Source organism: Podarcis melisellensis (assembly GCF_964234715.1).
Source record: "Podarcis melisellensis genome assembly, chromosome: 15".
Lineage (NCBI taxonomy): Eukaryota > Metazoa > Chordata > Lepidosauria > Squamata > Lacertidae > Podarcis > Podarcis melisellensis.
In genome coordinates this window covers 12,477,922-12,586,698 of record NC_138532.1, presented here as the reverse complement: position 1 = coordinate 12,586,698, position 108,777 = coordinate 12,477,922, and the positions used below count along the sequence as shown (strand labels likewise).

Sequence of the window (108,777 nt, the reverse complement as noted above, 5' to 3'; positions counted from 1 at the left end):
ATGCTTTTAAAAATATATATATATTCAGTTTTACAAATATTATTTACATTGAAATATCAATCATAATCTTAAACAAAATAGGATTCACTGAATCCTTAACTTCCATTCCCCCTAAATGGGTTCCATTGTTAATCTTTTTCATCTGCATCTTATAATTTCTTCCATTTTTCTTAAAAACTCTTATTTTTGCCATAGTTCTTGTTACATTACAAGTGTTATAACAATCCTGCCAATGTTTTTAGTTGTTTGCAGTGTTCTCCAACGTAACTTATAAATTTCTCCCATTCCTTATTAAAGTTATTATCTTCCTGGTTTCTGATCCTCCTGGTCATTTTCACCATTTCGGCATACATTTAATGCTTTTTCAATGAGAGGTGTATACAGTGCTATTTTCCTAGGTAAAATGGTGCTGGAATTCACCATGAACACCTCCCTTGTATTATAATGAAAAAGGCACCCACCTGAGAGGAACTAGAACTGAGTTCCTGTGAGTTCTGGCTGAGAAAAATCCCTGGGCATATGTGTTACTCTACAAGGTACGATTTATTGTAGCTCTGGAACAAGGCTGCAAGAGTCCTTTGAAGTGCCAACTCAGCTCTGTTCTGGAAGCAATGGACAAATGTATTATGTTGCACTACACCTGTTTTGGGACACGGGTCTAAACCACAGAGCCTAGGGCTTGCCGATCAGAAGGTCAGCGGTTCGAATCCCTGTAACGGGGTGAGCTCCCATTGCTCGGTCCCTGCTCCTGCCAGCCTAGCAGTTTGAAAGCACGTCAAGTGCAAGTAGATAAATAGGTACCACTCCGGCGGGAAGGTAAACAACATTTATGTGCGCTGTTCTGGTTTCGCCAGAAGCGGCTTAGTCATGCTGGCCACATGATCCGGAAGCTGTACGCCGGCTCCCTCGGCCAATAAAGCGAGATGAGCGCCGCAACCCTAGAGTCGTCCACGACTGGACCTAATGGTCAGGGGTACCTTTACCTTTACCTTACACCTGTTTTAGCCCAAAGCCCTGGTAACGCCTGCCATATTCTCCATAACATTGTGATCCTGAGAAACAGTCAATATTATGTTGGTGCCAGGATCTCCATAGCCTCTGGGCCGGATTTAGGTTTGATGAGGTCCTAAGCTACTGTGAAGGTAATGGGGCCCTTTATATGTCCAGCTGTCCTATGTCAACAACAATTTGTCCCTTTTTTGTCCTGAATATATGCTATATGGTAATTTATGGACCTAACAAGTATCTAAAGCCATTTTACTTGTTTTGGATGTATATTTTGGAAATCCAGTTTTTAAAATTTTTTGCCCCCCCCCAAGAGAGTGGGGCCCTAAGCTATAGCTTGTTTAGCATATATGTAAATCCGGCACTGCATATGATGGCCTGACCTGGTTGCTTTTGCAGCACCATGTGATCACCATAATAAGAGGCAAAGTGAAGTTTTGCACCTGGGAGAACACAAAATGTCATGACATTCTTGTTACTAGTTTCTCTGGAATGTTCCTGTGGGAAATGGGCTGCTCTACAGCCAACCAACAGTTAGATTTTTTCCCCTGACTGCATAAATAGCTGCCAGTTTGTATCGGGATGCCAAGGAAGCCAAGTCTGTTGCCGAGAAGAATAAATCCTCAGACATTTTCTTCTCCCTGAACTGTTTTTAGAGTCTTAAAATCTCTTTCAGGACATATGCATGCTTGTCTTTTTGGAAAACAACGACCCACACCCAGGATGTTTCCCCCCGATTCTCTGATTGCAGTTGCCTCGGACCTATACTTTAGATTTACTCAAGAGACAAATGAACTTAAACAATCATGATCAAAGAAAGAGAGAGTGGGGGGAAGATTCTATATATATTTCATAATGAATGCCCAACATTCAGGGAATGTTAACAATCTGAAGAAAGCCTGTCTGAAAACAAGTACACATTTCCAAAAGCATATACTAGTGCCGAAGAGCTTCAAAGTAACCGGCTCGTTTTGCTTTCTTCCTGTTCTTCTCTTAAATATGTATTTATTTATTTTTTACCTTGTACTTCTATGCTGTGAAACACACTGAGATCTACGGACGAAGGGCAGTATAATTAATTAATTAATTAGTAAGTAAGTAAGGATTTACAACCTATGCCCTTTTTAAAAAAGGGGGGGCTATTAGGTTGTTGTTGTTTTTATTTTTATTATGTATTTTGTGGTTTTATTTCTTGGTTTTATTCTGTGAACTTGCCCTGGGTATAGGGCAGTATATACATTCAATAAATAATAAGGAAGGTTATTCAGGTAGCCTGTGCCCTGAGCCATAAACGGGACTTGTGGGTCATAACCAGAACATTGAATGGTGCCAGGAAATGTTGGTAGCCAGTGGAGCCATTCTAACAAGTATTTTCTGTCCTATGTATAACCAGCTAATCAGCAATCTGGCCACAGCAACATAGCCTCACTGAAGTTTCCAAGGGCTTTTCAATGGCAACCCCACAGAGAAAGGGGGTTCTAAATGGGATGTAACTCAGTCATGTTATCACCGTGGCCAAAACAGGCATCTCGAGAAACAAGTGCAGCTAGTTTCAAACGTGCAAACAAATGTTAGAGTGTCACCACCCTGAGAGGCAGGCTCAGGTAAGTGACCGGCCCAATGCTTTGTACCTGCCCACTCTGAAACCCTAGTTGTCGTCAGCGGAGATAAGATGGACAGGAGTGCGAGGAGCCGCTTTGTGACGTCACCTTCAGGTTGGGCAGGAGAGGGCAAGTGTTCCTGAGCATGGGCAGAGTGCCTTGTCCACATGAAGAGGTTGCTAACCCAGGCAGTGCAGAATAAGTGGGTCTACGGCAGGGGTCAGCAAACCTTTTCAGCAGGGGGCCGGTCCACTGTCCCTGACCTTGTGGGGGGCCAGGCTATATAATTTTTTTGGGGGGGGGGGAAATGAACCAATTCCTATGCCCCACAAATAACCCAGAGATGCATTCTAAATAAAAGCACACATTCTACTCATGTAAAAACACCAGGCAGGGCCCAAAAATAACCCAGAGATGTATTTTAAATATAAAGACACATTCTGCTCATGTAAAAGCACGCTGATTCCCGGACCGTCTGCAGGCCAGATTTAGAAGGCGATTGGGCCGGATCCGGCCCCTAGTTTGCCTACCCATGCTCTACGGCTATTCCTGGCTGTTGGCCCTTTTTGTTTGGGGCTGCTGGGACCCGGAGTCCAGCAACATCTTGAGGGCCACAGAATCCCCTCCCCTCCCCTGGGTGCTTCCACTGTTACAACTTGGCCGATGGGATTCCGCCTCAAGCGGTCCAGTTCAGGGTGCACCTTTAAAGTAGATTTAATATTTAATGTTCAAAACATGTAATAAGTGTTGGAAATGTAAAGAAAAGGAAGGGTCTTTTTTCCATATGTGGTGGGAGTGTAGGAAGGTGAAGGGCTTCTGGGAAATGATATATAACGAGTTGAAAAAGATGTTTAAATATACATTTGTAAAGAAACCAGAAGCTTTTTTGTTAGGAATTACAGGAAGAGAAATTAACAGAAGTGATTACAAACTTTTTCAATATGCAGTGACTGCGGCAAGAATTTTAATGGCCCAAAAATGGAAACAAGAGTAATTACCGACAGTGGAAGAGAATGAAACTTATGGACTTTGCAGAATTAGATAAAATGACTGGGAAAATTAGATACCAGAAAGATCACAAGTTCACTGAGGACTGGAGAAAGTTTACGATTTATCTGGAAAATATCTGTGATGAACAGACAACGCTAGTCTGTTTTAAAGAGGCTTTGTGAAGAGAAAGGGTATTGTAAAAGAAAACGAGATGAAAGGATATTATTAACTGGCAATATATTATAAAGGAAATGCGTAATAAATATAAAATATGAGGATTGTGGGAGGAGCTGGTGGAAGTCAAAAAATTGTAATTTGGCGAATATGGTTATGTTTTTTAAAACATGTTTTATGTTTTGTAAAAGAGAAACTTGTAAAAAAATCTAATAAAAAATAAATAAAGTGGATTTAATAAACTCTTCGGGACTTCTCTGCACTGAAGAAAGTGAGGGGGAAAGACACTGGATTGAAAAGTACAGGATTAAAATTGCTTCATGCAACATCCTGTTACCTCCTAGCAAACAAATCAAGATGAACATTCAGCAAACTGGTTGTGTGGAAGTGACCAGGGATTGTTGCTCCTGCATCTGAAAGCAAAGCACCTGTCTTTTATGCTTCTCTGTGCGGATTCCCAGCAAATGGGAAGTCCAGGGCACTTCCAGACGACCTATTTACAGTGGTACCTCAGTTTACGAACTTAATCTGTTCCGGAAGTCCGTTCTTAAACCAAAATGGTTCTCAAACTGAGGCGTGCTTTCCCTAATGGGGCCTCCCACCGCCGGTGCCCTTCCACCATTTGGATTCTGTTCTTAGAGCGAGGTAAAGTTCTCAAACCAGGACACTACTTCCGGTTTTGCGGAGTTCATAAACTGAATTGTTCGTAAACAGGACAGTTCTTAAACCGAGGTACCACTGTATTATGAATTTATTCACATTTGTTGGCATGTGATTGCATCCCACCTGAAATTAGTAACAGTCTGGAAGCTCTCCCAGCTCCTTTCAAGTATTGTATAAACACTTAAGTATTAGATAATGGAGTTGAGAAACAAAGTCACTAATACGTTATAATAGTCCTTATAAATACAGCAACCTGTTTTTAACACTGTAGTTTTAAATTGTTGCAATCTGCTCTGGGACCTCACCGAGGTGGGTGGTTAAGAAATGAAGAATAAATAATAACAAAGAATAGTGTGCCACTTTGTACACCGACTTGTAAACATTAGAGGAACATAACGAGTGTGTGGGGAAATGCTAGGATCAAAGTGTGAAAATACAGTGGCATTTCTATGCAGAACCACATTAAACAAGTTAATTAAAGTGCCCACTAAATTGTACACTGCTCTGGAATCCTATTCATGTTTTAAAAATAAAAGTAACGGTCATTCAGCTTATCTTCCATAAGTTCTGAGCTGGCTGTGCCTTTTGCATTTTGGGGCATTTTGGCTCCACTGCTAACTATTTCATTCTTTATTTTGTTATTTGTCATACATCACAGAGTCAGGATTTGCTGAGGTTAAATCTTCTGTCTGTTTTGTCAATAAGGCTGCCACGTTCACAAAAATTGCAGCTCAATCTTGTGCATATTCACTTAGAAATAAGTCCCACTGGGTTTAGTGGAGCTTACTCCCAGGATTGCATACAGCAGTTTTACCAAAATTTTTAATATTTTCCAAAATAAAAATTTAAAATCCTGTATATTTTGTAGTGTGATTCTTTGCAGGTCACCAGAAAGTTCTGATTGCAATCACAATTATATTTATATAATAGTTTTTACTGTGAAGTCCTACTATGTTCAGTGGTGCTAACTTCAATGGAGGGAACAAAAGTTTGCTATCCTATATAAACTTAGTTGAGAGTAAGCCCCATTCTACTTTCTATGGAGGTATGTATAGGTTAGCAACTGTGTGTGCAAATGTATAACGTGCGTTAAGTCTTCTGTTTCCAGATCAGAGTGCTTACGCCTCTAAACACATCCATTAGGGTAATGAGATATGCACAAACTCATGTTTGCAACCTCACTCAAGCTGCAAATGTAAACTGTGACTGTATAAAACGGCAAGCGTTAATTTTAACATAGGTGTAATACGCTCAGAATAGAATGAATGCGGCCATCTCTAACTCCTGCACTCTCTGGCTTTGTTTGCTATTAAATTCAAAAGTACAACATTACAACAACACACTGTTGGCATTTAATTTCCTAAATTTTATTTTTAGAGGCACAACTGAGGAAACCAAAGTGCTATATTCCCAATTTTTGAACTGACTCCTTTAAGCTGTGCTTGAAAAGAGCTGTTTGAACTGCTGCAATTTGCCAGAGAAAGTATTTACCCTCACATGCTGTAAAAAGTTGGGCCCAATTAACAAAATCTTAGTGAGTTAAAGGTATGAGTTTTAATAAAATAAGTGTATATGAAAATCTGCATATGAGAGGGGGGGAAGTTCTACAGAAGACTTTGTGTTTGCACAATGCATTCAAGGATCACAGCAATCAAAAGGCTGGCTCTCTGTTTCTCTAAAGCAGACATGCAATAAGTTCCACTTAATGGTGAAGTCAATCAAGTTTATCACAATCCTCTACTGGAAAAACTTCCATAGCTTCTGGCTGTGGCCAAAGATTTTCATAGTGATAAGTAGAAAAATACTAATACTCCCTTTTTTGGGGAGGCAGGGGATGTGGGTGATGCTATGGTCTAAACCACTGAGCCTCTTAGGCTTGCCGATCAGAAGGTTGGCGGTTTAAATCTGCGCAACGGGGTGAACTCCCGTTGCTCAGTCCCAGCTCCTGCCAACCTAGCAGTTTGAAAGCATGCCAGTGCAAGTAGATAAACAGAAAGCTATCTGTGGACAAATGCTGGCTCCCTCGGCCTGAAAGCGAGATGAGCGCCGCAATCCCATAGTTGCCTTTGACTGGACTTACGGTAACTGCCGAGGGGTCCTTTACCTTTTAACTTTACTGTACTCCCTTTTCAATATAGAATTTAACCTACGTGGAACAGAGTTGTATGTGTTACTCCAGGTGGAACAATTTATTGTAGTTCTGGAACAAAAGCTGCAGGGGAAGCCCATGAGAGAGTCCCCTCGAGAGCCAACTCAGCTATGTTCTAGAAGCAGCAAACAAACGTATTATGTTGCAGCACTACACCTGTTTTAGTCTGAAGCCGTGGTCCAAATTAGGTCTTTTCCTTTGGACAGCTGCACAGAGAGAATTTTGAGCAGGTTTGCCTTGTTTCACCAAGATGATGCGGTTTCTGCAAAACTTCAGAGCAGGCAGTGAAGAAGGGACCATTACAGGTTCATGCAGGTGCTAAGTGCAATGAAAGTTCCCCAGCAGCAACTTCTATATAATCTTTTCTGAGAAGCAACCACAACCCCCAATTTTAAGGTTTTTTTCTCTGTGTGTCAGAGAGGTTTACTACATTGAGAAACATAATCTGCCGCTACAATTTTTTAGAACTTCATACGGCAGCCTGTGAGGCCAAAATATAAGATTGTCCACCCATCTTTTTGCTCACGATATATTCCAACCAGAGTTATTCTGTGAAAATGTGATGAACGGAGGGGCAGGCAATCCTTCTGTGTTGTAAATAGGACATAGCTTGTAGTCGCATGGCCACTCATTCCACGCATAGCGGAGGCCAACGGTGCTATTTGGGCACTCTGGGTTGTGCAGAATCACTGTGTGGGAAGCGCTGGTAGCAATGGATACTGGGCTCCAATGGCACAATGACTCTGCAGAGCAGCACACCTGCCAAAGAGAGAGATAGAGGACTTACCCAAACTTGCTTCAGATGAAGCCCTAGGAACTAAAGCCTTAGAATGGCAGAGTCATTCCACACATGTAGCTCCTTTTCAGCTTGTGGAAGATGCACTTGGCACCAGACTCTGGGCCAAAGTACACATTATTCAGTGGAGCCATGATCAGGCATGCTGGTGTTTTGATCTGCCCCCCACCACAAAGCAGACAATGGGGAATGGAAATTAGATAGGAGCAGCAGTGCTAGGCAAGAGGGCATGTAACCCTTTCCGCACTATGTTGTCTTCCTCATCTAATCCCAGGGTGGATTTGATTTAAATCACGATTTAAAGCACTGGAAAGACTTGATTAAAATCTTTTTTTTTTTTTAACAGAAAGACTCATCCTTGCTGGTATAATCTTAATATTTACAACCAGATGAAGGTTTCATTTTTGGAATAATCAGTTTTCAGAATAGTTTTTACAGTTGTATCAAAAATTACAGATTTGGTTATACTATTAGAAATACACAGACAGATAACTATGAAATTATTGTGAGGTTTAATAAGTTAACTGTTTATATTTGGACACCTTTTCTGCTGTGCTTAATTTGAAGGAGAAAAATAGTCATTTCCTTAATAACAATTTAAACAATTTATTTAGCTAAAACAATAACATTATAGCATATGTACTCATGTGCATGTGATGTGGTTAAACAATTTTTTAAAATAAAACTTAGGCTGAGTTTTAGCACACAGGAAAAACTTAAAACAAATCCTTATTTTCTGATGAATAGGCTTTGGACAATAATGTAACTTAAATAAAAAACTATCTTTAGAAAGATTTTTCCTCCAGAAGCATTTTATTTTTAAAAAACGCGATTTAAATACAACCCCCCCCCCCGATTTAAATAAAAATCAATTTTATTATTATTATTATTATTATTTTAACCATTGGTTTTTACTCACCCTATTCCTCCACTCCTGAAGTTGCTACAAGCCCAGTTAAGGGGAATAATATAATCCTGGCATCTAATATTGCTATCTGAATTGGTAAAAACATAAAGGATAGAAATATTGCAGGTCCACATCCGTTCAGTCTGTTCTTTCTTATGGGACACAAACCAGGCTGGCGCTGCTGGATTCAGGAATGAGTAAACTGGATGAATGAACGGCTTGTCTAATAGGCAGCACAACTCTGTGTTTTTCCCACATGGTACATGGCAGAAAGAGTACCCCTTTCCCCTGCGGTTCTTACCTCAAACGTGTTATTGGTCAAGCGGCGAAGCAGGATATCTCCTTTATAGGAGACATTGATACTTTTGTGGGCTACATCCACCTCCACTCTCTCAGGGTACGGGCCTTGGAAAGCGATGCTTTTATCACCGTACGCTAATGCCAAGGCACCACGGAGCAAGCGAGAGGCCACTGTCTGCTTATCTCGAGGATGGATACTGCAAAGCAAGGGAAAGTAGCAGGGGGAGGGAAGAAAGGAGGGGATCACTACTGGGGTTCTGTTCAGTCCCCAGCCCTGCAGGTTTACTGAGTTAAGGTAGGTACTGGGTGCAAAACACAAAACCAACCATTTTTTCCCAATTCTCATAAAAATCCCATTTAGCTCTCATGGATGTAGAGAAATGTTATGCTAGCTGAGAACAATTGTGTTAGTTGAGGTTCATAACAGTTGTCTGAGAAAGGAGGGCAACAGATTGAGGAAGCTCCCCCCCCTCCGTAGCTCTTAATTGTCCACCTACTGCCACTGTCCCTAGTCTTCTTTTTCCTCACCCCCATCTCTATACACTCGATCCTTGGCTCTGCCCCTCTCTCCATGCTTTCTGTCATTCCATTCTCCCCCTAAAAATCTCGAAGAGATAGCAAGTTATGCAGTACATGGAAGAATACAGCAAAAGTGCTTAATCCAGTTTCCTAGAGGCTGCCATGAGCAACCAATCAGCAAACGCTATGAAAAGCTCTTTCATCAAGTCCTTGATGCAGTCTCTCAGCTGATTGTCTTTTTCTATCTACTGTTAAATAGAAGGAGGATAACTCAGTGTTGTAGCCACTGCAGTGCTAAGTAAATAGCTCCATGGGCAAGGATTTCTGCTTGCACAATGAAGCTTCCCCCTCCTCACACATGCCTCCTTAATTTGTTCTGAGTGTTCTCCATGCCCTCCAGAACAGATTTGAGGGTCTAGGGTGCTAACAGAACAAGTCCTTTGGATACCAGACAATAGGTCATGGGTTCTATTTTTACTATTCCCAGGCAGGGTTAGAACAGAGTACTGTCTGAAGTTCAGGAGAGCTGCTGCCAGTCACTTGAGAGACTCTCTCTGAGATGAACCAATGGTCTGACTCAGTTTAAGGCAGATCCCTATGCTATCTACTCCTACCTTTTCTGCTATGCTTCTCTTGCACATTGACCACTTCCCTGTCTTATGTGTAATAAATAATAATGATAATATTTATACCCTGCCCATCTGACTGTGTTTCCCCAGTCACTCTGGGCGGCTCAGAACATACTAAAACATCAAACATTAAAAACTTCCTGATACAGGAATGTCTTCAAATATCTTCTAAAAGTCAGGTAGTTGTTTGTTTCCTTGACACCTGAAGCGAGGGTGTTCCACAGGGAAGGTGCCACTACCAAGAAGGCCCTCCGCCTGGTTCCCTGTAACCTTGCTTCTCGCAGGGAGGAAACCAGCAGAAGACCCTTGGAACTGGACCTCAGTGTCCAGGCTGAATCATGGGGATGGAGATGCTTCTTCGGGTATACTTGGCTGAGGCCGTTTGGGGCTTTAAAGGTCAGCACCAACACTTTGAATTGTGCTCAGAAACACACTGGGAGCCAATGAAAATCCTTTAGGACCGGTGTTATACGGTCCCGGCAGCCACTTCCAGTCACCAGTCTAGCTGCTGCATTCTGCCAGCAGCTGGACCAGACCCAGCTGGGGCAGCAGCTGTTCTCATGTATGGCAGCAGCTGTACCCGTTTCTCCTTCCACTGTTCCTCTCTCTCTCCCCCCTGCATCATGCCTCTGCCTCCTAGGCTATCCATCTCCTCCCTCCACCTGTCTGAAGAGCATTGGTGTAGATTCTAGGTCATCTTAGACTCCCGGCCAATAAGAGGCAAAGGTTTCCATCTCCAGATGCCTTCTGTTATAGAAGAGATTTGGCTACCTGAAAATCTTTATGGATGGTTTGGGCGGGTTTGGACGAAGAAAGAAAGTGGGCTATCTTTACCTTCCATAGGGGGAATTTTCATCACCAAGATCTATAGTCACAGCCATGAAAGTATTGAGCATTTTCTTATTAGGGACAAAGCCATAGTCTGCTGTTTGGTGCCATCGAATACGTGCAAAGTTGTCATTATGTTCAACAGAGCGAACTGTAGATAACTGCAACACAGAACAACATTTGATATTCTGAGACAAAACCTATCTCCAGCTGTGGATGTCATAGAATTATTTTTGTCTGTGCTTCCTGCAGACAGACATGGCTTAATGACAGCATCTGCAGCATATATCTAAAGCATCCTTATACAACTTTAGCAGCCACAAAGAATTTCAGGAGTTGTTGATGGTTAAGGCTACTGGGAAATGTGGGTCTGTGAGGTAAGCACCCTTAGCTAACTACAGTTCCCAAGATTCTTTAAGGGAAGCCATGCCTGTTGAATCAGAGTGACAACTCTAAGCAAACAGTGTGCATGTTGCCCATCAGGAACATACGGACTGTGGAAAATAGGACACCTACACATTTTGGGATCACAGTTATGGCGGTGGTGGGAGACGCAATAAAGGCCAGCAGAAAAGGAAGCACTGCTGGAAATATCCCCCGCAGCAGACCCAGAACCTGCCTTCTGATCCAGGATACAGAGAAGGGAGAGTTTTCTACAGCATGGGGGGTTAGCTATTCCAGACTTGAGGACCATATCACCACCTTGCATACCCTGTGGGAAGGGCATGCCAGTGGTGGTGATGGCTACTTCATAGATGCTCACACTGTGAACCATACACACATCACATACACACCAGATCATGAACGGGCAGGCGACTCGGCTGGCTGCAATAGACCCACAGGCTGCCTCTGCGTTACAGACATAGACAAAGGCGTCAACTGTCATATTGCTAAGGAAAGACATCGGAGATGTAAGGCCACACAAAGAATTCACCTGAATTACTGTTATCCAAGACTCAAGCCTGCTCCTAAGAATGGCACCCACATTCCAAAGCCTACCACCCTGTCTTCCATCATTTGTAGAATCACTTAACCACCAGCAGTATTGAAGGGTGTTGAGAAACCCGCAATGTGATCATGTCAGGACATGGAGTGAGTGGTTCTACACAATATGTATTGGGGAGGGGGCTGAGGTCCAAAGACAAATGTGAGAAAATACTCTGCTGTAGTGCAAGACGTAGGAAATAGCTAGGATGGGAGACAAATTGATACCGCCTCCCGCTGCTTGCACAAAGTGCTGCCTTCCTGCAGTTGTCTCAAAGCTGATAGCTCAGGGCTCAAGCCACCACCCTACGGCCACTTACCTGGACAAAGCCAAAGGGAAAGTACCGCTGAGTTTGCCAATCAGACCCTTCGTGGAAGCTTTTCCGCCAGTCTTCTATGAGTGCGGGAAATGTGCAGTTGTACAGACTGGTGTCTATAAGGGTGTTCGCTTCACCTGTGGTAGGGCACACAAAGCAGGAAATAGCCCAGATGGGGTAGCTATAGTGACACAATGTCTGCTCAACTCTGTTGTGGGGCATACCAGTATACCTGAAGGAGCGTCTCCACCCCCATCATTCTGCCCGGACACTGAGGTCCAGTGCTAAGGGCCTTCTGGCGATTGCCTCCCTGCGAGAAGTGAGGTTACAGGGAACCAGGCAGAGGGCTTTCTTGGTAGTGGCGCCCGCCCTGTGGAATGCCCTCCCATCAGATGTCAAGGAAAGAAACAATTATCTGACTTTTAGAAGACATCTGAAGGCAGCCCTGTTTAGGGAAGTTTTTAATGTTATATGTTTTATTACTTCTTCTTCTTCTTCTTCTTCTTATTTTGGAAGCTGCCCAGAGTGGCTGGGGAAACCCAGCCAGATGGGAGGGGTATAAATAATAATTTTATTATTATTAATAATACCTACCTTGATACCAAATAACACCTTGGAGGGTCATGTTGAGAAAAGGGTGAATCATGGCGTTCCAGAGCACCGATAACACTTTGGGGCCAGAATCAATGGATAAGGAAGCAGCCCTGCAACATACGAGATCGACCAAGTAGAAAAGAATTTACAGCAAGCAGCCAATGCTTGATTTCCGCTGGTGAAGCACTTTTCTGAATATTTGTGATCAGAGAGTGCTGAAGGATTAAGCACACATCTACACAGCTCAGGCTATGTTATTGCATTGTTCTGAAGCTGTCCTGGTCATATATGTGTTACCAGAGGCTTTTAAACGTAACTCTTTTAAAAAAATGTTTCAATGGTTTTTCATAAAGTAGAATACATTAGCAACATCATTTATTTTGTCATGGTATCTGTACACCTCAGAGAAAATATGCCCCTCACTGAACTCATCCTATTTGTGCAAATATCTTGTTACATACACCTCTCTCATTACTGTCAGAATAAAACAGCAAAACTGTAGAAAAGCTTTCATGTCAATAACATGTTCAAGGACTGAACCCTTTAAACCATGTTAGAACTAAACCAAGAGAAAACACCGGCTTTCCCAGGTCATGGAATATGCTTCCTCAATAAAAAAAGGTAAAGGACCCCTGGATGGTTAAGTCCAGTTAAAGGCGACTATGGGGTGCGGAGCTCATTTTGCTTCAGGCCGAGGCAGCTGGTGTTTGTCCACAGACAGCTTTTCCAGGTCATGTGGCCAGCATGACTAAACCAGTTCTGGTGCAACGGAACACCATGACAGAAACCAGAGCACACAGAAATGCTGTTTACCTTCTTGCCACAGTGGTACCTATTTATCTATTTGCAATGGTGTGCTTTCAAACTGCTAGGTTGGCAGGAGCTGGAACAGAGCAACAGGAGCTCACTCTGTCGCAGGGATTTGAACCACTAACCTTCTGATCAGCAAGCCCAAGAGGCTCAGTGGTTTAGACCACAGCGCCACCCACGCCCCATATTTCCATAATATGTGCCAATGGTTAAGACAAATTCATGGAGGATAAGGTTATCAATGGTTTCTAGTCATGAGAGGTACACTGCTGCCTTCAGGATCAGAGGCAACATGCTTCAGGATACTAGGTGATGGAGGAAAGAAGTAGGTGGTTATTGTCCCTGTGTCCTGCTTGGGGACCTCCTAAACGTAACTGGTTGGCTTCTGGGTGGGGGAAGTATACTCTTCTTACATTCCTATCATAATGATTGCAGGGTCTAAGGTTATTCATCCCACCTGTAAGAAACTAGGCACAAGTCAGGCACACTGCACTGCCTTTCTAGTGCTAAATGGGATTGCACCAGGGGTACGGAAATTTGCAACCCTCCAGATGTTGTTTGACTCCAACTCCTATCAGCTTAGCCAATGGTTAAGGAAGATGGGAGTTTGAGTCCAACACCATCTGCAGGACTGCAGGTTGTGTGGATGCTTGTGTGCTGTTTCCACACAGGAAGGAGGTGCTGCAAAGCCAGTGAGCACACAAGATTCTGTAATAGTGGAAAGCATTCAGTGTACTGAGGAACCAATCTAACACAGCTGGAAGGAACAGAGCATACTGTCATTAACCCTCCTTACTTTTTAGAGTATCCTGAGATTGCACATTCCCGCAGTGCCCTCTTGGAAGACCAGGCCTCGATTGGTGTCCCTCCCCAGGAGGAGTCTATCAGTCCTATGGGATACTTGAGCTTCTCGAACAAATACCGGCCAAAGAGCCAGCACACAGCAGAGAAGTAACTGAAGTCTCCATGGCCAAGGTTCTCTGTTCAATGAAATGTTAAAAGAAACTTTAGAGCATATACAAACTTGCAAACTAATAGTGCAACTAAATGTAATACAACTAAATGCTGTATTACAAAAATAATTTCTGCTGCTGTATTTTCATATATTAGCCATTGTACAGCTGTGATAGATCAGGGAATGGAATACTGAAGAACTACTACATGCTCTGCTGAAGCAGCTAATGTTGGCCACTCTCAGAAACTGTGTAGCAGGCTGTGTGGATCATCATGTATCTGAGCCAGAATGAAAGTGCCCGTTGATCGGCGGAGATATTTGAGATGCTTGCTTCCATTAACTAAATCTTCAAGGTCTTTTTTTACCTTGAAGTCCATGGTACAGTTCAGGAAGGAAAATTGTACAACTCTTACTCCGCCGGCCAAACCACAAACAGAAGATGCCTGCTTTTGACAGAACACACTCAAAACCTCTGCTTCAGATGGTTTGCCGGAGGTATTGCTTTTTTTTAAAAAAAAGGCTCTTACTGGCTGTCGGAATAGACCACGGCAAGCTGACGCTGGCAAGGTCCTGCAGTTCCACTTCGGACTGGACAAGACCAGCTGAAAACACACGGACGAGTGAGTAATGGGAAGCCTCTGCAAGCTCCTTACTGGCATTGAATATCTAGGAAACAGGGCAGATTCTACTGAAATACAGGTAAGCAAAATTCAAAACAAAGCCCTCAAATATACGGACAGGACAAAGTAACCCAAATCTAGTCCGGGGATGGTACTCATAAGAAAGAGTTATAAAGAACTGGGAATTTCTCTTACACAAGCTGCAGAACCCCGCCCCCAAGGAAAAGAAGGCCAAAATCGTATACTATTTCAAACCAAAAGTAGAAGATACAAGAAACATGGAGAGCCTGCACACTCACGAATGGTCTGTCGACTGTACCTGGCATGGGAAGGCTATGGAAGCAAACAGAGGAGGGGAGGGAGTCGATCTGGCAACTGAGCTAAAACAAGCAACTTTAGAAAACTAGGTCCCTGAGGCCCGACTGGAGCAGGAGTCACTATTGGGAGACTCAGAAACTAGGACAAACGAGCCCACCCAATCCCCTCAGCCCGGAGAGAAGGCAGGATCCCCTGCCTTGACTGAGTCGGAGGAGTGGCTGAACAACACAAGAGCACAATATTTGTGTTGTCTTCTAATCCACATTTAGCCGTCAGCCTGTAAGCTTATCAAATTCATTCCCATTTGCATGTGCTGCAACCTCCTGAAGCAAAGCAATGGCCCTAATTGCAACCTGTGAATTCAGACATAATAGCAAACCTGAAAGAAAGCCTGAACCCATGGTTTCAGATCTGGATTTGTCAGCAACAATAAAATCAAAGTTTGGGAGGCAGGCTCAGGTTTGGCTCAAGGGTAGAAACCTCTAGCCCTCCAAATATTGTTAGACTCCAGTTCTCATCAGCCCCAGCCAGTATGGCCAGTGGTCAGAGATGATGGGAGTTGTTGAGCAACATCTATAGGGTCATTAGTTTCCCACCCCTGCATAAGCAACAGAAATAATGGTTTTGCATATTGCCTTTATCAGTACTTTTCCTCCCAATGGAGCATATGCTGCACTCTATAGTGATGTGGCTTACCTGAGAAACTGTCATTTCCATGTTACTTTGTCCACTACAAAACCAGACATCTCCAAAGTAGACATCGTTCAACGTCACATTTGATTCCTGTCCCGTCCAGTATTGCCGTATATGTATATTGAAAGGGCCACCTTGGGCCATAGGACTCAGGAGTACTTTCCAGATCCCAGAGTCTTTTTTGGGGGGGGGGGGAGGGAGAGAATTTACAAAGATCTCAGGCTTAAATAATTTATTATGGTCAAAGACTAGCTCACATAACATAACACAATAAAAACAGTGTTCATAAAGATAAAATATACAATTGGAGCAGATTGCAGCAATAGCTCATGAATTAAAATTGAGATATATACATACACCTGTACAACTGAGATTTGGGCTACCATAAAAAGTTGACCCTGAGGCACCCCAAAGGGCTATTTCAGCATTTCCCTATTAAGCTATTTTATTCTAGAGGATGATCTGTGCCTACAAATCTAGGCGCAGAGTCTGGCTACCAGCCAGGTCGTCTTAGGAAATTTGCCTAAGAGGAGAGAATTAAGTTTAGACTTGTCTGAAAGATCGGCGAGCCTCCTCAGCAAAGGATCAATGGTGTCTCTACGAATCTCAACATAAAAAGGACACCTAAGATCTCAGGCTTATTATCATATGGAATCTGTTCCAAGGAAAGTATACATGCCTAAACCAAGCCAACAGATTGCCAGAATCTCGGACCAACGATTCCTCCATTTTATCAATGCTTAACTTTTGTCATAAGAAACATTCCCTCTTTATGGGATCCCTGTACCATACTGGTACTCACAGAAGTATGCAATAGAGACACAAAGAAGTCAAATAAAGTTGTGCCGTTCAGGAGACTGTGTGTTAGGATTGGGCAGTGGGGCAAGCTTTATATACTTTAAGAATGTAAGAACCCAAATGAATCAGACCAAGAGCCATGACCATAGTGGCCTATAGATGCCTCTGGAAAGCCCACAGGCAGGACATAAGCATAATAGCATTCTCCCACTTGTGATCAACAGCAACTGGTGCTCAGAGACATACTGCCTCCGAAACTGAAGCTAATATTCGTTTAGATGAAATATGTTTGTGCCACCTTTAACATCTAAAAATATTCTCAAGGTGGTTTGTAAAACAAAAACATGGAGCAATAATACATAGTTGAATGCAATCCCATGGCTAGTAGCTTTATCCTCCATGAATCTGCTTAATCTCTTTTACAGCCACCCAAGCTGGTGATCATTACCACATCTGTTGGCAACACATCTGAGAATTTAAGGAAGCAATGTGTAAAAACTACAATTCTGCTTTGTGTTGGCTCTGAATCTGCCACTTGAATCTGCCTTTTTTACCTTTAATGTCTGTCATTTTTTCCATAACGTTGCGATCCTTAGAAACAGTCACTACTATGTTGGCGCCAGGATCCCCATAGCCCCATATGACGGCCTGACTTGGTTGCTTCTGCAGTACCATGTGATCGCCATAATAGGAGGCAAGACGAAGCGTAGCACCTGGGAGAACACAAAATGTCATGACATTCTTGTTAGTAGTTAGGGTTTCTCTGGAATGTTCCTGTGGGAAATGGGCTACTTTGCAACAGTTAGATTTTTTCTGATTGCAGAAACAGCTGCCAGTCTGTATCAGGTTGTCAAGGAAGTCAAAGTCTGTTAGTGAAAAGAGGAACAGATCCTCAGACATTTTACTTTTCTTCACCCTGAATTGTTCTTAGAGTTCAAGAAAATATTTCATATGCATGCTTCTTTTGCCTTTTTGGAGAACCCCTCCCCAGGATGCTTTTTCATATTTTTTTTGGTGAAAGTATTTTTTACTGAATTATTAGCCATATAACCCAAATAACAAAATACAACTTAAGGAGGCAAACACATAAAAACTAAACACAACGAAAGCAGGCATGGTATGGGATGTTACATTCACATCAAAAAACCCGATGAAGCTGGTTAGCTGGATATCTGCAATATTAAACACAGACACATAAACCTATTATTGAAACCTTGCATGCAACTTTTCCCAGCATCCACATTGGCATCAAAAGGCCACCCCATAATTTATCCCCATTTAATCCAGATACATTCTTTCCAGGGAAAATCCAGTAAGTTTAAAACAAAAAACCTGTTTCCAGTCACCGGCTAGCAATATCTGAACTGCTTTATTAATATTAAGCCCCTGACTTAATATGAAAAGTGTGATGAGAGGAAAGTGAAATGCTGAAAGTACAGGGTAGTGACAGTTACACTGCAAAAGCTGATTTTTTTATAACAAATGCATTGGTGAGGAAGCAAATATTCTGGATTTTTTTATTGTACTAGGAATTACGGTTCTGGTTGTTGTGCTCCAACGCTTCCCACAAAAAACCTCTCTCTGTCCTTGCTATTAGTTTTGTTTTTTTGAAAGAAATGCAATCCCTTCACATCAGGAGATTCAAATAGGAAGGTGAATAAACACGAAAGTTCTGTGACTAATGAGAATACAGTTGCTACCGTTTCAAATTTCCCGTCTAGCCCTTTTGTGTACATGTCTCCTAGCAAAGGACATTTTCCTGTGAGGGGCAGCTCCCGCCCTCCACACTCACCTGCCCTCCAAACCAACAGCAACACAAGCAGCACGGAAGAAACCATGGCCCCTCTGACCAAACAAAAGCAGGAAGTAACTTCACGTGATTCTAGGGCGTGCAGAATTCCAGCAGCCAGTTTATCTTAAAGAGGCAAGGTTCCTTGTGATCTCACAAGTGACCTGGGGCAAAAAAAGGGGGTGGGTGGGGCATGATTTCCATTTGAAAGCTTAGTACAGAAAAGGCAATGCACGTTTTAATAAATGCCCTCCACCAGCTAGAATGCTATATAACACGATTTCTGCTTTATTCAGCCATGTGGCTTCAGGTCTGCCACAGATAGAAATAGGTAGCCTTTGCAGTATTGTAGCCTAACATTTCTTACCCCAGCCTCTTACCATCCCTACCTGAAATATATACACGACTCCCCAAATTTGGGCTTCAGGAGTAGCCTCTTATTGCAGAGCCTTTGAGCACACGTCTAGACTTCTGTTCCTCCTGAGAAATTACCTGGACACATTAGCAAAGAATTGTCTGTTGAGCAAAGGATTGCAGGAGTACACAGCACTGCAACCATCGACTGTCTACAAATCCCATGTCAAATCGGTAAAATATGTTAATATTACTCTTGATTTAACAACACACTTACATCCCACCCTTACTCCGTAGAGCTCAAGGTGGTTTTCACAACTTCCAACAACTTTATTCCAGAACCTTCAGAGCCTAAACTAGGCTATGGTGAATAATGATTTTGATAATATTTTTTATTAGTTTTCAATTACAATCCAATAAGAGCTTCATGATAACAATGCCAAATTATAATACAATTTCTAATACAAATCGTTCAAATACCAAATTATATAATTTAGGCAGCCTTCCGCATGCTAGAATTGATGGTTTCTATAATTTCTATAATAAGTGAATGATGATTTTGGCTCAAGAGTCCTTTATGACAGAAGGGGACTTCGGCTCCCCCCCAGTCTCTCCCCTCCTCATTTTTAAATTTATTTTAACAAAGTAATAATAATAAAGGTAAAGGTAAAGGTACCCCTGCCCGTACGGGCCAGTCTTGCCAGACTCTGGGGTTGTGCGCCCATCTCACTCAAGAGGCCAGGGGCCAGCGCTGTCCGAAGACACTTCCGGGTCACGTGGCCAGCGTGACATCGCTGCTCTGGCGAGCCAGAGCTGCACACGAAAACGCCGTTTACCTTCCCGCTAGAAAGCGGTCCCTATTTATCTACTTGCACCCGAGGGTGCTTTCGAACTGCTAGGTTGGCAGGCGCTGGGACCGAGCAGCGGGAGCGCACCCCGTCGCGGGGATTCGAACCGCCGACCTTTTGATCGGCAAGCCCTAGGCGCTGAGGCTTTAACCCACAGCGCCACCTGCGTAATAATAATAGATAATAATAAAAACCCCAGCATCTTAACCCCTTCAGGCAGAAAATCTCTGCATTTTTATCTGGCCTTTCCTCCCCAAGATCAAAGCAATGTATGTGATTGCTCACAACTCTGTGAGAGTCTCAGGTGCACAGCTGACCCAGAGGAAGCCCACGGCCTAACAAGGACTCACACCCAAGTCTTCCTTGGGCAACCCTGGCACCCCAACAGAGCACACCAGTCGGGGGCTTTGTACCTGCCCGCTCCCGACTGAGCACCCTAAGGGGGCAGCTTAGGCCCTGAAAACCTTGGATGTTGCCGGGTGGAGGGGCTCCCACCATCCCTACCAGAAATATATACACGACTCGTCAAATTTGGGCTTCAGGAATAATCTCTTATTGTGCATGTGTCTATACTTACTTGCAAGATTACTTGTAACGAGCAGTACACTGGGGATTAGTGACCTGTTTTCCAATTGCATTATTTTATGTGTTTGTTTTTTTTAAAAAGCACTTGCTGAAATTGCTCCTGAGAAATTACCTGGGCACATTAGCAAAGAATGGTCTGTTGAGCAAAGGATGAAGGTACATAGCAACTCCGACTGTCTCTACAAATCCCATAATGTCAAAGGGGTAAAATATGTCAGCATTACTCTTGATTTAACCATGCATTTCTATCCCGCCTTTCTTCTGGAGAGTCCAAGGCTTCAACAACTTTATTCCAGAACCTTCAGGCTATGGCGAAGGATGATTTTGGCTCAAGAGTCCTTTATGACAGATGGGGACTTGGGCTCCCACAGCCTCTTAACCCCTTCGGCCAGAACAATCTCTTTGCATTTTATTTTTATCCGGCCTTTCCTCCCCAAGACCGAAGCAACAACCCTGCTCAGGTGCGCGGCTGGCCCAGAGTTAGCCCGCGGCCTACCAGGCGCTGGCGTCCGGGCCTCCCTTGGGCAGCCGCGGCACAGGGCGCACCGGGCGGCGGCTTTCTACCTGCCCGCTCCCCACCGAGCGCCACAGGGCGCAGCTTAGGCCGCGGCCCTGAATCCCCGGATGTTGCGGGGCTGAGGCGGCTGTGGGGGGGGGGGGCGTCGCGTGACGCCGCCGCCGTTTGTTGCGTAAGGCCTTCGCGAACCCCTGAGGCGGCTGCCGGCTCCCGCTCCGCCCCGCAGAGTCCCAAGTCAATGGGCCCTGACTAGACGCGACAGGAGCGCTGGCTCCCCTGCTTCGGCCAAAAGGCTTGGCCTCGCCACCGCCTCCTTCTCTGGCCACGCCGCGAGCTTCCCCTTGCGTAAACGGGCAACCAGGTGAAACCCGAGGGCGGCGCTGAGGCAGTTTCAATAAGCGGAGGCCTCGAGTGGGCGGGCGGGGGAGGGGGCGAAACTTTTGCTTGAAAGGCGGGTCCGTCGTCCAATAGGTGGGCGGCTCCGGGCATCCGAGAGGCGGGCCTTGGCTTGGAGAACGAATCCGGGGCTGCGCGAGAGCGACCGGCCGACAGCTCCACTAACGGTTCACTCTCTTATGTCCCTCCCCGCTTGCCGTCCCGTTTGGGGTTGCCAAGGCAACTGACAACAAACGCAGAGCTTTTCTCTCGGTTCTCTCAGGCGAGTTGAGAAAAAGGGCTGAGAGGTGGGGTTTCGTTGTCGCTCCCGCCGCTTCCTCTCCCGCTCCCCACAGTCAAATAGGCCGAGGTGGGATAAGACTGAGAGGAGCGCGAGGAGCCACTTTGTGACGTCACCTTCAGGTGGGGCGGGGCGGGAGAGGGCGAGTGTTTCTGAGCATGGGCAGAGTGCCTCGTCCACACGAAGGGCGGCTAAGCCAGGCAGTGGGGAGTAAGTGGGTCTACGGCTATTCCTGGCTGTTGGCCCTTCTGGTTTAGGGCTGCTGGGACCTGAAGTTCAGCAACGTTTTGAGGTCCACAAAATCCCCGCGTCCCCAGGGTGCTTCCAGTGGTGCAACTCGGCCGATGGGATCCCGCCTCTAGCAGCCCAGTTCAGGGTGCGCCTTTAAAGTGGATTTCATAAACTCTGTGGGACTTATTTGCGCTGAAGAAAGTGAGGGGAAAACTCACTGGATAATAATAATAATAATAATAATAATAATAATAATAATAATAATAATGGCAGCTGAGTTGGGGGACTGACAATAATAATAATAATAATAATAATAATAATAATAATTTATTTCTACCCTGCCCATCTGGCTGGGTTTTCCCAGCCACTCTGGGCAGCTTTCAACATAACATTGAAATCAGAATAAAACTTCTAACATAAAAAACTTCCCTAAACAGGGCTGCCTTCAGATGTCTTCTAAAAGTCGGATAGTTGTTTATTCCCTTGACATCTGATGGGAGGGCGTTCCACAGGGCAGGTGCCACTACCGAGAAGGCCCTCTGCCTGGTTCCCTGTAACCTCGCTTCTCGCAATGAGGGAACTGCCAGAAGGCCCTCCGAGCTGGACCGCAGTGTCCGGGCAGAACGATGGAGGTGGAGATGCTCCTTCAGGTATACTGGGCCGAGGTAGTTTAGGGCTTTAAAGGTCAGCACTAACACTTTGAATTGTGCTCAGAAACGTACCGGGAGCCAAGGTAGGTCTTTCAGGACTGGTGTTACATGGTCTTGGTGGCCACTCCCAGTCACCAGTCTAGCTGCCGCATTCTGGATTAATTGTATTTTCCGGGTCACCTTCAAAGATAGCCCCACACAGACTGCATTGCAGTTTTCCAAGTGGGAGATAACTAGAGCATGCACCACTCTGGCGAGACAGTCTGCAGGCAGGTAAGGTCTCAGCCAGTACGGGATTATATTTGCTTCATGCGACATCATGTTACCTCCTTGCAAACAAATCAATATCAAAATGAACATTCAGAGAATGAGTTGTGTGGAAGTAACCAGGGATTGTTACTCTTGCATTTGAAAGCAGAGCATCTGCCTTATGTTTGTGTGTGCAGATTCCCAGCAAATGGGAGACTCGGGGCACTTCCAGACCTATTTATTGTCCATTTATTCACATTTGTTGGCATGTGATTGAATTCCACCTGAAATTAGTGACAATCTAGAAGTGGCTCAGCTCCTCTTCTTCCAGGAAGTGCTTTTAAAAAAAGATCATTATAAAATAATGGAATTGGAAAACAGGTCACTAATCCCTAATAATAGGTATAGCTCATTACAAGTCATCTTTTAATATATTTTTAGATTGTTGTAACCTGCTCTGGGACCTCATGGTGAAGGGAGGTTAAGAAATTAATCATAAATTAATAATATCAACCATGTTGAATGGTAACATGTTAAAGATAGACAAGAATAAAACGAGTTGGGGGAATTGCTGGGGCCAAAGATGTCTGTGACATTTCTATGCTGATCTCAAAGATAGAACAAGAAAGCACAGTGACCAGTAAATTGTACATTGCCCTAGAATCCTAAACAAATTGAAGGGTGCTATATAAAGGTGCTATATATGTTTTAAAATTAAAAATAATGGTCATTTTGAATTGAACCTTGAATGTAGACGTTTCTGTCTGTTTTGTCAGTAAGCTACTAAATCCACAGTTTGCAGCTCAATCTCGTGCATATTTACATAGAAATAATAGTAATTATTATTTATAACTTGTTGCCCCAGCCACTATGGGCAGCTTCCAAAAGAATATAAGAAAAGCACAACAGAACATCAGACATTAAAGGTTTCCTGATACAGGGCTGCCTTCATTTGTCTAGGGGAGGGCATTCTGCAGGGTGGGTACCACTACCCGAAAAGGCCTTCTGCCTGGTTCCTGTAGCTTCACTTCTCACAATGAGGAAGCTGCCAGAAGTCCCTCAGAACTGGACCTCAGTGTCCGGGCTAAACAATGAGGGGGAAGATGCTCCTTCAGGTATACAGGACTGAAGCTGTATACTCACTTGAGTATAAATCCCACTGAGTTCAGTGGAACTTATTCTCAAGTAAGTGTTCCCAGGACTGCAAGCAGCTACAGGCAGTAGTTATACCACAATTTAAAATATTTTCCCAAATAAAAATTACAAATTCATGTAAGTTTTGCATTCTGATCCTTTGCAGGCAGCTCAGAATGCAGAACCCATTGAGGTCAAGGAGACTTAAGTATAGTTTGATTGCAATCACAGTTACCGTATTAGCAGTACATTACTATATGTTTACTGAGAAGGAAGTTTCACTGTTTTCAGTGGTGTTTATTTCCAGGTGGTTAGCATAGAATTGCAATCCTATACATACTTAATTAAGAGAAAGTCCAATTCTGCTTGTTGTGGAGTACTTAGACATGTACGTATAAGATTACACTGTTGAAAGTGTTTGCGAATGTATGAGTTTGTTTCCTGTTTCCAGATCTGAGTACTTGCGCTTCTAATTACATCCATTAGGGTAATGAGAGGTGCACAAACTCATATTTGTAACCTCGCTCAAGCTGTGAAGGTAAACTGTGACTGTATAAAAGGCAACTGAAATTTTAGCAGAGGTGTAATATGTCTGAATAGAATGAATTAAGGCTACTATCTCTGCTGTAACTCCTGCATTCCCTGACTTTGCTTGCTACTAAATTCATAAGTAGAATTTTACAACAAACTGTTGTCATTTAATATCCTAGAGTTTATTTCTAATGGCAGACTGAGGAAACAGAGGTGCTCTATTGAATCTTTGACTTTTGTATTGACTGCTTTGCTGTGCTTTTAAACATCTGTTTGAACTGCAATTAGCTAGTGGAAATATGTACTCCCAAGCTTTAAAAAGTAGAGCCCATTTAACCAAACCTTGGTGAGTTAAGTGTATGAACTTTAATCACATAAACAGATAAATTTGCATATGGGGGGATTTCTGCGGAAGATAGCATACTTTTTGTGTTTAGATGATGCATTCAAGCATAGCCTATGTACAACAGTGCTTTTTTCTGGGGGAATGCAGGGGTATGCATACCCCTAAACATTTTGTGAACCTAAGTTTGGCATCATTGAGGGCAAGTATTTCAATATGAGTAGGAAAATGAGAGTAACCCTAAACATTTTTTAAAGAAAAAAGCACTGTGTACATACATCAGTAATTTTATTTGTATATCACCTTTCCACTGTTCAAACCATGCTCAAGGTGGCTTGCAACATGAAAAGTATACATGCTTTCATAAATTGCAACAAGATATATAATTAATAAATGAACTCTGCTTGAGGAAGGTTGCATCTCTCTTTTTAGGCTAGCTTCAACACAGACACTCACAGACCCCACTCTCTATGCTCTATCTAGACCAGTGTTTCCCAACCTTTTTTGGGCAAAGGCACACTTGTTTCATGAAAAAAATCTCGAGGCACACCACCATTAGAAAATGTTAAAAAATTTAACTCTGTGCCTATATTGACTACCATATTTTTCGCCCCATAGGACGCACCGCCCCATAAGACGCACCTAATTTTTTGGGGGGAGAATAAAGAAAAAAAAAATTTTCCCCTCCCCAGGCACGGGGCAGGCGCGGGGGAAGCCCAAGCTTCCCCCGACCCCAGCCCCCAGAACAGCCTGATATCCGCAAGCCTAGGGAGCCACACTGGTCTCCCCAGGCTTGCGGAGAGGTGCGTGAAGCCCGGGGGCGCTCTTCAGCGCGCACCAGGCTTCGGGATGCAGGCAGCTCTGCGCTACCCTCCAGAGCCCCGTGCGGCTTCGCGCTGGGATCCGGGGGGTGGCGCGGAGCTGCAAGAAGCCCTGGAGCGCAGGCAGCTTCGCACCACCCTCCGGAGCCCCGCGCGGCTTCGCGCCAGGATCCAGAGGGTGGTGCAGAGCTGCAGGAAGCCCTGGAGCCCAGGTAGCTCCGCGCCACCCTCCGGAGCCCCGCGCGGCTTCGCGCCGGGATCCGGGGGGTGGCGCGGAGCTGCAAGAAGCCCTGGAGCGCAGGCAGCTCCGCACCACCCTCCGCAGCCCCGCGCGGCTTCGCGCCGGGATCCGGGGGGTGGCGCGGAGCTGCAAGAAGCCCTGGAGCCCAGGTAGCTCCGCGCCACCCTCCGGAGCCCCGCGCGGCTTTGCGCCGGGATCCGGGGGGTGGCGCGGAGCTGCAAGAAGCCCTGGAGCGCAGGCAGCTCCGCACCACCCTCCGCAGCCCCGCGCGGCTTCGCGCCGGTATCCGGGGGGTGGCGCGGAGCTGCAAGAAGCCCTGGAGCCCAGGTAGCTCCGCGCCACCCTCCGGAGCCCCGCGCGGCTTCGCGCCGGGATCCGGGGGGTGGCGCGGAGCTGCAAGAAGCCCTGGAGCACAGGCAGCTCCGCACCACCCTCCGCAGCCCCGTGCGGCTTCGCGCCGGGATCCGGGGGGGTGGCGCGGAGCTGCAAGAAGCCCTGGAGCGCAGGCAGCTCCGTGCCACCCTCCGCAGCCTCCTCCAAAGGGCGCCCCGCGCTCCGCGCTGCAGGCTGCCGCCCGCAAGCCTTGCGCGCGGGGGGGGGGAGTTCCCCCAGGCGCCCAAGGCTTGCGGACAGCTGCGCGAAGCACGGGGCGTCTTCCAAAGGGCGCCCCGCGCTCCGCGCTGCAGGCTGCCGCCCGCAAGCCTTGCGCGCAGGGGGGGGAGTTCCCTCTCCCGCCTCCCTCCCGCGGCACACCAGGCAAGGTCTCACGGCACACTGGTGTGCCGCGGAACACCGGTTGGGAAACACTGATCTAGACACACAAGAGTCATCATCAGTATCCAAGGACACATTCCAGTCAGGGGAAAATTATTTACAGATGGTGCAGCTAGAGAGGGTGTGTAGGCTAGGGACATTCTGATGGTCAGCTAGAAATTCATGAAGAACCACATCTGGCCCAGCCCTGCACTAGGGTCTGCCTACAACAGCAGCCCTCTCAGTGTCTGACCATTCACCATGAAGTCAGGAAGTCATCGGGATTGAGGCAGGAGGTCCCTCCTCTTACAGGAAGATCTGAGGCTGCCTTCCTAGCTTTCCTTCATGCTAGCTGCACCCCCTTTCTTGAAGAAAAAGGGAGTTATTCATGCAAAAAACATCATGTTAGAAGAGGAACATCTCTTGTCTTTCATTTGTGGGCATTTTGCCTTGATATGGCACTTGTATTAAAAATAATTTTAAATTACTTCCCCCCCCCCCCACGGCATGGCTTCTCTAGTCTCATAGTAAGAAAGAGAAGGAAGTGCAGTCTGTGGTCCTGAAAGAAAATTATTTTAAGTTAAATGAGTTCTTGTTTTGCGTTGATCAAAACATTTTTCATCAACAGATCTCATAAATAAGGCATTGCAGGCCCAGAGTAAAGCTGCTGTTGCAGATTTCTGAATATCAGATAGCAAATTGCAGTGATGATTATTGTTATTTTGTGCTCTTTGTGTCTCAAGTATAATGTAGGCATTTGTGTTCACGCTTCATTCAGTAAATGATGCAGTGGGTGGGGAATGTATGAGTTTCAAAACTTCAGTTGTAATACCTGTAACATCTGTATATATTAGACCAACAAAAATTCTGTTTTTCAGATACAAAAATAATGCATTTCTCTTGTTAATGAAGCTGCAGGTGGGATAGAAACCTATTGAGAGACAATGTCCATTCCATTCTCCAACACCACTCAACGCATTCCTCCAGGATTTGCAAATCTGCTCGAAGGGCTTGCCAGGGAAGTCTTGAGGAGCCAGCCTGCGGATATACCAAGCTTTGCAGCCAAGTATTTTGAAACTCTTCTCATTGAAAGAGAAAGTGAGCATAAACTGAGATAATTTCACATATGTTTAACGTAAATGTGCACACATTCTTCTCCCTGAGGAAAGATCCAAACCAACCTATTCCTATGCACGGTTATTCAGAAGTCCCCCTGTATTCAGTGGGACTTCCAGGTAAGTGTGTACAGCAACCTTTCTCAACTGGTGCCCTCCAGATATTTTAAACTACAGCTTCTATCACTCACAGTCTTTCAATAGTCAGGGATGATTGAAGCTGTCCATAGCATCTGGAGGGCAGATGTGGAAGTCTACTGTTTGTGGTTGCAGCCATAAAACACTACCCAGTGCTAGTTTTACACAAACAGAGGCATTTTCTTTAGGTCATGGGAAACCTAGATTGGTGGGATGGGAAGAAGAAAATGCACTGGAAGTCTGAGGGTGCAGAGAAGACATGTTCCTCTTTCCCTTCTTGGCCATTTGGTGTTCAAGTACAGAGTACATGGCTTGCTCTGTGAACAAGGAGCAAAGATTCCACATCTTTACACTTCTCTTTCCCAAAATAGAAGGTTTTTCACACACTGTTCCATTTTGACCCTCTACTAAAAGCAGGTGTAGGACTTTCCTGTCTACTTTATATATAGGTACTATCCAGGAATGTGTGTTGATAGTTATAGGATTGCGTCTTGAGGCAAGGAAAAAGCCCCTGATGGATTTGAAGCCCCTTTCTTCATTTGAAGCTACTTGACAGCAATCCAAGTATGATTAATTTCATGTTGTTGTGGCCTTCTCTTGATAATGTGGTACTCCTAGTTCTTTGGGAGAATTTTTATGAAGCATTTTTAAAAAAATAGCCGGCCGGAGGAAGCAGGCTTGCTGATTGACCAAGCTACAAACATGTGGTGGTGTTTTTAATTGCAGGATGACTCACAGTGAAGCTCAGAGCTATTTGGCCTCTTTTTTGTTTTTAAAATGTCTAGTAAATGACACTTTTGGAGAAGGTTTATAGCGTTATGCAAGGGAAGTGAGTGAGCAGTGAATGTTCTGGGTGCAAGAGAAAGAACCCCTTACCATCTCATATACTTAGTTTTCCTCTTCCCAGAGGCAATAATCAGTTGTGCCTCAGAGCTGCAGGTAGAAGCCTACACTTTTTTGCTTGGAATGATACCCTCCTTTCAAAATACACTGTTCTTTAGCAGACCTTCAGAATGTAATTGGTTCTATACGTGTAGATGTTGCTAGGCAGACTGACACTCAGGAGGGTTATTTTAATTTTATAGGGCATGCAGCATCAGCAGTTTCATAATGGGGTTCTGTGAGTTCTACACCTTATCCACCTGGCCCCGAAACACAAATTGTGAAGCCAGATTTTATTATGCAACTTAAGGACACCGTGCAGATCTGTCTGTATAAGCAGGACAGGAAAAATATTTCCAAACACGGGGAGCCAGGCTAAGCTTCTTATGTTTGCTTTTTAAGAGTCTAAAAAGTCATGTTTAGGACAGGGATGGAGAGAGAGCATGTCACCCTCCAGTTGTTGAACTACAGTTACCATCAGTTCCAGCCTGCATGACTCACATACTGGGAGCCAATGTAGGTCTTTCAGAACCGGTATTGTGTGGTCTCAGCAGCCACTCCCAGTCACCAGTCCAGCTGCCGCATGAGTTGAAGATGCCATTATATATCTGTTATTGTGAATCACCTGGACTCTTCCCCCCCCCCTTTGGTTGTGTTGACCCCCCCTCTCTTTCTTGAGTTCAGTATTTTTTTAAAGGGGCTTTCATTTCTATCCTACCTTTCCTCCAAAGAGTTCAAGGTAGTGCACCCACTTTATCCTTGCAACCTGTAATGTAGGCTAGGTTGAGAGTAGCTCTCCTAAAATGACCCAGTGAGCTTTGTAGCTGGGTGGATATTTGAACTGATATCTCCTTGGTCTGAGGCCGTGAAATATAACCTTGTGAGCATTTGTTTTGTTGTTTATGTTTTTAAAAATATTTTACTGGCTCAAGGTAAACTGTTGAACTGTATGAACGCCTTAAGCCTGTTTGTGTATTCCAGCCCAAAAGCAGGCTATGCATCTAAAAAGAAAGAGTTTGGGTCACAGGACACTGAGATTGTTTCCCACCTGTTACTAATGTACCTGTGGATGTTGTCTGCTTAGGATGGGTGATGATGAACAGAGTGGAATAAGCAGTTGTATGCAAGATGGGGCTGGTCCTCCAAAGCAGTACAAATGAAGTAGCAGCTCTCAGTTTGTGGGACCTGAAGTAGTTGCTGAAAACAGATATAGGCAGCAATACTATTGATACTTTCTTGGGAGTAAATGTTTATTTCTCAGGAGACGTGCATAGGATTGCAATGTACTAACTCCTTTTTGCACCATCTGTTACTTAAAATGGTATGAGTAGCCAGTATAGTCACTTCTCATTTTGCCACCCAACTGTCCTTGATTACCATTCTACTTCCCACCTACTCATGCAAAATTGGATACCTTAACTCAGTAAGATTGGGCAAATGTTTCATGACGTGTATCATTCCAGCTCTTACTCTACATTTCTTTCATTGTCAGACCCTTTTTCCCTGTCGAAAACAAGATGTTTTAAAGCATTGTTTTGCCCAGTCACTCATTTACTATAACCCATCATACTTGGTTGTTTCTGCTCTTTTTTTGGAAGGAAATACATGTGTTCTGACTTACAATCCTGACTCAACTCCATAGAGAATTTTGCAGTTGCTTCCCCCTTTGTCTTGCACTTGGCTGTATATAAGTACACAGGTGTAAGTATAAATAGTTGAGAGATTTTGAAAAGAAAAATAATCCTACAACCCCTAAAGCTGAAAGTGCATAACTAGACCAAGACATGTTACTTGATACCTGCATTTCATTGCAGCTGCTACTCTAAATACTTGAATGGATAGCTTATTTTGGGTTTGTCCCCAACCAAACTGTACTTAGAGTAGACACACAAGAACAACAGATCCAAGTTAGCTATGCCTATTTAATTTTAGTGACCAGCATTGGATATGGCCCTTATTTCATATAAAATAATTCAGTGTTTATTTTCTTTTACAAAACTCTGTTTAGAAAGTGGTTATGATCCATGTGAATGGGGAGCAAAAATAGATGACCGATACTACAATAACCATGCCTTCAATGTAAGTCTTATTTTATGGTGGGCATATTGGGGGGATGGGATGGGACTAACAGGCCAGAGGGTGTGGGCAGAGACAGCTTAGTAGCATAGGAAGCACTGTGGTGCTTTGAAAGGGCAGGTTTAAACATCTGCCACCGCCCCCAAATCGCTGTGCCTGAACTGAATCAAAAGCTCAGAAATAATTCTAGGTGCTCATTTAACACTTGAATGTGTCAATTGTGTAACAGTACTATGGAAGGTGGTAGAAAAAACAAATGTGTTTGTTGATTTGGTCACAGAGGCTATCAAGGCACATAGTCCACCCCTTCCTAGACTGTGGGTGAGGCACTTGTGACCTTAAATGGTGACACACTTCAGTTCCCATCAATCCTGACTCACGTTGGTTGAGGAAATGGAGTCCGACAACATCTGGAAAGCTACAAGTTCCCTGATCTAGAGAAAACCACCCACCCAAATGATTGTGAGCAACTCCCTGACCCTTCTCATCCTACACCTTGATTGGGTTTGAACTGAGTATCACCTGTACCACTAGACTCTGGTACTCTTCTTGAAAGCAAGTGCATTGAAAATAGCCTTTGTTTTTGCAGGAACTTGCACCACCAGGAGGTGGAGATAAAGGAGAGGAGAAGAAGGAAGGATCTGAGGCACAGCCAGTAAGCAATCTTCAATGAGTTCACTGTACTTTTCTTGAACCTGAAGACCATTCTCAGCCCTTTGCTACATAGCTAAATCACTACTGACCTTGCCATGTTCAAAAGCTGCCTTGAGGCCAGAGTAATCTTTGCATAGAGTGCAGCAACAGTCAATTTGTCAAGATCTTTTCACTTTTCTAAGTAATTTCCATTGCTTTTTACAGAGGGAGGCATCCAACTAAAACATCCCATCATCTTCCCACCATGTGCACCCTGTGCCTTCCAGAGGGTTAAGGGAACCCCAAGAACAGATTGGGGAGGGGGGAGAATCTGTTGCACAAACGGAAATCCTTCTGAACACAGGACTGTGACTTACCAACTTAGCTCTACTTTGGATACAACCCAGAGACTCTCATCGGTAGCAATCTATGGAGTCTCTTCTTCCCTGCATGGATTCCAGTTTCAAATCCCTAGTTGCTGATGCACTGAAAAAAATCCTTCACTTGAAGTTAAATGCATGGAGGGGGGGTGGGGGGGTGGGGGAGAGAAATTAGTCTAGTCACATAAGTGAGAGCAGTTAACATATCTCTAAATCTGCTTTGGATAAAGTGGCAGACAGTGGCAATGTAGTGTAGGAAAAATAAAACAGAAAATTTTCTAATGGAAAGTTTTCCCATTTCATAAATTAATTAGTAACTATGAATAGATGCCACTTGCAAATGCAATATTAGGTAAGCTTGATGGTGTCAGGTCCTTAGTTTTAAATACAGGTAGAAGAAACTGCGAATTAGCTCTCTCCCCAATGTAAGTAGTGGGGTAGGGCAGAGGAGATAGGGGTGGGCAGTTGTCTCACTCAAATCAAGTAAAGAAATAAAAACACTTAACTAACTGACCAATTGCAGATAACTCGGTTCTGCCCCCCTAACATAAAGTCTGCCCCCCCAAATTAATCCTGGCTACGCCCATGCCCTCTCCAAGGCATCAGGATATTTTCCTAAGCAAATTGCCCTAATCTGTATAGAAATCTTCTGGAAATCAACATCATGGGCAGCTGGCCCTATTTCAGGCATAGGCAAACTCTGGCCCTCCAGATGTTTGGGACTACAATTCCCATCATCCATAGCTAACAGGACCAGTGGTCGAGGATGATGGGAATTGTAGTCCCAAACATCTGGAGGGCCAGAGTTTGCCTATGCCTGCCCTATTTCTAACATTTCCCCAAGACACCTGGATGTTTGAGTTGGATCTCTGAACCTGCAATCAAAGGGAGCAGCTCATCACTGAGAGCTATGTTACACCTTTGTTCAACAAGTTCCATCAGGGAAAATGTAGGCACAGCCCAACCAAGTGTTTAAAGTCCCATTGCTTTCTATGAAAAAGGCTTGCAGTGTGAGCAACACCATAGGACTAAGGTGAAACTGTCATGCTTCCTTGTTATTTCTACTGTTGCTAGAAGGTGTAATGTTAATTTAATCTTGTTATATTTATACTCTATTATTGAAATACTGCTTTTTGCATGCAGTTATAATTGCTATTGTGTTGTTTTATGATGTTACTATGAAATTGTTCTTGCAATGTTGATTTTGAGGTGTAGTACTCTTTTCTTTCTTGTAAACCACATTAAGCATGCTTCTTTTTGTGGAAAGGCAGCAACAAATAGGATGATGGTTAGGGCTGGGGGATATCTGGTTTTCAACATCATGATATACCGCCCGATAAACATATCACCTGCTATGCCACTGTATCACAATATCTGAAATAATGTGGGAGCTATGTAGAGGCACTGACTGGCTTAATGGTTTTCTTCGCATCTTTTTGCATAACACACACACACAACATGATTCGCAATATATTGGCAGGTCAGAAATTATGAAACCGGTATCATGATATGGACTTAAAGCCGGTTTTGGACAATATATTGGTATATTGCCCAGCCCTGATGGTGATGATATGCATATTTAGTTAGAAGTAAGCCCTGCTGTGTTTGTGGGGATTATTTCCAGGTAGGTGTGCAGATATTTGCAGGCTTAAGCTTCTGTTCTATTCACCCATTGAAATCACTGGGATTTGAAACTTCTTAACTATGGATGAAGTGTACCCTCTGTATTTTGTAACGTTTGAATGACATTGAAGCCTTTGTCCATTGCAGGCAAACAGATTAGGCAACTGCAGCCTATGGCATTGCTCCCCTCTCTTCTGGTAGGGGATTTTTTCTTCTTGCATCCCAAGGATGAACAGTTGGTAATATCTAAATTCTGAGTGCTAAATTCTCACATTTTTAGCAGACAAAACTTCCTTTGAAAAAATGATGGAAAGTTGCCCAAGTGACATATAGAACATCTAGCACTAAAAATAGTCCTGTGAATATATTGTGGAAAGTACATATTTAAAAAATGACAAAACAAGTTGGATTTTGTTTTCCCACCCACCCTAGGTCTCATAAACCACCTTCCAAAAAGCCTTTGGAATAATGGAGGTTTGAGTTACTTTTAAAGCTCTCACTCTCTTTTTCAAAGAGAGATCTATATATCTCTTCAAACCCCTCAGCTGGTTAAAGGCAAAGCTTAGACATGTACATTTGTTTTTCTTTTCCATTATAAAGGAGGGAGGAGTGGAGAAACCACCAGCAGCTATGAGTCTTATGAGCCTAACTGAAGAAGAGGCTGCTACAAAAATTCAAGCCACATACAGGGGATACAGATCAAGGAGGAACACAAAATCCACAAAAGAAGAATTGGAAGAAGTGAGGGAGGAGGAGAAGGCACCAAGTGAACCTGAAAAGAAAGAGCCACAGTAATGCTACACAGCAACCTGCCAGCAGTCAAGTTTAGAAGTGGCGTAAGGCAAAGCCCCTGGGTCTGCTTTAGGAGCATGTGTCACGTTTATGAAATAAACAATAACCTTCAAAAACGCACCTTGTCATTCTTGGTGCTCATTAGCAGAACGGCAGCCTGAATCTGTTTTAAGGCACAAATAGTGAGTCTCCTACTACTTCATCATCCTTTTGGCTACATTGAGGAGCAAAAGGAGGTATATGATCTTATGGCCCTGTTAATAATTCATTTGCTAAGTTGTTGTGGTTCTCTGGATGTAAAGTGCAAAGCACCTTCATGAACGTTGTAGCCTGTACAATCAGACCTTGCTCTTGTCGTCTCCTTTTGTGGTTATGCCAGTCTTGGTGCCTCAGGTGGCTGGGTGGGGAATCTTTAGTTTGGGTAGGAGATTTTTATATATATAGTAAGCCCACGACGTGCATGGGGGTTACATTCCAGGGATTGTGCCTAAAGCCAAAATTGTGTATAGTCAAAAAACCCTTGGGGTTCAATGGCAGGCAGGATTGCCAAAGTCATTTCCCCCATAATTCTGCCCCCTTTGCACCTCCTTTTAATTTTTTAAATTTTTTTTTTGCCATGCTCCTAAAGCTGAATGCACACAAGTGAAATGTATTTAAACATGTTTGCCAGTTTTGACCCATGTCTAATTTTTCTTTGAATCCGAATCATGAACAACACAGACCAAAAAATATCATGGATTTTGGTAAGTACCTACTTTAACTTTACATCCAATGATATCGATGTTGAGTTTCAGTTTTAACACCAATACTGATTTTCAATTTTAACATGGTTCCTTTCATCCCTAGAACCAGGGGGTGGTTAAAGTTTTAAGTATACATACAGTGGTGCCCTGCAAGACGAATGCCTCGCAAGACGGAAAACTCGCTAGACGAAAGAGTTTTCCGTTTTGGAGGTGCTTCGCAAAACGAATTTCCTATGGGCTTGCTTCGCAAGATGAAAATGTCTTGCGAGTTCCTGCGGGTTTTTTCCCCTCCCCCCCCTTTTCTAAGCCACTAAGCCGATAAGGCGCTAAAAGCCGCTAATAGCGCTAATCCGCTAAGCCGTCAATGGGCTTGCTTCGCAAGGCGAAAAAACTGCTAGACGAAGAGACTTGCGGAACGGATTCTTTTCGTCTTGCGAGGCACCACTGTACATATTAGCCACAGCAGTCGAAAGAAAAAGAGGGTGATCCACTCTTTAAGCTTAAAATGAAATACACATATCTTATTTCTGTTTCTCAGTTAATATCCTGGGCTCTTGACTTTTAGTTCACCAGTCTTAGAATCATAGATCATAAAATCATCAAGAGTTGGAGCCCCCCCCTCCGGAGGGTTATAGTCCAACCCTCTGCAATGCAGGAATCTCAGCAGCCGTCCAACTTCCACTTAAAAACCTCCAAGAAAGGAGAGTCCACTACTTCTCAAGGGAGTCCGTTCAATTGTTGAACAGCTCTTATTGTCAGAAAGTTCTTCCTGATATTTAATCAGAATCTCTTTTCTTGTAACTTTAATCCGTTGGTTTGGGTCCTGATCTCTGAAGCAGGAGAAAACAAGCTTTCTCCATCCTACATGTGACAGCCTTTTAGATATTTGAAAATGGCTATCGTTTCTCCTCTCAGTCTCATCTTTTCCAGGCTAAACATATCCAACTCCTTCATAAGGCCTTGTTTCTTATAAGGCCTGGTTTCCAGACCCTTTTATCATCTTGACTGCCCTTCTCTGAACACATTGCAGCTTGACAATATTCTTCTTAAGTTCTGATCTATACAAACTAACATCAGGATCAGTTTTGAAGAGGGACCAGGATTACTTGCATCTCTTGACCCCTGCTTCCTTGACAACTCAGTTTAAGGATGTCCCACTGCCTACAGTGGAGCTTATTTGTTAGTAAATGCAGTGCTTTTTTTTCTGGGAGTACGCAGGGGGTACACCTAAACATTTTGTGAATCTTTGTACTTTTGTCCATTTACTGTATTTATTTCTCCCGATTTGAACTACAAAATGGTGATTTTCTTGAGTCAAAATTAGAGTACCCCTAAACATTTTTTTAAAGAAAAAAAAGCACTGAGTAAATGTGTGTTTAGGATTGTAGCTTCAGCCTGATTCACAAGGCCAGTACATATGTGAGGAAAGATTTTTGAAAGGTGAGATACAAATTTCTTAACTAAATAAAAGAATGTATATATCGAGAGAGCACACTATACCCTTGGTAAGGTTCTAGTAAAAGCCACACTGCTGAAGAACAAACAAAAGACTGTTACTATTTTAATGCAGACAGAAATGCTCCATTTCCATCAGAGAGTGATTGCCAAGGAAGACAAAACGAGAAACACATGGTTGCATTTCCATCTTACTGATACATATTTTAAATCGCAGTTGTTGGGGAGAGGGGTTATGCATTAGGGACTGTGGCATGGGATTAACCCTCCTCCCCGGAGATGCTATTTGCCCTGGGAGGAAATACTTGCATACTACCATGTACCCTACGTTTTCATTGCATGCTTGCCCTGTTTATTAAAAATGCTTTTAATTTTGCCTCGTACTTCTTTCGAGACTAGCTAGATGCTGTTGATTCCTGTATTCAGTGTATAAGCTTGTTCTCTCTTAGTTCCTTTTCTATATATCAAAATCTGTAATCAAGCTATTTTGATATTTTTGTGTCAGAACATACTCCCAGATAAAAGATGGAAAATGTAAACGTTTTGGCTACCTTGTTAGTGCAGTTAAGGAGTGTTCCTGGTTAGAAGCTAGAGGAATACAACACAGTATTTTCACACCAGTAATTACTGGTGTCACATGTATTAATCTTGCAATATTGTTAGTAAAACTACAACCACTAGATGACCCTCAGGGTCCTTCCAACTCTATGATTCTGTTATTCTAGTTGGGAAAGACAGCAACACTTCCCTTGCAGTCAACATAACGCTCGCTGTTGTTTTGGTGTACTATGAAAAAACGTGGGACATTCTATGAATTCTATGGAGTTCACATTGTGCAATACAGTAAAATACAGCATCAGAAATAAAAAGCAATGAAAATGCAAATAAAAATTATAGCACACCTAGTGCAGTGCATTATAGTTGCTACAACAGACGAAGAGAAGAATCAAAGTGGTCTGCCAAGACCCTCAAAATTTTTCAAGTAGTTCATGGGAAGAGGCAGATTTTTGGTACCATTGTTCTAGAGAATGTCTTTCTAATTCCTGGGGGTGGGAAGATATGCTTCAGTCATCAAAACCTTGTGGAACATTGTTCTAGACTTGGGATGAGGAACCTGCAGCCCTCCAGCTGTTGTTGCACTACAACTCCCATCATCCCAAACCTTTGACCATGCTGGCTGGGGCTCATGGCGGTCCAACAACATCTGGAGGGCCACAAGTCCTCCAGCCTAGTTCTAAATTTTTGTGTGTGAGATTGTATCTTATAAAAAAATAATAGTTATGTTAGGACACAGCCTGCCAAAACAAAAGCGGGGGGTTGTCATTTTTTCTTTGATCGAACACTTCCCTTTCCACTCCTCCTTAACAATATGTCTAAACCAATGATTGAAGAACAAAAGAGTTCCTTGCCTCCTTTGTGTGCTCGTGGGGTGGAAGATTAGCTCATCAGGAATCTTGTTTAATGCAAACTTAATAAATTGTCGCCAATAATTGGATATATCCCCAAGGTCTCTGCAATTATTACATGTGATCACCTGAGAGTTCTTACTCATAGCTCTGTGAAGGGTGTATTTTTAATTTTTTTTTTAGGGTAAGAACATTTGTGCTGCCCTGCTCCCATGTCTCTTAGGGAGAGAGAAAAGTGATCTACATGTGCTTCTCTCTAGATGATACTTAACGGTTCTAATTTTAGTTTCCCAGCATCTCAGGAGGCTGTCACAACTCCCTTCGTGAGGGAGGAATGTGGCATCTGCTATTATCGCAAGCGTCATGAATATGCAATAGCGAAAAGGAGAATAAAGTGCTATCGTGAGGAGGTCAGAGTAAAAACTCTTGGGCATGTGTCAAGCTGATTTCTTCTAAGCTGGTAACATCCACTGTGTTCCAAATGGATGAAGGGCAAAGGATTTCAGATACAGGTTTTCCTCTGTGGTATGAAGTAAAAGGAAAATTCATCAGATAACCTCTCTAAACTTCTCCCTGAGGAATAGCCATGTTGATCTCGCACTACGGCAAATGTCCTTAAAGCAGGAGTGGGGAACCTCTGACATCTGATTAGGCTTTTCAGGCATCTCCCCCATTTGGCTGACCAGGCCATTTTGGCCAAGGCACACCCTGCTTTACACCTGGTGCCCTGTATGATGTAGGGTGTGGCACAGGTAAAGACTGTAGGGCCAAAAACAGATTTGCAGGCACAGCTGATCAGCCACTGGCGGAGGAACAGGGGTGCGGGGAGAGTGCACCGCCCCCAGCGGCACTATCCCGGTGGGGTGCCATTGTGGCTCTCCGCCCCCGTGCGCTGGGCGCCACGCCCCTGCGGGCAGCGTGCCACGCCCCCAGAATACGCATCAGCCACGCCCCCGCCTGCTTTCCGTCTCACCGCCAGAGCTTAAAGCTCCGTCACTGTGATCAGCTGAGGTCAGGTGTTCAAGAGGTGGCTAGTTCTGCTCACCTGTCAAGAGTTCACCTGTGGGGGAGGGGAAGATAGGTTCCACACACCTGTCTTTAAAGGCTGAACCTTTAAAGGCTGAGCTCTTGTGAACTACATTGCACCTAGCAGATTTTTTTTTAAGGATTACGTTGAGTTTTGGTTACACAAATTTGTGAAGTCTTTAAAGAGCCACAACACATTCAGAGGATGGAATTTTTCCGGGGACTTATTCGCAAATCCAGGGACTGTCTTCAGGAAATGGGGATGTCTGGTAACCCTACTATAGCCATTGGGCTTCCAACACCCTGGTCAACTCCAATTAGTTTAGCTAATGGTGAGGGAAGATGGGAGATGCAGTGCAAAACCGTATGGAGAGCCAAGGTTCCCCACCAAGTCCTTTTTTGTGACAGTACTCCCTGGTGTAGAGTTGCACCCCTTTTTCTGATGGCCGTGGCACCCACAGCATTTTTATCAAGCCATGCATATTTCATACCATTGGCACCTGGACTCAAGTGGCATATGAAAGACTCCGAACGTAATAAATGAATAGAAACGATAGTATCGTAATAATCATTTTTAAAACAAGAATTCCTCGCTTGCTGCACTTGTTGAATAAGTTTGCACATGATCATAATTGCCCAAGGCTTATTAATCCTTTGCTATGCAGATGGTTGCTTTGGAGACTTCCAATTATGTGCTACACACACACACACACACACACACACACACACACACACAGGCACACCATTTCACTATATATGATTGCTTAAGAAGGTCATTATGCAGAGAGCCATGGCCAACAGGTTCAAAATGCTGAAGGGACATAACTTTGAACATTATCTCTGGTCTAATGTGGATAAATTCCTGGCAGTAATTGGCATTTGTGTTCCCAGGTCCCTCTGTACCGTTGTACATCCCCATAAAAGACGAAAGTAAGAACAGATCTGACCACACCCCTTCCAACGAAAGGGGTTATGGCAGGTGTGGGGCACCTTTGGGCCTCCATAGGTTACTGAACTACAACTCCCAAAAGCTCTGGGCGTTGGCCTTGCTTGCTTGAGTTGTAGTTCAGCATCTTCTGGAGGGCGAAAAGTTCCCGGCACCTAGGTTATAGGCGCAGTCATGATGAGCTCTTGCACTTCAAAATTTACTTCTAACATTTTAAGAAAGCCTGACCTGAGCTGCAAAATTGCTAGGGGTGCAAAATTTTGGCACCCGTGCCTCTCCAACACAGCTCTGTGCTTCCATCTCTGGGATCTGTTGAAAACGGCTTCTCTAAGCGAACCAGGAAGTGACCTCTGCAGACAATGGAATGACTCTTCTTTTCTTATCTCTGTGGCTGTGATCTCCTGGGTGATGCAGATGCTGTTAGGCAGCTGAATGCGCATGCATATTCCGTTCATCCCCCCCCCTGCATGGCTCTGGGCACTGGCAACCCACGCTATGCCACTAGGAACAGGTATTCCATAGAATAGTGGTTCCTAAACTGTGGCCCGCCTACCGTTGGGGCTCCCTTCCTTCTGCCCTACGTCAAAGTGGGCAACATCTGCTGCTGGGAAAGAGTTGTCCTGCCTCTGGCTCCACCCATCACTAATGTGCAGCTCCTGGAAGATTTCCCATGAGGGGACGCAGCCCTTCAATTGAAAAAAATAATGTTTCCCACCCCTTCCTTAGCGGGTATTCCAAATCATGACAGGACATAGAGAAAGCAGCATACAAGTATCTCTGAGGTGCTCTGAGGAAACGGTTGGCAACATAATGCCTCCAGAGAAGTTGCTGGACTACAACTCCCATCACACCCACCGTTAGCCATGGTGTGAGTTAAGAACCTAAGAAGATCCTTGCTGGTTCAGACGAGCAGATTCAGGTGGGACATTTTAAGGGCACCCAGTTTATCTGCAATTAGCTCGTCCCTCTCCAGTCAGCAAATTCAAACCAAGAAAGACTTGTGGTTCTCTGGCAAGGAAAGAAAGCTGGAATCAAGCTAATAATGGTTTGAAATGGTTTGGATTAGGGGAACAAAAAGGTACCGGTAGGATTTTTCTTTCTCCCTCAGCTCAGTGGGAAGCCATCAAATCATGTAATCGTGATGAGTAATAAGGAAATGCATGCTTTGGAACAAGCTTAACATTCGACTGTCCTTCGCTTCTGACAAAAGTGGCTCCAGTATTTGGAGGGTGGGGCAATATGTCCTGGAAATTTAACGAAGGGTGCCTCCAGATTGTCACTTCTTTGTGGGACGGATTCAAGCACATACCAGGGGTTTTTAGGGTTGTGCAGTGAAAGTGGGTCAAAGAAAAGTGACCGTGAAATGCATTTAAATGTGTGGAATGAAAAATGGTTAACAGGAAGATACATAAACAGCCCCAATCAGAATGAATGTTCATTGTCATATAACCTCCCCACAAACAAATCAGAATGAATGCTCAGTAAGGAGTAGATATAATCGAACCTCTGCATAGGTTTTGTGCAAGCGAATTACAATAAATGCTCAATAAGTATATTGTCTAGAGCAGGGGTTGTCAACCTTTTTATACCTACCACCCACTAATGCATCTTTCTTGATGGTAAAATTTCCTTACCGCCCACCAGTGTTCAATAGAAGGAGGATTCAGCTTGTGCCATAGAACCCCCTACTGCCCACCTAGAATCCTGAAATGCCCGCTTGTGGGCTACAGGGACCAGGCTGATGACACCTGGTCTAGAGGAACCCTTAGGGCTGCAATGCTATATGCACCCTAGCTTTGAAATAAGGGCGCTGGAGAATTCTGACAAAAACTGCAAACAGGAGTAGAAATTGCTGACTTTTGCTTATTTATCCCATGTCCAGATTGGAAATCAATCCAGTGAATGCGATCAGTATTCCCTGCTGTTGTTGCTTTCAGTCTGCAAACAATATGGGAGGATTACGTTTCCTCCCTGCGTCCCAATGTGCACGGTTTTCTTTGCATTGAAATGAATGGGGTAGAATAATGTAATGACAACCAGGCAGGCTGAGTAGTGGGGGTCCAGGGGGCCAGCCCCCCAAAAAAAGTTCAGTGGCAGCCATGCACGCTTGTACAGTGTATTGGGCTCCCAGTTGGGCTCCCTACCTTCAGCCCTACAATGGGCATCAGCTACAATGGCTGGCTGTTGAATCTTATTTCAGCATTGACCATTGAATCTTACTCCTCCACTGACCCTGAGGACAGTCAGCTGGTTTAACAGAGTCTGAGTGGCACACATTGGAGGTCCTCAAATACCTCACTGCCACTCCCTGACCTCAGCATCTTCAAACTGAAGCAGCCGCCCCACTGATCCACGCTACCTCTCACCATCTATGACCAAGCTCACTTTTGCGGCACAACCTCCTCCTTCCAGAAGATTCGTAACGCCAGCAGTTCTGTTTTCTCTGTGGTGGTTTTCTGAGTGGAACGAACAACATGTTAAGTTATCCTTACTTCAAAGCTGTAATTGGTACTAAGGGGGATTAAAAAACCTCGGATCGATTCGAAACTTGGAAGATCAAACAAGAATACCGCTAAGGGGTTTGAAAACCACCACTGCCTTGAAGATTAGCTTTGGGTGAGTCATCTTGTGTGGATCAAGAAACAAACATATCTTCCATCACTAGACTTGTGACTCCTTCTGCATTGCCAATCCACACAAGGTGCGTACATCAAATGGGTCCATATTGTGAGTTTTCCAGATACATCCCAATGCTGAGTGTTTTTTCTTTCTTTGCAACACCCACATGATATTGTTCGCATCAAAATGCCTGCCGGTATTTCTGCCCTCCATATTAATAAGTTTAAAAAAACAACTTGTTGCCAACAACCGATAGGTGATATTTCAACAACCCATGTTATCTGTTCGCTGAAGTATGTTGTTGTTTAGTCGTTTAGTCGTGTCCGACTCTTTGTGACCCCATGGACTAGAGCACGCCAGGCACTCCTGTCTTCCACTTGGTCAAACTCATGCTGGTAGCTTCGAGAACACTGTCCAACCATCTTGTCCTCTGTCGTCTCCTTCTCCTTGTGCCCTCAATCTTTCCCAACATCAGGGTCTTTTCCAGGGAGTCTTCTCTTCTCATGAGGTGGCCAAAGTCTTGGAGCCTCAGCTTCAGGATCTGTCCTTCCAGTGAGCACTCAGGGCTGATTTCCTTAAGAATGGAGAGGTTTGATCTTCTTGCAGTCCATGGGACTCTCAAGAGTCTCCTCCAGCACCATAATTCAAAAGCATCAAATCTTCGACGATCAGCCTTCTTTATGGTCCAGCTCTCACTTCCATACATCACTACTGGGAAAACCATAGCTTTAACTATACGGACCTTTGTTGGCAAGGTGATGTCTCTGCTTTTTAAGATGCTGTCTAGGTTTGTCATTGCTGAAGTATATTTGTCATTGCTGTAGTATAATTAGCATTTATCTGAATAGGAACTGGGAAGGGTCACAGCTCTGTGGTAAAACATCTCCTTGGCATGCCAAAGGTCCCCTTTCAATCTCCAACATCTCCCGGTAAGTTGGGGTGAGAAATGCGCCTGACTTCTTGGAGAGCCACTGCTACTCACTGTGTAGGAAATACTGAGCTAGATGGACTAATGGTCCGACTCAGTATAAGTCAGCTCCCCATGATCCTATCCTAGTTCCATTTGATGCTTTAATGTAGGGTTGCCATACGTCCAGATTTTCCTGGACATGTCTGGAATTCCAATGACGGAATCAGTGTTTGGGGACAATTTCTGGAAATAGTCAAAATATCTTGGGTTTCAAAACTTTCCCCAAAAAGCTAAACAACAACTTTTTGTCTCCTGATTTTTTACTTCTTGAAATATGGCGACCCTAATTTAATGGGAAACAGGAAGCAGGATAAAAGGTAATGGATCCCTGGACGGTTAAGTCCAGTCAAAGGCGACTATGGGGTGCGGTGCTCATCTCGCTTTCAGGCCGAAGGAGCCGGCGTTTGTCCACAGACAACTTTGCGGGTCATGTGGCCAGCATGATTAAACCGTTTCTGGTGCAACGGGACACCATGACGGAAACCAGAGCACACAAAAATGTCGTTTACCTTCCCGCTGCAGTGGTACCTATTTATCTACTTGCGCTGGCATGCTTTCAAATTGCTAGGTTGGCAGGAGCTGGGACAAAGCAGTGGGAGCTCACACCATTGCGCGGATTCAAACCACTGACCTTCTGATTGGCAAGCCCAAGACTCTCAGTGGTTTAGACCACAGTGCCACCGATGTCCTGAGGGTGAAAGGAAAAATCCAGCACTGAGGTAGGCTGGATAGCAGCAAATCCAGGATGGGCCCAGAAAGCGACTGAGATACCTTCTGGTTAAGATCAAACAGAAAAGTAGTCTCCCGTAGAGGATTATCATCAAGGTTTGAAACACCCACTGAAAGCAATAAAACTCACAAGCACCAAAATCACCTTAGTTTGAGCAGAGTTGGGATCTGAGCCACAGAAATGGAAGAGTCTTTATTTAGAAGCTGAAAGATGATTTTAATGCAAATGTTGTCGAAAACAGTGGCAAAACAAAAGTTTCCTCCATACCAGCACAAAGGGGGAGGGGGAGCAACATTTGCAGTAGATAGAACCTTATGTTTGCAAGACAGAGGCACCGAGACAGACGATGAGGACTTGAGAAGTGCTATAAAAGCCTCATGTTCCAAAAACAAACTCTCTGGCTGACAAACACGAGAAAGAAACACACACATTCATCTCACTTCAAGCAATCTAATTAAAAGCACTCTTGAACATAATAGCATAAGAAATGTGGGATAACCAACCTCACATAGCCAGCATGCTTAAGTCTAATTGATGCATGAAGGAGTTAATGCCATAGAGTAAGCTGTCCTGCCGGGCTTAGCTAGGTCACTCCCCCTCTGAACTCCCTCCATGCAGAATAAAGGTGTAAATAGGTGTACAGTGGTCCCTCGGGTTAAGTACTGAATTCGTTCTGGAGGTCTGTTCTTAACCTGAAACTGTTCTTAACCTGAAGCACCACTTTAGCTAATGGGGCCTCCCACTGCTGCCGCGCTGCTAATGCACAATTTCTGTTCTCATCCTGAAGCAAAGTTCTTAACCCGAGGTACTATTTCTGGGTTAGCGGAGTCTGTAACCTGAAGTGTATGTAACCTGAAGCGTATGCAACCCGAGGTACCACTGTATATACTATATTTCTTAAAGGTACAGCAGTCTCCTCCACATCTTAATTCTCCAAAGGACCACCCTGGGTGAGTGTCTCAAACCCCATGGGAGGAGGGGGAGTTACCCAACCTTTGTAATAATAAAGTACCATGTCTGCCCAGGTGCTATAGACATGCTCATGGGAGAGCATAAGAGGAGTCCGGCTGGATCAGACCAAAGGTCCATTTAGTCCAGCATTATTTTTCCTACCATGGCCTTAAGAGATGCTTCTGGGAGGTCCAGAAGTAGGTAAGTAAATACATTCTCCTGCTGTTGCGTCCTAGCAGCTGGTATTCAGTGGCCTGTAGACATCAAGGTTCTACGCAGCTTTTGTAGCTCATAGCCATTGTTAGGCTCCATCGGTAGTATTGTACCACTTGAAACAGCCATAATAATAATAATAATAATAATAATAATAATAATAATAATAATAATAATAATAAAAACAAATTTTATTTGTATCTCACCCTCCCTGGCCGAAACCCTGCCTCCCCCCCCCCCGAGAATATTGAGAAATGTATCTTGATTTGAAATTCATGGCATGCTGTACGCTGAAAGAAAATCACCGTATTTTTCGCTCTATAAGATGCACCAGACCATAAGACACATCTAGTTTTTAGAGGAGGAAAACAATAAAAAAAATATTCAGAATCCCATAAGCCAGAACAGCAAGAGGGATCACTGCACAGAGAAAGCAGCAATCCCTCTTGCTGTTCTGGCTTCTGGGATAGCTGTGCAGCCTGCATTCGCACACACATTTCCCCTTACTTTTTAGGAGGGAAAAAGTGAGTCTTATAGAGCAAAAAATACGGTATATGAAAATGATGTATCGGTGGTACCAAATGCCTAATAAGTTAGCAAAAATGTATAAGACAAGTACAAATATCTGCTGGAAATGTAAAGAAAAAGAAGGCACCTTTTATTATATGTGGTGGACGTGTAAGGTAATAAAAGCGTTTTGGGAAATGATATACAATGAATTGAAAAAAATGTTTAGAACTTTTATTTTTTTAAAAACCCCGGAATTGTGCTTCTATTAGGAATTGTAGGTGCTGAAATTCCAAGGGAGCAGAAAAGACTTTTTATGTATGCGACGACAGCTGCACGGATGTTGTTAGCCCAGAGATGGAAAGTCCCTACCAGAGAAGAATGGCAAATAAGATTGTTGGACTATGCCGAAATGGCAAAACTGACCAGAAAGCTCAGAAACCAGGAAGACCAAAACTTTAATAAGGAATGGGGGGAAATTATAGCTTACTTAGAAGGCCACTGAAAAGAGCTGAAAACACTAGCAGGACTGCAATAACACTTGCAATGTAACGAGAACTACGGATATAAAAGAGTTACCAAAAAAATTGGATTATTTAAATAAGATGCAGTAGAACAGGGGTAACAACAGAACCCCTGGAGGCAAAGGTGGGAAGTCCAGAGATTTGGAATAATCTTTAAATTATGAATTTGTTCGGAAATGACTGGCAGAATCCGAGACCTGGGAGAAGAAGTCGTGGAGGAGGAATGGAAGAAATTTAAGGACTATTTACAAAAACACTGTAAATTGTATGAATGTTAAGAAAGATGTAAGATTAGCAACAATACGGCACCAATAAGTTAGTTAAAAGGAATATGAAGATAAATGTAATTAAAAGAAAAGATAAATTTTGGATAAACATTATGTTAAAATTAAGTTATTAAAGTTGGGACCTAAATTATCAAAAATTGGGGATATAATATTGGAAAACTATATTATAAGAGTTGAAACAAGGTAATAAATTGCTGGGTAAAGTTTAAGATTTTGGAATGCAGGAACGAGAGTTGTGAGGAAGTCCAATGAGGTGAATGAAATGTGGATATTGAAAAATTATATGTTATTTTGCATGTTTTTCTTACTGTTTAAATAAACTTTTAATAAATATTAATAAAAAAATAAAAAAATTATGAATTTGTTGTGGTATGATTATAATTTTAAATTTGTAAAACCAAATAAAAATTATTTGGAATTTTTTTTTCCCCAAAAAGAGAAATGTATTTTGTTCAGGGTGCTGTGGCTTGTTTGGAGGGACACCTCCCCTCCCGCATTCCCCTCACAGAGCAACAATTCCCAGAATTCCCTGGGAAGAGACATTGTTTGCTAGGAAGCATAGCTATATGCTGGAAAGAGGGGTCTCAGCATCCTTAACAAATGACGCTCTCCATAGAGGGCTAATCGCCTCCGAACGCCTTCTAGCCAAGGGAAGATGTTGCTGTTAACCAGCGCAGGTTATTACTGGAGTGATCAGCATTAATCCTTTAAGCATCACCACATTTGCGGCGCAACACAGCCTTCAGCATTATGACATAAATACAAAGCGAAACCTGCCAAGTCTTGCAGTCGACATGACAGTAATTGCGCTTGTGTTTATAATGGCTGCGGTGCGGCACATGGTTCGACGGCTTAGCATCGGAGCCGGCGCCAGTTCCCTTCGGAGCAACCTGCCAAGGTGCCAAGCCTCTCAACAGGTGAATTTGCAGGCAAAAGCAAGCCCTGTTATATTTGGTCAGTGGGATTTTCTGTCCAGTATGGACCACAGCCTTAGCTAAAGGAGCAGATCTCATTGTACTCAATGTGTGTTTATGACAACAGGGCAGCTCTGTTGTTATTTTCATTTTTCCAAATAGCAGCAGTGCCAAGAAAGGTGGAGGAAGGAATCTGTGGGGAGTGGGAATGGGGAGGGGGGGTTAACCCTTTCATCTCAGGCTGTTCTCCACCCCACCCCTCACCCCAGCAAGCTGCTATAAATTGTGAAGGGGAAGCAAATACAGTGGTACCTCAGTTTTTTAACATACAGTGGTACCTCAGGTTACGTACTTAATTCGTTCCAGAGGTCCGTTCTTAACCTGAAACTGTTCTTAACCTGAAGCACCACATTAGCTAATGGGGCCTCCCGCTGCTGCTGCTGCGCCACCGGAGCACGATTTCTGTTCTCATCCTGAAGCAAAGTTCTTAACCCGAGGTACTATTTTTGGGTTAGCAGAGTCTGTAACCTGAAGCATATGTAACCTGAAGCGTATGTAACCCGAGGTACCACTGTAATCATTCTGGAAAACTGTTCGAATTCTGAAACGTTTGAAAACCGAAAACTCAGTAGCCAACAGCTAGGCCTCAGGATCTTGCATTCAGCGGAAGCCGCATGGCATGTTCGACTTCCGAGGCATGTTCGAAAACTGAAGCATTTACTTCTGGGTTTACGGCATTCGAAAACCGAAATGTTTGTCAACGGAGACGTTTGAAAACCAAAGTACCACTGTAGTCGTATGCAGGGCTGAGTAACGTCAGGGAACCAGTGGAGGAGAACAAGGCTTAATCTTTCTCCCCACCTTGCAGCAGTCCTGATCCGAATTGTCCTTGCCATGCAGCTGCTTTTTAAAAATAAAAACCAAGTTTGACCCTGCATGTTGCATTTAGTAACTTGTTGATACTAGAACTGATGGTGTCGACAGGAAGCAGATTCAGGAATGATTCTTCACACAACACATGACTGATTTGTGGAACTTACTGCTGCATGATTAGACACATTCCTGGTTGGTAAAGGCCTATCAGCCATCGTTGGTTATGATGGTTAAATGGAGCCTCCAGTTTCAGAGGCACTGTACCTTTTCGGACAAGATTTCGAGAAGAAACAACAGGAGAGGACTGCAGCCTTCATGCCCTCTTGTGGACTTCCCACAGGCACTTGGCGAACCACTGTGGGAAACAGGATCCTAGACTAGGCCAGCCTATCGGAGCCCCCATACGACCAAACTGTAATGGCTACTCCTCCGACGTATTTTCGGAACCCATCCAGGCTCTCTTCCGATGGTGATTGACGACCTAAGCCTTCAAATGAGACTTCAGGCATGCTCTCCATTCACAGAGTACCCAGACAGCAGCAGAAGGAGCCAGAAATATGTGCTATATTGCTACTTTATTTCTACCTGCGCAAGACAGGAAAGATTATGTGTCTGCTCTCTGTGAGAGACAAAGAACAACAGGACAAAGAAACAGGAAACCAGTAATATCAACATCCGTGTCCCGTGAGACTTCCAGCAGTCTGGAATGTCAACAGAGTCTTGTGACTCCAAGAACTGTACAGTGGCATAACAGAAACCTAACAGCCTTCCCCAAACCTGGCACCTTCCAGATCGCTTGGACTACAAATCCCATCAGCCTCAGCCATCAAGGGCTGGTTGGGGCTGACAGGAGCAATAGAGCTTGATTTGGACGGCTCCACTCAACGGACCTATAGGGCTCTTCTTATGTTATCATTTACTTAGTAGATTTATATCCCACTTAAAAAAATATGAATCTATATCCATAGCAGCTATCTTTCAACATTACATTTCACAAAACATCATGGCCCATAAAATCATGGCTTTTTTTTTTAGCCAGAGCTCAGTTCTGGCACCTTTCAGGCAGACCTTCCAAGTTTCCCTATTTTCCAGGGACAGTCATGGATTTACAGAAGCCATCTCTGTTTCTAATTTGATCCCAGAATGGCCCACTTTTCCTTAGGTAAAGGTAAAGGGACCCCTGACCATTAGGTCCAGTTGTGACCGACTCTGGGGTTGTGGCGCTCATCTCGCTTTACTGGCCAAGGGAGCTGGCGTACAGCTTCCGGGTCATGTGGCCAGCAGGACTAAGCTGCTTCTGGAGAATCAGAGCAGCGCACGGAAACGCTGTTTACCTTCCCGCCAGAGCGGTACCTATTTATCTACTTGCACTTTGACGTGCTTTCAAACTGCTAGATGGGCAGGAGCTGGGACTGAGCAACGGGAGCTCACCCTGTTACAGGGATTCGAACCTGATCGGCAAGTCCTAGGTTCTGTGGTTTAACCCACAGCGCCACCCGCGTCCCTCGCTTTTCCTTAGGAAGTCCCTATTTTCTATGAAGAAATCTTGGAGGGTATGGAGTTATGTGGCCCCCTAGGCAAGGCGGTAAGTAACTATAGAACCTTTAGAAGACACCTAAAGGCAGCTCCATATAGGGACATTTTAAAAATGTTTTATTATGTTTTTATATATGTTGGAAGCTGCATAGAGTGGCTGGGGGCAACCCAGTCAGATGGGTGGGACAAAAATATAATAATAATAATAATAATAATAATAATAATAATAATAATAATAATAATGGAATAGGATGTCCCTATTTTCATAAGAGAAATGTTGAGGAGTATGTTCCTAGATGGACACCATTGCCATGTTAAGAGAACAAGGGAGGCGTTCATGGTGAGTTCCGGCACCTCTTTTTCTAGAAAAGATACCAGTGCATAAGATAGCAAGTTAAAAAAACATAACTATACACAATACTTATATCTAAACATGCCTAAATATGAAGCATAAGGTCAGACAACTAGCTAGCACTACTCCTTCTGATACAGGAGAACACTGTGATTATTTTTTGCGTCTGATTTTCAGACGAACATGTTGGTACTTAAGAATGGGGGCGGGCAGGGAGGTGTAATAAATTTCAGCACCTGGTAGTGGAAAGATTTTTATTTTTATTTTAGAAATCAGTCCCCGGGCGATAAGAAAAGAGAAGCCACCGAACAGTTGCAAGATAAAGTGGGAGAATTGTAAGGTTGCTTAGCAACATCCAAGCCTTTATTTTTCGGCAGCAATTTTTTTCCATGTGGGCAGGGAGCTCAGATGGGAGAGAATACAGTTGAGCCGTGTTAATTCTCAGCCTCTCGCTTCGCTTGGGCTCAGACAGGCACAAAAGTTTCGCCCCGCTTTCTCGGCGTGGATTTAATTACACAGGCACTCACCGCTGCAAAGAGATCTCATAGTGCAGAGATATTTAGTCTGCTCTCTGCCAAACTCCTTGGAAGACGAAAGCTGATTTAAGCCCTGTTGGGAGCTGGCTGGGCTTAAATCTGAACGCTTTGCCTTGGTTGGACAAAGGGCAGGTTACGTTTCCGTGAGCTTTTAGGTATAAGCAGCAAAGCTCCCTTCTGACAACGTAAGGACATAGCAGAAGCAGAGCCCTGCGTGGATCAGGCCAGCAGTCCATCTATGCCGGCATCCTGCAGTAAGCCCAGTTTGTGAGTGCAACAGTGCTCTGCTCTGTGATTCCCACCAACTGCATAACCTCCAACATTCCTCAGATGAAAATAGGGACATTTATCACTCCCCCACAACTGACTCTCCTTGACACCCCCTCTCCATTTTTGTCCCTTTCCCTGCAGGGCATCTCCTATCAGAAGAAGGGTGAGTGCCGCCACCCCAATGGGCCATGGCACAAATGCCCTCCGTTGTCCTGAGAAAACCCCTTAATCCCAAACAGAAGCTTTTTTATTAGGAATTGTAGGTACCTACATCCCAAATGAGGGATGCGGGTGGCACTGTGGTCTAAACAACAGAGCCTAGGACTTGCCTATCAGAAGGTTGGCAGTTCAAATCCCTGTGATGGGGTGAGCTCCCGTTGCTCGGTCCCTGCTCCTGCCAACCTAGCAGTTCAAAAGCACACCAGTGCAAGTAGATAAATAGGTACCGCTCTGGCGGGAAGGTAAACAGTGTTTCCGTGCACTGCTCTGGTTCTCCAGAAGTGGGTTAGTCGTGCTGGCCACATGACCCGGAAGCTGTACGCCGGCTCCCTTGGCCAATAAAGCGAGATGAGTCACAACCCCAGAGTCATCCACGACTGGACCTAAAGGTCAGGGTTCCCTTTACCTTTACCTTTACATCCCAAAGGAGCAGAAAATACTTTTTATGTATGTGAAAACTGTAGCATGGATGCAGTGGCATGCTTCCCGGGGGTGTGGCGTGCCGTCTGCGGGGGCATGGCGCCCGGCATGGTGTGTGTGTGTGGTGTGTGTACGGGGGGCAGCTGTGATGGCACCCCCCTCCCCGATGGTGCCGGGGGCTGTGCGCTTCTCCCCCCCCATTCCTCCGCCAGTGCTCGGATGCTACTAGCCCAGAGATTGGAAGAAGAAAGAGTCCCTACCAGAGAGAAATGGCAATCCAAGCTGTTAGACTGCACCGAAATAGCAAAACTGACTGGAAAGCTCAGGAACCAATAAGACAAAAACTTCAAGAAAGAAGGGGGGGGGGAATTATAATTTATTTAGGAGACCGATGTAAGCAAATGAAAACATTAGCAGGATTTTAATTTCACTTGTAATGTAACAATCACTAAGGACAATATGGATAGACATAAAATATTATGAAATAATATGCAGTTGAAAATGTTGACAATAGGACCCATAGAGGGGATGGGGGGGGGTAAGAAGTTTTGAGATTCAGAGAAATCTCTTTATACAGATATAGATTTGGTATTTTTATAAATTTATGTTCAAATAAATCAAATAAAAAACAAATAAAAGCAATTTCTAAAAGAAAGAAGGAAGAGAAAAACCCTTAATCCCAATTTTATTTTATTCCTTGGCAGTGGCGTAGCGTGGGTTATCAGCACCTGGGGCAAGGCAAGTAATTTGCGCTCCCTAACCCATGGATTTGTGCCCCCTAACCTGTGGATTTGCACCCCCTAACCCGTGGATTTCCCTAGCCCCCAGAGGTTGCGCCCGGTGCGGCCGGCCCCCTCTGCACCCCCCACGCTACGCCACTGTTCCTTGGTAGATTTACAAAAAGAAATGCACACCCCAATAAATAAATTTTAGAAAGGGGTAAGATTAGACGCGGATGCACAAAGCATTTTTTTTTATAAAAAAACCCAAAATCAAGACTTCTTGCTCTCCGCTCTGTTCCCGCTTTATTCCTGCCTGCCCCTCAGAGCCAGCCTCCCCTCACAGCCATGGAGACGCAACGGGATGCTTCCTCACAGCCACAGCTGCCATTGCTTGGCTTTTCACCGCTATCATTTTAAATTTGTGAGCCCTGACCATGTTTCCTAAGGAGGTTTAACAAACTTAAGGACATTGTCCTCTTTCTGTGCTCCTCCGGATGGAAACATGCAGGTGGGGATAAGTAAGGTTCTACAGCAGCAGTTCTCAACCTGTGGGTCCCCAGAAGTTGTTGGACTACAACTCCCATCATCCCTGAGCTCTGGCCTTGCTAGCTAGGGGTGATGGGAGTTGTAGTTCACAACATCTGGGGACCCACAGGTTGAGAAAGGCTGTTCTACAGAGATTTTTTTGTATTAGTGGGGTATTCACTGTGTATATGCGAATAGACTATTTATAGTCTCACCTTTATTCTTGTAGATCAGGGGTGGACAACTCCCAAGAGACTGAGATCTACTCACAAAGACTGGCAGTGATCTAACCCCTTTTTGGGGGTTCAGGACAAAGTTTGTTTTTTAAGGAGCAAGAAATCCTAATTTTTAGGGTTTCAGGTCGAAGTTGTTGAGTTTTTTTTTAGGGAAGAGGAAGGCCCTTTTTTTAGGGGTTCAGGTCAAAGTTGTTGAGCTTCTTTTAGGGAGGAGAAAAGCCCTGTTTTTTGGGAGCAAAAATGTTGAGCTGCTTTGGGGGAGAGCCGGTGATCTACCAGTGATCTACCACAAATGTCCAGTTATCTACCAGTAGATCACAATCTACCTGTTGGACATCCCTGTTGTAGATATACCCCTGCTTTAAGGCATTTACATACTGTCTTCTCTTGTATATTATTTACCACAAAGTTATGTCTTAATTATGCATTCTCAACATATTTTTAATTTTAAATTTCCTTAGCACTGAACCACTGCTATTCAAAAGCCGACTCTTTATTACTGTGTTTGCAATTGTTCAAGATAAAATATGCTTTGGAAGGAGAAGAAATGAGCGCTGAACCACTCATATATTACAAGTGAACTCTTTATTTACTGCGTTTGCTATTGTTTAAGATAAAACCTATTTGCGAAAGAAGCTACTTTTGCCATTTTTATGGGTGTTTATTGTTTCCCCCCCCCCCGATAGTTGCCTTGGTGATATTACCTTGTGTCGATCACAGTAGTCATTGCTTCACCATACGGTTCTGTTCATTGTTTTATTGTTGCTTGGGACAGCACTGGCAAAGGAAATAGGGACATTTCAATATCGGATCAGAAGCCGGGTGGCTTTCGTAATTCCAGTACGGTCCCTGGAAAATAGGGACAGTTAGAGGGTATGCAGTTGGCACTCAGTGGCTCAATGCACTTGGTTCAGATCTATATCCGCCATATGAAAGGCTGCAATCCTAGGCCCACGTAGGTCTGAGCAGACACAGAAAGCATTGCACCGTAAGTGGACTTAAGCAAGCGGCTATTTGAAGGCTAGGGCACCTATGGCCCTCCAGCTGCTGTTGGACTACAGTTCCCATAATCCCTGGGCATCAGCTGTGTTGGCTGGGGCTGATGGGAGTTGGAGTCCAGCAACATCTGGTGAGCCATAACCTCCCTCATCTCTGCACTAGTCTAAGGTCAGCTGCAGTTTGTCACAGCCGTTACATAATGAAGTCCTCGTTCCACAAGGTTGCTTTGATGTGTGGGTGTGTTTGTCTTGGTTTCAAAGGCTTGAAGCAAAAAAGCTATGATCTTTCTTTTTTTAAAGATACCCACAGGTGTCTGAACTATCTCTGTATAATTCCACTTGATATCACAAGTACAGGAAGTGATTGGGGCAGATTATTTGCCCATTATGGTCCTGTCTAGCTGGTGCCTGTTTCTCAGGCAGTGGTGCTGATTCCAGTAATTTCCTATACATTTGGCTAGGCTTGAACTTGGGACCTTCTGAATACAGGGCAAGCTCTATACCACGTGGCCACACTCCCTCCCACCATCCTGGTTATCTGGGGAATAGTACCCCAGGAACACCACACATCCAGGCATGGTGATCTCTCCTGGATCCAGTTCTCCTGGTGTCCAAAGCAAACACCTTCTAGTATTCATGAAATAGCAAACCTGTGTTCTTGCTGCTTTGTTAAAGTTGCCGACAATTTGCAGGACACTTATCAAAACCTTTTACAGTGGTACCTTGATTCTCAAACTTAATCCATTCTGGAAGTCCGTTCCAAAACCAAAGCGTTCCAAAACCAAGGTGCCCTTTCCCATAGAAAGTAATGCAAAACGGATTAATCCGTTCCAGACTTTTAAAAACAACCCCTAAACCAGCAATTGAACATGAATTTTACTATCTAACGAGACCATTGATCCATAAAATGAAAGCAATAAACAATGTGCTGCAGTCACACAATCAATCCATCAATAGCTGAACTGGGTTGCACACAGTCACAAAAACAAAACAAAAAAGCCGCAAAAACACAACACAAAATAAATAGCAAAAACAGATGGACCTCAGCGTAACCCTCAAAATGGAAGTGGGGCACTCAAACTGCAACAAGTTCAGTTTCCGAAAAAGTTCGCAAACCGGAACACTGTTTGGGTTCCAATTTGTTTGAATACCAAGGTGTTTGAGAACCAAGGTACCATTGTACTAGGGCTGCAACTTTTAACTAACAGGTTAGGGACATAGGAAGCGACCTTAACGTTAAAACAAACCATGTCTGTCCCACACAGGGAAGGCAGGTACAGGCAGGCTTGAGGGAACCCAGAGGTTTGCAAAAGTACAAAAAAAGTCTCTAGAAAAAACGCAGAAGGAGGAGGCTCCTAAAAAGTCCTTTATGTACTCAGTGGCATGGCATATTTAGGGTCTGAGAGTGAAAACAACAACAACAACAGGAGAGGCAGGTGGGGAGTGGAATGGGATGGAGCAGCTGCTAAGGGATCAAAAGACTTATAGAGTAGATAACAGAGTGAACCACTTCTCTGTCTCCATAGGTCATTTCCTGGCTCATGCTGAGAAGCTATTTTCAAAAGTTCCCAGGGCTGGAAGTGACAAATGTTAATAAGAAATCAATGGAGAAATCCAGTATCTTGATGCAGCTGGGCTTAGGCCTTTCGCCCTCAAAAATCCATCTAACAGTGTAACTGAATGCATTTTCCCCCCATGTAAATAAGTGCCACTGAGATTAAGTGCCTAGAGAAGCATGCATGAGCCTGCAATCTGCAACAGTTTAGGAAGAGGGAAACTGGAGTGTGTTCTCCCTGCCACACTTCTCTCAAAAGTGGGCATCTGCTTGTCTTGCACACATTTGAAGTTTGCACACAGATGCCCTCTGGATTTTGTTGAACTACAACTCCCACAATCTCTAGCCAATGGTCATGCTTCCTGGGGCTGATGGGAGCTGCAGTTCAGCAATGTCTGGAGGATCCCAGGCTCCCCACACCTGCCCTAGACAGCCACGTTTTGCATTTTATCTCATGTTTATATCCCCCCCCCTCTGCTGTCGCCTGGGCAGATGCTTCACACACACCTGAAGAGAAGAAGAAAAGGAGTTTGGATTTGATATCCTGCTTTATTAATACCCTAAGGAGTCTCAAAGCAGCTAACAATCTCCTTTTCCCTTCCTCCCCCACAACAAACACTCTGTGAGGTGAGTGAGGCTGAGAGACTTCAGAGAAGTGTGACTGGCCCAAGGTCACCCAGCAGCTGCATGTGGAGGAGCGGAGACGCGAACCCGGTTCACCAGATTACGAGTCTATCGCTCTTAACCATTACACCACACTGGCTCTGAAGAACAGGGCTCTGAAGAGACGGGGCTCTACTACTCCATAAGAAAGGCAGCGTGGTGCAGTGGGTAGAGGTTTGGACGACTAGGACATGGGAGATGGGGGTTCAAATCCCCCCTCAGCCATGGAGATTGTTGGGTGACCTTGGGGCAGTCACTGCCTCTCAGCCTAATGGACCTCACAGGGTTGTTGTGAGAATAAAGTGAGAAGGAGGGGAGCCGTATATGCTGCACTGAGCTCCTTGAAGGAAAGGTGGAATATAATAACAATCATAATAATAGCTTATGTCATAATTGATTCTATTTATATCCCTTCTTCCATGATCAATCTCAAGGCATTGAACACACAGTTTGCATACCTTCCAACATTTCTCTGATGAAAATAGGGACACCCTATTCTATAATACAGTGGTACCTCGGGTTACATACGCTTCAGGTTACATAAGCTTCAGGTTACAGACTCCGCTAACTCAGAAATTGTGCTTCAGGTTAAGAACTTTGCTTCAGGATGAGAACAGAAATTGTGCTCCGGCGGTGCAACAGCAGCAGGAGACCCCATTAGCTAAAGTGGTGCTTCAGGTTAAGAACAGTTTCAGGTTAAGAACAGACCTCCGGAACAAATTAAGTACGTAACCAGAGGTACAATAATAATAATAATAATAATAATAATAATAATAATAATAATAATAATAATTTTATTATTTATACCTGGCCCATCTGACTGTGTTGCCCAAGCCACTCTGGGCAGCTTCCAACATATGTAAAAAACATATTAAAACATTAAACATAAAAAACCTTCTCTGCACAAGGTTGCCTTCAGATGCCTTCTAAGGATTGTATAGCTACTTATCTCCTTGGCTTAGGGGTTTGCATAACTTCATCCCCTCCAACATTTCTCTGATGAAAATAGGGGTGTCCTAAGGAAAAGCGGGACGTTCAAGGATCAAATGAGAAACTGGGACGGTTCTGTAAACCCAGGACTGTCCCTAGAAAATAGGGACTATTGGAGGGCTTGAGTCTGCAGGCCAGCTCCCCTCTAAGAGCTTGCCAGATGCATATTTGCTTAGCTTCAGTAAGGTCACTGCATCATGTGTCTTCATACTATGCCCTGGGACCAATGCAGCTATTCATATTTGAGGCACCGCCCTCCAGGTTCTTTTTCTGGTGTCTGATCAGGCACTGGCAACCGACAATATAATTTGGGTGCTTGCTAGAGACCTGTGGAATTGGCCATTCTATGTCGAGCTGGGTACTGTTTGTTCTTGATTGTGTTTCTATGGCACAAAGAGCTCTCTAATGCCAACTGGGCTGCCTGTCTCTTTAAGTATTTAAAGGGTGTTAGAAGCGAGGGGAGTTGCTGTAAAACAAGCTGGGGAAAGAGAGAGAGAGAGAGAGAGAGAAATTAAAAAGCAAGAGGAGAACTGGAGCTGCCTGAGTAGGTCTGATAGGCTCCCCAGCTGAGAGTAAGTGGGTTACGTAGGCAATAAGCTCTGCTCAACTTCAGCACCTACGGAAAGATCTGTTCTGGAGGCAGCAGGGAAAAAGCAAGTTCTCGTAAGTGGAGAAGGAAACAGATCTCTGCCTTCCCAGGGTATATCTAGCTCCTGTTGGCTGGGGAACTCCTAATCAGATTGGCACCCACGATGGACTGCTGTAATGTACGTACACATCTGTAGATTATTATTATTATCATTTTATTTTGGAATGCTCAAAGGAAAAATCATGCTAGAATGTAATAAGCTGGTGGGGAAAGATTGAAGTTGAGGTGCAGCACTCAGGTTGTTTTGTTCGTTTTTATTGCTGAACTATTGTGAATGGCAGTCTGTGATCAAGTGCTGAGATGTCTCTGAATCTACTCTCATATTAATATGGCGCAGGGGGAGGGGGAACACGCCCACCTTTTATTTAGGGTCTTTTCTTTAGGGTCTGAAAGATCCCCGCTCTGAGATGGTTGTGGACCAGGCAACCAGTCATGGTACACCATGTACCTGAACCCTGTGACATTTTGGAATCCCCACGCCCCGTGTGATGGACAGGAAATTCTACCAGCTGTCTATTTAATAACTTTAAATTAGATGTGGTGCATTGACTTTTTTATTGCAATCTTTTAAATAAAAGGAGTCTGTTTTTTTGAATCTTTTAAGTTGGTTGCTCTGCATGGCACAGTGATTTCTAGTTGCCAGAAAGCTAAGCGTGGAAATAGCAATAACAGGACCAGCAGAACTGTTAGTTTCTGTGTGGGAGTTTGCTGCTTATTTCTGCTCCTGTACTGGGGAGAAAAAGAGATGAGGGGAAATAATGGCTCTTTTATATATATATAAAGGGGCTGAGAAAGAAGAATAAGCAGCAACCGCTGACTAAATTCACGGATCAGGGTTTTGTTTTTTCCCCCACCCCTTTGAAAGAAACACACTAAAACAATGAACTTTGGACTGCTGGAAGTCTTAAATCGGATTTGCGCTCTTGGGTGGGAAAAGCATTTGAAGGCTGGCAGCGCTGGGTAGAACATGCATATTTTGCAAGCTTTCTCCCCTGGGTTTCCTTCATTTTTCAACCTTTGGAGAAAGGGTAGCCAACATTGTTCCCTTCTAATGTTGGTTTTCTGGCTCCTATAAGCTCCAGCCAGCATGACCAGCGATGCAAGTTGTGGTGCAACACTCTGTTGGCTACCCTTGATTTTGAGACTAATCTACACACAGAAAAGTCTTGTTGGTATGTTCACACGTTCTGTTGGCAAAGGGGCTAAGGCGGCGATGGGGGACATGTGGCCAATCATTGACCATGTTGGCTGCGGGGGCCATGGATTCCCTCATCCCTAGTTTAAGGAACTATAAACAATACTGGAAATATGCCCACAATCATTTCCTGCTTATTAGGACTCCTTTGAGGAGTGCTGTGTTCAAATTTTCTGAGTGTGAGTTGATACTTGTCCCCCCTTTCCAGGATTCAGGTCCATTCCCAGGGGTTGGAAAAGTCTAAGATAACTGAGTGGTTGGGTGAATGCATCTTGAGGCCCCTAGTTACATCCAGATAAATGCCTGTGCATTGGAACTGTGAAGAAGATACGTCTGGCCACTTCACCAACTGTTGATAACATATTCTAGGACAATCTTGTGTGAGCAAATAGGTTTCTCTGTTATATCTTTAACTGGAAAGGACAAACATGCTCTTGACTTTTCATTCACTGCATAATCAATGGATATGGCATTTATCAGAGTGGAGAAGGGCGTTCAGCATTTTTTAACAGCAGAGAAGGTGGGTGATGCCAGTTTGAGGCTTGGGGGGCCCTTGAACAAGGTAAGTTCCTGTGCGCTTCGTTCCTTCGTAGAATCATGGAGCTAAACAAGACCTCAAAGATCATCTAGGCCAGGAAATCTGCTGCTACAGCTTCTCTGATTGGTGGTAATCCATCACCTGCTTTAAAAAGTCCAAAGAAAAGATTTCTGATGCAATCTTATGTATTACGTCTATATACCACATCTTCTTCTCCTTCCAAGGAGCTCAAGGTGGTGTATATCATCCTCCTCCTCCCCATTTCATCCTCACAACAAGGCTGTGAGTTAGGTTAGGCATGGTGACTGGTCCAAGGCTGCCTAGTGGGGATTCGAAACCTGCTCTCCCAGGTCCTTAGTCCAACACTCTAACCATTATGCCACACTGGCTCCCAAGGGTGGGGAGCCATGGGGTTGGTACTCTCTATCTGGCCTTTGGCAATTCCCCCAGGCCTACTTCCACCCTTGCTCTCACACTCCTTTGCCAGCCTTGCTTCACACCTTTTTCAGGTGTTTTTACCTGACTGGAATATACCGGTACTTCTGAACTCTGGCAATGCTTCTTACTTGCCTGGATAGAGGAGAGGGGTGTGTGTGTGTGAAGAAACCAGCCTACTATGCAAAAAGGTGGTAAAACTCACATTTGTTGGTCCACCTGCTTTTGCCTCTGGCCCCAGCGCACACTTGTGGCCCCCGGAAACTTGCAGTGAATGGATTGTGGCCCTCAGGGTGGAAAAGGTTATCCACCCCTGTGCTGCAGCTCATGCTATGAAATTCTCCCTGCTGTTTCATTGAAATCCCCTTTGTTGTGAATGGAATGTGTTGGTTCAACCCTGCCTTCTGGATCAATGGAAAACCAATTTGCTCTATCATCACAACAGCCCTTCAAGTATCTGAAGGGGGCCACAACATCACCCACCTCTTAGCTGTCTCTAAAACACACACACATTCCACCTTAATTCATCACACTTGGTCTCTAGGTCCTTTCACCATCATTGCCGCTCTTCTGCTATGGATACAATCCAGTCCTTACTACCACCCCCTCCCAGAGAGAGAAATGACAAAGTATATGGCTATCTACATTGGCTCCCAGTATGTTTCCAAGCACATTTCAAAGTGTTAGTGCTGACCTTTAAAGCCCTAAACAGCCTCAGCCCAGTATACCTGAAAGAGCATCTCCACCCCCATCATTCAGCCCGGACACTGAGATCCAGCACTGAGGGCCTTCTGGTGGTTCCCTCATTGCGACAAGTGAGGTTACAGGGAACCAGGCAGGGGGCCTTCTTGGTAGTGGCATCTGCCCTGTGGAACGCCCTCCCATCAGATGTCAAGGAAATAAACAACTATCTGACTTTAAGAAGACACCTGAAGGCAGCTCTGTTTAGGGAAGTTTTTAATGTTTGATGTTTTATTGTGTTTTTAATATTCTGTTGAGAGCCACCCAGAGTGGCTGGGGAAGACCAGCCAGATGGGCGGGGTATTATTATTATTATTATTATTATTATTATTTAAAAATCTCCATTTTTCTATGCTCCTCTTGCTGCTTGCTTGAAGAGGGAGGGTGAGCAAGCAGCAAGAGAAAAAGTAGCAGTAGGGGGATAGATTGGCAGTGGACCCCTAACTGGGGGGGCGGGCATGGCAGATGCTCAACCACGCTGATTCCTGATGCTGGTCCTGGGTGTGAGGCGTATGATGAGAACCTTGTTATTCAAATGGGAATGTTGCAAGCATGTCTCCATTGTCACCTGTGAGATGCTAAGGCAGGGATGGGGCACTTATCGTTGAGCTCTCATCAGCCCCAAAGCAGCATGGCCAGTAGTCAGGAATGATGGGAGCTGGAGTCCAACCACATCTAGAGGAGCACACATCCCCCATCCCTGTGCTGGCAGCATATACGGCTGCACATTCCACAACACTGGCAAGTATTCACATACCGCGCTCTATGTGGGGCTACCTTTGAAGGTGACCCGGAAACTACAATTAATCCAGAATGCAGCAGCTAGACTGGTGACTGGCGCTGAGACCATATACCAGTAACACTGGTTCTGAAAGACCTACTTTGGCTCCCAGTACGTTTCCAAGCACAATTCAAAATGCTGGTGCTGACCTTTAAAGCCCTAAACGGCCTCAGCCCTGTATACCTGAAGGAGTGTCTCCACCTACATTGTTCAGCCCGGACACTGAGGTCCAGCTCCGAGGGTCTTCTGGTGGTTCCCTCACTGCGAGAAGTGAGGTTACAGGGAACCAGGCAGAGGGCCTTCTCGGTAGTGGCACCCGCCCTGCGGAACGCCCTCCCATCAGATGTCAAGGAAATTAGCAGCTACCTGACTTTTAGAAGAGATCTGAAGGCAGCCCTGTTTAGGGAAGTTTTTAATGTTTGATGTTTTATTGCATTTAGGGATGTGAGAAACTATAGAAGCCTTCCCCCAAGCTGCTATGGCTTTCAATCCCTGGTCCCTGGTCCTGTTGGCTGGGTCTGATGGGAGTTGCCTTCCAACCACATCTGGAGGGCAGCAGCTTGGAAAAGCCTTCTCCAAAGGTTATTGGACTTGAAAGGTAAAATGAGAGTTGAGTCCCCATCAACTGAAACCCATCAGCGTCAAGAGGAAGTCTGGATTTCTTCTAACAGCCTGACCCAGAAATTCTCCCACGTCCGCAGAGCTAGATGGGGGAAAGGATGCGATCTGCTCACATAGAGCTTTTGTTGGAATTTCCCCGTGATCCTATTTGCCAAGCCAGGGGATGTCAGTGCCGGCGTGCCGGCAGCTCCCAAGGGACTTGGGTTGGTTTTCAGCAATTTCAATTAGGAGATGGCTGGCAGAGTCGTATTTCGTTGCATTAAGTGGGATGGAAACCAGGCGACTTGTCTGCAGAAAGCAGAACTTTGTGCCACCTTCTTTGCTTATTTATATGTTTGTCTGCCTGCATTTGCTGGCAGGGTGTGTGGGCTGCTGGGGTTCCTGGGCAGGGCTGTGTGCCTTATTTGTGGAGACAGCCTTCCCATTTGGAGGGAGTGCAGCTACTTTTCTTCAGCAAAAATATATTACCAAAAGAAAAGGAGGGGGAGGGATTTTGGGATATGATTTACAACAAAATAAAAAAGAAGTTTAAATTAACCTTTGCCAAAAAGACCTGAAGCCTTTCTCCGAGGTATTATAGGCGTAGATATACCAAAAGATTTGAGGACGTTATTTATGTATGCAACCACGGCTGCGAGAATGCTATCAGCCCAATGCTGGAAAGGAGATAATATACCGCCAAAAATGGAATGGCAGACAAAATTATTTGAGTACGCTGAAATGGCAAGACTAATGGGGAAAGTTAGGAATCATGACGACCAAAAATTTATCACAAAATGGGACAAATACAGACAATCCTTAAAAGATCACCGTGAGCATCTGGAATCTTTGGCAGGCCTTGAATGACTCCTACAATGTGACATAATTTATGGACATACTGGATAAATATGAACTAGATGTTATTCAATATGCAATTAATATAGAATTGCAGAGGACCCATGTTCGGGTGGAAGGAAGTCTTAATACTTTTAAACAGAATTTTATTTCATTTTCAACATTTGAGTATTTTCTTCTTATGTATATCTCTGATGGAGAATGATAATTGTGATGTATACAGTGGTACCTTGGGTTAAGTACTTAAGTTCCGGAGGTCCGTTCTTAACCTGAAACTGTTCTTAACCTGAAGCACGACTTTAGCTAATGGGGCCTCCTGCTGCTGCTGCGCTGCCGGAGCACGATTTCTGTTCTCATCCTGAAGCAAAGTTCTTAACCCGAGGTAATATTTCAGGGTTAGCGGAGTCTGTAACATGAAGCGTATGTAAGCTGAAGCGTATGTAACCCGAGGTACCACTGTACTTAAAAAATCAACAAATATTAAATGCAAAAAAAAGAGGGGGAAAAAGATGGATGGTTAGGGGTTAAGTTCTAAGAGAGCCTTTAAGAAGGACCCCAAAGCAGGGCCATTTAACTCAGCTGCTCTCCTCCCTTAAGCAGACTGGCACAGATCCGAATGATGCATTCCACAATGTGCCACCAGCAGAGAACAGGTGTGAAGGGCTGGGATTGCTGGGACTCTGACAAGGCCCACATCTGAGCAAGTGGGGACATCTGATCATCCCAAGCCCTCACCCCCAAGCCCTCTGGCCCTGCTGCTGCTCTGCCTTGCCTTTGCTGCCTATCACCCGCCTCCCTTCTCCAAGCATGGAAGCCAGGAGGTGTAACATAGGGCTCTTCTGATATCTTTGCTAGTGATGTCCACATGATGGGACTTCACTGAATGCCCACTGTTGGGGGATGGGCTGCAAGCAGGGGCTGAGGAAGGGGGGTGCGGTAGGTGCGGGCTGCCCCGGGTGTCACCACTGAGGGGGGTGACAAAATGCCGGGAGGCACTCACTGCGGGGCCTGCAGTGCGCCTGAGCCACACGTCTCTCCTGGGAAAGACGAGGTGGCTTGGGCGCATGCAGGCTCTGCACTGCCCAAACGATCTGCCCGCTGCCTCCCCCCCCCCAGCTGTAGGGTGGCAAAGTGGGAGGAGGCAGTTAGGCTCCGGAGGCCCTGTGGTGCACCCCACCCCTATGGGCAACTCGCCCTGCCCCTGGGCACACCGTCCCAGGCACCCAAATGTCTTCCTCCGCCGCTGGCTTCAAGGAGGGCAGCTCAGGACCTTTCTAGAGGCATCAACAGAGTTGTGGTGGGCATGTTAATGCCCAGCTGTCTGGCCACCTGTCTGTCTCTCTTCTGTAGAGGATTGCCAACTGCCCAGGAAAAAACTGTTGTGTCCTGCTCCCAATGGCGTAGCGTGGGTTGTAATTTGCGCCCCCTAACCCGTGGATTTTAGTAGGGGCAGAGAGCTGCGAGTGTGCGACCCCCCCCAGATGTTGCGCCCGGTGCGGCCGGCCCCCCTGCACCCCCCACGCTACGCCACTGCCTGCTCCTGTTCCTTCAAGGGGTTTGCTCTGCATAAATCAGCTGCTATATATCATCAGCTTATTTCTACACCTAGCTCAGTATTGTTTTTTTCTGACTTATCAGTGACTCTCTCCAGGGTCTGAGGTGAAGACAAAACCTTTCACGCCACCTGCCACTTGATCCTTTTAAACCGGAGGTGTCAGCATTCGAATCGGAGCATGGCTTTGTCCCTGAGCTGCAGTCCTTTCCCTATACAGTGGTACCTCAGGTTAAGTGCTTAATTCGCTCTGGAGGTCCATTCTTAACCTGAAACTGTTCTTAACCTGAGGTACCACTTTAGCTAATGGGGCCTCCCGCTGCTGCCGCACGATTTCTGTTCTCATCCTGAAGCAAAGTTCTTAACCTGAGGTACTATTTCTGGGTTAGCGGAGTCTGTAACCTGAAGTGTATGTAACACGAGGTACCACTGTAGATGCCACCCATGCATTACAGCTCCTTCCTGATCCTACACAATGATGCCAGTTTTCAGAGTAGATGATCACAAACAAACAAAATGCATCCAATTTCAGGCAGAGATTTGGAGAAAATGTTCCCAGTGTATCAGTGGGTACAGCTTCATTGGCTGGATTTCTTGTTGTCTTGGTTATTAAAGGTAAGGGAGCCATTCCAGAAAAAAGGAAGCATTTTTTTTAAAAAAAAAAAATCCTGCACACACACCACACATGTAAAGCACATTTTCTCCCCTCCTGGGAATTGTAGTTTGTTAAGGGTGCTGGGAACTGTAGCTCTGTGGGGGGCTAAACTACAGTTCCCAGGATTCTGTGCTGTTTCTACAGTGGAGTCAATGCAGTTGAAAGAAGCCATCAGGTGAGTCTCAACAAAAGGGCACATCAACGTGGAGCCATTTAGGGGGATCAGGTGGGAAGATGAGTTTTGTCTTTGAGTTCCGAACAGCAAGTGCTTCTGGCGGGTTGACCTTTCTGCACTGAGACGTGCCCCATGCAACGTAATAGCATTTCTTAGAAATATCGTTGCTGGCATTCTCATCCCACTCCATCTGCCCTTATTTTCCTGTAACAACTCATTAGCTGTGACCAGGCACGGAGTCAGCCTCTGGCCTCCTTGGGCAGCAGCTAGGGGTCCCAACTCCCTGGTACGGTCCACTATCGCCAACACCTCTCCCCAGGTCCGCAAGCCATATTTCTAATTTCCTGGAGTGACCATGACATCATGTCTCTCCAGGGCATTAGTGTCATGGAATTCTACTCAATATTGATCCAGAGTAGAACTCCAGCGTGTAGTTAGCAGAGTAAAAACTTAAACACATTGCAGAATTCCCCAAAAATAGACCAGAGGCAATTAATATTTCATCCAGCAGAGCTTTACTGCTACTGAAGGCAAATGAGCATAATGGTCACAAATCCAATACATTCAGGACTGGCACTGTCCATCAGAAATCCAGTTGCAGCAGACGTAACTTAAACTTACAGTAAGTTTAACCTTAACACTAAGCATACTATATACAGAACACCACACCAGAAGGATAGAGAGATAGAAAGAGTGAAACCAGGCTCCTTCTGGCTGTAATATTATAGTCAACATGACAGAAGAGATAACAGAACCAATTTAAGCCAGCTGTACTCGGCTTCTCTGAAGGAATAACCCAAACATCATGAACCTTCTGCTTGTTTCTTTCACACAGAGAAGCTTCCAGAACCCTCTTGAATTAATTAGAATAGGAAAGATCTCTACACATCAGAACAACACTTTCTGCACTAAGAAATGCAAACTGATAATTAGTCCCCATACACAGGAGGCTGCCTTATAACAAGTCAGACTATTGGGTACATCTAGTTCAGTATTATCCAGACGGACCAGCAGCAGCTTTCCTGGATTTCAGACAGGAAGTCTTTCCCAAATCAACCCAGAGATGCCAGGATTAAACCTGTGACCTTCTGCGTGCAAAGCAGATGATATACCACACTAAGCCATTCCACAAAATGTGGGGAATTGTGACCGATTGTTACAGACCCTCCAAGTGTCCCTATTTTCCAGGTACAGTCATGGATTTCCAGAAGCCATCCCGGTTTCTGAATTGATCCCAGAATGTCCCGCTTTTCCTTAGGATGTCCCTCTTTTCATCGGAGAAATGTTGGAGGGTATGGAGTCACGCAACCCCCGAACCAAGGAGATAAATCACTATACAACCTTTAGAAGACATCTGAAGGCAGCTCTGTATAGGGAAGTTTTTGTTAATGTTTAAGGTTTTATTATGTTTTTATATATGTTGGAAGCTGCCCAGAGTGGCTGGGGCAATCCAGTCACATGGACAGGGTATAAATAATTGTAATTACATTAATTATCATAATTATAATTATTATGGAATAGGATGTCCCTGTTTTCACCTGAGAAAGGGTATGGTGTTATAGCCAGCTTTCCTTAGTAAGTAAGACCATCACATTTCTGGGACAAGGGCCTTTAGAGAAATGAATGTCAGGGGCAATGAAATAATCCAATCTAGAAAGTTTTTCATGAAAGTGTGACAGCAGAGGTGTATGTGAACACAGAGCGTTTAAAACCATCTTTAAAAAGAATGCCCACAAACCTTCTGTACGAAAAGAGGTCTAAATGCCATCTTTCCATGACTGAGTCTGGCTATGGGCATTCTTAGAAAAAGGTTTGGCATCCATGTCACATGAACCGACCTTAAACTGCCCTGACAGTTTCTGGGTGGGTAAGAAGTGTGAGGAAAATTGAGTGAGGTGGGTGGTCTCAGCAGGGTGGGGGGATACATCAATAAATTAATTTGAGCTGACTTTATCTAGGGACAAGTTGAGAGGCCAACAAATGGGAGCTGTTGAAGAAGAATAGAATGGATGTGGAGAAGGATCTGTTGGGAAATTAACCGGGAGTAAGTGAATTGAAGAGGAACTGATCTGGTTGGGGTGCAAATTAAATGTAGAATTTATCTGAAGATATGGATGGGAAATTAGTTGGTTTGTCTTCTCTCCTGTGACATTTAAATTCTAGATTTGCATCTGCACATATCAATTAGTCTGTGCAATGTTAATGCAAATGTCTGTCTCTGGGCTTGTGCGTTGAATCTTTTAAGAACCTAGCAACGCCCCAATTCTGCTTATCAGATTAGTCCAAGAGGACCCATTCTGTATCAGTTAACTATCAAGTAACATTGCACTGTTGAAAAACAGAGAGAAAGCCTTTAAATTATGTATCAAGGTTATTGTAGGGCAGGGATAGCCAAGGCAGCAAGTAGGGATTGGGCAGAAAATTGATTCAGTTTGTACCTAAAGGCATATTTCCTGATTTGCACTTCCTGAAACAAAGCGCAAACCAAAATGTAGTCATCCTTTGGGGTGGGGGATTCTGGGAAATTAAAATGGTAATTAGACCAAATCTACCACCTTGAACTGCTCAGAGTGCTGTCCCACAATTCCACAAGTACTAGCTAACAGGGTGGGGGCAAACCAGTGGCCATTTTGCACAGGGCCCCCTCAAACCTGCTGCTGGTGCTGATCACCACATTTTGCCACATTGAATGCCATAAGTTAATTACGTGCTCTATAGACAGTTAACGTATTGGCCCAAATGTAAGCCACACCAGCCAATAAGCAGCACCTTAAAAAAAAAATTGGGGGGAGAATACACAAATATAAGCTGCTCCCTTAAAATTGGGTTGCAGGCTGAAAGTCATTGCAGTTGGTAGAATTGTAACTCCAAGCCCATTTAAGCCTTTGATCTTGCAAGCCCGCAGAAGTTACTGTACAATCGCTAAAACAGCAAATTGCTGTTCAGTTGCTACAATCCCCCAGGCACTCACACCCGTAAATGGCAAATGTAGAAGAAAATCCTATGGATACTGGAGAGGACCCACAAGTGGGTTAAACACCTGTTCGTAGCAACGTCAGTGTAAATAAAAAACCAATACTGCACTGTAGAATACGGGGAAAGCTATGAATGACATTAGAATTAATTCCACAACAGTCTCAAGCTTCCAAATTGGCAATAAAACATTTTTTTTTTGGTTCTGTTTTACCGTATGTCTGTTTCAGCGGCGATAACGTAAAAGTCAATCTTTGTAAGGTTGCGAATTTAAGCAGCATGTTAACTTTTCACGGTTGGAATTTGGGGGTAAAAAGTGTGGCTTATATTCAAGCCAATACGGTAACTTTTTCTCTCCTGTCGTGAATCAACTGCTGATCAATAGACCCCCTCCTGTCCCACTTGTCTCGTCTCACCGATGCAGCAAACAGCTGGACCGTACGTCATTTGCCTGGATAAAAGATAGCAGTTTTACGTGATGTCTGTCCATCTCTCCTGCACAGGCAGAGCAAAGTTGTCCGCCAATAATCGGACGAGGCTTTCCGAGCATCAAAAATGGAAGCCCACTCAGGGGTTGTAAATAGCAGGGGTGTTAAGAACGATGGTCACCCCGCCAAAAGGAGATGGGCTTATGTAACCATTCCCAGCAGTGCAATGTTAATGCGCCCAAACGCAGGCTGGAGAAAAACGCGATACAACACAGCCAATGCTTACTATGTGGCGTGGTTCATTTTAAGTGCACCTCAAAATAGCTTCCAGAAAAATCAAGCCTTCAACAGTTTGATGCGTTTAAAACAAAACCAAAATAAAATAAATGACAGGTTTAAAACATGAGCAGGTTTTAAGGGTGGCGGATCATTTATGCTGCTACAGTGCCGTCAAAGTAATTGGGCTTACAGTAGCGTAGGATCGCATTTATAAGCATACAGTGCTGATTTAAAGTGTTGCATTTTGTTTTGCATTCTTTGTTTCTGTGAGTTGCTGTCAGACTAATACAGAACAGTTCTTGAGATGCCCTGGGTGGATGACAAGAAAAAGCATCATGTTTATCTCTAAATGCTTGCGTGCCATGTGTATCAAGGCAATAATAATAATAATAATAATAATAATAATAATAATAATAATAATTAATGCCCCACCCATTTGGCTAGGTTTCCCCAGCCACTCTGGGAGGCCTCCAACAAAATATTTAAAATGTGATAAAACATATAACATTAAAAAATCCCTAAACAGGGCTGCCTTCAGATGTCTTCTACAAGTCAGATAGTTGTTTATTTCCTTGACATCTGATGGGAGGGCGTTCCACAGGGCAGGTGTCAATACTGAGAAGGCCCTCTGACTGGTTCCCTGTAACTTCACGTCTTGCAGTGAGGGAACCACCAGAAGGCCCTCGGCGCTGGACCTCAGTGTCCATGAACGATGGGGATGGAGACGCTCCTTCAGGTATACTGGGCTGAGGCCGTTTAGGGCTTGAAAGGTCAGCACTGACACTTTGAATTGTGCTCGGAAACGTACTGGGAGCCAGTGTAGGTCTTTCAAGACCGGTGTTATATGGTCTCGGCGGCAGCTCCCAGTCACCTGTCTAGTTGCCGCATTCTGGATTAGTTGTAGTTTCTGGGTCATCTTCAAAGGTAGCCCCGCATAGAGAGCATTGCAGTAGTCCAAGTGGGAGATAACTAGAGCATGTACCACTCTGATGAGACAGTCTGCGGGCAGATAGGGTCTCAGCCTGCATACGAGATGGAGCTGGTAGACAGTGCCCTGGACACAGAATTGACCTGCTCCTCCATGGACAGCTGTGAGCCCAAAATGACCCCCAGGCTGCACACCTTCAGGGGCACAGTTACCCCATTTAGGACCAGAGAGTCCTCCATACCTGCCCGCCCCTTGTTTCCCCAAAACAGTACTACTGTCTTTTCAGAATTCAGCCTCAAACAAGTTGTGCAGCAGTGAGAAGAAGAACATGGGGACGTAGGAAGTTGCCTTATAGTGAGCCAAGCCACTGATCATTCTAGGTGAATATTATCTACATAGACTACAGTGGCTCTCCACAACTTTAGACATTCCCAGCCCTTCTTGGAGATGCTGGGATTTAACCTGGACCTTCCTACATGCAAAGCTTTTTCAAAAAGTAGGTCTCTAGTCCCTTTGATTTCAGTAATAAAAGGAAAACAGTTGATGAAGATTTCTAAGCAGTTGCTTAGCTGCAATCAGTTAATGCTATATTAGTAACACAGATCCACCAAACCTCTACTCAGAGCTGACCTGCTGAAATGAATGGATTCCACCATTTAATCAATTTAAATTTAAAAAAACCAATTTAAATAAAAAAAATCTGTTTTTCTTTTTTTTTTTAAAAAAAATCATTGATTTTTATCCACCCTGATTTAAGGCAGACTATGATGGATGAATTGTCGCCCTTCCTGGAGCTCCTGGCTTCAGGCTCTTCTACAAAAGTTACCAAAATCTTTCCCAAAAGTAGGAGTGGTTTATGAGTTGGTGGGACCCGAAGCAGACAAGATGTCTCAAGACTGAGTGGAAGCAAAGATAAACTGATAGGACATTGATTTGCTTAAAAACGACACGTGCTAATTTATATGTACACATGCAAATGTAGAAATGATTACATTTTGCCATAGTGGGAAGACTGTAGCCAGGTGTTCTGTGCACCTGCTCAATCTGCTCCCCTGGTTCTAACTGCAGGGAAGAGAGTTGTACCTCATTGGCAGAACACACGCCTTGCATGTAAAGGGTTCCAGGTTTGATCCCTGGTATCTCCAGGTAAGGCTTGGAAAAGACACCCGCCTGAAACCCCAGAGAGTCAGTGTCTAAAATATAAACCAGTCTGGCTCTGCATAAGTGACACATTCAATTCAGTTTGCATTTAAAACTGGATCGATCTAGTTCACGGTTCCCAAAACAACATTCAAACCGAAGCACAGACGTCGTTTGAAATTTGCACTTCCCTGAATTTTGCAGTGTAGTTCTCCAGCCAACTTATGTGTAGAAAACCTCACATACTAAAGTGTGAGTAAAAATGCATGCAATAGTCGAAATTTTTAATTTTTAAATGTGCTATATTAAGGACGATTGCTTTGCGACACTGTATATGCTAGGCAAAATTGCATACAAAAATTTTCCGGTGTGTTTTCGTGACAACTTTAAAAAATAAAAATGAGCAGAATGATGTAGAAATGTGGAGGTAAATAAGCTACCGTGTGAAACCCAAATTAGCATGTTTAGCCACTTTTTTTATAAGGCAGCTTCCCAATTTCCTGCATTCCTAACGTGTCGTGGTAGATAGAGGGATTGGCTCTAAGGATTTAAAGATGGGACTGGGATGATCACAGTCACTTGTGACCCTTGCAGAACTAGAAATTAAGTGGCTTAGGGGAACACCTTGTACAGTACATTTATATGATGCCCTATTTATTATGTTGCTACTGTAGCATTCAGCGAAACCCTCAGAGATGCCATACAGCTCTGTGTAATTCAGCAGTCTGTTATTAGCCTAGGAAATGAAGACTCTGGGGGTGTCTATGATTCAACACTGTTTGCATGTTGCAATGGAAAGCATTTTGAGGAAGTCATCTATTCCCCTGCTGTGTGTCGACCCCAAGAAATAGATTCCTTAGAGTAGGAGATTCAGCAGATACAAAAGGAAACACATCTTCACACAACACATAGATAAATGATGAAATTTGCTACTGTAAGATATGGTGATGGCCTCCAGCTGAGCTTTAAATGTGGGGGTGAGACAAATTGATTGAGGATAAGCCTACCAATGACTACTTGTCATGATGGTTGTTTATTGCCTTCAGGACCAGAGGCGTCCTGCTTCTGATTCTGAATATTGCTGGGGAAAAGCAATAGGGGAGGTACAATGTTGTCATCAAGGAACACGGGTGGCGCTGTGAGTTAAACCACAGAGCCTAGGACTTGCCGATCAGTAGGTCAGCGGTTTGAATCCCCGCGATGGGATGAGCTCCCGTTGCTCGGTCCCTGCTCCTGCCAACCTAGCAGTTTGAAAGCACGTCAAAATGCAAGTAGATAAATAGGTACCGCTCTGGCGGGAAGGTAAACGGCGTTTCCGTGTGCTGCTCTGGTTCGCCAGAAGCGGCTTAGTCATGCTGGCCACATGACCTGGAAGCTGCACACCGGCTCCCTCGGCCAGTAAAGCGATATGAGCGCTGCAACCCCAGAGTCGGCCATGACTGGACCTAATGGTTAGGGGTCCCTTTACCTTTAAGGCCACCTGAGGCCTGTTGTAACCTCCTGTTTCTGGGCTTCCCAGAAGTGATTGACCACAGTGGGAGCCTCTATAGCAGCAGGAGCCACCCAGTGAGGACTTCCTAGACTTGGTGGCACTAACATTTAGCTGCTTCAACAGCCAGGAGATTCAGCTACAAAATGGCATTTGTTGGAACATTGAGTACAAGGCATTGAGTACAAGGGGACAGGACTTATGTACAACTTGTACTGCCGTAACAACATTTGTATCTGAAGAAGTGTGCATGCACATGAAAGCTTATACCAAGAACAAACTTAGTCAGTCTCTAAGGTGCTACTGGACAATTTTTTTATATTTTTTAGTATATTTCAACATTTGCATCACTGTCTGTTTATTTGTGTTTTAAATGTATTGTAAGACATCTCTAGAACTTCAGTTCGTAGGTGGGGTATAAATATTCATTAATACATTAATGAAATATAGAAAACATTCTGGATTAGTTGTAGTTTTGATCTATTTTAAAACCATTAAAAATAAACAAAAAGAGAGAAAATTGTCTGGGCCATATGATGTCAGGGTGTGACCTGCCCATGCCTGTGGGTCCTGTTTATAGTTCGGGGTCAGAGACATAAAAGCACTTTGGCACAGAGGTTAAAACATCATGCTATATCTCAGACTCAAATCCTTGATCACCATTTCCCAGTTAGCTTCCCTCACAATGCTGTTGCAAGGATAACGTTAGGGGGAAGGTTGAAGGAAGACGTTTGGACACAATCTCTTTAAAAAGAGGTTTGGACACTAAAGCTGGAAAAAAAAGTTCTGTGCATCCTTCTGGTGTCTGTGGATAAATGAAGGTCCAGAAGTTGCAAAGTCTAATTATACAGGCTTCTATTCAATTGATCCCCTGCCAGAATCCAGACAATAATACCGATAAAACAATCATAGTGATTCAATTGTGGGCAGGAAAAAAGCCTACAATTGTGTTACTGTGTGTAAGAATGGCAGAAATCTAATCTTTTAGAACAGGAAACATTTTTCCTATGCAGCTAGGCAACACTCTGTGCATAGAATACATTCCTCCACCACTCAGCCAAAAAGGCAGCTTCGGATCAATTAAATCTTTAGGACAGATTGAAGCCAGCAAGACGCTTTTCTTTAAAAGGCATAGTTCTATTTTAGCACCGTGAGAGCTCTAGGAACAGCACTGGAGGTGTGTTGTGGAGGGGGGGGGAGTGCCATTTCATAGACAATGCTCAGGTGTATGCAATATATATTCAGCAATGAATATCACATGCGTGCGAGTTAGCATGGCTGGCTGTCAGCAACTCAACTCTGGCAGGTAACCAATTATCCCATTATGGTGTTTTAGCTTCTTTGGCAGAACTGCTTCTGTACCCTCTCTCCCAGATGAGGCGTAATGTGAGTCACAATTTGGGGCGATGAGCCTTTCTAGATGACTACAAAAAGAAAGGGGGGGGGGAGAGAAGGAGGCTAGGTATTTTATTTCTAAAACGCTTTTCTTGTGCAACTCCTCCGATCCAGTGGCAGTAGGGCTAGTGTTATATAATCTGATTCCTGAGAATGGAGACAAGGGGAGGCTGGGCTAGGCTGTTCCATATGTCCCACTGTTTCACAGGTGAAAACAGGGAAACAGTTATAAATACAACACGTCACAGCACCCAATGCTTATATTGTGGATCGCTACTTACTCAAGCCATATGTTCACGCATACATCAGTATACATTGCTAAAGCTTTTCCTTTTGCTTGTTCTACTTGGTCCTGGCTGTCAGTGGTTACTAGCCATGAGCTAAAAGGTAAAAGGGGACGTGGGTCTAAACCACTGAGCCTCTTGGGCTTGCCGATCAGAAGGTTGGTGGTTCAAATCCCCACCACGTGGTGAGCTCCCATTGTTGTGTCCCAGCTACTGCCAACTTAGCAGTTCAAAAGCACGCCAGTGCAAGCAGATAAATAGGTACTGCTGTAGCGGGAAGGTAAACAGTGTTTCCGTGCGCTCTGGTTTCCATCAAGGTGTGCCAGAAGTGGTTTAGTCACACTGACCACATGACCCGGAAAGCTGCCTGTGGACAAACGCCAGCTCCCTCGACCTGAAAGCAAAAAGAGTGCCACAACCCCAGAGTCGCCTTTGAGTGGACTGAAACGTCTAGGGGTCCTTTACCTTTACTAGCCATGATGTTTATTTTCTTCCATGGGCAGTATCATACCCTCCAACATTTCTCCGATGCAAATACGGACAACCTACTTTTCTCCTCCTCCTCCTCCTCCTCCTCCTCCTCCTCCTCCTCCTCCTCCTCTTCTTCTTCTTCTTCTTCTTCTTCTTCTTCTTCTTCTTCTTCTTCTTCTTCTTCTTCTTCCACTCTGGGCAGCTTCCAAGTATATAAAAACATAATAAAACACTAACAAAAGCTTCCCTATACATGGCTGCCTTCAGGTGTCTTCTATAGGTTGTATAATTACTTATCTCCTTGGCTTAGGAGTTGCATAACTCCAACATTTCTCCAACGGAAATAGATACCTCCTTCTATACCCTCCAACATTCCTCAGATGAAAATAGGGACCTCCCAAGGAAAAGCGGGACATTCTAGGATCAAATCGGAAACCGGGACGACTTCTGTGAATCCGGGACTGTCCCTGGAACATAGGGACACTTGGAGGGTTTGTGACACGCCTCCGAATATCAGTTGATGGGAACCACAGGTGGGGAGAGGGCTGCTGCATTCAAGTCCTGCTTGCGCACTTCCCAGAGGCGTCTTGTTGGCCACTCTGAGAAAAGGATGCTGAACTAGATGGGCAGCTACCCTGATCCAGCAGCGTAGCTCATCTTCTGTCCGCATCTACTTTGCAATAGTAACCTGCCGTCCAGGGAGGAGTCTGGTGTTCTGGTTGGGCAGTCCCTTAACACATCATCAAAAAGAAGATGCAGATTAGCATGAAATTTGCATAGACACAATGTTAGATATCACAATAATAATTTAAATTATAGCAATCAATCAATCAATCAATCAATCAAATCTTTATTACAGTCATAGACCAGCATAAGTAGGGTAGGGTACAATCATTTAAAATGTGTAAACCATTTTGGAAAGCTAAAAAGTATTAAAACATAAGGTAGATACAGACATACCTCAGGTTACAGCCACTTCAGGTTGTGTTTTTTCTGGTTACAGATCGCCAAAACCCAGAAGTACCGGAAAGGGTTACTTCTGGGTTTCAGCGGTCGCGCATGCGCAGAAGTGCGAAATCACACTTTGCACATGCGCAGAAGTGCCGAATCACAACCCACGTGTACACAGATGCGCAGACGCAGGTTGTGAACACTGCGGATTGCAAATGTGCATCCCACATGGATCACGTTCGCAACCCAAGCTTCCACTGTATAAAAGACTACAAGAAGCTGAAAGAATCTAAAAGAAGGGTTAGGAGCATTAAACAGATGTGGAAGAGCATAAAGGGTTAGTATATAAAAAACTGTAGCTATCAATTTAGAGAGCACTCTGATATGAGTGTTCATTAATTCTAGTTTGTGGCAGAGGTCATCACCCGACGAATTTTGAACGCGGCTGTTCAGAATCTGGCAACATTGTATGTTGTAGCAGGGTTGGTATATGAAAGCAGCAGGGAGGTATAGAATTGTCCGGTGCGCCCTGGGTACTTATGGAGTAGTGGGGAGGTGAGGCTAATACAAATGTCTCTATAGTATAGGCACTGGAGAAGCACATGCTCTCTTGCTTCTATTTGTCCAGAGTCACAGGGACATTGTCTCTCCGAGTAAACCATTGACCTTCAATGACAGCCGGGGGGAGGGCGTGACATCGTGCCAGGGTAAAGGCCCTCCGATGCTTAAGGGACTTTGAGTTTAGTTAGATATGCCATGGGGGAGGCAGAGTACCTGGTGGATTCACTGGTGATAAACGTTAGGGTGCTGGCTAGATGCAATTGGTGCTCTGTGTCAGCTACACATTGTTTAATGAGTGCTTTGGCCTGATCATATCCTGAGTAGAAGACCTGGAGAGAATTTAAATTATATCTCACCTTAATGAGGAAGACTGTGGCCAGGGGACCTGCCATCTGGCCTGAACAATCCAGGTGTGGATGAGCAGCTCAATGTCTGAACCCTGCTCTCCCTTTTTATTATATCTTGATCTTTAAACTAGACTTGGACCACAGAACCATTCAAATAAGGAATGCCTTCTCATAGAGAACTGTTCTCCTTGGTGACATCTCCTAGGATGAAGTCCTATATGCTAGAATAACATAATGTCTTATGAGATACGAACCATTCATAGGAACACAGTAAGCTGCTTCCTTTCCTTTCCTTTCCTGCTTTTCACCTCAATCTTGGCTGCCTCTTTTGTTTTGAAAGGAGAGAAAAATTACAATCTCACACTTGTCTGACGAAACCACAACAAAGCCTAGTCATTTCCAACAAACCTATAGCTATTTGCAGTCTGAAGTTATGGTGGGTTGAAGTCAGCACCAAGCTGTAATTAAAGTTAGCACAAACAGCCCTTGACGAGAACTTCAGGGATAAATGAACATTAGTTCATTCCTGGGTTGGTTGCTTTGTTTGTTTTGCTTTGGATAATATGACAAGAAACAGCCGTGGTCCAGAGTGACATCAAAGCCATATCTTGGAAAGCTGTCAGTTCAGGCTGGTTCCTGAGACCAAGGAGCAGGTTTTCGTCTATGTTTGGATACAATTGAATGACATTTTGAATCAAGATGGTGGTCTGAAGTTCTATTTTTTTTTAATTGTCCCCTTCCCCATAGTTTTATCATTTTAACATAACTGTTTCAAACATTAAAGTACAAGGTTCTTTGAACCTTTGGACCACCTTCGTTCCATCCATGGGTTCCATGTTTAAGATTAAATTTGCTGCATCTTTTACCATTATCCATCTGTTAAATAACCATGATAAGCATAAATAATTCCATGTTACAAGTGTCCCTACATCCCTGCCAGAGATTTTAACTGTTTACAGTGGTCTTTTAAATAAATTACAAATTTACTCCAGTCTTTAGAAAATACTTGATCTTCCTGGTTTCAGAGCTTCCCCGTCAGTTTCGCCATCTCCGCATATTCCGTCAGTTTCATCTGCCATTCTTCTTTTGTTGGTACTTCTCCTTCATCCCTGACAAGAATGTGCCTGATGGCGTGAGGACCTCCTGTGTTTATTTTGCTTCCTTCCTTCTCTCGCAGGAAGGGGCTTGCACCAAGCTGGATGAAGACATCATGGATATTCCCTTGGATGACCCCAGTGCCAACGCGGCTGCCGCCAAGATCCAGGCCAGTTTCCGTGGCCATATGACTAGGAAGAAGATCAAAGGGGGAGAGCGCAAAAGCAAGGACCCCGAGTGCACGAGCAGCACTCGTGCGGGGGACCTACGCAATGGAGATTAAGTGGTAAGGATCCGAATGCCCCAGCCCAGCTTACTTGTTTGTTTTATTGAGAGCCATTCTTTTGCGTGTACCTAGTTTAATTTAGGGATGCGGGTGGCGCTGTGGGTTAAACCACAGAGCCTAGGACTTGCCGATCAGAAGGTCAGTGGTTCGAATCGCCGTGATGGGGTGAGCTCCCATTGCTCAGTCCCTGCTCCTGCCAACCTAGCAGTTCGAAAGCACGTCAAAGTGCAAGTAGATAAATAGGTACTGCTCCGGCGGGAAGGTAAACGGCGTTTCTCTGCGCTGCTCTGGTTTGCCAGAAGTGGCTTAGTCATGCTGGCCACATGACCTGGAAGCTGTCTGTGGACAAATGCTGGCTCCTTGGCCTATAGAGTGAGATGAGCACCGCAACCCCAGAGTCGGTCACAACTGGACGTAATGGTCAGGGGTCCCTTTACCTTTTAGTTTAATTTACCTTCCTACTAAAAGTCTTGTGGTACCTGAAAGATGAAACAATTTATTGTGGCATAAGCTGCTGTGGTCTAGAGCAAGAATGAGGGACCTGTGGGCCTCCAGATGTTGTTAGACAAATCATTATCCCTGGACATTGGCTAGGCTGGCTGGTGCTGATGGGAGTTGTAGTCCAACAGCACCTGGAAGGCCACAGGTTCCCCATCCCTGCAGTAATCTCTGCCCTTATTTTCGTAACAAAAAGTCAGGGAGCCTGTGACCTTCCAGATATCAATGAATCCCAGTTCCCATTATCCTTGACCATTGTCTATGACCAAGCATCATGATCAATGGTAGGAATTGAAGTGTAGGTGGGTTCCCACAAGGCAAGACACAGTGATAACAGCAAGAACTTTTATTGAACTACATAACTGGGAAACAGAGGACAAGCAACTGCTTATATACATTTCTGAAGGCCTGGGCCAAATTTCCAAACTGCGAATCACAACTCAGAGTTCAAGGGCCAATGACAGAGGCCCAAATCCTGAAATGTTCTGTGATTAGACAACATGTATCGAATCAGAACACAGGAGCTCAGAATCCTTAGTCCAGACTCAAGCTCAGGCAAACACAGACCACTGAATACTTAACAGGGATGATGGGAGTTGGGGTCTAGTAACATGTAAAGGGCCATAGTTTCCACAACTCTGATTTAAATGGAAGACTCAGTGAGTTTGCTGCTGTTTGTAACTGTGGCATTGTCTGTCCAAAAATTCATGATATGTTACGTCCTTCTACTAACTCCCCAGGGTGTCAAAGATGCCAAATTCCAGGGGGATTGAGCAAAAGCTTCCTAATATTTCAGGGGCAATTTTAAAAAGTGCACATCCCATTGATTTCAGCGAAAGATTCAGACAGTCTTCCAGGGGTCCCGTATTATCTTGGGCACTTTTCATTCCAATGACATGAAATTTGCAGTCATTCTATTATTCCCTCTGGACATCAGACCTGCCAATTTTCAGATGGATTGGACAAAGGTTTCCCATTTAATAGGCAATTAAACAAGGAGCAACGGACTCAGTCTAACTGCAGTCAAAACTCAATAGAACTTACCACCAATCTGTCAATTTCATGGCTCTCTCTTCTCTTTCCCCGAGACATTTTGGTGCACAGATAAGTAATGCAAACAATTCAGCCTTCCCCATCCTGGAGCCTTTCAGATGTTATGGACTACCACTCCCAGCAGCCCCAGCAGTATGGCAGTGCTGACTGGGGCTGATGGGTTTTGTAGTCTAAAACATCTGGAGGGCTCTAATACAAGCTCATTCCAAGTGCATGCAAAAAGAAAACAAAATGGAATTTCATTTCCGGGTACAGATAGGTAGCCGTGTTGGTCTGCCATAGTCAAAACAAAACAAAAATTCCTTCCAGTAGCACCTTAAAGACCAACTAAGTTAGTTCTTGGTATGAGCTTTCGTGTGCATGCACACGAAAGCTCATACCAAGAACTAACTTAGTTGGTCTTTAAAGTGCTACTGGAAGGAATTTTTTTCATTTCCGGGCACGTTCTTTTCCATTTATTTCTTCAACACATCCTAAGGACAAAACAAACAGGCTTTGAAAAGCCATGTTGCAATCACTGCATTGTAACCAATACTATCATTGTATCATTTTAATGGCCAAGATAACCATTCATTATTCTACGCAGCAATTTTGCTGTAATTATGATGAATACGCCCACTATGCCTGCCCTGTAGAGAACGAAAATTCATGCTTTCTATTTCTGTTTATGGTCTCCAGAACTGATCCCTGCCCTTTCCCCATTTTCCCACTTAATCACATATAGTGGTACCTTAAGTTTGGTTCTCAAACTTAATCCATTCCAGAAGTCCATTCCAAAATCAAAGCATTCCAAAACCAAGGCACACTTTCCCATAAAAAGTAATGCAAAATGGATTAATCAATTCCCAGACTTTTAAAAACAACCCCTAAAACAGCAATTTAACATGAATTTTGTTGTCTAACAAGACCATTGATCCATAAAATGAAAGCAATAATCAATGCACTGTACTATAAAATAAATAAGACAGTATTGTAGATGATTAAAATTAAAATTATTATTTTTTTCTTACCTGCACTGATGATAGTCATAAGGTTGTGGGGATTTTATCCATTTACACAGTCACACAACCAATCACTCATTAGCTGAACTGGGTTCCACACAGTCACAAAAATCAATTCACCGAAAAAGCCTCAAAAACAAAAATGCAAAATAAATAAAAGTACCAAACGTAATCCATTCCGGAAGTCCGGTTGACTTCCAAAACGTTCGAAAACCAAGGCTCAGCTTCTGATTGGTGCAGGTGCCCCGGAAACACTAGCCGACAGCTGCATCGGACGTTTGGCTTCTGAAAAATGTTCGAAAAATGGAACACTTACTTCCAGGTTTTTCGCATTTGGGAACCAAGGCGTTTGAGAACCAAGGTACCACTGTATTGTTGAAACTGAAGGCAAAGTTGGTTTGATGAGAGCCAGTGTGGTGTAGTGGTTAAGAGCGGTAGTCTCGTAATCTGGGGAACCGGGTTCGCGTCTCCACTCCTCCACATTCAGCTGTGAGGGAGGAAGGGAAAGGAGAATGTTAGCCGCTTTGAGACTCCTGAAGGGGAGTGAAAGGCGGGATATCAAATCCAAACTACTACTACTACTACTACTACTACTACTACTACTCCTACTACTCTTCTTCTTCTTCTTCTTCTTCTTCTTCTTCTTCTTCATAGAAACATGTCAACTTTCACTAAAGCTATGGACTTAGTCTGTTATTTAGTGTTGTAACTACTGAAGCTTTTCGGACACAACACTAAATTACTGTATAGCATCATGTAAACGAGCCTCACACTGCTCAGACACAAAGTGCCTCAGGTCCATCGGTGCCAAATGAATGGTTCACTACCACCAACCACGGCAGGAGTGCATGGTGCTCTCTGCCTGGTGACTGAGATGAAGAAGATGAAGATGAAGATTTGATATTTGAGTTTGGATTTGATATCCTGCTTTATCACTACCCAAAGGAGTCTCCCCACAAGAGGGTGAGCTCCTGCTGCTCTGCCCCAGCTCCTGCCAACCTAGCAGCTTGAAAGCACACCAGTGCAAGTAGATAAATAGGTACCACTGTGGCAGGAAGGTAAACGGAGTTTCCGTGTGCTCTGGTTTCCATCACGGTGTTCTGTTGCACCAGAAGCGGTTTAGTCCTGCTGGCCACATGACCTGGAAAGCTGTCTGTGGACAAACGCCGGATCCCTCGCCCTGAAAAGCAAGATGAGTGCTGCAACCCCTTATTCGCCTTTGAGTGGACTGAACTGTCGAGGGGTCCTTTACCTTTTTACCTTTTACAGGGGAGAGAGGACTTGGGGCTGTACAAAGCACAATGAGACCGAAGCAGAAATAGATTGAGAAAAGCAGGCCACATGACGTATCCAGTACAGCTTGCCCTTTGAGGCTGTCAGATTGAGGACAAGAAGCAAACAATGTGACCAGCTCTGTTCCAGACAAATGAGTTCAATGTGGCACACTTGGCTCTCCTCCCCACCCCCATCTTTATCCTCATAACAAACCTGCCAGGTAGTTAGGCCAAAAGGGACGTGGGTGGCGCTGTGGGTTAAACCACAGAGCCTAGGACTTGCTGCTCAGAAGGTCAGTGGTTCGAATCCCCGCAATGGGGTGAGCTCCCGTTGCTCGGTCCCTGCTCCTGCCAACCTAGCAGTTCGAAAGCATGTCAAAGTGCAAGTAGATAAATAGGTACTGCTTCAGTGGGAAGGTTAATGGTGTTTCCATGCGCTGCTCTAGTTCTCCAGAAGCGGCTTAGTCATGCTGGCCACATGACCCGGAAGCTGTACGCCGGCTCCCTCAGCCAATAAAGCGAGATGAGCGCCGCAACCCCAGAGTCGGTCATGACTGGACCTAATGGTCAGGGGTCTCTTTACCTTTACCTTTACTAGCAACTGTCCCATGGTCACCCTGTGACAGTGGCGTAGTGTCGGTTGCTGGCGCCAAGGGCATGGGTGAGGCAGGAACGCATGTGCCAGGTGGAGGTATGTGTGTAGACCCCAGCCCTTGCTGCCACTGAAGTGACCCCATCACCCTGCCCACCTGCACAGGGATGAGCCTGGCTGGCCGGCGTGGTGGGCAGAGAGCAGCACCAGGCTGGGCCAAATGGGGTCACCTGTGTAGGGGCACCTGGTTTGTGCCCTCTCAAAAAATGCATGCCCGGGGCCACAGCCCTGTCGCCTCCTCACACTACGCCCCTGCCCAGTGAGCTTCATGGCTGAGTGAGGATTTTCACCTGGGTCTCTCTCGGCCAGGTCTAACACTCACACCTGGGGACAGGTGTCCTCTTCCATCCTCAGAGGTTATTAAGCTGCAGTTCTTTTTGGCACCGGCCAGCATGGTCAGTAGCCAAGGATAATGGGAATTGTAGTCCAACAGCATCTGGGGAACCGCAGGTTTCCCATGCCTGCTCTAACCTCTACACCACAGAGGCATTTGTTGGTTCTTCACTGTGGTATTTAATTTATATATGCTGGGATGGCACATCCATTAAAAAGGTAAAGGTAAAGGTACCCCTGCCCGTACGGGCCAGTCTTGACAGACTCTAGGGTTGTGCACTCATCTCACTCTAGAGGCCGGGAGCCGGCGCCGTCCGCAGACGCTTCCAGGTCACATGGCCAGTGTGACATTCCTGCTCTGGCGAGCCTGCACCAGCGCAGCACACGGAAACGCCGTTTACCTTCCCGCTATAAAGCGGTACCTATTTATCTGCTTGCACTTTAAGCGTGCTTTCGAACTGCTAGGTGGGCAGGAGCTGGGACCGAACGACGGGAGCTCACCCCGCTGTGGGGATTCGAACTGCCGACCATAGGATCGGCAAGTCCTAGGCACTGTGGTTTTACCCACAGCGCCACCCGCGTCCCTGGCACATCCATTAAGCAAGTGTATAGTAAAACCTGTTGTTGTTGTTGGTTTTGCTACAGTTCTGTTTTTTGCTTGGTTTATTCCAAGAGCTTTTTAAATAATAATAATAATAATAATAATAATAATAATAATAATAATAATCTTAAAATGCCACATCCCACTTTTCTCTCTCTCGAAAAGAAACTCATAGTGGCTGATAAGAATTAAAATACACCCATTAGAAACAATTTCAAATGCATGCAATACAAACACATTCAAAGGCATCCAATAAAAATGAATTCAGAAAATGCATCAAACCACGAACGCTCTGAAAACAAAACAACAACAGATTTCCAAAAATCAACAAAAACAACAACTTGTAAACAAACACCAAAGAGAGAGCTAGGCAAAGATGGCATCTTGCCGCCTCCAGAAGGGCTAAATATACATTTTATATCATTCATGTATCTGGGTATTTTAAAACCATAAAGCGCTTTGGGTACCTTGGCAGAATCAGCCAGGCGGTGGTTTGGAAAGGAAAATAGCCTTCATAGATACATAACGAGGAAAAGAAAATTTTCCAGCCCTGTGAAAATATTGAAGCAGTTTGTAAGTTGCTTTAGTCACATGGCCCTGAGGAAGCAGAGGGGCATCCATGCTGGATTTATGCAGCCGTATTTTATTCCCTGTTCTAGAGCATCTTCATAACAACCCTGTAAGGTAGGTTCAGCTGAGAGAAGCAGTGAGCAGCCTAAGGTTACCTAGTGAATTTAGTGGCTGGAGGGGATTTGAACACAAGCCTTCTACATGTGACACTCCAGCCACTGAAAAATGGCTTCTATGCACGATTGTGTGCTCTCTGCACTTCAAGTTACCTTCAGGGCAGCTTGGAGGTGGCTAATTGAGTGAGGTATTTTGGGGGGTGAGTGAGGTATTTTTTGATGCTTTCAATTGCTCTCCTTGTGGAGATTCCTCCAGCTCCCTCCTTGTTTTCTTTTTGATGGAAGCTGAAAATATTTCCTTTTTTCTGAGGGTGGGGGTGGATTATTTGGTTTTTCAAATTAAAATTTTACAGAGATATATCGAACATAAATAATGAAAACAAGATTCCAAGAAATCTCCTGGACTTCCATCCTCCCCTTTGTGGATCCTATTAGTTAATCATTTCCATCAACTTGATCTGCCATTCTTCTCTGTTAGGGACTTTCTCTTCTTTCCATCTCTGGGCCATTAACATCCACGCAGCCGTGGTCGCATACATAAATACAGTAGTCTTTTCTTCTCCCTTGGGATTTTGGCACCTAGAATCCCTAAAAGGAAGGCTTCAGGGGTTATTTTAAACCTTTTTGAAGCTGAAAATATTTCCATTTGAACAGGCTCTTAAAGTTTATCACTGCTGCTGCTTTTAATATGTAGGAAAAATAAGACCATCTAGCTCAGCGTTTTCTACACTCACGGGAAGCAGTTCTTCAGGGAGAAGTGAGTTCAATGACTGCTACTTTTAATGCCCATTTGAATTGGAGCTGCTGCTGTTAAATTTTATACCATGAGAGCTTAGAATTAGATGCCGGGCAAATTTTTCAGCTCCCTCCCTCCTTCCCTCCCTCCCTCCTTCCCTCCTTCCTTCCTTCCTTCCTTCCTTGCACTGGACTTGCACTGGGTTCTTGGCACTATTCCTTGACACCCGCCCCCCCATGGCGAGCAAAAAATACTTATGCAAATGCATTCAATTTTCACAATTTATTCCAGGTGCCAATTTGGATCCCCCTCCTGTTTTATTTTATTTTATTTTTTTAAAAAATGTGTCTCTAGAGTATCTTCCCTGTGTAGTCAGACTAGATGATTCTTGACATCCCTTCCTACTCATTTCGGTGGAAAACAGATGCTACGTGCTGTGCAGACTTGCTGGGAAGATTTCTGGCAGAGAAAAATAATTATTTCCCCGCACTCCCTGCCCTCAGCTGAGTTGATGTGTACTTCTAATGCTACTCGCTCCATGTTGGGTGTTGTCAACTCCATAGCAAGCTAGCAACATCGCACAAATTGTCATTATTATGGATAAACGGTAAGGCAGACTCAAGCTTAGTTCTGTCCCTGAAGCAATTATAATGATCATGATTATTAGTAGTAGCATTTATATTAATTAGTTGCTTTATTCATAGAAATGACCTACGGACACAATAGAAATGCTAAAAGCAATTACAGTCGTACCTTGGATCCCGAATGCCTTGCGAATTGAACGTTTTGGTTCCTGAACACCACAATCCCAGAAGTGAGTGTTCTGGTTTGCGAACATTTTTAGGAACCTGAACATCCGTTGCAACCTCTGCGGCTTCCGATTGGCTGCAGGAGCTTCCTGCAGCCAATTGGAAGCAGCTCCTTGGTTTTTGAATGTTTTGGAAGTTGAATGGACTTCCTGAATGGATTCTGTTCAACTTCCAAGGTAAAGGTAAAGGTACCCCTGCCCGTACGGGCCAGTCTTGCCAGACTCTAGGGTTGTGCGCTCATCTCACTCTATAGGCCGGGAGCCAGCGCTGTCCGCAGACACTTCCAGGTCACGTGGCCAGCGTGACGAAGCTGCATCTGGCAAGCCAGCGCAGCACGCGGAACGCCGTTTACCTTCCCGCTGGTAAGCGGTACCTATTTATTTACTTGCACCCGGGGGTGCTTTCGAACTGCTAGGTTGGCAGGCGCTGGGACCGAACGACGGGAGTGCACCCCGCCGCGGGGATTCGAACCACTGACCATGCGATCGGCAAGTCCTAGGTGCTGAGGTTTTATCCACAGCGCCACCCGCGTCCCTAGCAACTTCCAAGGTACCACTGTACAAAGAACAGAATTCATAAAAACCTTTTTAAAAAAAACCCCAAACAAACCTTAAACATCTATGCAAATAAAAGACAGGAGTAGCAGAGGGACTAGCGCCTTTAAAATCCAAATGTGTTTGTGAATTTGGTACTGCCTAGAGCGGCCATTTCCTATCCTTTTTCATTGACAGCTATGAGGCAGGGGGAAATCAATCAGATGCAATTCTCCTGCACTTCTGTACTCAGGCGTGTGTGTGTGTGTGTGTGTGTGTGTGTGTGTGTGTAGAAACACTCACGCCAAACCTCTCTCTGCCATTAGCAACTGTGAATCATGGAAAACTTTTAACCACTGGTATAGAAAAAATCTGCTCCTTTTCCCTTATGGGGTATCCAGGAGCCCGTATAGCGTTCTTAAGTGGGTTCCCTATGGGTAGGAGAAAACAACAGAGGCCAGCCAGAGAATATTGAGAAGCAAAGCAGCTAGTAAGCCTGATCTTTATTCAACTGTTGCAACAGGGTCCTCACTCACCATACGCAGGAGGGAGGAGGAACCCAGAGCAATGGTGTGCAAGCCCTTCTAGAGACTTTTGAAATTGCCCACCTTGTAGCTCAAGACCACCCCCCAAAACATCATACATACATCACAGAAGGAGGCGGTCTACAGCAGAAACCCTGTCTTCCAGGATACCTAACAATGGTCACTGATTGCTTTACCTGGCAGCCTGGCCATTCTTTTGCGATGGTAAATATTTTAATTCCGGAATCCAGGTCACAGTCTCACCCTTTATTGTTGTTTAGTCATTTAGTCGTGTCTGACTCTTTGTGACCCCATGGACCAGAGCACGCCAGGCACTCCTGTCTTCCACTGCCTTCCGCAGTTTGGTTAAACTCATTCTGTAGCTTTGAGAACACTGTCCAACCATCTCGTCCTCTGTCGTCCCCTTCTCCTTGTGCTCTCCATCTTTCCCAACATCAGGGTCTTTTCCAGGGAGTCTTCTCTTCTCATGAGGTGGCCAAAGTATTGGAGCCTCAGCTTCAGGATCTGTCCTTCCAGTGAGCGCTCAGGGCTGATTTCCTTCAGAATGGATACGTTTGATCTTCTTGCAGTCCATGGGACTCTCAAGAGTCTCTTCCAAAACCATAATTCAAAAGCATCAATTCTTCAGCGATCAGCCTTCTTTATGGTCCAGCTCTCACTTTCATACATCACTACTGGGAAAACCATGGCTTTAACTATACAGGCTCACCCTGTTCATACCTGCCCTTAAGACAGGTAAGCAAAAGAAAATGGAGAGGCTTTTCCATTTCTTTCCTTCTTGCAGAGAAATATTTGAGGTCAATTTGGGACAGTCAGAATGGTTTGGGAGAGTCAAAATGACTTCAGGTTTGCTCTGCTGTACTGTTTCAGACACGTGGTTAATGTAATTATGTATGTGTTTGCCTTGTACATTTATGAACCTTTATTTTATATTTGGGACCTTAGAATTCTTATAACACCACCCACTGGCTAACCTAGCTCTGCCTTAGAGAAATGCAAACCCCTGGCCTTTGTTTAGGCAGCACCCCCTGGGCACAATTGTGTGGGGTTTTGAGTGTTCACCCCGGCGGTTGTGGGAAGCAACTGAGCAAGGAGAGGAAAATGTGCTTACACATTAGGAGCAATTTGTTTGGAATGGTTATTAGCTCAGCAAGACGCCACTTTTCTCCCACCCACCACCCTGAGAAAGCTCTGCTGGCGCACCAGCCGAGAGGGGCAATTAGCAGACCAGAAGATGCCACTTTTAAAATCTGGGATCCCTCGAGCATGCAGTTGCGTCAAGACAAATAAGTTGCATCTGCTTCAGCCAAGAATTAAGTTGCATTCCGTTGCCCCCTTTGGGATTGTGTTCTGCAAAAGGACGGTTTAGAACAGTCCAAATCTAGCCCAGGCAACCTGTGTGTAATAAACCATCAATCTGTCTGCTCCAATCTCTACTTTCCACTTTTCTCTGATAAATAAATCACAACACTGTCTGTTAAATCCACCCCCACACTCCTGCACTTCTCCTCAGTAGAGAAAGTCGCATTTTAAATAACTAAACATACCTTTCAACCTTGGAAATAATTATGCAGATTTGATTAATTCCCTTTGAGACGAATAAATGAAATTAACTAGCTCATTGTTGTCAACACCATACTGTTTTCTGCGTATAAATGGGTTTGGGATCTCAAAAAAAGAGAGCTTTTTTAATTCCTAAAAAAACTAATTTAACTTTTAAAGTTACAATTACATGCCGGGAAGAGACAACATGGAGTAGTTGTCTAGCTTGTCTTATGTATTATTATGAATATTAGAATTTATTATTGTGCCATCAATGCGTGTGGCAGTTCACAAAGTATAAGAAGTCAGGTCCCTGCACCCAAGGAGCTTCCAAACTACATTTCAAATACAGTGGTACCTCTGGTTACGAACTTAATTCGTTCCAGAGGTCTGTTCTTAACCTGAAACCATTCTTAACCTGAGGTGCCACTTTAGCTAATAGGGTCTCCCGCTGCTGCCACTGCGTGATTTCTGTTTTCATCCTGGGGCAAAGTTCTTAACCTGAGGTACTACTTCCGGGTTAGCGGAGTCTGTAACCCGAAGTGTTAGTAACCCGAGGTACCACTGTATAGGGGAAATGATAGAGGAAGGGGAAAGGCAGCAAATTCAGCTGATGTCAAAGGGGCTTAGTTCCAGATAGACATGTACAGAAGTCTTCCCTAACAGGGTGCTCGCCAGAAGATTGAACTACAACTCCCACCAGCCCCTGCCACCCTGTAGTATGCTAGCTGGGACTGATGGGACTTATAGTCCAAAAGATCTGGAGGGCACCAGCTTGCAGAAGGCTTATTTTAGCTATGGATTTCTAGCCTGCAGATGCAGTGCTGGGCACCTGGTTTAGACACCCTTCCAAACCAGGGTGGGGAACCTTAATGTGTCCAAGGGCCACATTGCTTCATGGCCAACTATCAGGCTTCAGGGACTCTGCTTCCTCCTCCGCTTTGGCTGTAGATAAGCAGAACAAAGTGAAAGGAGTCTCTTACCAGTTAGAAATTTTAATGACCACAGCAAGAGAACAAAGAATCCATTCCTCGGAATGAAGGTGCTCCCAATTAAGGTTTCCACCCACTTCCTCCCTAGTCACCCACTTCATTTCTATGCCTTGCAACCTGATCTTGCAACCACTGTGCGTTCTGTGCTGCCACCTTATCCGCTGTTTTTGACCTTGGGCTGAGAGGTAGGACACTTGCCAGCGACAGAGTCTGTTAACTCTCTCTCCCCCAGTTCTTCTCCTCCTAGCTGTTCCCCGTCCAGAATTTCCCAGCTTCTGCCTTCTGAACTATGCCCCTCTGCAAACCACTGTTCCAAACCTATACTACAATGGTACCTCAGGTTAAGAAATTAATTTGTTCTGGAGGTCCGTTCTTAACCTGAAACTGTTCTTAACCTGAGGTACCACTTTAGCTAATGGGGCCTCCTGCCACCGGAGCACGATTTCTGTTCTCATCCTGAAGGAAAGTTCTTAACCCGAGGTAATATTTCTGGGTTAGTGGAGTCTGTAACCTGAAGCGTCTGTAACCCAAGGTACCACTGTACTTCCTTGCTCCTGGGGAGATTCAGGATCTTGATCAGGAGCAGGGGGAGGCTCCCACCATTCCTCCTCAACGCAGCCTTCCTCAGCACAGTCCCTGACCCCAACCTTCTGGTGGCCACAACCATCTGGTGGGGGCAGATTCAAAGGGAGCAGAGCAATTGGTGAAACGGGACGCTGTGACGGAAACCAGAGCACATGGAAACACCATTTACCTTCCCACCACAGCAATACCTGTTTATCTACTTGCACTGGTGTGCTTTTGAACTGCTAGGTTGGCAGGAGCTGGCACAAAGCAAAGGGAGCTCATCCTGTCACGGGGATTCGAACCGCGACCTTCTGATCAGCAAGCCCAAGAGGCTCAGTGGTTTAGACCACAACCCCACCCGCATCCAATAATCATAATGATATTAATTTATTTGTACCCCGCTCAGCTGACTGGTTGCCCCAGCCACTCTGGGCAGCTTCCAACACACACACACACACGATAAAACATATATATATATATATATATATATATATATATATATATATATGATAAAACATTAAACTTTAAACAAAAACTTTGTTATATATGGTAGTCTTCAGATAAGTTTGTAGAGTTCTCCTTGGCTCAGGGGTTGCATAACTCCACACCCTCTAACATTTCTCCAATGAAAATAGGGGCATCCTAAGGGGAAGTGGGACATTATGGGATCAAATTAGGAACCTGGACAGCTTTTCTAAATCCGGGATTATCCCTGGAAAATAGGGACGCTTGGAGGGCAATAGCCTTTCCCTGTTCAGGATCTCTAACAACTGGCATTCAGAGCCATACCCCCAAGCTGTGTGAGGTATGCAGGGATATAAAAGTAGCCCCCTGTGATGTTTTAAACACACTTATCATATACTGGAAGGACTAGAGGCACAATTGCATGTGGAAAGATTTATTGTGTCTTCAAAAGGTCCTTGGATCCGTGGAATTAAGAACACTCTTTTAGGACATCTGAATTTGCCCTCTTCATTCCAGGCGCACAGTTTTCCCCCTGCACAAATAGACTTGCAATCCTATTCTGCAGCATGATTTCATTAGCCCAATCCATCTGGGGATATCGTTGGCATATGCAAAGCTTATATGCTTTCCCCCGAAAGCATTTGCAGACCAAATGTACAGGTTTGCGGGGGAGGAAAGACGTTAGAAGGGAAATGGAATTTGGCCTTCTGACAAATTAAGATAGTATTTGATGTAAAAAAGCAACGTGGTCTGTTTCCTTTCATCTTTTCTTTTTAAAATTTAAATGAAAACCCTAAAGCCATATTTGCTGATGAGTTGTTGCATGTATGCTGTGGAGTGCAAGTCAGATGGATGGGGCGTGTCTGACGCTTGTCATATGGGGACTGCAAATATTGATGTGAATTATTGACCAGTGAATCTCAGCCTGTTGCCGTGAGGGGGGAGGGACGGAAGAGAGAGTGACTGGGCCAGCTTCTAAGTAATGCCAAATAGTTTTTATCACCCAATTGTGGTCCATGGAGCAATGATGGTCTTTGAGCCCCACTCAACAGCTGTGGATATCTGTACTTAGCTCTGCGTTTGATTAATTTTTTTTACTGATGACGGAGATGGAGGCTGTTTTGACTGGGGCAGAATTAGGGTTGGGTGAATCTGTCAATTTTGGCTTCTTATTTTTCTAGTCCCCAGTTTGCCCCATTTCACATCATTTTACCATTTTTTTATAAGAAGTGTACATGAAAATTTGCATGTGTTTTCATACATGTTTCCCTTCATGCCCACAGTTTTTGCAAGTATTTTCGCCCAATGTATATGTTTTTGCAAGAACCCCCCCTCCAAATTTTGTACATGTTTGTACATTGTGTACATCTTCAAGGTTTTTCTATTGACATAGGAAACCCTGAACAGCTGAAGATCAGAATACTTGGCAGACTGATTGCCTTAAGAACAGTGGGAGCTGTTTTATACCTGTAATGAATCCAACCATTCGTCCATCTAGCTCAGTATCGCCTACTCTGACTGACAGTGGCTCTCCAGGTTTTCTCTCCTTTTTTTGCAATTTAATCTTTATTGCTTTTAAATATTGAATCCATTCACCACAAAAAACCCAAAGAAAAAACAAATCACATCAAATACACACAAAACATATGTTACATATAAAATAAAGTTCTTCCCTACGTTGAGACTTCCGTCATCCACAGTATGGTTCCTTTGTTTCCCTGTTGACTGCATATTGTAGGACCTTTAACTTATCATATATTATCTATAATCTTTGTAGCATATCACACTGCAGAAGTTAATCAAAGCATGTCAAAGATTTCATATGTGATCAATGTTCTTTTAACTATATATCCCATTCTTTGTTAAACTTTTGGTTTGCCTGGTTCCTCATTTCTCCTGTCATATTTGCCAATTCTACATAGTCAAATAATTTCGCCTGCCACTCCATTTTAGTGGGTATTTTGACTCCCTTCCACCATTTGGTTGTCAGCATTCTCGTGGCAGTGGTTACATACATGGATATCTTCCTCAGTTCGGCTCTCCAGGTTTTCAGACAGTATTCTCCCCCAGCCTTACCCGCTGATGTTGGGGGTTGACCCTGGGGACACTTCCCCATTGGGGAATACCCTGCTGGTCATGTCATGGTTGGCAGATCACCATCTAGTGACAACAAGGAACAGCACCTTTTCCATAGCTCCACCAAGCCTCTGGACCACCCTCCCCCATGTGATTCGAGAGGCATCAACTAGGACATGTCTTAATTTGTTCAGGTGTCCTAACCATTAAGCTTTGGGTTGCACTGCTCAATATTTTGTTGCAGGATCTTTATCCTAAAATTTTGTAGACTGTATCTATTTTTACTGACAAGTAGGCAAATGGTGGGACGCGGGTGGCGCTGTGGGTCAAACCACAGAACCTAGGACTTGCTGGTCAGAAGGTTGTCGGTTTGAATCCCTGCGACGGGGTGAGCTCCCGTTGCTCAGTCCTAGCTCCTGCCAACCTAGCAGTTCAAAAGCACAAGTAGATAAATAGGTACCACTCCAGTGGGAAGGTAAACGGCGTTTCTGTGCACTGCTCTGGTTCATCAGAAGCAGCTTAGTCATGCTGGCCACATGACCCGGAAGCTGTACACCGGCTCCCTCGGCCAATAAAGCGAGATGAGTGCCGCAACCCCAGAGACGGTCACAACTGGACCTAATGGTCAGGGGTCCCTTTACCTTTTTAGGCAAATGGCTCCTGCCAACCTAGCAGTTCAAAAGCATGTCCTGTTTTCATTTTAAATGTGTTTATTTCAACTGGGCCTGATTCCTTATGTGTGTATGCATGCACTAGAAATCCAAAACAATCATTGAACCCTGCATGGTTTCCTCCATTTCTGCTTGAAAACAAGGAAAGAACCAGTTCCGCTTTTCACGATGACTCTGGTTTGTTTTTCCTTTCTCTTTCTTTTCTGCAAACTTCCCACATGTAGAACCAGCAAAGAGTCACAACTGTATGTCCTAGTTTTTAACGTGGCAGGCAGCAATCCTACACGCTGGTAGTTCGCATGGAAACAAGGACTTAACGCCTCAGTGGAGATGAAGGAGCTGGATTTGAATTTGATTTCTTCCTTAGCAACACCAGGCTGAATGCCTCACATCAGCGCATGCTATTTTTAAAACCTGGCAGGAAAAAGGTATAGAAAAGTGGAGTAAATCAAGGGCGGATGCCGTTTGAGACTCTCGGGACTCTCGTGCCCACCGGTGCCTTGCCATGCAAGAAAAGATGAGTGTGTTTTATCGCTCACAAACACATGGTCACTAAGGCTGCAAAATAAAATTTTTAAAATAAACTTTCCTGAGAAGAAGCCCCAGCCAAATCCAAACTTAAGAAATTTTAAAAGAAGGCAGGAGACAGACATAAGCCAGCTCTCCTTTCAGCAATTAGGCTAAACAGTCGGCGTGGGCGATATCTTCCAGTGGAGCCTCGATGCTCAACTCCAGGTTTCTAATTGAGATATTTATTAAACGATTCTAAAGGAAAGGGAGTGACAGAAGAAGAAGAAGAAGAAGAAGAAGAAGAAGAAGAAGAAGAAGAAGAAGAAGAAGAAGAAGAAGAAGAAGAAGCCAGTGTGGTGTAGTGGTTAAGAGCGGTAGTCTCGTAATCTGAGGAACCAGGTTCGCGTCTCCGCTCCTCCACATGCAGCTGCTGGGTGACCTTGGGCCAGTCACACTTCTCTGAAGTCTCTCAGCCCCACTCACCTCACAGAGTGTTTGTTGTGGGGGAGGAAGGGAAAGGAGAATGTTAGCCGCTTTGAGACTCCTTAAAGGGAGTGAAAGGCGGGATATCAAATCCAAACCCTTCTTCTTCAAATCCAAAGAAGAAGAATGTGGCTTAAATAATCTTTACACATCCTGTGGATTCCAAAATCAGTTTTAGGAGGGCTGGAATAGGATAGGATAGGATAGGATAGGATAGGATAGGAGTTGGAAGGGCCCCTGAGGGTTATCTAATGCAACCCGCTGCAATTCCAGCGATTCCCCTTTTTTGGAGGACAGAACTGCGTATGCTGCATGGATTGGATTGTTCATCCTCCCTACACTAGCCTGGAGGTAGGGATTGGCAAATACAGTCATACCTCGGAAGTTGAATGGAATCCGTTCTGGAAGTCCATCCAACTCCCAGAACCATTAAAAAACCAAGGTGTGGTTTCCTGCAGCCAATCAGAAGCCACAGAAGTCGTGCCGGACATCTAACTTTAAAAAATCTTGAAAACCAGAATACTTACTTCTGGTTTTTGATCATTCAGGAGCCAAAACGTTCGGCAACTAAGCCATTCGAGATCCAAGGAACGACTATACGGTGGCACCCCAGTTTTCGAACGTCTCAGAAGTCAAACGTTTTGGTTTTCGGAAGTAGAATGTGCCATGCAGCTTCCGTATTGAGTTTTCCATAAGTATTTGCTTCCGGAAATGCATGCTTCGGGTTTCGGAAGTTGAATGGTCTTCTGGAGCAGATTATGTTTGAAAACCGAGGTTCCACTGTAAAGTCATACATCGTGTTGTGTTAGGTTCATGTTGCATCTTTTTGGCTTGTGAACGTGGCAACCCCGGAAGTGTATACTTCTGGTTTTCACTGCGCACGCATGCGCAGAAGCGTTCTGTGCTCTCTGCGCATGTGCAGAAGCGTTCTGCGCGCTTCCGCATACGCAGAAGCGCTCTATCACGCTCCGCGCCTGCGCAGAAGTGCTGCTCTAGTTGCGGACTTTTCGGGGTGCGAACGGCACTCCAGAATAGATTGTGTCCGCAACTAGAGGTGCCACTGTATGGCAATTTTGGTTTCTCTCAGTTTCTCATTTTCCAGTCTCAAGTTCAGTTCTGCACATTTTTGCATCATTCTGTGAGTTAGTTTTTTTAAAAGAAATTGTTAAAATTCATTGTCATTTTGTTGTGAATTTCTCCTATCATTATTGTCAGAGCTGCCTCTAGGTCCCAGCTCACAGAGGACCAACGCTAGTCAGTAATAATGTACAAAAGTCTTTATTGAAGTTCAGTTTCCATTTACAAGCCGCAGCGTGCAGCTCTACGTCTAGAACCTAGACCGGCGAAGCTCCGTCTGAGTCTCCACCCCCTGTACACCAGTTTAAGACTCTAGCCTTACTCCACCTCTTCCGTTGCTCTTTCCTCCTCTGGGTCCTTCTGCCCCCCGGGGTCTCCTCCTTTCTGGACTCTTCTGACGCTGACCCCCCTGACTCTTGTCCCTCCTTTTGGCGGGCTTTAGGACCTGGCTCCCTATCCGGGCTCCCTGCTGTGTCGCTCGCCTGTACATTTGAACTTGGCGCGCGCGCCCAGCCTCCAACTTTCCTCTTGACCGTTTCCGCGCTCTCCGATGGAGGCGTGGTCAATCCTGACTCATCTCCTCCCGCTGGTGGTGAGCAGCCTGATCCCGATACCTGGGACTCCTCCCCCCCACTGCGCTCTGGCGGGGAAGCTGGTCCTGATTTCCAACTGCTGCTCTCTGAGTCCCCTCTGGCCCCTTCTTCCTGGGGTGTCCCCCTAGGCACCCCCCTTGCTCTGACCATGGGCGCCACCTTCTGTGAATCTTCCGATTCGCTGGAAAGACTCAGGGACCTCGGACCACTGTCATCGCTTACGCTCCCTTCGGATTCCTCCCCCTAAAGCCACTTAAGTTACAACAGGGACTTCCGAAGCTCCTGGAGCATTAAAGGGTGGTAAGGGGCTTCTTAGGGACGCGGGTGGTGCTGTGGGTTAAACCACAGAGCCTAGGACTTGCCGATCAGAAGGTTGGCGGTTTGAATCCCCATGACAGGGTGAGCTCCCATTGCTTGGTCCCTGCTCCTGCCAACCTAGCAGTTCGAAAGCACATCAAAGTGCAAGTAGATAAATAGGTACCGCTCCGGCAGGAAGGTAAACGGCGTTTCTGTGCGCTGCTCTGGTTCACCAGAAGCGGCTTAGTCATGCTGGCCACATGACCCGGAAGCTGTACGCTGGCTCCCTCGGCCAATAAAGCGGGATGGGCACTGCAACCCCAGAGTCGGCCACGACTGGACCTAATGGTCAGGGGTCCCTTTACCTTTACTTTTAAGGGGCTTCTTGCCTGCTGCTTGGCCACATGCCCAGAACATGAGAGGGGGCTGCAGGAAAGATCACTCTAGCTGTCCCATTGCCATTCTTGCCCAACTTACAGAAGGCAAATATCTGCAATAGGGACTTTTTGTACCTGTGGAGGCTTTTACACCCCTGGAAAATGAGGGTTCTAAATTGCACAGAGAGCTTTCATTGATGACTCCTTGCTGCAGAAATTGATATTCCACAAGCTGGAGGGTGGCAAAAAAATGAAGCACCAGTGAGCTCATTTCCACTGCCTCTTCATGTGTTTAATTAACACTTAGACATGAACGCACAACGAGGACTATAGTGAATAAAACACTTGTGGGAAATGGACTTTGTTTTGTATTTTATACCAAACGGTTCCTCTCTCTCTATATTAAATATCAGGCTCTGCAAATGCATCAACAAACATAAAACAAGATAAGAATTCCCCAAGCGTGCAATAAGATTAAAATATTGAGGGTTGTATCTAAATGTGACATTCAGTTAAAGTCCCTTAGGGTATCCTTGTTCTTCTGGAAAAAAACATGTTGTGCCTGCGGAACATGGCTGTGCTAGACAATGTTTACATGGGTTTTGCAAGAGATTGCTGAGTCTGTGGCAAAATGTCCAAACTTCCCTTTTGACCCACGCTTGCTAGACACAGCTCCGGCCTTTAAAGCTCCGTGTCTGAGCACTCCCCCCCCTGCCCCACTGCTTTGCCCCGGAAAACTCATGCTGAATTTGGTTCCCCACAGATTGCTGTTTGCTCCGATTCAGCAGCAAAGAGCAGGTTTTTCTGGGGAAAGCACCGGGGTGAAAAAAACACATCACCCGTTGACTATCATGTGAGCCCTTGCACTAGCAGAAAGGGAACACTAGACACAAGCCTATGTTTTAAAAGATAAGCAATGCTAGCTCACCTTTCAAGCATCAGTGCAGTTATAGGCTGCCATTATGGGATAGTTTTGTAGCAGCCCTGTTTGGAATACAAACCCCCAGAATAGGATGTGGATCCCACAGATTGTTACAGGATTGAGAGGACATTGCAGCAAATTCACTGCGAGCTCATTAAACAAAGGCAGCAATGATTAATGTTAAGTGTTGTTTACAATGATCGTGATTGGAGTTGATGCTTCTCCCTAGCAAAAAGCATTACAGAAAACAACAAAGATGTGGAACTGGCAAACAGGACTGATCTAGAAGCAACCTGAGCCTTACAGACTCCCAAATGCAACTGTACTAAATGAAATGGGAAGAGACAGAAGTGGGTGGAAGTCTCCTCCTCCCCAACACTGTAATATTTAGTGGTATTCAGTGGCGTAGCGTGGGGGGTGCAGGGGGGCCGGCTGCACCGGGCGCAACATCTGAGGGTTAGGGTTAGAGGGTGCAAATCCACGGGTTAGGGGGCGCAAATCCACGGGTTAGGGGGTGCAAATTACTTGCCTTGCCCCGGGTGCTGACAACCCACGCTACGCCACTGGTGGTATTCCATAGCTGCCCACCTGCACATTATTGCAATTAGATAATATTCTAGACAACAGTCACTCATTCCTCTTGCTGGGTTCTGTAGGATGCATGACAGCTGAGAAATTTGAAAACTAAAATATCTTTTAGTGTTGCAGCTTCTACACTTAGGAACCCCCTGACCATTAACACCAGGCAGGTTTGGGGTGCCTGCTTCAAACATTTTTTTTAATACACAATATCCTATACAGACATGTAGGTGTTGGTGTGTTTTAATCTCTTGTACTGTTATTTTTAATTATTTTTGAATTGTTGTAACCTGCCCATGGAACCTTGGGAGTGAAAAAAATGTTTTAAAAATTTTAAAAATGTTTCTAATGGTTTTTAGCTGTTTTTAATGGATGAGTTTAATATTTCTTGTGAACTGCTTTGAGGTTTTACCACAATCCAGTAGCATATACATAAATGAATAAATAAAACACATTTGCCAGTTCCCCTTTGGGACATCTCTGCATTTGCAGTAGGGAGACAGTCCTGCAGCCTATAGAGCCTAGGCAACCACCGTTCTAAGTCATTTTGCTTTACTTCTGTACAAAAAGCAGCTATTAGGTTTAAATAATGGCAATGGTAATGATGAAACGACGATGAGAGACAGTTGGAGATGGAAGGCAGCGCTGTGCACCAGAGAGGGTGTTCAAATTAATAAAAAGAACAACCCCGAGGTTCATTGAAGCCTGACACATGTTTATCGGAGGCTGCAGAAAGTAGGTTCCCTGCAAAGGAGGCAAATTTTGTGTAGCTCTGACACACCTTGCGAGATTTCACAGAGGTAAGCAGGGACTTGCCTGTAGCAGCCCCATCCTAGGAACATCGAAAAAGCTGCCTTATACTAATTCAGTACAGTCTCTATACTAATTGATAGTGGCTCTCCAGAGTGGTTTATTATTATTATTATTATTATTATTATTATTATTATTATTATTATTATCAGTATATACCATTTTTTGGGTGGACCTCACAAAACAGTTTACATAAGATTACAGCAAAGAGCAACTTTTTTAAAAAAAAGTTATAATAAAATGGAAAAGAGAAATGTTTGTTCAGAAAAAGCTGTTTCTGCTTCTTCTCCAATCCCCGCAGGGCAAGATGGTCCTTCAGATGCCCCTGTGATGGGCACCTGGGACATTCAGCCAGCATGGCAGATGTTCAACCGCAGAGTTAGGGCCCCTCCCGAAGACAAATGACTTGAGGATAGAACTATAAATGGCAATTGGCTATGATGCCCATATGGCAGAACTTTCATGTTCCCAGATAAATTCTGCTGAAAACCGATTGAATTGCTGCTGGGGTTGGTGGTGCCCCACAGGGATGGTGGGTGGAGCTATGGTCTAAACCACTTGAGCCTCTTGGGCTTGCCAATCAGAAGGTTGGTGGTTCGAATCCCCACGATGGGGTGAGCTTCCGTTGTTGTGTACCAGCTCCTGCCAACCTAGCAGTTCAAAAGCACGCCAGTGCAAGCAGATAAATAGGTACTGTTGTGGCGGAAAGGTAAACGACATTTCTATGTGCTCTGGCTTCCGTCATGGTGTCCCATTGTGCCAGAAGCAGTTTAGTCATGCTGGCCACATGACCCAGAAAGCTGTCTGTGGACAAACGCCAGCTCCCTTGGCCTGAAAGCAAGATGAGCTCCGCAACCCCATAGCCGCCTTTGACTGGACTTAACCGTCCAGGGGTCCTATCCTGAACTTTCTTGGAGGCATCTACTGAGCTGTGTGGCTTGGGGGGAGAACAGCTAGATGCCAAGCAAGATGGACTTTTGATCTGATCCAGGCATCCCTAAACTCGGTCCTCCAGCTGTTTTGGGACTACAGTTCCCATCATCCCTGACCACTGGCCCTTTTAGCTAGGGATGATGGGAGTTGTAGTCCCCAAACAGCTGGAGGGCTGAGTTTGGGGATGCCTGATCTGATCCAACAAGCTTCTTCTCACGGGACCTGCAGTCCTGTAGATGCTGTTGAGTTGAGAGCGCCCATCAGCCAGGATGACCAGCAGTCAAGGTATGGTGGTAGGGGTAGGTCAGCAATGACATGATGAGACACAGAGCCCCCCTCCCATCCTTTTGAATGTACAATCACACCTCGGGTTGAAGTTGCTTCAGGTTGAGTGTTTTCGTGTTGCGCTCCACGGCGACCTGGAAGTAATGGAACGTGTTACTTCCGGGTTTCGCCACTCGCGCATGCGCAGATGGTCAAAATGACGTCACACGCATGTGCAGAAGTGGCGAATTGCGACCTGCGCACACACAGATGCGAGTCGCTTTCACTTCAGGATGCGAACGGGGCTCTGGAACACAGGTACCACTGTACTAGCAATGCGCATCTCAGTAAAGCTACAGAAGCAGAGAAAGGAACTTGGTGCCTAAAATGTCAGCTTGTCTCCTGTTTTGAGACACAGGTGCCAGGTTTTGCAGGTGGCACCAAGGCAGCAGTGCAACACCCATCAGTAGACCAGGGGAATGATTCACACCTCCCTGAGGATGAGAAAGGTGCCACGGCTTTGTACAGTATCAAGGCAATGTGAAAAACAAGAGCCACAGAACCAGAGAGAGAGAGGGAGAGAGAGAGAGAGAGAGAGAGAGAGAGAGGAGTTATCAGCAGCCATCTGGCAGAAAATAGCAGGAGCCAGTGTTGCTCGCCACCCACACACCCTCTGCAAGAACTGTTTTCAAGTCAGATCCAAAGCCCTCGTCTCCTACACTTCCTCATCCGAATGGAGACGGCGAGTTCTCCGAATGCCTCCTTGGGCTTCCTGAGTGCCCCACTGCTTTCCTGCCTCTTTCCTAAGCCCGCTGTGCTTTCCAAACAACGCCCAGAACACCAGCTTCCTTTCCACCAGGGATCCGGCACAGCCAGTCCAGGCCTTGGATCATCATCGCAGCATTCATTCGAAGCGGGAGGGGGAGATTCCCGATGGCTCACAAAAGGGAGGAGATGCTTGAGTTGCTTGCAGGTTATTAGCTTGCATCCACGTGAGCTGAGTCCCACTTGAGTGCCCCGGCCTGCCCAATCCAGTATACCTGAAGGAGCGTCTCCACCCCCATCATTTAGCCCAGACACTGAGGTCCAGCTCTGAGGGCCTTCTGGTGGTTCTCTCCCTGCGAGAGGTGAGGTTATGGGGAACCGGGCAGAGGGCCTTCTCAGTAGTGGCGTCTGCCCTGTGGAACGCCCTCTCATCAGATGTCAAAGAAATAAACAACTATCTGACTTTTAGAAGACATCTGAAGGCAGTCCTGTTTAGGGAAGCTTTTAATGTTTGATGTTTTATTGTGTTTTTAATATTCTATTGGGAGCCACCCAGCAGTGGCGTAGCGTGGGTTGTCAGCACCCGGGGCAAGGCAAGTAATTTGCACCCCCTAACCCGTGGATTTGCGCCCCCTAACCCCCAGATGTTGCGCCCGGTGCGGCCGGTCCCCCTGCACCCCCCACGCTACTCCACTGCCACCCAGAGTGGCTGGGGAAACCAAGCCAGATGGGTGGAGTATAAATAATAAATTATTATTATTGTTGTTGTTATTTATTTACCACTGAGATTTCAGAAATGTTTATTTAAAGGAGAATAAGGGCAAATTCTAACTCATCGGTGGTTCCACTTTGGAAACAAACCCCTGCAATTTGGAGCTCCGAAACCTACCAAGAAATCTGGAGGGGAGGTTTGGAAGCAGTCGCTCCACAGGTCAGGAAGGAAGCTGTTGATGCAGGTCTGCGAATGCCAGACTCAATATGTCTCTTTCTGTTTACAGTGGCTAAGAAGAAATGGAATGGCACAGAAGCATCCAAGCTGGTTTCCCATTGGTCCTCTCAACAGCACCCTTTCACTTCCAGAAGAACAATCATCACCCCATTGAGTCTGATCACAGAAGAGATGCAATGCTCTCCTGAACCGCCTTTCTTTTTAGAGCCGCTATCCCTATTCTTTCTGTTAAAAAATAATAATATCATATTGGCACTCCTTGCTTCCTCCTTTGCACGCTGTCTCTAACCCCTCCCTGTGTACATATCAGTTGTTCTTCAATTCCCCCCACCCAAATTATATACACGTATATCACACCCACACCTGTGCAATATAGGACGGAGCTTTCTTTTGCAGCGCTCATAACCTGTAAGCTTGCCTCTCCACCTCTCAGTTTTTGGGGGGCCTCCAGGCATTCGCTACTCAGTCCTGTATTCTAAGCAGTCTGAGCAGAGGCAAAGAGGCTATTCTTCCTATAGCTTGGCCTTTAAGCCTTTTCCATCACTGGCCAGAGTCTGGAGACAAGGCAGTGGAGCTACAAGTGGTATGATAGTGGCTTGCTCTACAGCACACAAGCATGTATTTTGTCCCACTGTAATATCTGGCTCGATGGGGCATAATATTGGCTGCTGTTTTTAATTAGATCCTTACTGCATACAACAACACCATACACACATAAAATAAAACCACATTAACATCGCCTGTGGCTGTGATTGTGAACGCAATGATTTTCTTATATCTCCATTCGCCCATCTTTCATCTTACCAATTAAATAACATTTTAAAAATAATGGAGAAGGAAATGCATGTTGATGATGTTACGGGTGCCATGTGGAGATGGGTTAACCTGTCAATTTTGGTTTCTCTCAGTTTCTCGTTTATCCAGTCCACCACATTTCTGCATCAGTTTTGGAATTCCTTATTTTAAAAAAGATTCTCCTGAAAATTCATCAGAACTTTAGCCTAATGTACAAATTTTTATATGCATTTTTGCCTAACAGACAAGTGTTTGCAGTCAGTTCCCCCTCATATAATGCACGTATGGTGCTATTTTCACTAATATATGCCTTTGTCTGCCTAGTTTCCCCAATATATATATTTTTGTATACTTCATTTGTTTGGAGAACTACGTCACAAAATTCAGAGAAGGGCATGCTTCAAAAAATAGCTGTGCTTCAGTTCATATATTTTTCCTCATCCCTAACACCAACTCACATGTGCCCATCCCAGCTCTGTGTCCCCACCCCAGACCCCTGTCCCAACACACAGAAAAATTGCAGCATCATTCCTTGCCTGCTGAACTTGCGCCAGGCGGAAATCTGTACATAATGTTACTTGTGCAAGGAAGGTCCATTCAAACTATCTCCCCACGACTGAGGCTGCAATCCTGTGCTCACATACCAGGGAGTAAGTACCATTGAACTTAATGGGGCTTGCTTCTGAGTACCGTAACTATGCATAGGATTGCAATAAGGTGTTTTGTCTGACCTCATTACAGGCGGCATCAAGTTTGGAAAAACACATCAAAATCCTGCAAAGCTGTTTCTGAAACCTCTCTCTCATACTACCTTTCACACTTTAAAATATCTCCAGCTAGAAAGGAAACACCCTTTTCCTTGGTCAGCCCAGAGAGGTGTTCCCATAAAGCCGTTTCTTGCATGTTGCATGCTGATTTATTCTTTTGCATCCGACAGTTTTAGAAATTCTTTTTGAGGCGTTGCGCAACCCAGCTCCATTTTTAATCAGTCTAGCCTTTGTTGAACGTTCCTGTTCAGTTATGGTTTGAAGGTTGAAATATTAATTCTGTTGGTGTCCTCAATTCTTGTCATGGTGTGGTGAGCCCTTTTTAAATGAACTTATACAGTAGCTGTAGGACAGCCATTGGTTCCCTTTTATTCTTTGGGCCAGTAGATCATGGTGAGTGCTAAGTTGCTCCCAGTTATTAGCCTTCAGGTTCTTCATTTGCACAGACCCAATCTGATAGTCAGTGTGTTTCATTCCCCCCCCCCCCACCATGCAAGCTGCTTGTTGTGGCTGCCCTAACCTCCTAGCCCCAAGTTCTGTAGGGCTGGCCCTACCATTGTACAGAGTGAGGCAGTGACTTCAGGGGGCAGGTGCTGGGGTGCAGCTGTGGCTCCTGAGCTCCTCCTCCCAGCCATCGCCCTCTGATGGAAGCTAGGACTGCATACACTGCCTCAAGTGTGATGGAGAATGTTGTCTCACCACCATTGCTGAGGCAAGATTCATGTACCAGTCCAGTTGGTTTGGGGAAGAGGGGCACCATTCCTGTCTTCAGGCTGCAAACTATACAGTGGTACCTTGGTTCCTGAATGGCTTAGTCATCGAACAAATCAGCTCCCGAACGCCGCAAACCCGGAAGTAAGTGTTCCAGTTTGTGAATGTTTTTCGGAAGCCGAACATCTGACGAGGCTTACGTGGCTACCGATTGAGTGCAGGAAGCTCTTGCAGCCAATCGGAAGCCGTGCCTTGGTTTTTTAATGGTTTTGGGAGCCGAATGGACTCCCAGAATGGATTAAGTTTGAGAACCAAGGTACCACTGTAATGGTCCGGCCCTATAGTTTTGGGATCAACTGTGTAGTCAGGTTAAATCGTTTTGCCTTCCGCATTTGCTATTAACTCACCCTTGCAATTAAGCACTAGCCCAGAAGCCATCAGCAACCATGAAAGACTTGCAGCTGGTAGAGGAGGAACGGAGTGTTCCATCCGTCCTTTGCAGCCAGGGTAGGAAGGCAGGGTAAAGGAAGGGAAGAGCACTCCACAGGGCAGGCATTGGTGGGCACCTGCACGAACCCACTAGGGGCCCCCTGTCGTTTTCTGGTGTTTCTCCCTCCTCTTCCTCATCCTGGAACTGTCTGTTCACCTGCTCTCTTTGAGCCTGCAAACCAGAGCAAGAAGACAAGAACAGCCTCTCCCCATGCTGTTCTTCAGGGCATTGTGTCAATTGGGCCCAGAGGGAGAGAGCAAGTGAGAGAAGAGGAAGCCACTCATTGTACCTTGTCACAAGAGCATAAGAAGGCTTTGCTGGATCAGGCATCTTACAGTGCCCCCACCCCCGATGCCTATGGGTAGCTCAAAAGCAGGACCTGAATGCAATAGCACACCACTTCTGTCCCTCCAATGCTAGCCCACAGCAGGCTAGTAAATATTTTTGCAGACAACCACTTCTTATTATTGTTGTTATTATTTGCAAGGCTGTATTAAGCCGATTCCCCCTTCCCCCAATTGGCTCCCCTGACTCATTAACCCAATTCCCTCATTCTTGTTTTCTTCCTCAAACCTCCAGGTTTATGCTCTCTATAGAGCACGAAGAACGGTCCAAGTTCTCTAACAGGCTGGCAGGTTAGGAAGAAGATGTGATCCTGGCTTTTTACGCTTTCTTCTTCCCTCGCTTCTTACAGGGCTCAGAGCAGGCAGGAAAAGGGCTGAGGGGGTGGGGAAGAAGGCCATGGGATAAGCAGAAGAGCAAACTCAAGCAGTGACTGTCTTCTCTGCTTTGAATTTGCTGGGCTTTTAGGAAGATTCTCTAGGTAGCAAGGAGGACTGTACACCACCCAACCATTCCAAGAAATGTTCAAAAGGCCTCGATAGCATGCAGGAATTTCCCCCCTGCTTATTCAGCTACATTTTACACCATCCTACACTGTTGTTCCATCTGCCTTGTGAACACCCCACATTTCCTCGGCCTCTCTGCACCGTGCCCCACTTTGTAAGTCCTCTCTCTCTCTCTCTCTCTCTCTCTCTCTCTCTCTCTCTCTCTCTCTCTCTCTCTCTCTCTCTCTCCATCCATCCAGTTTAGGCAGGAGCTGGTGCAGCTGTCTTTCTAAATATCTTTTTAACATTTTGCATGTGATTGCTTCTACCAAGATGGAATGTTAATAAAGGAATGTTGATATGAAAATCTGGATTCTTTTTGTTGTTGTTGTTGTTGCAGCAACAGCTGCCTGCCATCCTGCCCATTGCGTACCAAGGCACCTGAGCCACAAAGTTCCCAGGAGTACAATAAAACACACTGGTTTATGGGTTCAAATAGGCCACAACTTTATTGGTTACAGATGTGTGGGGTTTGGCTTTGGGGTGAAGCCAGGCTATATCTTGACTCCTGCCCATCTGCAGGGAGTCCACGGAAGGGTAAACCACCGACGGGAGGTGCCCTATAATTTACATCAGATAATGGGGCAAGGAGAATAACACATTAAAAGCTCTTGTTTTGTCCTGGCTGGTGTGTACGCAGCACGACTCTGGAAGTAGCTGCTCCTCTGGCATGCTCTCTAGAACTGATCTCCTCTAGACTAAAACCCAGACCATTCAGATTTCTTTTATCAGCTGACAGCTCTAAAAATAAGTAAATGTATGCAGAGCAGCCTAATTTCTGCGCAGTGGATGCTGGCAACAGGTTTGAGCTCTGTGTGTGTGTGTGTGTGTGTGTGTTTGGGTTGCCTGGACACATTTTTTGGCGGGGGCACACATTGAAGAAAAGAGATTCTGGGCAGCTCCAGGGAGAAAAAACCCCCCAAAACTGGGATACTTTGGGCAGCTGTGTCTAGCCTTAAAGCCAAGAATAAAGCCTAGGGTTGTTCAGTCTTAGTAAGATGGGGCTTAATACAACAAGACATCCACTGTTTATTTTTTGGGGGGTGGGGCTTGGTTAACTCACTCTTCATGCAACAATTTTCATGGTAAGGAAATGATTTTTAAAAAAAGGAACAACACAAAATATATAATCAGAACAATGGTAGTGGAAACACACGGTGAGAGAAATCAAGAGCATTGACGCATGAACCTGACCATAAATAGCCTATGAATACAACAAAAACATATTAACAGTGTGCTTTAAAGGAGAAAATTCCTGGATTATCTGGCACCCTGCAACATGAACCTGTTTCAAGTTCCAAAGCTTAGGAGCCATCATTGAAAAAGCCTGATTGGCAGTCACCATCAGTGAAATACACTGTGGGAACCACCAGAAGAGTCTCAGTGACTCATCTTAAAGAGCAGAGAGGTACTTATGGGAGAAGGCACTCTCTCAAATAGCCTGGACTAAGACCATAAAACAGGGATGGGGAACCTTCAGTCCAAGGGCCAAAGTCAGACCTCCAGGTCTCTCCATGTGGAACTCTCCTTAGGCTAACACGCCCCTCTCCATGGCTACATCTTTAATGGCCCTGCTTTGCACCCTCCTTGAAGGCGTTTGACTGACTAGACTGTGCCCTTGAACTCTGATAATGCCTCTTGTTGGCCTGTGTGGAGGATAGAGGCGGGTGGTTGGTCTATTAGCATTTATTGCTCCACTCACTTCTGCTTCTGGCTCCAACCACCAGCATGTGGCCCTCAGAAGGTTGCCTAGAAGCAAATGCAGCCCTCAGGATGAAAAACAAAAAAGGCTGTTCCCAAAAGGGATGCAGAAGGAACCCGGAAACAAATGGACAAATACAGAATCAAAGTTTAAATGCTCCCTGCATTTTACACTAAAAATAAGTCTGGCTCCCATGTTCCAAAGGAACTGCCGTTTCCGAACAACCTTCGAGCGCAGATCAGGTAGTCCAGCTGGAAAGCTATGGCAGATTGCACAGCAGTGTGAGGTCACTGTCTCCCAGTCTTGTGAAAATTCACAACACAGGAGCTAAATTCTAAGGGTAGGAAGTCCATAGAAAAGCTAGTGTTCAGTGCTACCTAGCAGGGAAGCTTGCAGAGTCATAGTAAACAACACTAAAAACTCTGATTGGATAAGGGGGCAAGTGATGTTGAACCACAGCTCTTGAAGGAAGTACTGTAGCTAGAAGTTATTATGAAAATTCATTAGCATTTTAGTGTGAATTATACATATTTTTGTTTGCAATTTTGCCTAGTAGACACATTTTTGCAAGACAATACCCCCCAAATATGATGCATTTTCATATGTGTTTTTCACAAAGATGTATTTTACCCTGGTATATTCATTTTTTGTACACGTTACTTTGCTGGAGAACGACCTCGCAAAATTCAGAGACATGAGAATTTCAAAGGAGAGCTGTGTCTTGGTTTGCATATTGTTTTGGAAAGTGAAAATAAGGTAGGTTGAAATGCAAACTGAATAGAATTTCTCCACCACCTCTATTCTGGAGGAGCTCTCATAAATCTAATTCAAGTTTTAACAATGCAGCAAGCAGATTAGGGGCAGTTTAGGACACCCTTTGAAGGATGTCCTAAATATCTTCAGAAGAAATGTTCTTCATGCAGTAAAACAAAATGCTGTAAAGCGACAACAAACCAACCCCACAGTCGCAGAGCAAGCTTAGACAAGAAAATTCTTGAGCTGGGATTTGGTAGTGCTGGTAGTAGATGCAGGCCTGCTAGATATGTTTTCCAGAAGATGATTTTCTGGCTGGCTTTCTCCCTGCAGAGAGGCCTCAGAAATTCCTGGAGCTGTGGCATCTTCCCTTTGGAAGAGAAGAAGGGGAAAAAAAGAGATGTTGAAGCAGGTAGCATCAGCCAGACGGTCACTATTTTCAAGTGAGATACCAGTGAATTCAGGCTGCACAATTATACTTGACTGAGGTTTTGCAGCAATTCGCTAAGGTTTGGGGCAAAAGTCCTTCCCAGTACTAGCTTGAGATGCTAGATATTGATCCTGGGAACTTTCCCATGCAAAATATGTGCTCTGTCCATGAAGGTAAAAAAAGGTAAAGGGACGTGGGTGGCGCTGTGGGTTGGACCATGGAGCCTGGGACTTTCCGATCAGAAGGTCGGCAGTTCGAATCCCCGCGACGGGGTGAGCTCCCATCGTTCTGTCCCTGCTCCTGCCAACCTAGCAGTTCGAAAGCACATCAAAGTGCAATTGATAAATAGGTACTACTCTGGTGGGAAGGTAAATGGCATTTCCATGCACTGCTCTGGTTCGCCAGAAGCGGCTTAGTCATGCTGGCCACATGACCCGGAAGCTGTACACTGGCTCCCTCGGCCAGTAAAGCGATATCCGCACCGCAACTCCAGAGTTATCCACAACTGGACCTAATGGTCAGGGGTCCCTTTACCTTTACCTTTACCTTAAAGGACCCCTAGACGGTTAAGTCGAGTCAAAGGGGACTATGGAGTTGTGGCGCTCAACTTGCTTCCAGGCTAAGGGAGCCAGCGTTTGTCCACAGACAG

The 108,777-nt window shown here is 44.8% G+C and overlaps 4 protein-coding genes and 1 long non-coding RNA gene across 9 annotated transcripts in view; 2 read left to right on the top strand and 3 right to left on the bottom strand.

The window, feature by feature from the left end:
- Positions 1–2,684: 2,684 nt before the first annotated feature.
- On the top strand, positions 2,685–34,127 carry SPA17 (sperm autoantigenic protein 17). 5 transcript variants are annotated; one of them, XM_081891226.1, is made up of 5 exons: positions 2,685–2,720; positions 27,285–27,470; positions 30,516–30,586; positions 31,173–31,238; positions 33,820–34,127. In XM_081891226.1, the coding sequence occupies exons 2-5, from the start codon at positions 27,317–27,319 to the stop codon at positions 34,012–34,014; spliced, it is 486 nt and encodes a 161-aa protein (XP_081747352.1). In that variant the 5' UTR covers positions 2,685–2,720; positions 27,285–27,316; the 3' UTR covers positions 34,015–34,127. The 5 variants fall into 5 exon arrangements, with proteins under 5 accessions (XP_081747352.1, XP_081747350.1, XP_081747354.1 ...); XM_081891224.1 differs by lacking the exon at positions 2,685–2,720 and adding an exon at positions 20,956–21,104; XM_081891228.1 differs by lacking the exon at positions 2,685–2,720 and adding an exon at positions 21,271–21,401 and having other exon boundaries at positions 27,291–27,470.
- Positions 5,779–74,508, bottom strand: LOC309358274. Its single transcript, XR_014163393.1, has 2 exons — positions 74,405–74,508; positions 5,779–6,279 (listed from the first exon to the last, which is right to left on the bottom strand). It is a non-coding gene; the product is annotated as an uncharacterized lncRNA (long non-coding RNA).
- Positions 6,571–20,651, bottom strand: SIAE (sialic acid acetylesterase). Its single transcript, XM_081891000.1, has 11 exons — positions 20,339–20,651; positions 18,443–18,603; positions 17,205–17,363; positions 15,856–16,028; positions 14,749–14,887; positions 14,063–14,246; positions 12,457–12,566; positions 11,866–11,999; positions 10,568–10,722; positions 8,587–8,782; positions 6,571–7,341 (listed from the first exon to the last, which is right to left on the bottom strand). Exons 2-11 carry the CDS (start codon positions 18,486–18,488, stop codon positions 7,105–7,107), a joined length of 1,533 nt encoding a protein of 510 aa, XP_081747126.1. The 5' UTR covers positions 18,489–18,603; positions 20,339–20,651; the 3' UTR covers positions 6,571–7,104.
- On the top strand, positions 57,543–102,553 carry NRGN (neurogranin). Its single transcript, XM_081891243.1, has 3 exons — positions 57,543–57,964; positions 77,797–78,000; positions 101,643–102,553. Exons 1-2 carry the CDS (start codon positions 57,950–57,952, stop codon positions 77,995–77,997), a joined length of 216 nt encoding a protein of 71 aa, XP_081747369.1. The 5' UTR covers positions 57,543–57,949; the 3' UTR covers positions 77,998–78,000; positions 101,643–102,553.
- Positions 102,554–107,919: 5,366 nt separating this feature from the next.
- VSIG2 (V-set and immunoglobulin domain containing 2) overlaps positions 107,920–108,777 on the bottom strand; it is a 28,013-nt gene continuing 27,155 nt past the window's right edge. The window contains exon 7 of the mRNA XM_081891129.1: positions 107,920–108,068. Within this exon, the coding sequence (XP_081747255.1) occupies positions 107,924–108,068 (145 nt within the window). The 3' untranslated portion in view covers positions 107,920–107,923. The remainder of the gene's footprint in view (positions 108,069–108,777) is intronic.

Bases quoted from the DNA above. Each gene is read 5' to 3' on its own strand.
- SIAE (XM_081891000.1), bottom strand. From the start codon at position 18,488: ATGGTTTCTTCCGTGCTGCTTGTGTTGCTGTTGGTTTGGAGGGCAG. The intron at 12,000-12,456 runs GTAGGTATTATT...GCCCTACCACAG, and splicing joins AGGTGTTATTTGGTATCAAG to GTGAAGCGAACACCCTTATA. The intron at 7,342-8,586 runs GTAAGAACCGCA...TCTCTTTGGCAG, and splicing joins TGACCAATAACACGTTTGAG to GTGTGCTGCTCTGCAGAGTC.
- SPA17 (XM_081891226.1), top strand. From the start codon at position 27,317: ATGTCCATTCCATTCTCCAACACCACTCAACGCATTCCTCCAGGATTT. The intron at 30,587-31,172 runs GTAAGTCTTATT...TTGTTTTTGCAG, and splicing joins ACAATAACCATGCCTTCAAT to GAACTTGCACCACCAGGAGG. The intron at 31,239-33,819 runs GTAAGCAATCTT...TCCATTATAAAG, and splicing joins AAGGATCTGAGGCACAGCCA to GAGGGAGGAGTGGAGAAACC.